Genomic DNA, 129,718 nt, shown 5'->3' on the forward strand with positions numbered 1-129,718 from the left:
ACTCAGGCAGCAAAGTTTTTTCAGTAATGGGCTGGCCTTAAGCCATTATTACCATGGAGGATGGAAAGACGGAAATGCAATTGTTCCTTTCAAGAGTTTCACATGGATCTGAGCTGTCTTCATCTGGTACAGAAAAGGGAACACTGGCACCAGATGTAACACAATCATGTTCCTTTGTTGAAAGCCACTGTGAGCATGATTTTTTTGTGTGTGGAAAAGCGGCATACGAAGAAAATTGAATGAATGAATGGCATTCAAGTCAGAGTGCTATGAAAGCAAATGTATCTGAATGTCTCTTCCAGAGAGTTGTGCTTGCTTCAGTGGCGGCTGGTCTATGGGGGCAAATGGAACACTGTATAACCAAGCTCAGGCTGCCAGCTACCAGCTCTCTGCCTTCTGCCTTCTGTCCAGTCCAGGAAGTGGCCCAGCCAGTCAGCTTCCTCCTCTTCAGTCTCAGAGGTCCCCTTGCAGAACTCAGCAGTGAGGAGGATGGGGACAAAACTAGAATTAGTTGGCTCACCTAGTCATCGCCTCTGGTTCTGCCTTCTCTGACTCCCCCCCACCCCACCAGTCCCAATGAGACACCAGATACCACTGACTCCATTCACACGCTATCCTTTGAAAATCAAGCCTGCAGCTGCAAGATCAAGAAACATCTCTCCTTGAAAAGTAGCCAGCTGACCCTATTTATAAGCAAAAACCCAGTGAGGACAAGAATCGAGAGATCCAATGTGACCGAAGAGCTGAGGCGGAGAGAGAGGTGGAGCATTACTCCTCACAATTTTATGCAGGTCTAGAGGAGAAACTTCCCAGTGATCAGACACCTAAGTGCTACCTGCTTTTCTCTGGCAAGCAACCGGGTAGCTACCGCACTACCATGGGAGAAGCAAAAGAGCTGGGAGAGAAAAGCACCACCAACCATAGGCAAGTGATCCCTTATGTTCTCTAACATGCCCCTCCCTTGCTAAACTGTGCCAAGGCTGCTACTCGGGAGTAGCAAAGCGTAGCTCCTCTCCAGATACTCTGAAAAATGTCAACGTATTTCCACAGGGTTGCTTTCCACATTTTTGTCTGCTTTCAAGACGCGAAATTCAACAGGGAGGGCTAAGCTTGTACTGTGCCGACAGGGGGGCCAAGCAGAAGGAGGGGGTGCAGTTGTTTGGGGACCTGGAGGATAATGACAGTCATGGTGAGAGAACTGTAAGGCTCCGTGACTGTGCCCTTGCTATGGAAATCCTGTGGGGATCCAGCCTCTTTGCTTTTAACAGATACCACCGATATTTTCCGACTTCCCTCCACAACCACAAGATCCAGAAATACACAAACACACACCCTCCAGCCCCAGACAGATCCTTGTGCAGTGCACACAAGACCCAGAGCTCTGGCAGCTGTAACTTAACAGGCCACCTGTTCATATTGTAAGATGCCCATATAGTTGTCACGTTCTCACTCCTCATTTCTTCAAACGAAGCCCAGCTGCTTTACATACAAACATGGAGGAGGCCATGTTTCAGCACCTTCCTTTGTCTACAATGAACAACCCATAAAACATACAAGAACATACGTGAAGTTAAACAGAATAAAGCCTCTTTATAAATAAAAAAAGTTACCAAACAAAAATCTTTTGTAAATAGTTTCTGCATTTTTAACCCATCAGTACTGGGACAGAAGGGTTACGTGACGCTTGCTTGAAGATACATACCTATGTAATTTTTCTATTTATATTCTGTATGGATATACTGCTGCAAAATGAGAAACATGAAAATGTATACTGCTTACCATTGATGTTTTCTGCACTGCCCCAATTGTGCCTTGGGAGTTTTAACCAGTTAATATCCTGCCTCATACTGGAACGTTAATGCGGCCTGTTGCTATCTTGTACAAAGTATAACCAGGATATATATCTATGAAATGGAAGCACTGATACTAGCGAAGCCCTGCTATTTATTTTCTTTCTTATTCGCAGTAAAAAAAAAAGTTCTTTCTAAAGTTCCTTTGCATTTTATCCTAGTTCAGTTGTTTGAGGCACATTTTCTCCCCTTGTGAAACACCAAGTTCCAGGGATGGAGGGAATCCTAAGGCCAATAGAGATTCCCCTGCACTAATAATTATTGTTTTTATTTAATATTTATTTGATATTATTTTTATTTAATAGGCTAGTCACCTGGCCTCTGAGCTTCTTCTAAGGAAGGGGTGAGCCATTATTTTATTTTATTTATTTTATTTTTTGAGACAGTGATGACTTTATTGAGAGGGGAGATGTTACTGAAACAGTCAAGTTTCTTCCAGCCTCTCGACTTCCTCAGAGGCAGATGGAACAAGAGAAGGCCTCCTACTGCAAAATACAGAGCCGAGTTGTAAGAAAATAAGAAATGGAACTCTGCCTTTACTCCTTTGATGCCATGTGAAACAACAAGTCTACCACACGGTTGCTGTATCCATATTCATTGTTGTACCAGGAGACCAGCTTCACAAAGTGATCGTTAAGAGCAATGCCAGCAGCAGCATCAAAGATGGAGGAGTAGGTATCACCACTGAAGTCACAGGAGACAACCTGGTCCTCGGTGTATCCCAGGATACCCTTCATAGGGCCGTCGGCAGCTGCCTTCACAACCTTCTGAATGTCATCATACTTGGCTGGTTTCTCCAAGTGGCATGTTAAGTCCACGACAGAAACATTGGGAGTTGGGACGCGGAAAGCCATCCCTGTGAGTTTTCCATTCAGCTCAGGGATGACCTTGCCAACAGCCTTCGCTGCACCTGTGGATGCTGGGATGATGTTCTGAGCAGCTCCTCTGCCATCTTGCCACAGTTTCATTCTTGGCTTAAGATAGGGAGGAAACACTGTCAGGGAACCTTCACTTATCCATACAATGACCTAGGATATCTCGAGGCAACAAAAGTCACTTCATTCTCTATTTTAAAAAGCTATAGCAGGAAAAAGCGAACAAGCAAAAGAGGAAAAGCAACGGTTGCCTTCCCTCTTCATCACTTTTCTTTTTAGCCACTACCTCAAAAGAATGCAACATGTCGAAGACACCATCTCCTACTTAGGAGATGCAGAATTTTGATGAGCTTATTTGGCACATGGCTTCAAGTGAGTTCATTTAAATTCTTGCACTGAAGCTTAACCTCTGCAGGTAAAGCTTTCAAACACTCCCTAGGTATTTGCACTGGACTTTTTTTTATTTTTTCAATTCCACTAGTTTCCATTATGCAAAGCTTTCCCTTCCAAAGTCTTAGGATCTAGCGAGTGCTTAATTTGAAGCAGGATTTATGGGGGGGGGGATGTTTTATATTCACCCCTAAGATCAACACACCCAACAACTGTCATTTTTGTAAATTTATAAATACATGTTACTTAGTGCTATTCTTATGGAAAAAGAGGTGCCAGAATTCACCATGAATGCCTCCCTTGTTCTCTTATAATGGCAATGGCACCCACCTGAGAGGTGCCAGAACTGAGTTCAGGTAAGTTCCAGCGGGGGGGGGGGAGCCCTGATGTTAGCACTCAGTACTGACCATGTTTATTCCTACAGAAGCCCCATCAATTTCAGCCACACCTGTTTCTGCATATGTATTCTTAGGGAAGCTGTACACCCTGATCCTATGCATGCACACTCAGAAGTAACATGGCAGTTGCTCCCAAGTAAACATGCAAAGGACTTTTTGTGTGATCAATATCTTTAACGACCGAATTGCAATGAATGCACACTATTTCAGCAAACTAGATCTGTTTTACACAAATTAACAGCATGAAGAAGACTCCATATCCATGATCTGCAGGGTATAGATTCAGGTTTGCATATAATAAAGAGGATTAACATACAAGAGAAGCAAGCTAGGAGTTTCCCCTGGCTTTTTGCTTAACATCAGTCCAGCAAATATTTGTCTGTGCAGCCTTTGGCATTTCGTCGGGCATAGAGAACACAAGTCCCTTGGGTTAAACCAGATCACTAATGGTTATTCATAAAGGCATCGCTATTTTTCCTTGCACCTGCAAAGCAAAAGCACAGGCTGTGCTGACACCTTGTGGCTTTTGCCGCAGACAAATCCGCTTCTCCCTTCTCCCTGCGGAGCAAAATTGCATTGGTCTTTCTTCAAAAGCAACTAGTGTGTCTGTCTGTCACAGTCGTGCTTGCTGAAATTCCAGAAACGACTATCGGCAAACCATGTGCTTGTCACTCGGAGAATAGATGCAAGGTGACACTTACGACACGAGTAAACCAAACTGAATGGGACACTCGCACCAACTCAAGTAGAGGACAAGCGTCCTGATGTGCTAGGCAGCTAAATGGGGGGGGGGGTAGGAGTCTCTGCCCCTTACCTTCGCAGAAAAATATCATGCTAGCACAGCTCAGACAACACAAGGAGCTGAAAATCCCTCGCCTAACAATACTCCCAATGCTCTCCTTGCTCTGTGACCCTGTCACTGGGTGCATATCCATCAGTTCAAAGCAGCTGGAGACAGGGAGATTAAAAACTGCAGGGTTTTGGGTGAGAAGAGGATGTATACAGAAACTTTGTCTCTTGCCTCCTGCACCCCATAGTTCATCCACAGCTCCCCCAACATGTCTCTTACATTCCTTGGGCACCAAAGAAATCTCTCACTTTGCTTCCCAATCACTGTTTTATCTCTTCTATGTAATAAAAATCAAAACCCTTTCCAAGCCCTCCCACTTCTATGTTCTCCTCAAATCCATCATCACAGAAGTGCAAGGCAGTTTCACCCAGGTTCAGAAGGATATACGTTCTTTCTGCATTTGTGCCTTTTCGTCCAAAGAGTTTTTGCCCCCCTGTAGGCATGGTTTTCTCACCAGTTACAAATTTTTTATCCTCCTGACCATTTCTCCTACAGTCAATTCAATTCAGCACTCTAGAAACCATAAATTTGCTTTTTAACCTTGAAGCCAAGAGCGGCTACACATTTGTGTTCTCCCTACAATAAAAGATGTTTCCCTTATGACCATGGCAGAGTCATCCACTTCTCTACATGGCAGTATATCTAAATGCTTGCAGTGACATGAAAACAGGTTCAATTCACATGTTACTTTGGTAGCAGAGATTATTTTATCTGCAATCGCTTGCACTTCCAAATCACCACCAACACCCCACATTCTTGAAGCATCGTGATTGATCTAACCCTGTAAGGTATCTGCCACAAGCTGAACTGCACTGCACACACAAGGAGATGCATCTGTTTCCATTTCAGGTATTAATCAAATATTCAGGAGTTAGTTATTCATGCATCTGGATAAAATCTGAATGAGTTATAAAATACATTTATTTCAACTGGGACTAAATTCTAAGGAAGCCTAGGTATTTTCACACCCACCATTTTGCAGAAAAGAAAATTGGAAGGTACAGTTTATGTGTTCCCAAAAGCCAAAAATTACTTGGGGTTTCTGATGTTCCAGCCATCATCTTGTATTGCAGTTCAAAACGTTATACCTCAGAGCTCCACCAGTACTTTCTTTGCTGTCTGCCAACCAAAGCTTACCACTACACAATTTCGAACTATGTATTTCTGACTCATTTCTCCTTCTGTAAGCAGAAATGAGGCACTCAGCTTGTAGAGGATACAGGATGGGGTAGAAATAAACTAAATGTTTCAATGTTAGTGCTTCTCCATACCTTTGGGGGTGAGGAGTCATTTTAAAGAGCTACTGAAAACACACAATAATCAGTACTTCAGAAAGTCGTAATACAGAAGCATCATTGCCAGGAACAAAACAGAGACCCTATTGTTAAAGCTCACTCAAACAATGAAGTGCCCCTGCTTTCGCACTGAAGAATTCCTGAAACATAAGCATTAACTCTTTTCTCAAGCGTTTCTTTATATATTTCCACATTTCTTACACTGGACAATGTAGGAACACTAGGCACAGAGTGGAACAACTGTAATAACCTTCAAAAAGAGCCAGTGCACAATGGACAAAGTGCATCAAAAAAGAAAAATGCTGCCAGGTTCTGAAGATATCTGAACCTGTACCTCTCTTCTTTAAAGACCACCACAAAACGGAAGCTGCAGACTTTAAATCTGCAGGGCATTTATGTTACTATCCACCTCTTAAATATGCATTCTGGTCTCCAAATGGCTATCCCTTAAGACCAAAGTATATTCTATTATTCTAACAGAGAAAATAATCCCAACATGCCTTGGGATGACCACTGACCAAATGGCAACACACCACCTTGTTGGAAGCCCCAGTAACCAGCCAATATGGTGCAAGGAATTTTACTGCACATCTACACCCAATCAGAAAGCCAAGGAAGGAGAGCAGGTGTAAAATTCCCATCACAGAAGGGGCTGCTAGAAATTATTGACTATGCAAATGGTTCTATGCCCTCCAGGGTAAATGACTGGCTAATAGGGGGCAGGTTCAACTACAAGGAAGCTTCTTCTTCTGCCCCAGATCTACTCTAGTGGGTCAGGAGAACCCATAGAACAACATGTGATGGCGGGTGGGGGGAAAGAGGAGATCGTTCCGTAAGGCAAGCCAAAATACTTACGGTGATGGAACAATCTCCTCAGTGCTACAAGGAATTCCACCCTATTTCCAAAAAGAACAAACAAAATTCTCCATTTGCTGCCCACAAATCCACCAAGCATCACCCCTGTGCTTTACAAGAACGTATTTCACTTAGAATTCTAGCCATCCCTTTAAAAAAAGGAAAAAAAGCATTTTGTCTGCAAGGCTGAAGAAATGAATTTGAATATGGAACATGAAAGATTTGGCATGAGTTAGTGCTAATGGATCAGTCACACCTGTTCCTTTATTATTTTCCTCACAGAAAAGGATCTTTGAGAGTGAGCTCTGAGGGAGGAACTGGCTATGGTGTGACAAGATTTTGAACAGCAGCCATTCTGACAAAACCCCACAGGATTCCCAGCCTCAGCAGTAATGACTCACTTGCGATAAATAATCCTTTATTTCAAAAGTTTCCAAATTTGTACACAACACTTCCCACCCCCCGCCCCGTGAAACTTTTCAGATTTGTAGCAATAACATATAACCATTCAGCAGCAAGTATCCATTTACATTTTATCCAGAAGACACAGAAAGGATTTTTTTACAAAGGGAAAAGAATGGAAAATTAGCTTACATATATGTGTACAGAAAAAACCCACCTCATAGGCTTGGCTATGGCTTCGTAGCTCAGATTAGCATCATATTTTGCCTCAGATCCAAGGCAGAGCTCATCTTGCCATATTTCCCAAAGTCTGAGATGTCTTCCCCTTGAACAAAATTATATAAAAAAATAGCCCAATATATTTCCTAAGTCTTGAAGTCAGCCAGCTTCACCTTGGACTCAAGCTGCCTTGGATTCTAAGGAGGTCCAAGTACCTCCAAGGAAGAGATTTTTGCCTCTGACTTGCATCTCATCCAAGGCCAAGGCACAGCCCTAATAAAATACTGGTGTTAGTTAATTACATTTTACATCTTGTCCACAGCCAACATTTCACATTTTAAAAATGTATGGTGGATTGGTATGTTGCCACTGAAAAACACTTCCCACACGATTTCTGAGTAGGGGCTTGTGTTTGAAAAGAACTGAAGATAGCAACTGTATGAAAAGAAGGGTTTGCTGTTCCTGCAAACAAAATTCATTATACTTATACAGCTTTTTAAGGTTTAAGAATTTATAAAGCCTCACAAAACAAGCAGCGGGGGAATCTTCTCCCAAGTTGCAAAGTCTTCACCAGGTAGCGACGGGATTCGCTTTATATTTCCTGTAATCATCCATGCAGAAAAATGCGAGCTCTGTTTCATTTGCTGAAAGGAAAAATATTGAGCGTGTTTGGTGAAAACATTAATTTTCAAGCCACAGAACGTTAGATTAATATTAATTAGAATCACAGATGGTGCTGAATACTCTATGGTTCAAGGCTATTCCTACTTATCCGCTTGTTTGTTTTTACATCAGATCCAAATAGCAAGAATGCGCTTAGTACACCCCACCCCACCCCCAAAAGCATACTACAGCCAGGGGCAAGAACAGCACCCTTGTTAAAAGGCACCATTTTAAAACAAGGGCTATGAAACCATTTGCAGAGCATTCCATAAATAAATCCAGTGCTTCTCTTCAGAATACATGGGAAAATAACCAAGTTCCTCATTCTGTTCTGCAGGAGGGGGGATATCCCCCTGAAATTAACCTGTAGCCATAATAATTTAATACTTAGAGGATCAGTAGAATATTTTACAGATCACTTTACATTCTCCCTCATGACCCATAAAAAAACGTGCGTCTGAGGGAGCTAATTTTTTTGCCCTGCCAATGATTAATTCATGAGGCTTCAACAATATGCAAAGTGAAAGACACAAATTGGCTTCTCCAGCAATACCTTCAAATGCCTCTAATTATCCACAGGGGATATGGCAGAGCTGAAGGACCCGCAAAGGTTCAGAGCAGCCACAATTCTTCCCACCAGCGGGTCAAGGACTTCCTCTTCTAAAACAGTAAGTCAGCAACATTACTAATTCAGAGCGGGGGATGGAGCTGACGGAAAGCCATCACAATTAAGAGACGTCGGATTCTTTTGAAGTGGTGAGCCACGACTAAGTTCCACCGGTTTTATTTTTTATTTTTTATAAACTAAACCAGAAGTTAATGAAGTCTGCCTGTGTAATGCAAAACGGGAGCGAGGGACGGCAACTCTGAATATTGGCTAGGAGGCCTGCGGAAACTGGGGGCAAGGGAAAGTGAGGAAGATACAGCAGCAGTTCCCAAACTTTTTTTCCCTCCCCCCTGGACCGCTCTAAAAATTGTTGAGGGTCTTGGTGGGTCACTTAATCATATTTTTTCTTCCTGTTTTCACAATTGTTCTGTGTTGTGATTCTTAATTGTATTTCTATTGCTTCTTTTATTTCTTATTGGCGTTTTATTGAATGCCATAAAATTCTACAGCATTCAAATTCTAAAGGTTCCTCACAGGCCCGCTGCAAATCACCTGAATGAAGCTCGTGGACCACAGTTTGGGAACCTCTGTCATTCAATATACAGTGGTACCTCGGGTTAAGAATTTAATTCGTTCTGGAGGTCCGTTCTTAACCCGAAACTGTTCTTAACCTCAGGTACCACTTTAGCTAATGGGGCCTCCTGCTGCCGCCACACAATTTCTGTTCTCATCCTGAAGCAAAACTCTTAACCCGAGGTACTATTTCTGGGTTAGCGGAGTCTGTAACCTGCGGAGTCTGTAACCTGAAGCGTCTGTAACCCAAGGTACCACTGTACTTGCAAATCAAAAGGGAGATGGTGGGATGCTGCCTTAAGTCAAGGCAGACCACTGGTCCATTTTGCTCAGTACTGTCAGTAGCGGCTCCCGCAAGGTTTCTGGCAGAGCTTCTTCACATGCTGGGGATTGAATCTTCTGTGAGCCACCCTGAGACCTCCGAGGATAGGTCAGAATATAAATTAAATAAATAAATAAAAGAAATCTTCAGCCTTCTGCATGCAAAGCAAATGCTCTACTGAGTTCCAGCCCTTCCCCACGAGACAGTTAAACCTTATTTATCAGACAATTGTTGCCAATTAAAAAAAAGTTAATTCTCCCAAGCACTTCCAGTTATAGGGCCTGTTTCTACAGGGTGACTCCTTTAAAAGAGGCCCCATGGATACAGAGTACGGGGCCTCTTTTAAAAGACTCAACCTACATATAACATTTCACTCCTGGGTTTATAACCTGGGAGAAATAAGCAGCAAGCTTCAGGTTCATGTCCACTCTCTCAAGAACCACATTTCTTTGAATGCAGGATCTTTCTGGTTTAGTTACTAGAGCCTCCTTGTGACAAGAAGATTGTCATCTTCCAAAGCAACTACTCTACTCTGAACTTAAAAATGGTAAGCGCAATGCCGGTGGTGAACAAAAGAGGTTCAAAGATTCTCTCAAGGCAGATCTTTAAAAATGTAGTATAAACACCAAAAACTGGGAAACACTGGCATGCGAGCGCTCCAGTTGGGGAACAGCCTTTACCAAAGGTGTCATGGGTTTTGAAGATGCTCAAACTCAGAATGAAAGGGAGAAACGTGCTAAGAGGAAGGCACGCTTGGCAAACCCCTACCGTGATCAACTCCCGCCCGGAAATCTATGTCCCTGCTGTGAAAGGACATGTGGATCCAGAATTGGCCTTCACAGTCACTTATGGACTCACTGTTAAAACTATGTTTATGGAAGACAATCTTACTTGGCTACGAGTGATCGCCAAAGAAGAAGAAGAAGCAGCAGCACAGGTTGAGAAGTGGGTAACCTGTGGCACTCCTGATGAAGCAGCCCTGGTTTCTGGCCAAGCATGTTGGGCTTTTAGGGAGTCCAACAGCAGCTGGAAGGCTGCAAGTTTCTGCACCCCTGCCATAAAGGAAGGATGCATTTCCCAACTTCAGAAAGTAGAGAACGCAAAGGTCCATATCCCCTCCCCTGTATCTTCTTGGGCTCCATCCCTAGCCAAACCAAAATAGTAAAAAGGGGCAGTGATGACAGCCCTCTGTATCTGACTCAATTCAATCATAGAGTCTATTTAAAAGTGCCCAAGTCTCTTAGCTTTTCAATTTCATTGTTCAATTTGATTGTTCAATTCAAATTCAATTCATTAAGTGTTTCACCAGCTGAGAACCCCATTCTGGGGGAGGGTTGAACATAATTCTTCCACTTCATGAAGCAAAATTTCTATGGTCCAAATATTCAGGCAAAAGGTATACAGCTTCCTTTAATGCTTGCCTCCTACATCTCCACCATGAGAAGACTGGCCTAAGAAAGCCAATCTCACAAGACAGCAAAAAAGCATTTAGGTCAGGCAACCCCCATCTCGGCCCCTCCAGATGTTTGGGGACTACAATTCCCATCATCCCTGACCACTGGTCTTCTTAGCTAGGGATGATGGGAGTTGTAGTCTCAAAACATCTGGAGGGCCGAGTTTGGGCATGTCTGATTTAGGTTCTTACAGGACTCATCTGTTCCAGGGCTTTTGTTGAGAGTATACCTACATAGCAGCTGCCCATGTTTCTGGTTCAGTGCAGATGATAAGAATTCTGGAGCTTTTCCCCCCGCCCGATGCAAAGTTTTCCATTTCCATAAGTTCATTAGCAACAATTAATGGATGCCAATTGCAAATACGGGAACTGGCAGCTTCAAAGTGGTTGGATTTGCTTACAAAATCCAAGTAGCATCAGCATGCGAAGTCAGGTCACTCTCTAGGGCGCCATAACATTTTCCAATGATAATTACCCTTTACAAATTAGCTGAATATGCAAATTAGCCTAAATGAGCCAATTCAAACATTTCTGGAAAGCCTACATCCCTATTACTCTGTTTATAACCACAGTCATTCCCTCCATTCCTGATGTTTACACTGTGAGTGCCATTGCTTATGTAGCCAAAACGCTACTGTCAGAGGGCAAGAAAGGGGTGGGAGGAGGGGGACTGAAAAGTTTGAAGAGGTGCAAAAAGCTTTAGGAAGGGAGAGAGAAGCCCTAAGGGGGATAAGAGCCGAAAACAATCCAATGAGGGTTGGGTATGCTCAGAGACTATGGAATGCTGACTGTCGGAGAGAGGCAGGAAAAACTGGAGAGATGGGATGGAACAGCCACCTCCATGCTGTAACATTTTGCTGCAGATCCCACCGGTGTTCCACTAAACAGCTGCTTTAGAACACTTCCAAGAAACAAAGGAAATTTCCCCTTACAGTAGCAAAAGCATATTTCTGCCAGGAGAAAGAGGCCAGCCGTGCAGGCTACAGCGTATCATTGTCTCATAATGAAGCTCCCCTATAGGTGCAGAGCTTTTAACAACACTGCATCAGCTTTCCAGTCAGGTGCCCTCCTTGTGTTTTGCACTACAACTCCCATGATCCCCCACCAGCAAGAGCTAAGGATGATGGAGAGTTGTAGTGCCGAACATCTGGAAATACCAGGTTGGGATCTTATCAACCCCCAAAATTTATTGAATGCAGAAATGCCCTAACACACCTTACTGATTGAATATTTAAAATCTCTTCATCATGTAATACATTTGATTGCTGAATATGTAAGCGAGTGTATAAAGGTATAAAACAAGCACCATTAGCTGTACTGCTGGATAAGTGTTTAATGGTTCTTGTATTTGTACTTGTTTAAAAACCCAATAAAATTTTGTTTTAAAATACATATATTTAAAATCTCAGCAGTTAACTGGGAAGCTTGCTGGTCCAGTAAACAAAAGACCAGAACCTAGCTCTCCTCATGCCATCAGTAAGCCTGAGTAGTTTGACTACCTCACAGGCCAGCCAGAGTATCAACCCAAAAGCTTACTTTTCTTTTTCGTATAACGTGAATCGAATGAGATGTGATCGCTACCTGCTCAACAAATGTTTCAGAAGTTCAGCTGGCTTATGTGGAGCAAAAGTTTACACCCACCCAGCGGACACCAGGTTTGCCACACAACACTGTTACCTTGCATTTGTCGCTGCATGACATGGCCTATGGCACTTCCCAATCGGGTAGCAAGCAAATGTGTTCCAATATTCCCTTTTTATACTTATATTCCCTCTCAAGTGATCTTGGCGACTCTCCAGAACTGCACGTTATTGAACAGGCTCTCCTCATTACTCCTCACTAGTTACACTGCTTAAATTTCCAACCAAAGCATCAGTGTAAACGTCGCTGAAAAGATGAGGCAGGCACGGTACGAATAACCAAGCTGTCAGTCATTTAAAATTACCCTCAACAGAATTCCAAGCATAACCTTTTTATTTCGCGGTGTGGACGGGACGACAGAGGGAATACCCCCATTAGCATTCTGAAGAGAGGTACATGGGGCCCTCGAACCCAATGATTTTAATGTACATTAAGCACACATACACACTGGTCCTCAATAATAGTCAGGTTGTGTATGGAACATCAGGTTTAGCATTTGCTTTTCAGCAGGCTATCCAAACATAATCAGCCAGGACAATGACAAGAACAACGAGCTGAGGCTTCAGTCAATCCCAGCCCACTACCAACCTACGCCAGCGGCTTTCAGGGTGCTGTCCTCTGCCAAAATGAGTTTGTCATCATCTTCTAAACTCACGACGAGTTCATTGGTCTAGAAATGGAGGGGGAGGAGGGGATGAAAATAAATACGGAGTAGTCAAATAACATTATACCCTACTAGAAGGCAGGCACCTTCCAGCATGAACAAATGAAATTTAGAGAGATTTAGGAGGGGAGTGAGCAGTCATAAGATGTACCTTAGAGCCATGCGCTTGGTGAAGAATCTTCATTGTATCTGAAAGAGATTGCTTGCTTTGAGATAGGTTTTTTGTTTCTTCTACTGGGCATTTAGCTATAATGCTCCATCTAAGGTCTTGTGCATCACACCATACATTCTTCCTGCACATTTGTTACCTTGCAATATTTTGCTTCTCTCAACTAGAATTGGACAGGCAGTACAACATCATCACAATCCTAGAAAATCCCTCCGAATTCAACAGAGACTTGTTCTTTACAAGCTCAAAAATACTAACGGAATCAGCTGTAGAAGGTTTATATACTTAGAAACATGCAATCTAATCTCGCATCCATTAAGCCTTGAACACAAACGCTGAGCAGAATCCTTAAGACTACTCAAAAATACAAATAAATTAAAAACCCAGTTGACAGTATAGGCTGCGGAATTCAAGCCACAAAATGAATCTGAATTTCCAATCGCAGTTTTGATTAGTAGTTATATGGTTTAAAAGTAAAAACTCACACACACAGAGAAAGCAGGTCCCTTTTTAAACTGTTAATCAGAAGTTGTGTGATATGAGATCATCTTTCTTCCTAATATAATCACAGTTTCCCATTCCGGATTGGAGGCAACCTCAGAATACATCCCTACTTGATAAACCTCTACTTGCAACAAACATGCTGAATTGTGCATGAAATATAAAAGCTGGTGGTGTTTGCTAAGGACACTCACTGAGGACCTTTTATACCAAACACAGAGAGGCCACATTACAACTGACTTTTTCTTTATCTTTGCAAAGTAAGTGGCAATCACCTATTTAAAGTAATCTCAGTAAAAATATGAAACAACCACCATGTCTTACAATTGCTATACTGTTGCTGAATGTCCAGCCTACCTATCGGTGTTTTCAGGAAAGCCATACCCTCAAGCTTTGAGCAGCATTTTATTTTAAAGTAGGTGTGCTTCAAATGGCTGCTTTTTTTCTGATAATTGCACTCTGGTTTCTTATTATCAATACCTGCTGCTTTTGTAACCATGTTATGTTATGCATTAGCAAAGCAAGGCAAAAGGCAAATGTTCACAACCAAAAAACCACCCATCCATTAACTAAACTGCTGTTTTCTTGCCGACAGTTAGTGAAGAACTATAATGGATTGGGTGGGAGCGGGCGAAACCTGTCAGTTTCGGTTCTTAGTTTCTTATTTTTTCAATCTTAAATGCAGTTCTCCAAGATGCTGCAGCACTTCGCAATTTTTTCGTAAAAAATTAAGTGCTATTTTAATTAAAATTTAGTGCTATTGTTTCATTAAATTTTTAATGCTATTTTCGCCTAATGTACACATTTTGCAAGGATTTTTTCCCTAATATGCTACTGTATGTTTTGCATGCTGTTTTCACTAATTTATTCATTTTTATACACATTTCCCCAGCTATGTGCATGTTTGTAAACACTGGTTAGAGAACTTTGTTTCAGAAAATGCAAATTTGATACATTCAGCATTAAAGGCAAACTGAATTCAGTTTCTTCCCCTATCCCAAGACAGGACTGAACTGCAAAGCACTGGAACTCTACTATGCAACTAGGAACCACTACAAATGTCCCCTATAACTCCTGAGTCAAGCCTAGATCTTCTTGACAACAAGCAGGAGAAACCTGATGTTTAATTGTTGCTCCCTGAAAGTTGAAATTTTTCAAAATGTCAGATTCCAAGCTAGATATATTATATAATACTATATTGCCAAATCAAATATATTTGATTTTGGAGTCCAAATCCTGTTTGTTTTCAATGATGAATAAAATACTTTGCTTTAATTTTATATCCGTTTCACAAATTCATACTTAAGCTCTTTCCTGTTTACCTCCAGCCTCATTCCCACTCTCTTCTTATTTACTATGTAAATTCTTTCCACACGTAAGCCTCTCATTCCATGCTTCTTGCTCCTGCTTGGCTACCCCTTCTGACCTCACAATTAGTTGCTGGATATTGAAATGCAGAAGCACGGAGGAAACTGCAGTTTCAAAGGATTGTGGGTCATGAGCAGCACTTCAACATGTGAGGCGAGTTTAAAAGGCACTTAAGGAAGATGATAAAAAAATTAATACCCAAAAGACAATGCTGCCAATTAACACCAGCATGAATAATCTGCAGGCTAATACTGAAATGATTTCCAAGATGTACAACTGTTTAATTATTCCATGAGGTAAAGCTTAACCTGTCTTGGAACCAAAACTCCCAATTATTTTCCAGCCCAACCTCTACATCCAGCTTCCCCTCACAAAAAACCACAATGGGTATCTAATTAGGTCCCCTCCAGATGTTGTTGAACTACATCTTCCATCATCCCTCACCAATGACCAAGCTAGCTGAGGCTCATGGGAGTTGTAGTCCAACAACATCCAGAGGGCATCACAGGCTAACCCCGATGCAGATAAACCAATTTAATGGAAGTGCAAGGAAAGATACATACCGTATTTATATTTTTTAAAAGGAGGTGGAAGTCCTGTCCTTAATACCACATCTAGGGGGGGAAATGTTGAAAAGGAACATTAACCATTTTCACTTGGATTTAACAAGATATACACAATGGGTAAAATTCAACACTGCGCTCTTCCAATTGTTCCATCTGTACAAACATTTCAGCTTTCCAGGTGGAGCAATCCCCCCTCCTTCCCCTACACACTCTTTTGAGGGTTCTCCCAAGCCCCCAGAGCCAGTTTGGAGGGGCATGAGGAGAAGATGAGGGACGCCCCATTTCACTAGCAGAAGTTCTTGCCCTGGGCTTCTGCTTTAAGTGAATCCTGCCCACAGTTATTCTCTGTTCTTAGAACCAGTAGCACAATCCTATGCATGTCTACTCAAAAATATGTTCATCTGAGTTCAATGGAGCTTACTCCCAAGTAAGTGTACACAGGCCTGCAGTCCAAGTCATACAAATCAATGGAACCCAAGTTCCAAGAAAACATGAAGGCTTATAGTGCCACATTAAGTGTACCAAGGATGTTTGAAATTACAGGTTAAAATCATGCACAATACATCCCAGTATCTGTGAACAGTCATCATAATCCCATGAATTCCATCCACACTGTTACAGTGGTACCTCGGGTTAAGTACTTAACTCATTCTGGAGGTTCCTTCTTAACCTGAAACTGTTCTTAACCTGAAGCACCACTTTAGCTAATGGAGCCTCCTGCTGCCGCCGCGCCACCAGAGCACAATTTCTGTTCTCATCCTGAAGCAAAGTTCTTAACCCAAGGTACTATTTCTGGGTTAGTGGAGTCTGTAACCTGAAGCGTATGTAACTTGAAGCATATGTAACCCGAGGTACCACTGTATATCCATAACTGCAGGAAGCCTTATATGTGACATGTCTCTGAAGCTGAGGGTCCTCTGAAGGATGAGCAATAGAATGGAACCTACGGACGCCTAGAACATTGTTCATCCAGGCGATGACATAGTAAAAACATAGGAAGTTGCCTTATACCAAATCAGACCATTGGGTCCATCTATCCAGTATCATGAACACTGATTGGCTACAGCTTTCCAGGGGTTCAGGCAGGAGTTTTTCCCAGCACTACCTAGAGATGCCAGGGATTGAACTTGGTACCTTTTGCATGCAAAGCACTAGGCTACAGCTCTTCCCTGGGGCCTATCAGAATGGGGCAGTCCCCCCCCCCCTTTTTTCCACCTGCCACATGTTCCTTGGCACACCAAGAAGCACTAGCCAGCCATAACAGTTTCTTACCATTCTTCACAAATTCAATAAACTCTCCGACAGTCTGATCCAGAGTAACATCATGGTACACAACAGGTTTAAAATTACGGTGCTCAAAGGAGCGAACTAGACGAACAGTGACAGTAACGTCTTCTGATGACATGTGAGTTATCCAACAAGTACCTGGAAGGCAAAAATGTAATGCAACATAATGAAGGAGCTTGCTTTTGGAAAAAACAAGAGCATAAGGTCCTAGCATTGGGCACAATCAATGTTTCAGTAGCAAGAAACCTCAAGTTCTTTTGTTTATTTGTTTAAGATATATTCCAGCATTGTACATAAAGGATTGTACCCAAAACCAGAACTTTAAATATATATATATATATATATATTTGCTTTCGTAGATTTTCACGGGTACAGGAATGCAGGTTTTGGTGTCCTCGGGTGTCTTCCCGTGTAAAAGTTGGGGTGTCTAGGCGACGTTTCGACGAGGTCTCACTCGTCATCTTCAGGCTGGTGCTTTCGGCTTCTTGTTACTGGAACAGAGCAGGATCTCAGTGTTTGAGTTCCTATAAATACTGTTGAGGAGGTGTGGTGTATAGCCTCCAATGTTCTGGGCAGAGAGGAGGTTCCCAGGCTAGTGTGCCTTTTCTTCTTTTGTTCCTTAATTACTTGAGGGATATCTTGAGTGATTTCTTGAGTGATTTCCTGAATCTCACTTAGGTGGGTCATTAGGTGTGGATTAGTTGCTAAAGCCTTCGTGTCTTGAACTCTTGAACTTTGTGAAGAGTTTTTCTGAGAAGATGGCTGTACTGCACTTGGTTGTGCTCTGGCTTGGCTTCGTGTATAGGGGCGAGCTGTGGTTTTGTGGCCTGTGCCAGCCAGATCTGTGTAGGGATTGCAGATTCCACAAAATCTGACACCAGATCCAGAGGCACACAGAACGCCATCACCAATCAACCACACCAGACCCAAACCCAGACCCTCTCCACAGATAAATTACAGACACCATCCAGTAGCCAAACCAGGGTGGCACCTCCGGATGCTGCACCCCCCTGCAATCCCTACACAGATCTGGCTGGCACAGGCCACAAAACCACAGCTCGCCCCTATACACGAAGCCAAGCCAGAGCACAACCAAGTGCAGTACAGCCATCTTCTCAGAAAAACTCTTCACAAAGTTCAAGAGTTCAAGACACGAAGGCTTTAGCAACTAATCCACACCTAATGACCCACCTAAGTGAGATTCAGGAAATCACTCAAGAAATCACTCAAGATATCCCTCAAGTAATTAAGGAACAAAAGAAGAAAAGGCACACTAGCCTGGGAACCTCCTCTCTGCCCAGAACATTGGAGGCTATACACCACACCTCCTCAACAGTATTTATAGGAACTCAAACACTGAGATCCTGCTCTGTTCCAGTAACAAGAAGCCGAAAGCACCAGCCTGAAGATGACGAGTGAGACCTCGTCGAAACGTCGCCTAGACACCCCAACTTTTACACGGGAAGACACCCGAGGACACCAAAACCTGCATATATATATATATATATATATATATATATATATATACACATACACACACACACACAAAGAGTAGCCCCTAGGGACTAACAATTGGCAGGATTGTAGTAGACAGCAAAGGGGAATTTAACCCATCCCTGCCCTGTGGAATACTGTATCATTCTTTTGAATCTAGCATTTGCACTGGAAGGATTCTCCTCCGGCACCAATTGAGGATTCTACTCACTTTCAAGTGAACAAAATTTATATACCGCTTGACTGCAATAAAACCTCTAAGCAGTTGACAATAAATAACCTATTGAAGCAAATCTAAAATGGTTACTTGCAGGTACTATTGTGTGAATAATAACAATTATTAAATTTCTATACCAGCCTCCATGCTCAGATCACAGCGAGGTTTACAATATAAAAACACAAAAATACATAGCATAATAACAAAAAAATACCCCTGCTGTTCAAAAGGCTAGATTGTTTAATCAGTGATTTAGCAAAGTTTAACAATGTTCAATCTTATGCCACTTCCAGTTTGTTGTAATACAGTTTGTACTTGTAAACAGATGTCTCGTTTACTTGCTGCACCTTATTTGCTAGAATATACTATTTGATGGGAAGTTTTGCTTCTGCACATGCTGAGCTGAAGCATTCCGTGCTCACCCACCCTAGAATGTTCGGTTACCTGTTCTTAATGCATGGTTGACCACATCTATGAATGTGAATATCAATCAATAGTAACAGTTTAACAAGGAGGTTTTCATACCTGTCTAATTCTGTGTTCCTTTCCCAACCTTTAATCTATTGATGATTAATGCCTATATGCAGCCTATATGCAACCCTTGCTTTGTCCTTGTGTTAACCAATCAGCAACAAACACAGACAGTGGTGCCTTGCAAGACGAAATTAATTCGTTCCGCGAGTTCTTTCGTTGAGCGAGTTTTTTCGTCTTGCGAAGCACCACTGCAGTTAAACACTAACAATGGCGGGGAGGGATGGGGAGAAGCAGGGCAGCTGCCGCAGCCGGTAGCTCGGACTCACCCGCGCCTTGTGGCCACCGCGCAACGCGGCTGCTGGAGGGCGGCAGGGCTCAGGAGCGCAACTCCGGCTGCAACGCTGGCTGCTGGCGGCAGCGGCTCTCTGAGAGGAGCACGCGAGGACGGTGGGCAGCGGCGCGAGGCAGCCGGAAGGTCGGAGGGAGCCGGAGGAGCGGGGAAGTGAGTGTGCGTGCGTGCAGTGACCGTCGCCATGACAGGAGAGGCAGGGCTGTTTCGTCTAGCGAAGCAAGCCCTTTGGAAAATCCATCTTGCGAATCACCTCAGAAAACGAAAAACCCTTTCGTCTAGCGAGTTTTTCATCTTCCGAGGCATTTGTCTTGCGGGGTACCACTGTACGTGGCAATGCTTGGCAATGCTGTAATATTCAATAAAAGGGACTCTCTGAAACTTGCTCGAGAGATGCCTCCCGTATGACACTTGTCACTCGTCTGTCGTTTATTTCAACCCAACAACTATTTTATCGTTTTAACCATTTAAGTAAAAGGGTGTTTGTTTAAGAATCACATCGGTTGCCTCACCCACTTTTGGTCTGGCACGTTCAGAGCATCATGCAAGCTACACCAAAACCACATGGTGGCATAAATAATGTTTAGTAAAAGTCAAGCAGCGCTGTGTCTAACTAAGACACCCAGTTCTTAGCACCATGAACTGCACATTTTTCGCTACACAGTACCAGGGCACTGGGGGCACAGCCACCCAACCCACATCTCCCTGAGTCTCACTCCAAACTCTATTTTTTATTTTATTTTTTGGTCTCTTGCTCAATAGTGTAGCGGTGCACGGACGAAGCACCACCACATAGCTCACGGCCTGGGGTAGTGAGATCACCTTATGGCGGGCGCCAATATATAAATAATTGTGTCAATCCTCTGCAAAACCACTACTGCGACCAACCAAAGTGTCAAACAGAACGTGCGCTTGACAACATTCTCATGTCAGGCTAGGAAATGTCATTCTTGCTGCTACTGGGAATCCCCTGACCAACTCGCACAACGAATCCCGCTCTCCTCGTCCTCCCCACACTTTGCCTCACCGGCGCTCCAGGCAAACGCCTTCCCTCCAAACACGTGGCGCAATCTCAGGCAGAGGACTTCCACTTCCTGGTACTTAGACGCCGCGTTTCCCCGGCAGCCTCCAGACACAGCCTCGCCTCCTCTGAAAACGCCTTCCACGAACTCGCCAACGATTGGCTGTCGCGAGCACATTTCTCCCGCCCTACTGGCGGAGTTGCGTCGCCCACTGGCCCCTTTATCCTTAGGTACGCCCATCGCTCTATAATTGACGGCAACTTCGCCCATAGAGAGAACAAAAGTTTGCGCGCAGCCTGAATTCCCGTTCTAAATTGAAGCACTCATGGCCAGTTAACACTATATGCGAAATATAGAGATATGTACCTGATAGAAAGCTTAACCTGCAATCTTATATACATACACGTTCTTGAAACTCAGAGAGGCTTACATACGTGTTTCATGTTCTCTGATTTATTTGGGATTTGCACTTTACAGCGTAATCTGTTGGGTAGAAACTACTACTATTATTATTATTATTCACGTTTACATTCCCGTGAAAATCAGAATTTTAAAATGTATTAAAATTGCTTTGCCGGTAAAATTGCTTTGCCAATCTCCCCTTTGTTGCAGGTTGAGGAGAAGGCTGTGGGCAATAGTGGCTTATGACAACCCTGCAGTGTAGCCCACTGTTAATACTACAAAATGCTCCTTTCGTTGCAGCAAATATTTAATGCACTTTAGTTGCCTTGAGACACCCACTTCCAACCCAAATCAACCGCTCAGTTTCATATTAAAATAGCATGAATTACGGTCTACGGAGACGGGAACAATCTTCTCCTTTGGCGAGGTGGAGTCTTGGTAGGGCTTGAACCTGCGCGTTCGGCATTCCCTTTCGACTGCAGGCGCTTCTCTTTTCGGGCGGGCGCGCCCTCGCCTAATTACGCTTATTATCCAGAGGCCGCGGTCATTAACGTTGATATACTTCCGGTTGTCGACTAGTCTGTTCGAATACTCCATGTGCGGGTCAAGAATGGGGGAAGCCGCGCATTGATAGAAATCATGACATTTTCTCAGCATAGTCTGCATCTATCACTTAGGGCAATTTCCATGATTTGAAATTGCTAATCAAGAGTTCTTACCCCAGATAAGAACCGTAGCTATTCTGAGCATGCAGTTTTGCTTAAAAACATAAAAAAAAGAAACCCCGGCTTGCAAAGTCCACCTATCGTAGCATTACCTCTGCAAACGAAAAAACAAGCCAGCAGGCGCTGGACGGTCCACTAATAATCGTGGGTGCCTGCTTTTTAAAGTTCGAATTAAGCTCAGGATGCATGCACGCGCACGGCTTCCGAAAGTCCTTATGTGCAGCCCGCAGCTTCCTCGATAGACGTCATCGCTGTTGTTGCTTTTCCTCCATCCCCCCCAAAATACTTGCTTACTTTAACCTTAATATGAATCCTTATGTATTTTTATCAGCTTTTGTCATGGGCGTAGCCAAAGGAGGGGCAGCTGCCCCCTGCCCAGATCAAGTAAAACAATAGGAATGCCTACTTAATTGGCCAGTCACGTCGGTTCTTTCCCTCTTAACAAAAGTCCTGCCCCTTCCTAACAAAAATACAGTATTGGCTACGCCTATGGGCCTTTGCCTCACTCGCGAAGAGGGTCTTCAAACAACGTAAGGAACGAGGGAGGTAGGCTAGTCTTCCATTTTGGTTATACGTACATCTGTGGCCACCATCGGAGTCAGGCGTTGCCTTTCTCCCGTCAGTTCCACCCGCTTGCCGAATCGCGATGGGAACGAAGACGCGCGAGCGCCCGCCCCCTCTCTTCTGATTGGCCGTGCGAGCTGGGCTGATTCGTGAAATAGAGACTTTGGGGCAAAAAGCTGCAACGGGCACAGTTCAGCCTTTTGTTGCATCAGGAAGAGGTCGCTGCGCGCTTCTGCAACCATGGCACAGGTAAGCCCCCTTCCCTAACGAAAGGGCGCTCTTCCAAGACACCCCACCCCCTTTGCAGGCGCGGCAAGTCCGCTTCTCTTTCGCTAGGCTTTTCTCAGTGTCGGTTTCTCTTTTCTTCGCATTTGTCGGCGGAAGGGTGTTGAGGTCTTGTTCCTGCTTTCTTTCTAGTTGGAAGTGTGTCTTCCACACTTCTCCTTCTGGCCGCTGCCTAATAAATTTCTGCTTTATGCTGCTCATGCAAGCACCCACACAAACCCCACCCCGCAATATAGGCGGCCCGGAATGAGGTGTGGGGGGGTGTCTCTTTCTTTCCTCGTCGGGCAGGAGGAGGCGTGAAGCGCCCTTGTTCCCCCATTGCAGAGCACGCGCTTGTGCCTTGGTAGGCAGTGCTAAGTTCTCCAGGGGCTTATTCCTCTGCAAAGTTGTGGCCCACTCTTAAAAGTAAGTCGCCACGTCTGAAATAATAGCCAGTGATCATTATAAAACCACAAATGTGAAGCGTGTACTAGCCAGGTAAATTCTTAAAAATTCTTCCAAAGCCGTTACTTTGTATCTTCAGTCATGGTGGTTGAAACTTTTCAGAAGCCAGACTTTCAAGATTTTGCACAGTGGGTCTGCAGTCCTTATGCATAATAGCTTGAAGCTGAGTTCTTGTTGTTTAGAATTGCTAATACTGTACAGGCAGCCTTTTCTTTTCTCTCTCTCTCTCTCTCCCCCCTCCCATCTGGAACAGGCACTTTTGCCTAACTGATCTAGTGGTTGAAGGATGGGTGATAAAACCTCAGTTTTTATGGTATGTGAGACTCTTGTGTGAAAGGATTCCTTAGCATGCTGACTGTGGATGCAACAGAATTTACAAAGTTGGGCCTGGGAAAAAGCATGCAAATGTAGCTGGAGATAATGGCCCTTTGTGGCTTCCGCTGCCAAGTGCATGAGCAGCTTGCTCAAGGTATCCGGCAGCACTTGGTGGCGTGTGCAATGTCTTGGTGAAAGTGGCTTGCAGGGACTTGAACTTGAAAAGAAATTGGGCAACATCGGAGGCAGCCCTCGTAAGTCGTGCTGGAACAGCTTTTCTGCCAATTGTTAGTAAAGCGACTCATTTTGCAACCTTCCACCCTCAGGATAATTATCGAGCTTCAAATCTCCACACTGTTTGCCCAACTAAATTCCCACACCTTGAATCCTATTGCATGCTTGTCTGGGAGTAAGTCCAGCTAACCTGGTGGGACTTATTTCAAAGTAAACATGTAAAGGACTGTACCACAGTTCATGAAGCTCTGAAACGTTTGGTGCTGAAATTCTGATTTAGATGAATTATGTTTGCCTACAGTAAGTGTACTGAACAGCAGTAAATCCCTTAATTTGAATCCTTATTCGAAATAGGCAGAGTTTGAAAAAGCTGCTGAGGAAGTCAAGAAGCTGAAGACCCAACCAACAGATCAAGAAATGCTGGATATCTACAGCCATTACAAGCAGGCCACAGTTGGAGATGTAAATACAGGTATGAGTTAACTTCATACCACATTCAAATCCATGCTTAGGGATTGGTCATTGAGCAATCGTTGCTCATTGGGATTGGTCATTGAGCAATTCTTTCATCCTAATCTATTGAGTTATTTCATTGAGAACTATAAACTACTATATACTAAAAGGTAACGGAACTTACACCAGGTAGGTAAAGAGCCTATATGCTGTGTGTCCAAATGAGCACCGTAAGTTAAATGTGGGTATATTAACTGTATGTAACACTTGATAGTAAATGTGCTCCCTCAATACAGAGCTCCTTAAATGCCCGGGGCAGCCTTTCAACGAGATCAACTTGCCTTTCATTTCAGACTTGCTCGTTTGCTTGAAAGCAACTTGCAATAGTAAGCAATTTACTTAGCTGCTTATAACCTCTTTCAAAATCTGCTTCATACCATAAATAGTTAAAAGCATCAGTTGCTACTGCTTGTATACATAGCATGGAGCTACAGCAAGTCCTGCAATGTGCATAGATTTCATACAACAGCATATAAATAAGTGGATTAAAAAGTAATATTGCAGCAATCATAACTATAGTTTCACGTACATCATTTCACATGAAGTCTCCCTATTGAGGTGACCATTTCTGGTAACTTCTGATACAGCAGCTCTTTTGAAATATGTAATACCTCGCATACTTCAAGGAGTGTAGCCAGATTTAGCTGGTTATTATGAAAGAGTAGAAAACTTCAAGTGGGATGTAACTTGCAGTAGTGCCTGCAGAAATGTTCTACATTTCAAAGGCCTAGTCAGGACGAGTTGTCCGATCCTTGCAGAGATTCCATGTTCTAAGTGAAGCAATTTACCCAATCCAGTAGTTCAGGGCATTGCTTAACTTATTGGTGTCTAGTCTAAGTGACTCTCAAGAGCTTTGGGCTAGGAGCACTTGCAGCTCTGATCTGAAAGATACTTGCGACAAAGCTTGCTCTGATTTGCACACAACTCAAAACAAAATGCCTTTTTTGTGAGGGTCCTTGGCATAGAACTCGTGAAATTGCTGTGAGAATGGCAACTATAAACTGTTCCAATGGAACTTGCTATAAGTTTGAGCGACTGCCTTTAGAAGCTACAACCAGATCCTCTTTACCCCTCTCCACAACCCTTGCTCAGTATTGCAGTACAACAGTTAAGCAGGATATAAATGTGTCTGCTGCTTTGGATGTGTTACCATGTTGGCACTCCAAGTATCCTATTGGACGAGTGTTCAGAAAGTGAATTCCAAAAGGATAGGTTGGGCCACTTTTAGTTGGCTGGAGCTGAGATAGCAGACTATTGCACAGCTAGACTAGGGTTCGCATAACAGCCTAGTATTACGCTTGGGTTTCATCTTTCAAGAGGAAGGTGAAACTATCAGATTCGCTAGTCGAGGACAGAAGCACCCATTTGGTATCTTACAACTAAAAGCACACCTGCAGAGTCTTCATGTTGCACTGGATAGCACTGTTTGGGGCAGGGGGGTTAATATTTAGATATCCTTTGCAGGAGTATCAATAAGTAGCTGAAGTCAGGTTGGGATGTCCTACAAGCAACTATTCAGAAGAGCCCTAAAGATGCTTGGGAAGTTAAAGTTAAAGCCCCTCGTGCAAACACAACTTTTGTACTGATCACGAGAATGACTAGTTGCTCTTAGAGGCCATTCATGTTGCCACAGCTGGTACCCTGATCTACCAACCTACTTGGTGGTTCAGCCTACAGTGGTACCTCGGCTTAAGAACTTAATTCATTCTGGAGGTCCGCTCTTAACCTGAAGCACCACTTTAGCTTATGGGGCCTCCCTCTGCCGCTGCGTGATTTCTGTTCTCATCCTGAAGCAAAGTTCTTAAACCGAGCTACTATTTCTGGGTTAGCGGAGTCTGTAACCTGAAGTACTACTGTATTGGGTAACTCCGAATACAGGGAAGTTAGCTGAAAAGGGAGTCCAGTTTCAGTACGTAAAACTGGATGAAAAGTCTAGGCATAATTCTGCTGTTTCTGTAGCTTGTGTGTGTTTTGGAGGATGGGGAGGGGTGAGAGGCTTGGTAGATGAATAAAGGATAGCATACTGGTTCTTGATAATGGGACCAACCAGAAGACTGACATGAGTGCCCTTGTTTTATTTTGCAACAGTGTGATTACTGATGGACATGCTGCAGGAGGGAGATCTGAAACACTTGGCTAATTGCCTCCGCTTCCAGTGCCAGCAGTGCAAGGGTCAGGCAGTAGCTTAGCTTCCCTCTGGGATGACAGTGCCAACTAGAGCTAAAGGTCACCCAGTACCTTGCAAGCAGCTGGTTTTCATGAATAGCCCCATTGCCAATCCTGGAGTAAAAATGATAGGGCTGTGTTTGCATGCAATTCATTCTGAAATGCTAATCATAGAACTTGAGCACAATACATTCGTTTATGTATGCCCCACCCCTCTCCAGCCACTCCTACAGCACAGGCATGGAAAGTAGGTCAAAAGGCAATATTTGACCATCCTGGGCCTTCAGGCAAGTCCTTCTAAAAGAGCAGTCAAATACGGACAAACCTACTACACCAAATGCTGGTGTTCAGTAGATTGCCAAGGAAACAAAGGCTGCTCTGGTACGGTAGCCACTACACTAGGCCAAGGCACAAATGGTTAACTGTTACAAATGGTTAACTGGAAGCCAGATGAGAAGTTGCTGGCTCAGAGTTCATTCAATCCTTTGGAGGATTTTCATACAGGGTGGCTGTATAAAGATTACTGGAAATATATGTGAACTTATTCAGATGCTTGAGGTTCACTATATAAATGCAAAATAACATGGTACGATGGAGATTGTGATCGGTTACCAAAAAAACAGAATCGCTTGGAGCCAAAAGGAAGAGGCCGTCTGTTCCAGGTGAACATTTCCGCAATGGAATCTGCCCCTGTATCTCTGTGTACCATAGAGTAGCTAGTTGGGTAAATCAGAGAAGAGAGTGCCAGAATATTGTCTTCCTTATTGCTGAAAAGGATCCTCCTTGTAGATGGAAGTGGAACAACCAATATGGCAGCAGTGGTCCCAAAGTGAGCACCAAGTAACTACCAGAGCTTGCTCCTGAGATGTTCTGTGCATTTTCTGTCCCAGTGAATGGTTGTCTTAAGTGTCCTTGGATAGAGAGAGAGAGAGAGAAATCTTTTCGGATCTTTTTCATTTCCAAATGGAATATTGCAACACATATGGCATGCGGTTTGCATGAAAATGTAGGGTGATTCCCTAATGTCAAACCACAGGGCATTGCACCCTGCATGAGATTGAGCAAGTTGTCTACCATTAAAATTAGTTGTGAATTGATGAGTCAGTTTCTGGCAGCCAGTATGGGCATATTTATCTTAACATCTAGGCTGCCTAACTTGGCAACACAGGCTTCCTACCTTATGGAAGAACAAATATGCAGGCACTTATGTTGATGTGTTAGTGAGTTGAGTTAGATGATCCAAAGGAAACTTGCTCATCTTGGTTCAGGGGGCTCCATCGTAGGCAATACGGTGCTTATTTTGCCGTCTCTCCAGCACTTGGTTATCCTGGATCCGAGAATATGGGTTGGCTTTTAGGTTGCACATTAAACCATGTATGCGAAATCATTTTGAACAATGATTAGTAAATACCCTTCATCCAGGAACAAACATGCCATGTTGACTGAACAATCCTTGGATTAAAGCTGTCCTTCAAAAGTTGAGAGGCAGCAACTTTGCTATCATTAGCAACTCTTCAAGGGAGTACCTCTAGATTAGATATCAACTTTAGAAAAACAGCTAGAATCAGCACACAGCAAAATGTGATCTATCCTAATGGAAACTCAGAGTTAACAAACAACTTACTATACAATGAACAAAAACATGCAGGAAGTAAATATTTGGCAGGCTTAAAGCTTTTTAACAAGCAGGACTAAACTTCTGTTTCTAGGCTGCAAAAAACAAACAAAAATAATAAGTAACAAAGGGATGCCAAAATCTATACCCCAACCATGCTGTTGCCTCTTAAATCTAAATGGGAAGCGTAAGATAAATAAGACACTGACTGGTCAGGATCATGATCATTTTTATTTTTAAGAAGTTGCACCTGCAAGTTCATGCAGTTTGACTTTGTTTGTATACCCAAAGTGATCTCTTGTACTGTGGGGGGAAAGCAAGGCTGCTTCATTACTATGTTAAAATGTTACTGTTTCAGACCGTCCTGGAATGCTTGATTTCAAAGGGAAGGCCAAGTGGGACGCCTGGAATTCCTTGAAAGGTAAGCCTTAAGTGTAACAGCAAATACAACTCAATTGCTATCAAATCATTGGGATGGCTGACTGAACTTAATCTCACCCATAGATCAACATTACTTGCCTTAACTCTAGCAGTTCATTCCTTCAGCTTTATGGCCTTCCTTTAAGCCCTTAGTTTCAGTGTCACAAAAGCTGGCTATACTGCAGCTGTTTCATGTTTCCACATGTGCACAGATGTGCTGGCGTCAATGGATGCAGTGGGGGGAGAGTATCTGTGTTGAAACTCCTCCTAGCAGGCTGTTTCAGCACCTTTAAAATTGCCAAGAGTCGTCTTTTATAGATTCACAGCTCTGTACCTGAGAAGCTAGGAGGTTCCTTCGGCCAAAACACATAACTTGCAGGGTGTACATGGGAGTCAAGGTTGCTTGTTGCTTTCCTTTCCCCCACCTTGTCCATTTTAAGGGATCATGATCTCCACCACTTAATCCAGTTTCAACATACAGCTGGGCCATCTTTTAGACTGAATTGACTATTCGTGTTCACAGGCCGCTGAAGTAAAGGTTAACCTACCGTACAGTTATGTAACAAATGGGCACAGAGGAGTCCTTGCTTAGGTGACTAGGGCGAGGGAGGCAGGCTGATACCATAGATCTAGCATGGGTTGAGCACTACTTCATGTTTTATCTCTGCTCACCTGCATAATCCTTTTTCTCTTTCAGGAATGTCCAAAGAAGATGCAATGAAAGCATATATTAAAAAAGTGGAAGAGCTGAAGGAAAAATATGGAATGCAATAAACCCCTTTCCTGCATGCCTTAAAATGGAATCATGCCTTACTCTACTAACTTAAACTGTGTTACACAGTATGGCAGTGCCAAGACTTGATGCCACTTTCTATAATTAATAGCTGTGTAAATTTACTTCTAATGGTTTGTATAATAAACACTATCAAATTCACTTGTTGGTAGTCTCATGGATCTCGTGTATCAGGAGGAGTCCATTACTGTGCATGGTACCTGCTCAAGTTGCATGGAAGACCACTAGTATAGAGGCTGGCCTCTGTCTGGCTCTCCAGCAAGGATGGCAGGATATGTTGAAATATCTGAAGCCAGCCACAGACTGGTACTTCCTCTCTTTGTCCCTTGGCCAGTCATTAAGAGCTGCTCAAGTGCTTCCAGTGCTGGGGCCGACATTGCTTCACAATTCCAAGTCTCTCGCCCATCTCATGCGTGAACAAACAGTGGGACACTCCACTGGTCAGAAAAGTGGTGAGTTCAATCCATGAAGGCTAAGGAGCCTTGTTCTTGATGTAAGATTGGAAGTGCATTGCAAATATTGGTGTAAAACTTGTAGGTGCCAAGCAGAACGATGCCGCACTTACTGTAACTGAACAATGCAGCCAGTGTGGGGCACACCTTCAATAAAAAGGTAAAGGACCCCTGACAGTTAAGTCTAGTCGCAGACGACTCTGGGGTTGCAGCTCTCATCTCGCTTTACAGGCTGAGGGAGCTGGTATTTGTCCACACACAGTTTTTCCGGGTCATGTGGCTAGCATGAACCAGAGCAGCGCACGGAAACACCATTTACCTTCCCGCCGGAGTGGTACCTATTTATCTACTTGCACTTTTTGGCGTGCTTTCGAACTGCTAGGTTGGCAGGAGCAGGGACTGAGCAACAGGAGCTCACCCTGTTGCAGGGATTCGAACCACCAACCTTCTGATCGGCAAGCCCAAGAGGCTCAGTGGTTTAGACCACAGCGCCACCCATGTCCCTACACCTTCAGCTGTACAAATGTAGCATAAGCACTGGAGGAGAATTCAACGGCGCATGATTCGAAACGTGTCACCTGCACAAGCATTTCAGCTTTCCCTATGCACTCTTCTGGGAGTTTTGTAGAATCATGGAATTGTAAGGGACGCTGATCATGTAGTCCAATTCCCTGCAATGCAGAAATATGAAGCTGTCAAACCTGCAACCGTAGTGTTGTTAGCACCTCTCTCTAACTAGCTGGGCTATATCTATGCTCCCCCCACGCCTCCATAGCTGGTTTCAAGAGTAGCAGAAGGAAAACCCATCTTGGGAGAGCCCTTGTGCAGTCCTTCTGCTTATGAGATGCATTAGGCATATTCCCCTCAAGTTGTTTGGAAAATACTAGAAGTGATATCAAGCTGCTCCATACCTGGAGTTAGACCCACTGAAATAAATGGGCTGATTTTGTTAGATTGCATTGGCTTCAGGGAGTCTGCTCTGAGCAGCACTTGACATTGGATGTTGCCCTATGATCTAGCTTCAAATAGCAAAGATGACCCTTCAGTACAGGATGGGGGAAGCCAGCTTAATCCCTTGGATGCAGGCATAGTCTTTGAAAACTGCCTATTCACAGGCGGTCTTAGACTGTGTGTCACCTTAAAGGCTTAGTATCTTCCACAGGTTTCATTCAAACAAGTGCCAGCACAAGGGACCCCAAGGCAAGCAGTGAAATGGTGTGAAGGTGGTTTTTGGCAGAGCAGAGCCATGGCCCTGAGACATGGCAGCCTGAATTGTATTGGGACAGGGCCGGATTTAGGTGTGATGAGGCCCTAAGCTACTGAAGGTAATGGGGTCCTTTATATGTCCAGCTGCGCTTTGTCAACAACAAATTGTCACTTTTTTGTGTGTTGAATATATGCTATATGGTAATTTATGGACCCAATAGGTATCTAAAGCCATTTGCACATAAGGAATAGGAGCCTACACAACACAAAACACTGTTGCTGTGTGTAGGTTTTATTTTATTTGTTTTTTATCTTATATTTTGGAAATGTACATCCAGTTTTTTTCCTTTAAATTTTTGGGGAGCCCCCAAGAGTGGGGCCCTAAGCTATAGCTTCTTTAGCTTATACATAGCTCCGGCACAATTGGGAAGATTCCTAAATTCTACTACAGGCAACAGTCTAGGTGATGCTTCTACCCTAGGACGATGAGGTGTTCCCCACTGCAAATACCTATACAGTGGCACCTTGGTTCTCAAACAACTTGGAACCCAAACACTGCAAACCTGGAAGTAAGTGTTCCGGTTTGTGAACTTTTTTCGGAAGCCGAACATGCTCAGTTTTGAGTGCCACACTTCCGTTTTGAGTGTTACACTGAGGTTTTGTCTGTTTTTGCTATTTATTTTGCATTTTTGTGGCTCTTTTTTTTTTGTGTGTGTGTGTGTGTGTGTGTGTGTGTGTGTGTGACTGTGTGGAACCCAGTTCAGCTACTGATTGATTGTGTGACTTCAGTACATTGTTTATTGCTTTCATTTTACGGATCAATGTTCTCATTAGATAGTAAAATTCATGTTAAATTGATGTTTTAGGGGTTGTTTTTAAAAGGTTGGAGTGGATTAATCCATTTTGCATTGCTTTCTATGGGAAAGCGCACCTTGGATTTGGAATGCTTTTGGTTTTGGAACGGACGTCCGGAACGGATTAATTTTCAGAACCAAGGTACAACTGTAGAAGCAGATTGGGTCATAACTCGAAGATGAGCTGCATAGCCTATCCTGGTCACCAGATGGAGCCAAATAGCTCTTAATGTAGGCGATTCGGACGCCCTTGCCTACTCTTGGCAACTAAAGTTCTTAACTGCAACTACTGTTTTTTAAAGGGTATTCAAGCAGTATCTGTTACAATATTCAATTGGAAGGATTAAGTAGAATCTTTTCACTCCTAAAGCTAGTGTGTGCTGCTCAAAAACCTTGCTGGTTCAGCTCAGATTTGTTTTATCTGTTTGGAGGTAGCCAAAAGAACCTGAAGCTTAGTGGAATCAAGAGGGAAGAATTAAGTCTGGCAGGCTTCGTACAGGAGCAGGTAAGAAAGCCTAAGCTGGATCATATCAGAGTAGACTTGGAATTCCATGATGCCTATTAGCACCGAATGCTGACTCTCCTTGAGTAGTTGCTGGGACCAAAAGAAGTTCCCAGGCCCTGCTCCTTAGAGCTCCACAGGTAAAATGAGCGGAAGTGTGCCACTTGGACCAAGCCTTTCCAGTTAAAAGCTATAAAAAATATATCCTGTGAGAAGGCTAAGCTACATACACAAATGAAGTTTGGCTACGTGTTGTTTTCCTCATGGATGTGTGTGTTATGTGCTTCAGAAGACAAGTATAGTCATACCTTGGTTCTCAAACGGAATGCATTCCAGAAGTCCATTTGACTTCCAAAAACATTCGAAAACCAAGGTGTGGCTTCCGATTGGCTGGAGGAACTTCCTGCACTCAATTGGAAGCTGAATCAGATATTAGGCTTCCAAAACAAGTTCACAAAACTTCACTCACTTCCAGGTTTGTGGCGTTCAGGAGCCAAAACGTTCGAGTCACAAGGCGTTTGAGAACCAAGTACAAGGGTTGGGTCTATTTTTTCTTCCTAAAAAATGCTGTTCTCCACCTTGGGAGTTTCTTAAGATTTCTCCTATGGAAGAAAATATATAGTTCCCATATCTTTTTCCTTTGGGAGATGGGATGGAAAATAGTAGTTGTGGGTAGGTGGGCTATTTTCAGCAAAAAAATACTGCTAGGAGGAAAGGGGAGAGAATCTTTTTCCTTATTGCCTACTTTTCTGAGGCTGAGTGTTGCCTTGAGAGGGGAGTCACTAGCTAGATGAGACTCAAGGATTTGTTCCTAAACAAATAAAACTTATCTCCAGTGTGTGTAGGGGTCTATACCATGACACAACAACAGCCTCTTGCCAGACATTCAAAAACAAACCCTTGCACTATTTATACCATTGCTAGATGTGTTTTGAAAATGGCCTTCTTTGTGGATTTGAAGAGCTCCTGCTACAACTCTTGGAGGTTGATTAAGCTGCCACTTTGCCTGCTCAGCCTAGAAGAAAATCTGATAACTGAGCAGACTCTTGTTTTTATGGATGCATTGTAACAAAGGCTGCCAATCTAAACCTTTTCTACGATTTATTTCTGTTGATCACAGTATCACTACAGTTGGCATAACTTCATATGAAAAGAGGTCCCCATTCTGACCCTGTTACTATTCCTTAACTTAAATGTGACCTAGAAAATGTAAGTAAATATCCTGACCTAATACTTAATGTAATGGTCAGCACACACAATCCTGTGTTACCAGAAAACGTTAATTGCCATTTCCTGTAAGAAATAATTGGGTTCAGCATAGGCAGTGCCATCTTTCTCCAAAGGTAAAGTAATAATTCAAGAAACATACAATCAACAGTCATGTCTCACTAGGGTCATGTCCTTCCAACTTCAGACTTGGTAAACAGACAGTAACTTGTAGGAATAAACAATAGTACAATGAATAAATGAGGTATAACATATTTAAGTTGGTTGGGATTCTGGGAAGTTCACAACATCAGGGACCCACTTTTCACACCAGAATCTCAAGGATAAACTAACAGATCAAGAAACAGGTGAGAGACTGTAGTTGTGCTGCTATAGAATATCAACAGAGGGAGCTTAGCACACAAGGCACAGATCTTTGGTTCTGATTGCTTCAAGACAAATACATGTGTGTGCGTCCCCCCCCCCTTTTTTTTTTTAGGGTGGATACTACAGCAAATCATATCCACTCTAGGCTTTTAAATAGTTAAGGATCCTTGGGGGAGGATCATTTCACCTTTATGATCAAGGTATGTACTACATGATTTGCTGCCCATTATTATTATTATTATTAATTATTAGTGCTTTTTACTGGGGGGGGGGAACGCAGGGGGACGCAAACCCCTAAACATTTTGTGAATCTAAGTTTGGTCTCACTGAGGGGCAGTATTTCAATATGAGTAGGAAAATGAGAGTACCCCTAACCTTTTTTTTAAGGAAAAAAACATTGGTTATTTATTTATTTATTTATTTTTCTGTATGTAAACAGGCTGCCTTAAGCAGCATCCGCATGCTGTCTCTGTTATGTACTGATGTTCTCCCCCTGGGCCAACAGGGGGATACTGTAGATAGTTTTCACTCAGGTCCACGTCAGTTATTTTAGGCGGGAAACCCTGGGTTGTTGTTGATACAATGTTGACAGCTGGCTCCTATAAAAGCAGGCCGGCTGAGCTGTTTGCAGTTCAGTCTGTCCAGCTTACAATAAAGAGCTGCTCTGGAGAAATCACTGTGTCGTCTGATATGTTCGCCCACAACTTAACAGTCTCCATCTTATTTCATGTAAGAAACCAACCTTTATTCCTCTGTTTTGTGGACTTCATTATTGTGCGTAAGGTTAAAGGTAGAAGCATATATTCATAAATGGACACATACGAACTCCACCCAAAGGTCCCAAACGTCTTCAAAAGTGCGGAAAGATACGCATGGGTTCACCTGTACACCTTGTATCTGCAAGTGTCTCCACTGTTGGGGGAAAATTGACTGCTGTGTAATGAATGACTTTCAGAGCTGCACATTGCAAGAGTTCTTTATAAGAGTTGAAAGCACACAGTTCTAGAGCTCACTCGCAGCTGTACTGATGCCTTTAAAGCAAATTTGCCCTGGAATGTAGCTAAAACTGTTAAACACACCAAATCTCTCTTCTCTTTCTCCTTCAACCCCCTGTATCTTTTGAGCTTCAGATTATCATATTGTTTCGCAATACATTGGCTGACTAGCTTTGTTTTGCACAGAACCCCTTCCACTGGACATCCTGTTTTTCATTACAAGCTCTGCATCGAAAAAGGCCAAACTGTCTTGCAGTGTTGAAGTGAGTCAACATGATGAGCCCTTCTTTCAGTCTCAGTCCTTGTAGTTGAGCAAGTTTTTCTATCATGCCTCTATTCTACACTGATATACCACTGATATAATACGAGCCCATAACCTTATATTTATCTCATTTGTGTGTGCTATGAAAGGGCGCATTCAAATATTTGTACAGTGGTACCTTAAACGTCTCGGAAGTCGAACACTTCGGTTTTTGAACGCCGAAAACCTGGAAGTAAATGCTTCCATTTTCAAACGCACCTTGGAAGTTGAACGGCTTCCTCTGGGGTTTTTCCTTTCTTTCTTTTCAATTTCCTCTATTGAATTTGCAGGCCGCCCTTTGAGCCTCGGTTTTCGAATGTTTGGGAAGTGAAAGGGTCTTCTGGAATGGATTACGTTTGACAACCAGGGTACCACTGTATTTTCTACAGCATCTGAAAGGACGGGAAACAATGATTTGGGATTATGGGAGTTGTAGTCCAACATCATCTGATCCCGTATCTCCCACCTAAAAGACTGCAAATGCCATCTCAGCCCCAAATGTATTTTGGTGGCACTCTTTTCAAGCACCACTTTCTTTTCTCTCTGCCCCAGCATTAAAATAGAACTTTATAATACGGGCCTACCTTACAAGACTGTTGTAAAAATGAATGAGGTGACCATAAATCATGCTGAACACTTTGAATGTGCTAAGGCATGCTTAATCAAGATGAGGCAGCTGTTTTAAAGTGTTGTCTTACATCTCTCATTATGCAGAGTCAGACCACTGGACTATCTAGGCTTGTATTTTCTGCTCGGGCGCACAGTGCCTCTCCACAAAGCCTTTCCCAGTACACCTACCTGAGATCCTTTTAACTAGAGATGCCAAAGATTGAAACATGGTTTCACCCTGAACTGTGAGCCTTCCACTTGGTTTGGAGTATTTCCTTGGTGGGGTTGCGAACTGCCCTAATCACACTCTTAAAACGCTAGATTGCTATGTTTTCAAGACAAAGCTTGGACTTTGACAGCAGACTCTGATAAAGTTGGATGTTTTTCCTTGTGATTCACATGCTGCAATCTTTTCAAAGCAGTAACGACTTTATCAAATATAATGAGAGAGTGCAAAAGTTCGCTGTTTTATTATTCTGGCTAGGAGCTTCCTTACTTTTATGTGGAGTAACTATAACACTATCAGATCTCAGGCATGTAAAATTGGAGACCTTTAGCCCATTCCCTGACTTTATACAAGGCTGTATCCCCTAAGGTGTGCTGCAAAGGACTATATCTGCTGTATTTCATTCTACTAACTGCTGTTTCAGTTGATCCTGAAAACTAGCTACTGCTCTCAGAAAAGAGACTTGACTCCTAATTTGTGACATAGTCCAAAGGGAGCATGAAACAAGAAAACAGCTGACCAGCGCTACAAGTACATGAAATCCCAATAAAGTGGCTTAGATTTCTTTCCATTTTGTTTTTTCTTCCACATAACCTGATTTAGTCAATGAAACAGTCACCAAGTACGAAACAATATTGGCCTTCGAATGCAGAAATATGGAATGATCAGGGAAAGCATGTGGATGACAGCTTGCAAGAAATAACATTTCACAGTGCTGGTGCAAATACTGCGTGGGCAATTATCAAACACAAGAAGATAGCTTTTTAAATGTTAAGAGCTATAGATTTCACAACAAGAAAGAAACTGAGGATATATACTTTACATGGATATGACAGCACAGACAAATCAACAAGCCCAACCATCCTGCTCCAACAATCAATTCACTGCAAGGGTGAGCAGCAAAAGAGTAAGAAGGATCCTATGTCCACCCTGCCTCCCTTATTTTGCTCAGCAATGCCTTGATAGCTGCAGGCGGTGAACATAAGAAGGACTTGAGGGTACAAATATGTTACAGCATCAGCCTTCAATCATCCTAGCATGCCAATGCCAGTTTAACTGCAAGCATGTGCAGTCTACCCCAGGCAAGAAGCTGGCATTGGATCCAGTTTTCACAGGCTGCTCAGAGCTGCCCAACTGGCATTTATCTTCTTGTGTTTTTCTTATGTTAAATGTTGTGCAATCATTGCTGGGAGATCCCTACTGTGAGTAAGAACTCCCAGAGAGAGAGAGAGAGAGCTGTGTTCATCTGTTGGGGGGAGTGTCTAGTGACACCTCTAAAACAAACAAAATGGAGGCGATATGCTTCTCTCAGTGGCAATAACACTTCTGAAAACCAGTTGCTGGAAACCACAGGACAAGGGAATGTTATTGGGTTCATGTCCTACTTGCAGGCTTCCCATGGGCATCTGGTTAACCACTGTGAGAACAGGATGCTGGACTAGATGGGCCTCTGGCCTGATCCATCAGGGCTCTCCTTAGGATTATTTCAGAAGCTTTTTTGTGACACGTTATCCCCAGTTGACTGGTGACCTTAGATGATAATGAAATGCAAAAATGCAACCTGTTGCTGTTGTCGGCCTCTCTGTCTCAGGAGAAAGTGGAGAAGCACGCCTTTGGGGGTGAAGTCAAACTGTTGCAAGGTTGCAGTGCAGGCTGTAGAGACTAATACTTGTATGGAAGAGACATGTTTTGTTGCAGCTGAGGCAGATGAAGGTGTCTGGTTTTGCTTCTGCAGATGCACCATGGTGCTTCTTTTCCCTGCGCTTCTCCCCGTGGTCATTCCTCCTCTGGTCACAACTTGATCACAACGCCTAGAGGCAGTCCAAGCTATCTGAAAGACCACATTCCCTCATACAAACCTGCTTGGGTTTTGAGACCTTTGGGGGAGGCCCTTCTCCCAATCTCCACCTGAGAGAATGTGGGAAAGGGCCTTCTTGGTGGTAGCAACTCCGGAACTCCCTCCCTGCAGAAGCTAGCCTGGCTCTCTTTGTTGTCCTTCCATTGGCAGGTGAAGACCTTGTTCCGACAGACATTTGCCAAGTGACTGCTTTTAATGAAAGGGCTGGTGCCCTGCTGCTTTTTATCACAATTGTTGGTATTTTTAAAACACGTGTTAAAAAAACGCTTGTTTTTTATTGTTTTTTCTACGTTTTTAGTGACCCCCCCCCCCTTTGTAAGCTACCTTGAATCCCGTCAGGGGCAAAGATGGGGTACAAATAAGTTGTTGTTACTGACAAATAGGCAAACTGTACTCCAAGTCTTGTTTTGTTTGCGGTTATTGCCCTGCTGTGGAAAAAACCAATAAAATGCCTATTTCACAGAGGAAGGAAGCACAACTTAGGTGGCCCTTAAAGAGGCGGCTTGGAGCACTCCAGGTCACCTGCGCATGTAAGCGCGCAGAAAACAGCGGATCCCCCCGGAAAAGGCCATCCGTGGAGATATGCGTGGATCCCTGCCACCCCCGGCGACCCAGGAGGGGACCCTGCACTTCTGCCGCGGCCCAGGCGAGGGCGGCGGTTGTGCCCCCGGCGGCCCTTCCCTGGCGCCGGGCTTGCCCGGAGCGCCCTCCGCCTCTCTCGGCCCTCCTCCCCCTGCTCCTCCTCCAGCCGCTCGCCGGCTCCAGCCGCTTTCGGCGGCCTCCTCCTCCTCCTTCCCTCCTCGGCTCGGCTGCTGACTCAGCCACAGGGAAAACTCAAAGGGCAGTTCGCCTGCTTGCCTGCCTCCCGCCGCTCTCGGCAGGACGCGCGGGCGAGAGCGGCCTTTGACGCGCCCCACTCCGCCGCCATGGGCCCCTGGCCGGGAGCGGGCGCGTGAAGCGGGCGCCCGGGAGACATTTCTCGCGCTCTCCTCCGCCGCGCAGCCGCCGACCTCAAAGTTGCTCCCCGGACTTCGCCGCCTCGCTCCGCGGGAAGGGGCGCAAGGCAGCATGACAGCCATCGCAGTGCAGGTAAAATCGGGAGCCGAGGAGGAGCCGTTCTTCCTCTCTGGCGGGTGGGACAAATATATATATATATCTTTTTGTTTGGGCTGGAGCTGCGTGTTTTGTTGGCATCGCTGTGTGCCGCCGCCGCCGCCCTTTGTTCTGGCGTTGCAGCGCCTCTGCCCGCGTTTCCCCCTCGCCCTACAGGCAGAGCTGCTCATCGCAGCCCGCGCTCCAAACTAGCCGACTTTCTTTTGCCACCTGTTGCTCGATGCAAATTCCCCGCTTATTATCATCGCTTTGTCTTGAAGCAAGGCGGAAAAAGTTCTCTTATGTGCTATTCTGTCGATCTTCCCTGGCTGCGGCCAACTCTCTGTCTCTCCCTGTCGTTTCCTTTAGGAGAGCTTCCCGGATAGATATTATGTCCTCTTGCAATCTCAAAATCCTCTCTCTCCAGCGCTCCCTCTTCCTGTAGGTGTGTGTGTTTCAGATCCTCCAACATTTCTCCGATGAAAATAGGGACACCCTATTCCATCATCATCATAATTTCACTATTTATACACCGTCCATCTGACTGGTTTGCCCCAGCCACTCTGGGAGATTTCATACATACATACATACATACATACATATAACAGTAAACTTTTTTTAAAAAAAAATTTCCCTATACAGGGCAGCCTTCAGACATCTTCTAGAAATGGTACCTTATCTCCTTGGCTGGGAGGGGGTCACATAACTCCATACCCTCCAACATTTCTCCCATGAGGACATTCCAGGGACATTCCAGGATCAAATCAGAAACCAGGACAGTTTTTGTAAATCGGGGACTGTCTCTGGAAAATAGAGACACTTGGAGGGTCTGGCATTTACATCTGACTTTGAATGTCTAGACTGCTTTTCTAGATTTACATTCACCATCCAATGAGGGAAATCAGATGAGAGACAATAGTTAGAGCGTGGGGGTTAGGGTTCTAATCCTCCCTGCTCGACATAAAGCTCACTGGGTGTCCTTGGGCCAGTCGCTGCCTCACAGCCGAACCTACCTCACAGGGTTGTTGTCCCATTGAATATGCAAACTCTGTGATTTCTAGCTGCATTCTTTGTGGGTCGGGACTTTTAAAAAACTTGTTTACTTTCTGACATTTCTGGCCTGCCTTTCTTCCGCCATGAAGCCCCTTTTAACATCACGTGTACAAAACGATTCTGCTCCAAAAGCAGAGCTATGGTCCGTGGGGTTTCACTGTGTAAGCTTTTGTCAACTTAAGGACTCAAATAACATTCTGAACTTGCTCCATTTCCTCCCTTCTCTCCTGGAATGCAATGAGTTGTTTACAAAGATCAGTGGCTCTGTCCCTCCCCGGGACATTATTACTGATGTTTCAGCAAAACTGACTCTCGCTCAGTGGATCTTGTGAGGATATTTTGTGCAAGAGCCATATTTTAACATATAGAGATAGATAGATATATAATGAACCACAGGGGCTGCAATTAAGAAAAGAAGAGATATAGGGTGTTACAAGGAAGATATGCTCACAGTGAATGTTTTTAGCTTTTGAACTAAGCTCCTGAGAAATGGGAGCAGGATGGCATCATAGAGAGTTGCTTTATACTGAGTCTGACCATTGGTCCTTCTAACTGAATCCTCTCTGCACTGGCAGCTGCTCTCCAGGATTTCAGACAGAGGTTTCTCCTTGGCCTGGAGGTGCTGGGATTAGAACCCATGACCTTCTGTATGGAGAGTGGATGCTCCAACCACTGAGCTACAGCTTTTTCCTCAAATTCCCATTTCAGCAGTTTCCAGCAAAATCATATAAATCTATGCATGTGTACACACACACACCCTTAAAATTATTAAATAATAAAATCAAGCATTTAAAAACACTTAACCTTTAAGCAACTCCTATCCAGCATTTATTATTCCTCTGTTGGATGACTCATCAACGCAAGCTCTGCTTGACCGAATTTCCCATCTTTCCCCCCAAGTTGTCCTCTCCTGCTTCACACTCCTTATCCTTTGAAAACATTGCGCTGATCAGAGAGGAAGTCCTGGTTTTCTCTTTGATACCTCTCTGCCTGGGATAGCTCACTCAGTAGAGTATGAGACCCTAAATCGCAGGGTTGTGGGTTCGAGCACCCACAGTAGGCAAAAGATTCCTGCATTGCAGGAGGTTGGACTAGATTACCCTTGAGGTCCCTTCCAGCTGTACAATGCAATGATATTCCTTTGCTCCTTATGTTGTGCCCATATCCAAAGCAGCCTGGATAGCTATCCAGTTGGTTAGAGCATGGTGCTGATTATGCCAAGGTTGCAGGTTCAATCTCTGTATGGGACAGCTGTATATTCCTGCATTGCAGGGGGTTGGAATAGATGATCCTCAGGGTCCTTCCAACTCTACAATTCTGTGAAATCATGTCACAACATTATAAAATGATGGCCCTGGAAAACCCATGAGACAGCTCCTCAGGCAATAAAGGTCATCTTGATGGAGACATCAAAATAGTCAGGGTCCTTTCCTCCAACACTCAGGAAATCAGAACTCGTGGAGCTGCAATACTCATTACTAGAAAAGTGTGTATAGGGAGAAGTAGAACATTTTAATCTCTCACTTTTAAAACTCTGGAGGCGGCGTCAATGACAGCCAACACTTCTGCACAGAACAAGCCATGGCAAGACAGATCAAAATGTTAAGCTGGGGAAGTTTCAATGCAGCCTTGGGCGGGCGGCCTGGGCAGGCAAGCTTGCAGTGGCAGCGAGGGAGGCAAGTTCGTAAAGTGGGGCAAGCCACATGCGCAATAGACTTGTTCCTACACACACAATTTAAAAAAAATGCTCTGATGGTGGGAGGATTTCCTGGTTCAGCCAAGAACAGGTCTGTGCTGCTTTGTTGTTGTTGTGTAGTCATTTAGTTGTGTCCGATTCTTTGTGACCCCATGGACGAGAGCACGCCAGGCACTCCTGTCTTCCACTGCCTCCCGCAGTTTGGTCAGACTCATGTCTGTAGCTTCGAGAACACTGTCCAACCATCTCGTCCTCTGTCGTCCCCTTCTCCTTGTGCCCTCCATCTTTCCCAACATCATGGTCTTTTCCAGGGAGTCTTCTCTTCTCATGAGGTGGCCAAAGTATGGGAGCCTCATCTTCAGGATCTGTCCTTCCAGTGAGCACTCAGGGCTGATTTCCTTAAGAATGGATAGGTTTGATCTTCTTGCAGTCCATGGGACTCTCAAGAGTCTCCTCCAGCACCATAATTCAAAAGCATCAATTATTCAGCAATCAGCCTTCTTTATGGTCCAGCTAGTGGGAAATAAAAACTCTGTTTGCTAGTATATGGTGCCTTGTTGCTTCTCTGAATAGTAGTCAGCCAGGGCATTGCCTACAAGACCAAAGAAAGATGTGACTAAGTGTAGCCTGCTTCACTTTTCTTTTTCTTATGAATGAAATATGGCAGATAATTTACTTTCTTTCCAGACTCTTTTCTTAACAGCATAAATGTAGCATCCCTCTCTCTCTCTCTCTCTCTCTCTCTCTCTCTCTCTCTCTCACACACACACACACACACACACACACACGATGTTATATTCAAAAGACTGGTTTGGTAAGACTTCCACTGCTTCTGTGGCATTTTAAATGTTTTATCACTGTCTTCCCTTTCTCACAGCATTCTCAAATCATTTGTATATTAAGGCTGCGTACACACCATAGATGTAAGGCACATTGCTTCCCCCAAAGAATCCTGGGAACCCCTCGCAGATCTAAAGTTCCCTGCACCATTAACAAACTACAATTCCCAAGATTCTTTGAGGGTAGCAGTGTGCTTTAAATGTATAGTGTGTACCCAACCAAGCTTGTCTGCACGGTGTATTTAACCGACTTCAACGACTCTTGCTTTTATTGAGCATTCTTCCTAACTGGTCACAACATCAATAGCAATATAATTGCTGGCTGTGATTTAAAAGCAATCTGTGTTGCTTTAATAGGAGTGGTATTTAACTTCTTTCTTTCTGGACCTTCTCTTTAAGGCCCAGTGGTTACTCACTCGTAGAAGACGGACAAGATCGTTTTTTGAGATGTTCATCAGGAGCCTGATTATCCTCTGCGTTGCGATAGCCATTGTCCTGTCCTCCATTGCTGTGTGCGATGGGCACTGGCTTTTTGCCAAGGGAAAGCTCTTTGGACTGTGGCACTTCTGCACAGTCGGGAACAATAGTGCCCTGAAATGTGCCACTGATCTCACGTTGGCCAACATTCGAGGGATCAACGCGGGAATGACTTTTGCAAGAAGTCTGGTGTCTTTTGCTGTTGTCGTCGCAATCTTTGGCCTGGAACTTCTCATGGTCTCCCAAGTCTGTGAAGACGTCAACTCCAGGAGGAAGTGGTCGATGGGATCGATCCTCGTTCTTCTCTCGTTCCTGCTCTCATTCACTGGAGTTTTGAGCTTCTTATTCCTTCTGAGGGACCACATCACTCTCACGGGTTTCACACTAACCTATTGGTGTGAATTCATTTCTGCCTTCCTTTTCTTCCTGAATGGAATCAGTGGACTTCATCTTAACAACATCACATTTCCGTGGAATAGAATGAGGAAAAATTAAAAGAATGGTGGATATTAGCTTCACCAGATACACAGAAAAGTAAACTGAGGCCTTTCAAAAGGAGACCAAGTTTTCTTAGTTTACGTTAAGAGAAAACATATGAAATGGATGTCTCCAAGATCACTTGATAATGGATGCTGGATACTGGAAGTTGGCTATTATGACCTGCTTAGATTTTGAATGATGTAACTCTCCACAGAAATGGAAGTGCAAAAGACTGGTTTCCTTTGTTTAAAGCTCATTCATTTAAAGGTGGCCCAGTAAAAGCAAAACAAACTTGGTTTGCTGGTTTTAATGCTATTTAAGGTGCATCCTTACTGTAATCTATCTGGAGTTCTTAGATTTATTAATCAAAAGCCCCAATCAGGTCACAGTAAATTGTGACTTAATCTCATTAAAACCAATAGGTCAGATTGTCAGGACTAAGAAATCTCACTGGAGGTCATACTCAGTATCCAAGTGAGAAAAGGTTATAAATGTGCTTTGTCCTTTTCAGAAAACTTCATGGTTTCATTTTTGCACATCAGCTGAGATCAAGATTAGGATCATTTGTACTATGCAAAATGTTGGGAATGCTAACTAGGGCCTCACCTCCAAATTCAAATAATTTGCATTTTAGCATAACCTATTCAAAAAAACATTATATGGGCTTTGGTCCTTGTTGTTTCTGCCATGATAGTATATCTGATTTATATACAATACCAACATTTCAACAAACCAGTTGTGCACTGTGGAGATTATTGCTCTCATCTGAACTGTACCTCCCATGAAGATTTTTATGGTGACAATTTGGTTTCAAGAGATACAGGACTTGTCTTACATCTCACCACATTCTGGTGTCTCTCTTAACCACTTTCCAGGTGGGAAAGGAAGAGATCTCAGGCCAGAGTGCAAGAGGTGGCTGTGCTGCCCTGGAATGGATTTCAATGGCTTTCCAGATGTGGTTGGACTCCAGTTCCCATCAGCTGCTGCTGCCAGCATGGCCTGTGGTCAGGAATGATGGGAGTTGTAGTCCAACAATACGTGGAGGGCCACAGGTTCCAAGCACTGCCCAGCCACATCTCCTACCTGGAAGCAGGATGGCTTTGAAGGGGAACCACAGGAAGGCGCATTGATGGAGACGGGCATAGACAACCAGACTTTGGTCATCATGACAAAGCTGCTTGACTGATTTGAACCACAACAAGGAGCCTAATGATAGTAGGTATACTCTTAACAACACCGGCCAAATGATAAAATAACACCTGCAGTATTCATTTGGTTCAGTATAAGAGATTTTAAAAGAAACTTCCTTAAGATGTCCACCTTTAATTTTGTAATATTCAGGCACCCCTGTTGCTGGAGAGCAACACAGAGAATCAAAATGCTTAATATATGGGTTGCAGTCATCTCTCATATGGCTGGAATTTATGCTATATAATTTAATATTATGTCTGATTGTTATTTCTTTCATTCATGAATAGCAAGCATGGACCCCAGTCATTTCTATCTTAGAGTAAGCATCTTTACGAATAAGTATTATTCTCCCTCTCCCTTTTTCTTCACATGATTCCACAATTTCATTATGTGGCCAGATGGGTTAGAATGATTTCAATTATAGAAGATCCACAACCCTCATTGTGTTGGAGCCGAAGAGGTGAATTGGGCAGCTTAGCAGCAACAAAGGCACTTTGCTGCAGAGAGGCAGAGCTATCTGCCCAATATATTGTTAAAGAGGTCTTTGCTACTCAGAGTTAATGAGGAAAAAACAAGGCAAACTCTTCCCTATGGGCTAGAGATGATCTTTCAAAACGCCATCACTCTATGCAGTCCTCAGAGAACAGGATGTAGATCAGGGAATGCTGTGCTAGCATTGCCAATTTCACTTCCCTCTTCTCAAAATCACAGGAAGCAAAGTTCCTGCTCTCTCTTTCTCTTAAGGCAGTCATCCAAGCTGGGAGTGTTGTTCAAATTCTCTTCTTGTTTTTTAAAAAAATTATGCTTTGATAAAAATGCTTGGAAATTTTTTTGTTTGGGTTTGAGGAGTGATCTAGTGTATATCTGCTGGCAGGATTGTTTTGAAAATACATCCAGGGACACACGTAACTACCCATGTAGCTCTGTATGGATTGACAATTGTTTCTTGGTGAAACAACAGCCGTAATACCCTAAAGAACCACCATTTACCCAGTGCAACCATTTCGTGACTAGTCGAGAGAGAAGTATCCTCACGATGGCTTAAAAGGGGTTGGTCAAGGTGGCTTTTATGTGAAGCTGTTCAACACACCCGACCCCCAAATAGTTGTCAAAATGGTGAGCGGTTGGCACACATTTGTTCATGATTATGTTGCAGAAGTGTTGACCAATTGTCCACAAATGGTTCAGGCATTCTAGGTGAGTTGTCAAATGGTAGAAAGGGCTGATGAGCGCAAACCCTTATCAGAAACATGGGACAGGCCCTCAGAGAGACTGTGCTGTTCTCCATTTAAGCACAGTCCTTTTAAAATAATGGACATCTGGCAACTGGAAAGAGGCACTATTGTGCCATGGATTTCATTCAAGGGCAATCCCAAACGTTTGTTTAGGAAACATGCTGTCTTTTTGGAAGAACAGTCTAGTGAATGAAGGAACTGTGGCAAGGCTTTGTTCCCCATGGGCCTCCCCAGATAATCATCTTGCAGCACAACAACTGCGCAATTGTGACTAATCTGCTGTGTAAGAGCCACAGAAGTGATAGCTTCCCTTAAATAAGTACACATGCTTGGGGGACTTTTGCATTCCCTCCCCCTATCACTGGCTGCTTCTTAAGAGTTTCAGCTCCATTTTTTAAAAAAGCTCAACACTCCAACACTCCCTGAAGTACACATCATTCAGACTTTTCTAAAATTGGCACACTATGATAAGGCATCCCACATGCATTAGGCGGGCCTGGGTATCACACCATTTCCACTGAACTGAAGCTTTCAAGACTATCCCATGGAGGTTAAAACGCATTAGAGACCCATTTTGAGCTGACAATCTGAAGGAGCCCTCCGCGCCATTCTATAGCTGGTTCGTCTTATGGGCGTATGATTCCATTCCTATTAAAGGCCATTTTGTCAGTAAAGACTGGAGAGTGTGATAGCAAAGGGGCATGTTTGTATGTGGTCTTTGTCTCAAGTAAGTGTTGTTGTTTTTTATTATGAAACCTGCAGCTTTTCTAAACTGTTTTCTTAAAAAAAAATGGTAAGAGAATATAGGAAGAAATCTCAGATCTGAATGTCAAATGTTCAATAAACTACTTTGTGAATTGCTAGTTCTAGTCCTCTGTCGCAATTTGGGGGCAGGTAGCCATTAAACAAGAGCATGCTTTGCACACAGACAGACCCGAATTCAACCCCCAGCATCTCCAGGTAGAAGTAGCAAAGATCCATCTCTGAGACACTGGAGACGGCTGCCAGTCAGTGTAAATAATACTGAGTGTTTCCTAGCTTTCCTCCAAAATCAAAAATGAAAATGGAAGACTATTGGAACACAGACTATGGCACAGTCTCACAGCCACACATTTCTCTAGAGCAGAGTGATACAGTGCATGGAAGGCTTAGCAGAAGAGACCAAATTATATTTGAAAATATTCAACTTGAATCAAAGATACACATGCAACTGGTACTGTGCATAGTCACATGGTGGAAAAGGGTGCACATTCACACCCAGGGCTGAATAATAGCAAGGAATTGCTATCTTCATCTTTCTTTGCTTGGGAGTTTCACAAGGGCATCCGGTTGGCCACTGCCACAGACTAGAAAAGTCTGGCACTCCACAGGCAATTCTTAGGCTCTTAAGTAGTAGTTTGGCTCAAGGCGGCAGCATCAGTAGCTTGCAACAGTTCAGACTTGGAAGGGCGCTACTGTAAATGGGTCATTGATATGCCACAAACGGGTTGTGGGCAGTACAGGTGGGATGTTTTGTTTTGTTAATTACTGAATTTCCCAGTAAACAGGGATAGCATCCAGCTTACCTGGTTCTTCCCTGAACCCAACGCAGATTGCTTTTCTTTCAGATCCCCAACTCATATGCATGTGTAGTGCGATGCCAAAATGATCTAGGCATGTTGAAAAGAAAAGCAAGTCCCTTTCAGCCTGGCAGAAATGCACACAGGACTTCAACAGCCAATTTCGCAAGGTTTATTATGAGTTAGAAAGAAGCTAAGATGACAACCAGAGGAAGCAGAAGAGGGCAATTCAGTTTAAGCCTACCTGCCTATGTATAATGTTGTTTTCACCTAATATTTAGCTTTGGATTCATCACAACTATTTGTTCAATAAGGGATAGTCCAGAATGACCACACCAGACAAACTAGATGGTTCAAACTATCACACAGAGTAGATGTTGTTATTATCTCTTCAGCAGGAATGGGCTACTTGCTCCACACTGCAGCCTTCTGGGAGACCTGTAAGCTATTGGACCACAACTAAGGAGTGCATATTTATGCATCATTAACACAATGCAATGCAAAAATAAAAAAGAGAGCATTGTAGAGGCTTGGTCCCAGCTGAAGTATATTATGCTTCAATTTGTTCAAGGTCTCATGTGAGACAAGAAACAGTAGCTCTGAAAAGATGGATGACGACGTTCAGTTAAGAGAAATGCTAATTCAGATTTTTTCTGGTAACTTCCCCTGTGGCATTTTACTTTCAGGATTTATTTTAACCCTAACATGTTGGGAAAGTGTGACAACTCCCCTTATCCTTAGTTTGAGGCTTCTACATACCGGTATATTTCTTATTTGGAGATAATAAGTCCTTTGCTTTAATTCTGGATTTTGGTTCAGACAACTGGTCATACAAACTGCCACAGTCAGTACAGAGCCCGCTTTGGCAGATGCATGAAGTGGGCACCGAAAAGTGTGCTTGGATCATACACATGCACCCTGACTGCAAAGAAATAAATGAGGGGAAAGTATTCAATTTTTACAGCAGGAGGTCAAAAGGCCAAACAATACAAGCTGTACTATGCAGGACGTGCATGAATGCCGAATCCAATCAAGATCCATTTAGCATGGGTGTGACTGGCAGCTGCTAGTGATATATAGGCACAAGAAAATCAATAATGTGGGGGGCGGGGAATGATTACTTTCTCTAGCGAGCAATGAATACCCAGGATCTGTTGAAACCCAGTTTCACAGTGTCAGTCACATTTGCTAATGAATTTCTTCTACCTGGTAGGTTCATGTTGGAATCTCACATGTTAGCAACACCTGCATGTGGTTCCCGTAAGAGGGGAACTCAAATGTGCACATCCTTATTTGCACATGCAAATCAAAAGGCCTCAGATGCATGCTTTCTTTTTTTGCTCGCTCGCTCTACCAGTTTGAAGGCACTTGCACTTCTGTGAGCCAGGCTGCAACTCCGTGCAATAGAAGAGAAGGCCAGGAATACACAGCCACAAATTATGAGTAAGGAGGAGTGCTGGAATCTTCTTGTTAGCTATTGCCACCCAAGGAGGAAGAATTTGCTGCTTCTCAATGCACACACATTGCTCCCAAGAAACGGGGGGGGGGGGGGGGAGTCCCTGACACCCATCCCTCCCCAATCAGGCTAGCTGTGGCTCCTGCAGTTGCATCATGTGACACAGGGGCATGATCCAGATGGTACAAATGAGCAGCAGCACAGATTTCCCCAAGGGAAGGGGAGAGGAAGCATTTTGCAGAGGCAGCCGTGAAAGCAAAGCAAATGCAATGACCCAAGCACACATGCCTGACATTTGGAAGTAGTTTTTAGTGGTGGGATTGTCTCCACTAGTCAGCCTGGCAGAGTGGCGTTGTTCCACTTGTGCTGGACATGATACAGTTGAAGTTCTGTCGGCTCAAGCTCTACTGGTATGCAGTCAAACTAGATGACCCTTTGAGGTCTCTTCCAACTCTATGACTAAGCCATGTTTATCTACCTATATGTTTATATAAAAAAAAACAGACATGCAACCCATTGAAAGTAATAAGGAGGTAAAAAAATGCACATTAACCCCACTCATCTGCTCAAGAACAGTCTTGCAAACACATCTAACTTAGCTCTGGCTTTGGCAAGTCTACCTGGAAAGAGTTCAATAGTAATACATCAGCCACCACAAATAACACTCTGCATGTGTTTGATGTCTTTTCTGGTTTGGTATCAATATCATTAGCTGGGCATTCTCAGCTTATTGAAGAGATCATTGTACGATGGGAGGAAAAGGTAGTCTGTAATATATGCAAAACGCAAGATGTTTAGGGCTTTCTAGGCATCTTGGATTAGCCCCAGAAGACAACAAGGTAGACGATGGAGAATAGATATGGCACCCAGCTTCCTTATTCTTGAAACATCAAGGCAGCCCTTCACAGAATGTGTTACAACAGTCAAGCCTCAAGATTACAAAAGCATGAACAACAGATACATGGGCTGAAAGAGACATCATCTTCTGAGAAAGTAAAGTAATTTAAAAAATATTCCCACAGCCATCATGGCAGCTGAATGTCCAAGGTCCAAAGCCGCAAACCTGTGAGATCTAGTTTCAGTGCTGATCACAATCCATCGTTGAATCCTGCAGCCAGTTAAGGGTGTAATTTTTTGCTGTGTGTGTGTGTGTGTGTGTGTGTGTGTGTGTGTTTGTTTTAAAGCTTGTATTCTACAAAGTGTCTCCAGACAACACAATGTTTCCCCAGGGAAATGCAACTCATGAGTCATGTCTTGTCCAAACTATTCAATGCCGCACAATATTCAGCAGTACAAAACAAATCAGAAAAGCCCTTTAATCTGGCACTCACATCCCACTAGAAAATGGCATCTTAGAATGGTGTAGTCAGAAGGGAATCTTCCACCAGGAAACAAATCTTCATACATCTTCTTTGTAAAAAAATAATTAAAAAATCCTCCAGGGGATAATAAAGATTCTGGGCACAGACAAAGCCAGACTCCACAAACAGCTAATTAAGGGGCAAATTTAGCTTTCAGATCCATAATCTCAATTCTTGAGCTTTCCAGTTCCCTCCGAGTGAGCAATTAGTTCTTTCCTGCACAAGATCCATCACATTTGACTCAGATTTGGGGCAGAAGGTCCCCTTTCCTCCTGGGGGCTGGGCTTCATCAGCTGGAGCACCTGGGTGAAGCCACTGACATCATTCGGAAATGTGCAGCTGTGATGCTTCTGCGAATGAATGTGTTTTTTTAAGTGCCACTGCCGCCATTTTCTGTGGATCTCCTGCTGGACCTAAACAAAACATTATGGGGTCAACATGCAAATAAGAAGAACATGTATTTTGATTTTTAGTACATTACAATCTATGGGAAACTCACCTCTCCGTTAAGAAAACAGTAAAGCACAGCCACAGCAAAGCCCTGAGAACAAAAGAGGCCCATGTCAGTCATGAGAGATACAACTGGAAATGGCAGGTCGGCACTCCAGAATAAATATAGAAGCAAGAAAAAGCTCATGTAGACCTTCCAGGCACACAGTGTGCTGCCAGATGCAAAGAAAAGACAGAGTGACTTACAGAGCAATCTAAACCAGGGCCAGAGAAGAGTGGTCTGTCTACTACTGCATCCCAAGTCCTGCCACCACAAACTAGTCCGGGGCAAAAGGTGCAGTGGGGGGAGATCACATGCACATAGGGGCCCCCAAAGGGCTCGGCCCCCTGAAGTTGGTACCCCTGGTCAGGGCAGAAGGTGGCGGTGGCATTTCCACCATACCACTCCCACGAGCTCCAGGATTAGAAAGCTGGAGCAGCTTTGGAACCAGTGATCCATGGTCAGCTCTGCTCTATCCCTGCCCCATAACACCCCATTACGGGGGCCCATGCTGGTTAACCACCTGTGTGAACGCTGCCATGCTTAGCGTCTCAAGTGCAATGCTTTCTGCTACCACAGCAAGTGGCAGCAGAGGTGATGGTCCCTGTCACTTATGCCATATCTTAAGCCCCTCCAGCGGCAAAGATCCATGGGTTGGGATTGGATTGTTACACTAGGAGAAATGATATACTTTGCTGGACCAACTGGATATTTTAGCAGTTGCAGTGTTTTCAAACTCATGCAGGTCTTTCTTGCAACAAGGGCATTCTGAGACGAAAGTGAGGCATGGGGCAAGATGGAACAGGTCCTTGTTACAAAGAGGGTCCTGCAAGGTGCCATGAAAAATACTGGATCTCTGGGGTGTTGGTCTAATCAGAAACCCAATGCAGAGGAGAGCTACATCATGCCCAACCTGAATGTGTATTTCATTCCTTGTTCCATTTAAAAAAAGAGAAAGACTGTTAACTACCTTTGTCCTTGTGGGAGGACTTTATTCCTAAAGCAGGCATGGCTAAACCCGTTTGGGTTAGGGACTCACCTGCCCTCTCCCAATTTATGAAGTGCCCAAGACCCAACAATTATGTTGGTGAAAGGTGGGGGAGAATCGACAGTACTGGGATGGGCAGAGACCAACACCTTGATAGGGATAAAAAAAAGTTCCCTCCCCAGTCATATAATCAACCACTTGACCAGTGGAAAGAAGGTAATAACCTGTCCTCCTCAGTTGATCTGCCCAGATCTGGGAGAAGGGGACTGTGTGCCAATGTCTGTGTCAGCTTGTGTTTGTTGACACACTCTCCGTGTATGTAAAAGTATGCATGAGAGAGAGTGGTGCAACCATATCCACCACTGGCATGCAACCTACAAAAGATTTGCCAAGTGTTAATGTGGCACCTGAGCCAAAACAAAAGCATTAGCCTATAACCACCCCTGTCCTAGTTACCTAAGAATTCCAGTTACCTCTTTGCATCCTGTTTGCTCTAGACACCCGGGGGCCTGGAAAACATTAAGGAGGTTTGCCAACACAGCCTGTTTTGATTACAAAAGACGGGTGGGGCTTCTTTCATCTGAAGATGATGAAGACCTTCCAAGGAACAGATTACCTGGAAAGATCCGATGGCTTTTTCAAACAGAGCTTGAATCTCCATGGTGCCATTCGTGGTATCGAAAGGGAAGAAAGCAAATATGATGTAATGGACTCCAAAGAGAGGGATGAGGATGAGTGTGGATTTAGCGAGTCTCCTAGGAGTAAAGACAGAGATAACAGAACAAAACACAAATGAAGAAACAGCCTAAAGAGGGTGAGCTTCATATTGATCTCAGTTTGTAGGCAGAACTATCCCCTCCAGTAGCAACAGCAGAAAACGCAAAGGGAAGTTTCCGGAGCAGTGCAGGCCTGCCTTTAAAGATCAGCAATATCACTAGCGCCAGACTACAGGTCACAGAGTCTAGGTCCCAGAAGTCCCTGCAGCTTCTGTTTTTTTACATATTGGCAGCAGGCACCATGGACATCCTCCATGAATCTAAGCCCCCTTTAAAGCCCCCTAAGTTAGTGGCTATCGTCATCACATCTTCTCAAAGTGAATTCCATAGTTTAAACTCTGTGCTTTGTGAAGAAGTGCTTCATTTTCTCTCTCCTGAATCGCCTACCTTTTCAGTTCCACAGGATGGCCCTTAACAGAAGTACAGTGGTATCTCAGAAGTTGAACGGAATCTGTTCCAGAAGTCTGTTTGACTTCCAAAACATTCGGAAACCAAGGTGCAGCTTTCAATTGGCTGCAGGAAGCTCCTGCAGCCAATCGGAAGCCGCAGAAGCCTCATCAGACGTTCAGTTTCCAAAGAACGTTCGCAAACTGGAACACTCACTTCTGGGTTTGCGGCATTTGGGAGCCAAAACAGGCAAGTACCAAGGCATTCAACAACCAAGGTATGACTGTATTACAAGAGAGGGGAGGGGGGTTTTCTCCATCAGCTTTCATCACACTACGCTCAGGGCTTTGCATCCAGATTTGTGCTCTGTTGCTACTACTATAGATGGAGATACGATCTTTCCAAAAGAAGCACAAGCACACCTGGAGGCATTTTATTGGCGTGGGTGTCCTTGAGGCAGCTAATCAGACAAGTTTATCTGGGTGATACATATCTTTGCATATATTTGCAGGCAAACAGGTAAAACATCTGTGCACAGGTATCTCTTGCTGTTGTGCTTATGTGTGAGGCTGAGGGGTTTTTTGTTTTAAGCTGTCTTACTTGTATTGACTGGAATCCTTGTTCCTTCCATCTGGCCATCTAAGTTTGCTCATTAGAATCCTCACAATATTAACAAACAAAACGAAATTGATCTGCAAAGAGAATGAAAAGCTGGCATTGACATTCACATATTTGAAAGACACGCATCAAATTTACTCTCTTCAGTTCGATCTTCATCTCAGAAATCGGCTGTGAAATGGACTTACAGCAATAGCATGAATTTGTTTATTACGGTCACAGACGAATAACATTTGGTACAAAAATAGAAGAGGCATTGTAATTCAGACTTACAACAATAGAAACTACCACAGGGCCTTGAATGAGCCGCCGGGCATATGTAAGATGAGTATCCCAGCATCTGTAAGATAGCAAAATTCATTCATTGTGCTTTTCAGGTCAACAAATGCCAGCGAGCATCATGTTAGCAATATTTGTCTTCAAAGGAAAAATAGCGCAAGGCAACATGCCCAGCAGATAGGAGCTGGCATCCATCCTGGCCTTTCAAATTATACCGGATGGATGAAACTATTAGAATACTCAAGTGTGCAGAAAACAAGCAGGAAAAGCAGAAGAATACATTTGCATTTTACTGTGAGTCATGATTCAGAGGAGCTCAACAAATCAGCAATGCCCTAGTCGCCATCCTTTTTCAACTTGATGCCCTTCTTCGCCACTCCCATCAGCCCCGTCCAGCCTGGCCAATGGTCACAGCATGATGGGAGTTGTAGTCCAAAGCACCCCCAGGATGGGGAAGTGTACCCTGGTCTAGGGGTAGGGAGGAGCTGGATCCATCTAGACCCTGATCACCCTCAACCTGCAGGCTGCCTTTCTGCCCAGATGCATCTTTACCTGCCACATAGCTGACCTCACATAGGACATTAGATGTGCAGCAGCAGGAGGATGCTGCTGGGCCAAAACAGGCTTGTGGTTCTGGAGGGCCCCAGGCTAAGTAAGAAGACCAGGGCTGAGGTGAGGGCTGGCTGAGGACAGACTGAGGTTAATAGAGTCTCACAGAGCAGCCTCTACAGCTTCACCTGGCTCTCACTATAACCAGGACTACTTTTCCTGAAAAAGAGGGGCTGTGATCACCTCCCTTATTCCCTTAGAATGGCAATGGCGCCCACCTGAGAGGTGCTAGAACTGAGTTCTGGCAAGTTCTGGCTGGGGAAAAAAGCCTTGACTATAACACAGGTATATATGTCTGCTGGCCTGAAAGATTTTTACTTCTGATACCGTATTCCAACCCCAGTCAAACGTCAAAGTCCAGAGGCCTCACAGCAATGCAGCTGAGTCAGCTTCTTATCCTTTGACTTGAGGTTCCGAAAACACTTCCTTGTTTTTCAAGATAATATTGTGTTTTCGTTTAGCGCGGTCTTTGCAACGAGAAAACAACAGCCCTTCACAAACAACCCAACTCCCCCTGCTGGATGGGAAATGATCATAATCAAATTAACGCATATGCAACACTACGTTTTTTTAAAAAAAGAAGTGTTTAAGGTACCACAACAATCTGTGTTGTTTTTGATGCAACAGGCGAGGAACAGCTGCCCTTCTGGAATTTATTATCACAAGAACTGCAGATACAGCTGCTTCCCCTCTTGCCATTTTTATACAGAGAGCTCCTGACAATGAGAGGCTTTCATAAATGCCCTTGCTGCTGCTGCTGCTGTGATGTGATGTTCAGATGAAAACTCTGCCTATTTTCTTTTATTGATAATAATAAAAGTATGAGTTCTAGATGACAAATGAAGGCTACAAATGGTTCTTGGAACAGAACAAAAGACATAAACATGGTTTGAAACCAGATTAGCTGGCCTGACTTCCCCAGCATAGAATGATGGGGATTGCTTGAGACAATATATGTCTGGGCAGTAGGAGATGGCAAAGAGAAAAGAACGGATTCTGTTTTCACAAGGAAGCTGCAGATTTTTTTATACTGGCCAGGCACTTGTATAATGGGATACACACTATTTTTAGGTGTGGTTTGATCAGTATTAATTGCAACTGAACTGCTACTGTTATTCTCTTCTTGTCTCAGTGTTTCAGAATATTGCAAGAAAATAGGATTGCAGCCATTTGAAACCAGCTGTCAAAGGTTCTGTGGGCACACAGCTGAGGCAACGCTAATAAATACAGAGCATGGAAAGATGTAATGGAAACACAACTTACCCAACATTTTCATGTAATAGTCTGGCCGTGACCCATGCAATTGCAAAGAAAGTTGGAGTGCCTGCAGTAAAGAAAAAAAGACACACACACACCCCCGGTCAACCCTTAAGGCTTTTCCATACTTCCTCTTCTCCCGCTCCTTTCGCCCACAGCAAAAACAGCTCTTTAGTGCTCAGTTGGAGCAAATAGCAATTCAGGTGTTTTGCGGATTGCCCTCTGTTCCAATTTAGAGCTAAAAACTAAGCGGAAGTGTGGGAAAGCCCTTAATCATACAATGCACAGGAAATCATAGCATTGTAGAGTTGGAAGGGACCCTGAGGATTATCTGGTCTGCAAAGCAGGAATATGCAGCTATCCCATCACTAACTAAATGAATATTTTGACGCATAATAGCAAACTCCCGTGGTTCTGTGCCAATCAATTTGAAGCAAAATGGGAACAACCACAAACCAAAGAGAAGTTCCCCTGATACAATGGTACCTCGAGTTAAGAACTTAATTCGTTCTGGAGGTCTGTTCTTAACCTGAAACTGTTCTTAACCTGAAGCACTACTTCAGCTAATGGGACCTCCTGCTGCCGCTGCACTGCCACTGCACAATTTCTGTTCTCATCCTGAAGCAAAGTTCTTAACCCAAGGTAATATTTCTGGGTTAGCGGAGTCTGTAACCTGAAGCGTATGTAACCTGAAGCGTATGTAACCCGAGGTACCACTGTATACCCAGGGAATATGAAGCTATACACAAGCACATCATGTTTCAGTTCAGTTGTTCCCAACTCAAAAGGGAGCAACAACAAAAAATAGCATGTGGAAAACTGGCTGCTGAGGACTATGAATGCAAATTATTGGCTTCTTTGAAATGTGTTTGTTACCTCAGCTGTGTAAGCAATACATTCTGCCCCCGCAAACCCTGCTCCATCACACCTCAAAGCTGTGCAAAGGATAGCGAGAGACAGAAGGAAAGTGGCGAGTGGAGAGGCAAGAAGAGAAATAGAGGGAGGGGAAGAATCAAAAGAAGCAATGTAGCAAAGAGGACGAAAGAAAGAGGAATAAAGCAGGAAGCAGGAGCAGGGAACGAAGAAGAGGGAGCCAGAGGCTGTGTACACACCACATGTTTAAAGGACATGACTTCCCCCAAAGGATTCTGGGAACAGGAGCTTGTTAAGAGTGCTAGGAATTGTAGCTACAGCTCCCAGGATTATATGCGTGAAGCGGTGTGCTTTAAAGTTGTGGTGCCAGAGATGGAGTAAGACAGGAAGTGAGAGACACACGAAATGAGGGGAAGCAAAGAAGAGTGCAGGAAGGCAAGGGAAGCAGAGCAAGGACTGAAATGGAGTCAATGGGGGAATAATACTGTGCAGCATTCTGTTGTGGCTCCCCCACTGGTGTCAACTGGTACTTACCCCACCCCAGAACCACAAACCACCAGAAGAACTTTCTTTCGGAGAAGAAAGACATCACCAGCAAGGTATGAAGATAAAGCCCTTCCACAAGAAGCCAGCTGTAGTTAGCCATGATACAGAAGTTAATGAAGACCATGATAATCTTACATCGGCCCTGAGGAAAAAGGAAGAGAAGCTAAACACCATGTGCTTTGTCTCCCTTCCCTAGGCATTTCGCAGTCCTGCTCCCGAGCTTCACCTTACTGTGTCATGCTTTATTTATCACCAGTGTAAAAGTCGGGTTGTGGTTGTTACAATTACTACACTCATTTTTGTCATTCTCAGTGTAGATTTTGAGTGATACACAACTAAATCACACACAGAATAGACCTGTGGGACTCAGTGGACTGAAGTTGCTTAAATCAATGGGTCTGTTTTGAGTATGATATCATGGGATATAAGTCGCTGTTACCCATGTATTTTATGTATTGGTTTGGATTGTTTTATTTCTGCCATTAGCATCCATGTTTAAATGTATGCTGTATTCTTTTTTTAAAAAAAATGATGTAAAAGATTCAAGACATTATCTTTTAAAATCAACAAGTCTGCAACAAATTATTATTGTTCAAGTCCTGAACAGTTTTCCCATTTTCAAACCTACTGCCAATCACAGAGGTTCACATTCACTCCCTTGTGAAATCTTTACAAGAGGTGATTAATGCACTTCAATTAATTTCCTCATAAAGTGTCATGATGCCACACGACACGTTATCCAAATTGTGTTTAAACACGTTTTGCTCTTTGGTTTTTTTGGCCTTGTGATTATTTCATTCCCTTGTGGTTGTGGTATTCATAAAACCAAAGAAGAACTAAATATATAAACAAAATATTATTTATGTTCAGACCATACATACACAAACAAGCAGATGAACAGCACACTCCTTAGCATTTTTTACTCATACGTAAATCCTCAGTTTTCAATGGGTCTGCACCAGGGAAGTTCACATAAGCTTGCACCTCAAGTCTGCCATTTTCCCTGACAAAATGGCTCACAGGGATGGAAAGGAAATTTAATTCTCAGGCACCTTTCTTCAACCTGTGATGAGCTGGATGGTAGGCCATATTTATAGGCTTCTTCCTTACCATGTGTAACTCACAGTAGACTGTATCGTCAGTGTCTTCAGACAGGACAGGATCTCTGATGAAGTTTGCCAAAGCTCGCAAAATGAACGATGCAAAGAGCTGCATGTGGATGCAATTTCTCGTGCAGCGAAGCCTTCTGTGGCCCAAAGAGAAAAGCATCAAGAAGGTTTCTAAACAAGGAACTGCTTGGGTTTCTTATCAGACATATGAACAGATCTTACACCATTTAAAGCAGAACCAAACTATTGATCTATCAAACCCATCTGCTCATGGGTGTAGCCAGGATTTGGGAAGGGAGGCAGAACTGACATGATTGGTCAGTTAGTTAAGTATTTCTATGGTTTTACTTGATCTAAGGGGGAGGAGCTAGCCTCCTGCCCACCTTGGCTACACCCATGTATCTGCTCTGACAGGAAACTGCTTCTCCAAGATCTCAGTCCTGGAGATCTCAGTCTTGCTACTTGAAGTCACTGAGGATTGAATATAGGGCCTCATGGATATAAGGCAAAGTGTGCTACCACTCAGCAATGGTCATTCAAATCAACAGGAACCCCATCAATACTCTGCAAACATCCAATACCATTGCCTGATCTGATAGCATCATGAAGCAAAACTGATGTATTGATGGTAAAACTGAGAACTGTTGGACTGAAGATCATCTTTCCCACAACACTAGGGTGAGGAACTTGTGACCCTCTGGATGTTTCTGGACTAGACCTCCCTGACTCTTGGCCATGCTGGCTGGGGCTGATGGGAGCTAGAGTCCTACAGCATCTTGACAATTGTGGGTTCCACCCCTGCTTTAATAGAAAGACAAAAGAACTAATAAAAGGGCAATAAAAAAGGGGGGTGCAGTCACTGCTTCTTTGCCAGGCTTCGTCAGATCCACCTGAAAAACTTATCCAATGAGCAGGATATCCACCTAACATACAGATCATCTTCCCAAATCCACAACTTAAGTTTTAAAGCTTAAGTTTTTTCTTCTACCCACTTGAATATACACTTCTGCCTGTTGACGTCTGAAGAGAATGTACACTTCCTCACTGTTACTGTGCAAAACAGGAAGCCCTTTCAGAATGAATATCTGACGAAAGATCAATGGAACGGCTTTTGAAAGAACACTTTATTTCACTATTCATTTGGGGTTGGGTTTTGCACAGATTAACCAGGAAGTAGAAACAAATATTTAAAAAGGAATGAATAATTCTTCTTCACCTGAAAGAACCCAGAATGCCCAAGGCAACTGTCAGCGCCACCAGAGAAGCGCTGGTTCCGATGGTGTACACAATCTCCAACTTCCTCAGGTAAGACACCTGTCAAGAAACATCCAGGTACACTCAGTCCAGGCAGAGATGTGAATGTGTAGGAAACCCACTTGTCTCAAAAAGAGTGACAACATGTCTTTTTTCAGAACATGCTGTCCCATCATTTGTTCTAAAAGCACGACCATGAACTAGGCTTTGCCTGCAATCAGAGTGATTAGAAAACACTGCCCCAGGTAGAATTAGGCTGGACTTAAAATTTAGAGACACACACAAAAAAACCCCACAGAGGGTTGTAAGTGGTTTACAACATATTTAAATTGTTTTACCATTGTCTACAGGTGCAGAATTGATGTGCCAGAAATCAATGGCCTGGCAGTAGGCTTTGCTTCCATGTCAACTGCGCTTGTGTATAACTAGCCCCAATTGAGCGTCAGTCACTTAAAACAGACTGCTGTCCTATAACGAATTTTTGAAGGGAGAAAGGCTCTGTTTGTACTGTATTATGACTGAATAATACTATGTTTTGTCACCAGGTGGGGCTATTTGCAACACCTTTTCCTATTCTGCTCTTTAGTGCTGTGCTTCAAACCCGAGTAAGCCACTGGCGGATGATAAACGCATAGGATGAAGGCAGATATCTAAAAGTGTGGTATAGGTGGCTTGAGCGCACTTTTCCTGCTGCAGAATGAAAACATATGTATTTACGATATTTCTATATCCCACCTTTCTATGCCAATCTAAAAACAAGTACAATAAAAGTACAGCCTAAAAACAAAAGAAACTACCAAGCAAAGTCAACAGCAGCTAAAATCAAACAAGCAGCAGTTTTAAAAGCACAACAGAAGACAGAGCCATGGAACTGGATTCTCCTCCTCTCCTCTGGCTCCAGTTTTTGAATATCAGCAGGAACCTAATCCAGAGTTATCAGGAAATGATGCAGATCCAAAAGAGTCTGGTGAGAGGATATCCTAATGGGTTTTCCACCTGTGGCTTAGAGGGTCAATCTAAACAAGCAGAAATACCCAGGAATACAGGGAATGTGTGCTCAAACCACTTCTACCCCACTTCTGATGCTTCCCGATGACCTGCCTGTTGAACATTCATCCTGGTTTGTTTGCAGGAAGGTTAGATGACATTGCTTTAGGGCGAATGTCATCCCACATTGCCCAGTGAATTTCTCCTTCACTTTCCTTATCACAAAAGGTCATGTTTTGGGGAAGCAGGTTTATTGTGAAAGACCTTCCAATCAACTATAATTGCCCAACCTGAATTTTCAGTATTTATTGAATTCCACCCAAAAACAGCAACCGTTTGAAAGTGCCCATAGGATACTGTACTGATTATTTGTACTTACCCTACGCTGCCATGCAACTATAGGAGCATTAATCTCTTCCACATTTAAACCACAAGCAATATAGGGTCTTGGATATTTTTCCGACCAGCCATCCTTGGTGCAGTTACGATATATAAACCCTTGGTTTGCAATGACAGAAAGAAAATAAGTCATACAGTTAGTAGTTGCAATTAGCACTGGTGAAAGCTACTATTATAAAGTAAATACACATTCAAGGCCACATGGTGGAGTCTGGAAGTTTTTGCTTCCCTTTTAGATTACCTGCAGCTTGCTGTAATGTCAGAACCCGGGCAAATTGTGGTTCATCTTCACAAGCCAATTTCAAACTGTAGTTTGTGAAGCTGGCTTGTTTCAGCAAAGCATTTTCAAGATTAGCCATTAGTGGAGCAGAAAATTGTTTACTGTTCTTAAACCACGGACAAAAATAGCTGTATTCATTACGTTCCAAAGAGATGCATTAATCCTGTTATGTTTAAGAGCAATTAAGTGACTCTGCCTGAACACAGACATTCCTGCTTCTGTCTCTGTTTTACTTTTTTGTTCTACAAGGAACAAAGTTCATTGGTGGCACCATAAAAATAAATGGTTCCCAAGAATGAAAACATCATTTCAGGATTGCAGGTGCGGAGACATATCACACAACTGGTTGCACTTACGCTGTGGTTGTTATGGCATGCTGTGAACCATAAAGCACTAGCATCAGTCACCTATAGTATAGTAAATGGTATACAGTTAAATCCTAAGTATATTACTTGGAAGTAAGTCTCACTATGTTCAATGAGACTGGCTCCTTTCTAAGTATACTTAGGCTTCAAGTTGTTTAAAATGTAACTGATTGATCAAGGCCAAGGTGAGTTGATCACCTTGGGCAGCAGGATCCACTGGGGCAGCATATCTGGCCTCCAAGGAACACATCACATATAGATCTTTATTTCTTCCTGGTTCCTGATACAGAGCTTCTCATACTCTTCCCGCTTCTTCCCTGACAGGTAGGCTGGGGTGCCATTTTGTGGTTCACGTCCGGTACCAAAATGTCTTGGGGCAACGCTGTGATTGATCAATATGTATTTAAAGGTTTTCTTATCACCCTTCATCATTAAAGCAATAAAGCCCGGAGCAAGGATAACAAATCAAAACAGCAAGGAAAAAAAGCCAACAGCTGAGTTTTTTCACTTTTACCAGCTCCCTCTAGCGGCTGAGTTTTCCATCTGCAGGCAGCTGGTGGGAGAGGCTGTCCATCTTCCCTGACCTGGTGACCTCCAGCTGCTCTGGAACTAACAACTTCCATCCGTCTCAGCCCCAGCCAGCAGGGCTGATGGGAGTTGTAGTCCAAAGCAGCTTTGCAATGTTCCCAGCGATCAGGCGACAAGCTGCTCATTGTCCCTTTTTCCAGACCCTCTCAAGCAGGCTGTTAAGGTGCTGAATCATAACACCTGAATTGGGAGAGGCTGTGCAGTCCTTAGATGCAGTGGTGAAGTGGATGAGGGAGAACCAGAAGAGCTTGAATCCTGGCAAGACAGGGGCTCTGTGGCTAAGTGACTCCTGTCGCCTCTACAGCTCCATGCTCTGGGGAGAGTTGCAGCAACAGAGGACCACTCCTCCTCTGCCAGTTTATGTACCTTCCTCTGACAGACTGCATACACACAGCTGGAGACTGTGCTCACATGGAAACTTCCTCTGCTCAACCCTTCTCAATTCCCTCCTGGTTCTGGGAGACAGGAGAGGGTGGGGAAGCAGGTGAACCCTTCCCTTCCCTGACCTGCCTCTTCCTCCTCTTCTTCCAACCCATCTGGTGCTCCACCAGCCTCCGCCTGCCTCTGATTATTGCATCCTGGCTGATACAGGTCCCCACAAACCACTGCCCCTGTGGCGATCACACAGGGTCCCCGGATGTCTGATGGTCTATTGATCCCTGTGCCACCACTTTGCTCGCTTCCCTGCTGCCACCAACCCATTACTCTCGGGTACACACTGAGTCCAGGCAGTTTTTAAAATTGAACCAAATAAACACGTTTATTTTATAAGCGTTAACAAGTTTATGGTTTCTCAGATAATAGTATTGTCATTTTCTTAACCTTAGTTTCTTTAGCTGCCTATACCTTCCTAATACCTTCTGACTGATTATCTCAACTGTTTGACTGACTCCTCTTAACAGACTCTCTCACATCAGACTAGCCCAACCCACAGACTTATCCTCCCTCTCTCTTCTCTAACTCCAGACTGACTTCTTAACAACTCTAACTCTAACTCCTCCCCTTGGGTTCCTATAGGTTAGTCATTTTACAATTAGTTAACCCTTTCCTTATGAACCCAGTATGATGTCACACACCTAGGAGGGCAAACGCCACAGCCCCCCTCTCCCGAGTCAGACTCCACCCGCCCCCTGCCCTGATACACACTTGCCAGTCCCAGAAAGGGTCTTCTGGATCCAGCACTGTCGATGGAGGCTCAGGTAACCTTAGTGGCTAGAAGCACCTTTCTGCAGCTGCAACTGGTACAACCGCTACAACTGTTCCTGCACCAGGAAAACATAGCCACAGTAGTTCGTGCATTGGTTGCTTCAAGACTGGGCTACTGCAATGCACTCTATGTGGGGCTTCCCTTGAGCTTGATCCGGAAGCTGCAGTTAATGCAGAATGGTGCAATGTGATGCTGACAGGAGTGAGTCTTTGTCTGCATATAACACCTGTGCTCAGAGACCTGCACTGGTTGCCAATTTGCTGCTGGGTCAAGTTCAAGGTGTTACTATTAGAATATAAAGCCCTTAAGAGCCAATTTACCTTACCCTATATATGTCCACTCAACTGCTGCAATCTGCAGAACTGGCACTGCAAAGGTGCCACATAACACCCATTTGTAGCAAATCAGTATTTTAGGATGGCAGCTCCCACTAGAACTCCCCATCCATTAACATCAGGCAGGCACCTTCAATTGACTGTACTCTTTTCGGTGCCTGCTAAAAACATCCCACCCCCCTTAGAGAAGCCTACCCAAATATGCAGAATGTTTACATGGGTTTTAATGTTTTTAGCTTATCACTGATCTTAATCACCATCCAAAGCAACCCTTCACTGTGGCTCCATGAAAACACCACAGAACAAATACATCAGGCAGGAGCCGTCTTTCCTTGTTTATATTATGCTTCGTTTTTATTCCCATGGACCAGAAGGGGAAATTACCACTTCTATCTGTGTGTTTATAGATCCGTATCTATATCTATATGAACAAGCCGTTTCCTCAGAAGCACTCTGCGGGCAGCCCATTATTCTTCTCATTTTGCAGATAGGAAGCCTAAAAAGTTTCATTGTTGGGATCTGAGCCCTGATCTTGGTCCAAATTCTCTCCATGTGTGGCACAAGAACATGAGAAGATGATTCAGGCTACAGATCCATCTGAATCACCATCCTGCTGCACACAGTGGCTAACCAGGTGCCTCTGGGAACCCTACAAGCAGGAGATGAAGGCAATGGCCTTCTTTCCCATTCTGGCTCCCCAGCAGCTGGTGTTCAGTGCCATACTGCCTATGAATCCAGAGATTATGTATACAACCACCACAACCAGTTGCCCATGATAGATGATGGATTAGTCTAGGAATGACATTTTTAAAAATCCAAATAGGTTGTGCCACTTGTCAAATTCTGCTTGACGTCACAGAAAGAAAAGGCCAACGTAACATTTGCAGAATTCACACTCTGGTCCGAATGGGATCCTGAGAGGAATTTACTGTTCACCTTCTCGCCTGGGGCAAACAGCAATTGCCCCATGGGGAATAGGCAAGGAGCAAATGCAGAAACCTGCTATGCTTCCTGATGCCAATCATCTTATGGGACATCCAGCAACATCCATTAAGCCGAGCCCCAGAAGGGCTCTTGGTCTGTGACCTGACTTTCTACCTCTTTCTTTTTTTCTTTTGTGATCCTTGGATGAAGGGTGGTATATAAATTTAATTATTAATAGTAATGATAACTCTGTGCAAGGCTAAGATAGCAGCATCAGACGTTTCTGGAAGCAGCTCCTAGATTCTAGGTAAGATTCTACTCATGTGCCTTTCCCTAGAAAAACAGTACATGACAAACCATATTCTAGCCTGTGTTACACTGAGGACTCAGCCTTTAATCCTTGACAGGGTACAAGGAAAGCCTGGCATCAGACAGTGCCTATGGAAGTGTTATGTTTTAAGTTTTACCTGTTTTCCCAGTTACCATTTGGAAGGCTTTGGGGCAAGGAACGCTAACTGTTTGCCCAATGGAAGAAGACAGCCAGCAGGTTATATTATCCCACATTCCAAGGCATCTGTCTGGGAGTCAAGAACAACAACAAAAGTTACATATCTCACGCCATCCAGATGGAGAAGAGGAATTACCACATTCTGACCCCCAGGCCTGAGGTTCCTCAACCCTGCTTTAAGTACATTTCTACGCCTCATTTCCCATTTGTTACACCTATAGTGGAGATCTTCTGGGAAAGCTTGTGGCTTCTCTAGGGCTGTCACAAATTGTGATGGAAACTCAAAGTTTAAAACTCCCAGATTTGTGCAGGCATTAGCGATCATTTTCCTCTCTTTCACACACACACACACACACACACACACACACCTGTCCAGAGCAGCTTTTCCTCTATTGAGGCTCCCTGCTTCTGATGGATTAGCTGGAAAATCAGCTTGGCTGATTCTCTGAGCAAACCCCAGAATTTTGGCCATCAGTGCTTGAGATGATGTGGAGGGGCTAGATGGCAGCTCTACTCACTGCAAACTAATCTGAGCAGCCCACGTGGCATCATCCAGGCACTGCAGGGGCTACAAGGAAGAGAAAAACCTACCATGTATCACGCAGCAATGCCTGATGTATAGCAACGCTTCGTATCATTCCCTCTGCTGCCGCCACTACCACCACCCGACGCTACAAGTGTTTTCCAGCTGGTGCAAAAATACAAAGGGCTCCTTTTATTTATTCTGCATCTTCACATGCTCATACTTTGTTTTAGACTACTTGGGTCTGCTTCATGTAGAGCCCAGACACCACGGGAATTGGCAGCCTACAGGCATCCATTAACTAAGCCAAGTGGGCATTAATCAGGCAGTTCCAGGAGCATTTGAGAAGGAAACTGTGATGAGTGTGCTGGGAAAAGGGAGGAGCAGTGATCTTGTTTAATTGTATATTATTGTGCCCCATATATATATCTTCTGAAGTAGGCATTTGTCATTCCTAACAGAGGACCCCCGTGATGCCAATGGCATATAGAGATAAAGCGTAGTTGGGGGGGCAGATAGATGACAGACAGGGCCATTAATGTCAAAGGTTCCCACAGACCCACTGGATGGCTATCACCAGACTTCACCTCACTGATAAACAGGAAGGGCAAGGACACTGTGTTGTTTATTTAAGAAATGACTATATTAATAAAACGTCATTAATCAAGACCAGGAGGAAACAGATCAATACTACCTTTCAACCAGCATTGTTCTGAAATCTCTTTCCCAGAAGTCAACCATTCCCTCTCCCACCTGAAACATGCACACCCACATTCACTCACCCAGGTCTCTACTAAATACAATACAGTGGTACCTCAGGTTAAGCACTTAATTCATTCTGGAGGTCCATACTTAACCTGAAACTGTTCTTAACCTGAAACACCACTTTAGCTAATGGGGCCTCCTGCTGCCGCCGCGCCACCAGAGCACGATTTCTGTTCTCATCCTGAAGCAAAGTTCTTAACCTGAAGCACTATTTCTGGGTTAACAGAGTCTGTAACTGAAGCGTATGTAACCTGAGGTACCACTGTACTCTCTGAGCACACTAGATTTGATTTCATGCAACACTGAAATTTTTGAAACTGGAGCTTCCTTTTTCAAACATTATACAAGAAGCACAAAAGCAGGATATGAGCGAAACGAGGCTGAAATTAGTCTAATTTTCTATCAAAAACGATGACGACAAAAAGAAACAGCTGCTTCTTAATTCCAGAATCCTTGATGCGTATCCTGGTATCTCTAATGACTGGGACTTTCCTAGCCTGCAATCTCTGTCTTGGAAATGAGTCCCACAAGTGAACCCATGGCTACAACATCAGCCTAATTTTTCCTTACGCGCACGCGCACGCACACACACACACAGTTTTACCTGAACTCCGGAGCGATTCATTTCCAGTTGTCGCATTCACTTCTTCCTTGGAGAGGACCAAGCTGCAGAGTTGTTCTTCTGTTGTCATAATTTTCATGATTTCACATGATGAAATAAAGGCTCTGACCTGCTAGTTGAGAAAGCATTTGCTCTTTTATTAGTCAGTAGCCAAACAAACACCCTACAAAACATCCACATAAAGGTTTATGGGCAGGTTACAGCTATAGAAATAGATGGATTCCTAAGACTGCAGCATGTTAAAATCAGAGAATGCCCTTTGAAGTTTTGCCTACTCATTTTGAACTCACTAGAGCAGGAGTGGGGAACCTTGGGTCTGGGGATCAAATGCAGCCCCTCCAGGTCTCTGGCTCTGGTCCTTGGGACTCTCCCAAGCCACTGATTTCAGTGAAAGCAGCTGAACCACACCAGTTCCATGTTGACAAAAAAAGTCTATGTCATCAGGGTTAGATTGCAAAGGGCTTAAGTCAGCTTCTTTCACTGAAAAGATATGTTCATGAATTAGAGGGAGTTTATACAAAAGCCACCCCAGATTAGCTCGACACGACCTGCAGCAGGTATAGCCGAAAGCACACTGGGGCTTTGTCCTATAACAGCGGGATATCCTTGTTTCCCCTTAGCACATATTTGATTTGCACTGCTTTGAGCAAATTCCATGCCGTCTGCACATTTATCTAATGCTTTTAATCTAATGTACATTGTAAACTTGCATTAACACATCGGGTTACGATACCAAGGTAACCCAGCCAGTTCTTGAAAATGTGTCGGCAGGATTTGTTGGTCTGCTGCTCCTTCGATTGCCTTTCAAAAAAATCTTTCAAATGAATGAACCCTTGCCATTTGCCATTCAAAAAATATTAGAACATGCCCAAGAAAGATGCTAGATTGTTTCTGAATGCCACAACTGCTGCTAGAATTTTGTTGGCCAAAAATTGGAAATTACAAGAAGTACCAACAATGGAGGAATGGCAGATGAAGATGATGGAATTTTCGGAGCTAGCCGACCGACCTGACCGGAAGAGTCTGTGACCAGTAGGAGGAGTACCAGGAGGACTGGAAGAAATTTAAAGACTATTTAGCTAAATATGCTAAGATAGAAATACCTGCAGGTACCAGATTGGCCTAGGATTTAAATAAGTGATGCTATAGAATAATATGTTTAAAGTAAAAATGAAAAGAAAGAAAGATGTTAATTGAGTAAGTAAATTAGATGTGAAAATAGTTTTGGAAAACTGTTACAATGATATACATTGAAAATCAGCCTGGGGGAGTCGAGGAAGTCACCCAACAATAAGAAAACTGGAATTGTTATACTTTAAATTTATGTTTGTTTGTTTGTTAGTTTATATATATATGGAAAATCAATAAAAAAAATTGAAACAAAAACATATCAGAACAGGATAACTATGCACATAAAAAAGAGAGAGAAGAAGAGGGGAAATCCCTCACAACTGGCAGCGGAAAAGGCAACCTAGACAGGAACAGCCCTGCTAAAATTCAGGATAACAAATGTGTGGAATTTCCATTCCCCCACCCCCACCCCGCTCTTTTCTTTTGTTCTTTTCTGCACACAGCAAATCAAAATGGGGAGAGTCTATTTCAGTCTTAACAAAGCCAGTCCTGCTCAGCTATAGCAACCATTCCAAAACTCAAAACTGGCCAGTGTTAACTGCAGACAGCATACATTTCATCGGTGTTAGAAAGGTCTCCAGTTAGCAGTGACAGACACAGTAAAGCAACAGGTAAACAGATTAAATGCTACAAACAAGGCTACTGCTCTTATTGGGGTTTCATTTGAGCCTTGGCCCATAAAGAAGGGCTGGAAGTTGACTAAATACATTGAAATAGATTATTTGTATGCATTTTGGTCAGCTCATTTCTTAAGTTTGCATAAATCTGCCTATAGGTTGAACATATCACCTCCTGGTTAGGAATGTAGCCTAAATTTATTATTTATTAAAAAAAAGATTTACAACCTGCCTGACTGTAATCTGTACAGTTTTAAACCATAAGATGTTCAGATGTCCTGGACTGGTCCCTATTGCAAGTGCCAGAAGGGTGTCATACTCAGGGGGCAGTCTGAAGGGGTGGGATATATGTGATAGATTATAGAGGTGGCTGGTGGACACACACACACACACACACAGTCCTTGGGTTTATTTTCTTGCATTTTTTAAGGGCTTCTTCCTTTTCTTTGGCTGGTCATTTGAGCAATGACAGGAGGAGGGGAGATCCTCTCTTATCTGTCAGTCACTCAGCATGGAAATCATAATATTTATCCTAACTTATTTGTGACAGTACTTGACTCAAGGCAAAGATGGAAACACAGGAAGCCCCTTTGCTTCAGATTCCAGAGAAGCCTGACGAAGAGCAGGGGTGTAATCTAAAAACACACAAATTTGCAATTGCCTAAAACTAGGAAAGGGAGGGTAGGGTTCAAACTTTGCACAATCACACCTAGAAGGAAGGTGTACTCTTGGGCCCTCACTAGGAAAAGGAAGCAAAACAGTGGGGGTGGTTGGCCTGCTCAACCACAACCATGGCTCATGACATTGGGCAGGGGTAGGCAAACTAAAGCCTGGGGGCCAGATGCGGCCCAAACACCTTCTCAATCCGGCCCGTGGATGATCCGGGAATCAGCGTGTTTTTACATGAGTAGAATGTGTCCTTTTATTTAAAATGCATCTCTGGGTTATTTGTGGGGCCTGCCTGGTGTTTTTACATGAGCAGAATGTGTCCTTTTAATGTATCTCTGGGTTATATGTGGGGCTTAGGAATTCGTTCATTTTTTCTCACAAAATATAGTCCGGCCCACCACATGGTCTGAGGGACGGTGGACCAGCCCATGGCTGACAAAGGTTGCTGACCCCTGACACTGGGCCTTACGTCAATGAACTATTACTCATCGTGAACCATGACACTTGGCTAGGAAAACTGAACCGACAGCCACAGTCTTGACAACTAGCCTTGCATTTTAGAAGAGGGAGCTTTCTGGATGACAGCAAGTACAAAAAAGGCTTCCTTTCTGTCTGCAGACATAGAATAGAGCTTGGAACCATCTTTGGTGGAAAAATGCCTCAGCAGGGTAGATAGAGCATGTTAATTCCATCACAGCCACCTGTGTGTCGCTAGAAAGCCCCGTTACATGCTTTGAGAACTACGTGTCCAAGCTCCGAAATGGAAAATAAACCAGAATATTATATATACCAAGCCATGACTTAAAATGGTCTGATCGCTCTGTTTTGTTTCCAAACCAGATGAGTTCCAATGAGAGAGGGGGATTTTTACCTTGCCTTGTTGGATATAAACATGTCAGAAAATGTAAGCATATGCGTATTTTGGTCAGCTAGGATAGCTCAGTCGGTGGAGCATGAGATTCTTAATCTCAGGATCATGGCTTTGTGCCCCATGTTGGGCAAAATATTCCTGCATTGCAGGGGGTTGCACTAGATGACCCTTATGGTCCCTTCCAACTCTACAGTTCTATTATTCCAGCGTAATGGGTTCGGATGTTATTCAGCTTGAGTCTGCCATTCTAAATAACAAGGGGGCGCTTTAAAAAGTAGCTCAAGCAACATGACTGAAAAAGGTAAGGGCACAGCTCTCCTGCAGGCAGCCAGGATTCCTTTATGGTTGTGTAAAAAAGGGTAAACTACGATAGCTCAGTGTTGGAAATATGGCAAGGATAATGCTTTCCTGAAACATATGTTTGTACTAAGTTTTGGGAGAAAGTGCTGGACTGTGTAGCTATGACTGTACAGAAAAAGTTAAATCTTTCAGTGGTGAATATTCTATTGAACTACAGTATTTACCTACTGTATGGAAATTAACAACAGGACAACAAAAATGGATCCTACGTGCCCTAATGGTGGACAAGAGATTGATATTGAAGAACTGGAAAAGTAATGATACGATACCCTTTAATCAATGAGTTGGCGATATGATATCACACGCAACCATTGAATGGGGGGGGTGTATCACTTTTAGATATATTTTTGTTGTTCTTTTTCTCCCCCTCACTTTCCCTTTTTTCTGTATCACTTTATATTTTATTGAAGTATTTTCAATTAAAACAAATATTTTTATTTTTTTTTAAGTTATAGAGAGTAAGTGAGGCACAGCTGATGTTCTGTAGTGGATAAGCCTGTAAGACATATGTCAAGAAGTCCTGCTTCAAATCATGTTTCAGCAATGAATTCCCTCAGGGAAGCCACTGTCTTTTAGGATGCTTTCACATCACCACCCAGCTGTGCATAGCAGCTTGGCTTCAATTGTGTCAGATTCGTTTCTGTCTGTGTACACACCAGGGGGCTTTCTCGTGTCTTTACTCCATGCAAATGTGTTCACAGCTACTTGTGCGATGTGAAACAGCACATCAAAGTTGTATAACAAAATACAGGATGGATATGGATTTCGCACAGCATTTTATGAACACAGATTAGAAACCCAACACTGGAAATGCAGCGAGAGCACTGTAAATGGGAGGGTTAATGTATCCTTAATCTCAGCCCCCCTCCCTGTATCTGCAGCAGTAAGAACTGCTGAGGTAAAATATGTGAAGCATTTTGAACACTGAATTGTTAGACCTCTAGGATGTATGTGGCCGGGGTGTGTGCACACCAGAAGAGAGATTTGAGTGGAATCACTCATTCAGTGCACCTATTATCCCAAGCAGCATGGCTAATCCATGCTCAGTCATGTGCCAATTTCCCATAATTTTGCGGGGGGGGGGGGGAGAGACGTAGGTTCTGCATAGGTTGTTTTTTATCTCATTGCTTCCTATTGTGACAACAGGTCTAGCTACGGTTTTAAGCTAAGCAACTTAACTGGTGGAAATTTGGGTGTGAATATGAAAATCTGGTTATACAGGTCAAATAATACCCTTGTTTCCAAACTAATAGTCTGATACACTGTTGTACTTTGAGCAATAATTTTACCCAATCCTTAAATAATATTGGATAGCTCATTTTTTAAATATTTGAAATGGATTGATTAAAAAACAAACTATATATTTTAAATTTTGTTTTGGTTTTTTAAAAATGTTTTAAAATGTTTTTAAAATGTCATGTCATCTCCACATGACATTTATTTCTCTAGCCCCAACTGAACAACATTGCATTATGGAAACAAACAAGCAAGAAATAAAATTTTGAACAGGTGTATGTCAACAAAGCTATTTATTTCTCATATAATTTAGTATATCAGTTACAATCAATAATGATTATATAAAACATAAGCAAATATGCTTTCAACCAGCAGCTGTCTCAATATGGTTTATGAAGATAAAGAAAGCAGCTGTCATAAAACTTACGTTTATAGACTGAACAAATTGGGAGACTATCCATTCAGCTAATACCCTCTGCATATGCACAGCACTTAAACATTCTAATCCTCATAGCACACAGAAACTATTTGAGGACAAGACTGTGCTACGTGGTCTGAAAAGTTTACTTTTCCACTGAGCACACCTTTAGGGAAAGAAACTTTTCCCAAGGAAAATCTCATGTATTCCTAAATTGAAGCTGCCAGTGTGAATATGCTCCCCTAAAAAAACTAAACTCTAATCTCTCTTCTAAAGCACACTTTTCCTATCCTCTCACTGCTTTGCTGATGCATCAGAATGTTTTGTATGGGACATACAAGTTTTTAGGGAGTTTCATGTCCTCTCCTTGGGGAATGAAGCTCAGAATTTTTCCAGCTTTATCCCACAGTGCTTTGTTTATTCAATAAGAAAAATGCCTTGGTGTTCAGTAGGGCTTACTCTCGCAGAATCGTATGTATATATATATAGGATCATAGCCTTAGTGCATCAACCAGGCTCTCACAAATTTCTCCCCCTTTCCCTTTTCAGTGGATGGGCTCTTGTGTGCGTTTGCAGCAAAACAATAATACAAGGCTCTTTGGTTACTTACAGTTAGTGTCGAAGAGGAAAGGATTATTATTACGATGGTCCACATGTTCAGCTGTTGTCTGTCTCTTTCATCTCCCGGGTGCAGGATCAGAAGTCATTTCAATGGGCAATCCTCAGCAGGTTCTCTCAGTCTGTTTCCTTGGGCTCCTGAGCTCGCCTCATCTTTCGCCACTGCTGTTGCTTCTGTTACTGAGTCCCAGGAGGGCTCTCGGTGCTTCTTTGAAGCAGGATGCTTGACACACACCTTGCACTGCAGGCAACTCTGCAGTCCATGTCCCAGATATCTTCGTCACCCGTGCCCCCTTTCATTACTCATTGTTATCGCTGCACTTGAGCAAGGAAAGGTCAATCTTTTACGTTCCCACGGTAAGGGCAGCAAGAAAAGTTCTGGCACAGATGTCACAGGAGCCAAGGGGGGGGGGAAGAGAATTTAATATCCTGGAGACTGGAAGGAAGCAGGTGAGCACACAGAAAAAAACTCTAGTGGGATGGGGTGGGGGGAGAGCTTTGCACAATGGGATTCAAGCTGACCAAAACGGCTCTGCTAATGTCTGCCTGGAATGATGACCGGAGAGCACAAAGGAAAACTGATGGAGAGAGACTAACTTCAATGGAAATGAAAGCTCCACTCCTGCGGAGCTTTAGTAGGAGCAAGCTTCAGTGGGTGGGTATATGGAATATGATTCATTGTTCACACACATGTGGGCAGGGATGCAAGTACTCCCTGGAAGCTACATATGGCGACAACTATATTGATCTAGTGTAAAAAGTAGGGCAACAGCTGCCACAGGTGCAGCCCATGCCTAATCACATTTATTCAAGACTTACACATCTAAGTAATGGTGCACAAAACTGCATCCTTGTATTATTGACTTTTGGGGGGAGGGCAGAGTTATAACCTGGTAAAAACATTTCAGAGCCCTCGACCAAAATCAAACATATACAGATTATGCATTTCATGCCTCCAACTCTTGAACACACATGCTTATTATCAAGTGTGAAATTTGACTACAGATCTGAGTCCCTGATCTTGTCGCGTCTTACTGCTGGCTTGCACTGATTATATTTGGTACAGTGGTACCTCGGGTTACATACGCTTCAGGTTACATATGCTTCAGGTTACAGACTCCGCTAACCCAGAAATAGTAACTCGGGTTAAGAACTTTGCTTCAGGATGAGAACAGAAATTGTGCTCCAGCGGCGCGGCAGCAGCAGGAGGCCCCCATTAGCTAAAGTGGTGCTTCAGGTTAAGAACAGTTTCAGGTTAAGAACAGACCTCCGGAACGAATTAAGTACTTAGCCCGAGGTACCACTGTATATGTCATATCCTTTTTTTAATTGCAAGCAAGTAGCCCATTTAAAAAAGGCTAGCTATGTCCAGGAAGGGGATATTGCACTCTAGAATGTTTTACCTGCCTGCATTTCTGATATTTGATCTGCCACAAAATGTTAATCACTGGGCAGCAATACAACAAATGCAAAAGAAAAAAAAGGAAAGGCTAATGTAGAATTAAATTAGAAGCATTATTTTTCTTATAATGCTACAAGACCATATTAAATATACTTTGGGCTAATATTATCAACATCTGTAGGTACTGAGATGATTTGCTCCCTCAGATATTCTGAAGAATCCAGAACGACATTAGTAAACCGCAGAACTACTGTGATCCAGCAATTTCCCTGTCTGGCCAGCCCAAAACATTTTGACGTGTCACGCAAAGGACAAGATGGTGATTTCCATCACCCCGATTCCATATTGAAAAGCTAACCAGTTGGACTAATTTAAACAGGACAGCATTCTTTACTGCACCTCAGGGCAGCAGACTAGCTTAGAAGGCACAGGGCAAGCTGTCTGGCTTACACAACACTCTGTCCACTCTGCATGCCTTAGCATATGAGGCAGCTGCCCAGTTCTGCCCAATGGAAGAGCTAGCCCTGTAAAATCCCTGTTGTCCCCCCAACGTTTTAAAGGCCTAGTTTGTGGCAATTCTTCTGCCTTGCAAAATACAACTGGTGCATCAAAGTTTCACATCCATATTGGCAAAGTACCTTTGCTCCATCTGGTGCAGAGGAATAGTTCAGGAGACAGCTAGTGATGTGGTCAATGACGCTTCACCTTTCTGCAACGTTTGCCCTGCATTTAGCAAAAGAATTTAACAAGAGCTCCCTGGACTGGGCCAATGGCCTATCTAGTCCAGCCTCCTCTTCTCACAGTGGCCAACCAGGTGCCTAAATAGGAAGCACACTTAAGCCAGACCTGAATACAAGACCATTCTCTCCTCCCGACCCCCAGCCATGAAGCTCTTTGGGAAATTCCAGAGATCAAGTATTTGAGAGAAGGAACAGGACAACAGATTCCGTCTCCATTGGCAGAATTTTAACCTGCTTTGCCTGCTTGTATCTTCACCATTACAATGTCCTGCTGCAACACAGTTCCTTTCCCGTTACCTTTCATTGCCCTTTTTCTTAACTTTCTCATTTGTGTTTCATTTTTGAATTAGACAGGTAGTCTACTAACAAAATAATGAGACTTTTGTTTGCTTGGGATTGCTATGGCTGGCTATTAAGCACCAGCCACATCCCCTTGGCAAAGGCAAGGATGCATCATAATAGAAGTGTTTCTGTTATAAGCTGGCATATGAGGCAGCAGTTCCACCTTCAGGTTGTAAGGTCATCGTCAGATACTACAGGGAGCAAGACGCCTTCCTCTTGCTTGTTTTGAACTTCCAGGTCATGCTTATAACACAGGGCCGGATTTAGGTTTGATGAGGCCCTGAGCTACTGAAGGTAATGGAGCCCTTTATATGTCCAGCTGTCCTTTGCCAACAACAAATTGTTGCTGTTTTTTGTGTTGATTACTTACATCATAGGAGCCTACACCACACAAAACACTGTTGCTGTATGTAGGTTTTATTCTATTTGTTTTTTATCTTAAATTTTGGAAATGTACATCCAGGTTTCCCCCCCCTGTAAATTTTTTTGGGGGCCCTATGCTATAATTTGTTTACCTTATACATAAATCCGGCATTGATATAACATGCAGCTAAGGCACTGCTTATCATCTCACAGTTACATGCAGAAGCAAGGTGGGGGACTGTTGCACATAACTTTTAAAGGTGCATGTTTGTTTTCTTCTAGTGCAGTGGTTTTGCAAACCTTATGCCTTCAATGAATGCTTTTTACATCAGTCAAACCCTGAGGGTCTGCTGTGGATCTGCTGCATGTTGCAAAGGATTCTGGGGCCAGCTGGGCCTTCTCCACCACCCTTCATCAACGGAACAACCTCTTATATATCAGGAAAAGGTTGCAGAGGGAAATTGGGATTGATGGGCAAGCTGTATTGCATGGAAAACTCCCTACAATTCTTACCAATCACCAGAGAAGCTCTGACAAGCTTCCAGGGTCCCTGGAGCTACAATACTTGCAATAATTAATGTCTAAAATAGGGGTGGGGGGGATATAATCTGACCAACCCTGGAAACCCCTGTTTTGCCTTCTAATCCTAGGTGTGCAGATGCTGGCGGCTGATATGCCTGGAAGCATCAAAAGCTACCATATGCCAAATCAGACCATTGATCTATCTAGTTCCGTACTGTCCAAGAGTTAGAGTCTGGAATTGGTTTTGAATCGCAGAGGCAACCCTGGAATATAAGGAATGAATACTACTATTACTGCTGCAGATGAGCATGGACCTGGCCTTTCACCTCGGACGGAAGAAGGGCCACAGCCCATTGGGACAGCATCTGCTTTGCACGCACAAAGACGCAGGTTCAATCCCCAGCACCTCCAGGTCGGACAGGGAAAAGACTTCTGCCCCAAACCCCAGAGAGCGGCTGCTAGTCAGTTCAAATTAAGCCCGGTAAATAAAGCCACTAACATGCTGGAAGGCAATTTACAGATAACAATAAGTGTACTGCTAAAAACATACCAAAAAAAAAAACATTAAAAGCAATTAGCCATGGAAAGAATTAATCTATTGAAACCATACCAATAATTAAAGCAACGCACGACACCAGCCCTTTCGTTAAAAGCAGCTTCCAAAAGTACAGTACAAGCGCCGGAGGAGAAATCATCCTCCCTTCCAAACTCACTTCACTAACCTGCTCAAACTAATGGTACAGCCCCCTCTGTCTTGAAAACCCTTTCCGAGGTAGCAAGCACGAGGTTTTTTGTTTTGTTTTGCTTTGCTTTTAAGGAACCTAAAGCCCCAGCTTGAAGCATAAACCTGTGGGGAAGACAGAAAAGCCTCCTGCTGCCTGGCGGGCTTCCCTTCCTCGCTTCCCCCCCCGGCCGAGAATGGCACGGTCCACAGCGTGCGGAGTGCCTCGGAACGGCGACTTGGCGACCGGCTTAGCAACGGAGGTGGAGGGACAAGCTCCGTGCGGAGGGGAAGGGCGGGTGCCGCCGCCTTCTTTTTGCTCCCCTCGCCTTCCCCATGCCCCTTCCCCGCGCAGCCCCCCACTACCTACCCGGCTCCCCCGGCTGGCCCTGGGCTGCGTGGAGTGACCCGCACGCACGGTAGGTCCCTCCTTGAGCCCAGAAGAGCCAGGGAAGGGCTGGTAGGTTTACACTGGGGGCCCGGCAGGTTGCAAGCGCAGCAGGCTGTTGTTTGCCCGGGGATTCATTGTCAGAGCAGAAACTCCCCTGCGTGAGGCAGCGGACGAGGGTGTGGGTTTGTTGTTGTTATTGTTGTTGTTATTATTATCATTGCAACTATTTCCCCATCTTGCAATGCAATGGTTCCCAAACTTTTTTCAGGCTGCTTCCCACCCCCTTTAGTTCCACAAACTCATTCATAGTGTCCTCTTAAAAGGCATTATTCAAAATAACGGTTTGCATAAGCCGCATCATAAAATTTAGAACAGGAACAATTAATTGCGTGCTTCTTCAGAATCCAATTAAAACTTTTTAATTTAATTCAACATAACTGAGGGATTTGATCCACTGATGACACCAGTTTCCCACAGTCATTTATGCCTCCAGTGCCACCCTGCCACCCCCTTAGATGTTTTGCTTTTAAGGAACCTAAAGCCACCCCCATAAATGGCCCTTGGTATCCTACTGCCCATTGCATATTTGGCATGTGGTCCTTTTTAGCTCCTGGAGAATTGGGTTGCTTCTCTGTGCAGGCTCAGGCCTCATCGGCCTCCTTAACCACTAACTCGGCTTGTAGTGAGTTTCTACATGAGCAACTGCAGACAACACCCAGTTGTTGCTAACATGGCGCAACTGTTAGTTTGAGGGTCATACATGTCTACTGCTTCAGGCAGCAGATTGTCGAGTACTGGTGACCAACCTGTGGCATTGGTGCCATAAGGGGCCAGGGGTGTTGGTGGTGCACTTCAACAAGGGTGCTTGAGAAAGAGGTCCTGTGGCCTTAGATAATGGCCTGCTATTGTTCCTTTCTCTTCAGTGCTGCCCTGCTACTAGCCAAAGATACACCTGCCTCTGGATACAAGGAGAATTTTATATGCACTGAGGTGGTGTAGACTGGAGTTGTAATACTACATAGTGTGGACTTAGTGTGCTTGCCCAAATGTTTGGCTATCACTCTTCTAGAAATACCTGTGGAAGTTTGTCCCATCCTTGTATTTTTTTAAGAGTCCATGTTCTCTTGAGATCCCACTATACAAAGGGAGGTTGAGCTGAGCTGGAGTGTCTGGCCCAAACTCATCCAGAGACCTTCATGGCTGGTTGGGAATTTGAACCCAGGTCTTCCGAGTCCTAGGCACAAGTTCTCACACATTTTATTTTTTAAAGTACATTGTTCTCTATTTATTTCCCACCATAAACAGTATGTTCCAATATGGCACATACAACCTATTTTAGAATAGATAGGTGAGGAAGCTGTGTTGTGCAAGAAACACATAGCACAGGGTTGGCACCAAAAGCAGCAGTTCATCTCCCCTCTCCCTCAGTTTGGGTAGTATTGCTGGCCTCATTCTCCATCTGGCTGCAGCCATCATTTATGTAGTACGGCTCAGGAATGTGTGACAGTATCATCAAGATACGGGGTAAGCATTATGGGGCGGGGCGGGCCAATTTGAAAGTGGGATGCTGTTTCAGTGTCCACTTTATGTCGAGTATAGCCAGTGCTATTTTTCTAGAAAAAGAGGTGCCAGAACTCACCATGAATGCCTCCCTTGTTCTCTTATAATAGCAATGGCACCCACCTGAGAGGTGCCAGAACTGAGTTCTGGCAAGTTTCGGCTGGGGAAAAAGTCCTCAGAATAACATGTAATTCCACCCAAAAAAATTGCTCCTCTTCTCTCCCTTTCTGTTCCAAGGCTTCACCTGGTTTTGCGATGTCATGAAGGGGTTGGCTGAGACAGACGTCCAACAGATGAAGTTTATTGCTTAATTTTCTGTGGCAAGCCCTAGGCTCTATTTACATTTAGATATCTCTGCTTACTTCAACTGGACCTGCAATTCCTCTTAGCTGCTGCTGCTGCCTTTTGTAATTGTCTTCATGAAGTAAACAACTCATTCTAAATTTATTTAAAGCAGGGAATTGAAATGCCGTTACTATAACTCCACATATTAATGTCTAACAAATGAAGAGGAAGTTGGAAAAATTAAGATATTTTTAAAAGATTGCCCGAGGAGATTAATTTATCATACTCTAAAAAAATAATCAGATGGACCTTGAGAGCAGCTCATGTTCCTTTCCTGGAACATTCTGAGATGGATGGAAATAAACTTTCTGTACATTACATTTGTTTGGTCAGGACCTGTTTCTTAAGCATAAGAGTATATCTGAATTGTGATCCTTTTATGTGGCAGAATTATGGATTGTTGACTTACTCTAAAGCATTTGAGCCATTATGAGGTTCTTAAAGTTAATGAAGTTTGGCCATTATAATTAACATTACTATTTGGATTTCTGTGATGAAGCCTTAATTTGTGTGTCTGATGTGTCAGATTGTTTGCTGAGAAATGGCCTTTGCTCTATTTGGAAGACAAACACAGTTCTCGTTTTCAGTTCTGGCTTTTCAATATTAAAACAAAATAAATAAACAAAGCTGTCAGAAAGGGCATTTGTTTTCCTTGGGATTCTAAGTACAGTACAACATTTACTCAGAAGTAAGTCTAGCTTTGATCAGTGGGACTTGATCCTGTCAAAATCCTGTCAAAAGGATTTTAACCTAAACCATAGAAAGGGCTAAGCACTTACTTACTTATAAGGAGAGTTCAAGGGCAGTGTGCTTTGGTATCACTGAGTATGGAGAAGATTAGTGTGAGCAGCAGTTACTCCGAAACAATTAGTGAGAGAATATTGGTATCCCCCTTGTGATACTGATTTATTTATTTTTTATTTAACCGGATTTATATACTGCTTAAACATGAAAACCTCTAAGCGGTCCACATGAAAACAAACAAACATTTAAGAATACTGATAAAATCAGAGATTAAAAATAAATTGGCCTAATTGTTTTTCCTAAATATAAATAACTAGGGGCTGTGCTCCCCTTGCCAGTCCACCACATTTAACCCACCAGAGATTCCTCCCCATGCAACTACTAAACTTGCTTTTCACCCATTTCTGAAGCACACTTCTCCCTTCTGTTCTGCAGCCCTGCTTTGCACTCCTGTTTTCATGCCTATACCATGAGAAACTCCTGAATCTTCTTCCTCCCTCTCATCCCAAGTCCTAAGCACCCTTTCTACATTTTCCCCAGCTATGAAGCATCCACCGTCTCCTATTCTTCAGACCCTTTCATGCCCCTGCTTTCATCTTCAACCTCATTCCCATGCCTCTTGCTCCCTCCTTTTGCAACCCCTTCAAATATTCCATAGTACTTCATTCAAAACTGTTGTTGTTTAAAACCACAATTTCCATCTAACCCTGCTTTACTCAAACTTCTGCCATTGTTTTAAACCACCACTTCCCCCCTCTCACTGTTACCTCCCTTCTCCTGTCCTAGGGCCACTGCTGTGGTGCAAACTGCCTTCTCTCTCTCTCTCTCTCTCTCTCTCTTATTTCTTTAAACAAACACTCATAGATACATTTATTTCTTTGCAAACACTCATAGATACATCCATTATACACAAATAAAATGAAAAGAAACAGAAAAAGAATAAAAAAAAACTAACTTCAAAAAACAAATATTTTCAAATTAACTTCTACATAGGGAGTACAAGCCTTTACACAGCTTTGGCTTGACTCCTTAATTCGAATCATGACTTCCTGCTATCCATGAACGTACTTAGTAAATCAAATTTTTTTACAGATAACTGTATTTAGATGGTAAGTCTTGGAGAAACGTTCTGATTGCCAGTAGGGTTTAGTCTACGCTAAGCCAAGTGATGCTCTGGAAGCCTTCTTTTTCCATGCTATTTATAAAGACATCCTATCCTTAATCTTTCTTTTGAGTGATTTCTTATTAGGTCTGTTAATTTGGTAAACTGCCTTCTCTTTTCCCCGCATCCCCTTTCCTGACTTCATGCAAATCCAGGATTGTGGTGAGGTGCTACCAGTACTCCAATGGGAGCTGCACAATGGCAGCTCTACATTTTATGTATGTATAGGAAGAAATCATCAGGTTTTAAAAAAAATATGCATTCTAAAACAAGGGGCTGGATTCAGCTAACAAGTCCTGCTAGCAGAAGCCTGCACAAGGACTTTGTTGACTCAGTAGGGCTTTCCTCGCTTTCCTCCCCCTGTGCGCCCCAAGTTGGCTGGGGGGGGGGGTTGGGAGAACCCCAATAACAGCACAGCAGGGAAAGAGAGAGCCGTTTGTTCCATCAGGCAAGCAGAAATGTTTGCGTTGACAGCAGTCTGGTTAGTGCTACGTTGAATTCCTCCCAGAATTACTTATTTAAATAAACATCAAGTTTACATTTCTGGGTAGGCTTCCCTAAACAGAAATGTATTTAGTAGGAATTAATAACAGCAAAGGTGCCTATTGTCATGTCATATGGAACTTGTAAAAATGCCAGTTCCATAGATTGAAGCAGGCACATACAGGGAGGGGGGGCCAGGGCTTTTTCCCAGCCAAAACTTGCCAGAACTCAGTTCTGGCACTTCTCAGGTGGGTGCCATTGCCGTTCTGAGAAAACGTGGGAGGTGTTCATGGTGAGTTCCAGCACCACCATCCCTCTCTCATTTTCGGACAATAGCACTGGTGAGGCAGTCCTCCAAGTAAACTGGCTCCAGGTTGTTAAGGGATTTTTTTTACTAATAGCAGCACCTTGAATTTGGCCTGGTAACAAACCAGTAGCCATTGCAGATCTCTGAGTAGAGATGTAATAATCTGACAGGGTCTAGATTTCAGCCTCCTATTAAGGTTTAAGCCTTCCTCCGCCCCCCACTAAACTTTGTTCTACAAACCTGTTGCTGAGGGAACTGAGACATATCCTTCAGTGTCTACCCTGTTTCCAGATGAGTGAGTTTGGGGGAGGAAGGATTATAGAACAGATTTGTAAAAAGCCCCCTGCTTGTTGTGTATGCCACATGAGAATCACCTTCAGGCAGTGGCGTAGCGTGGGTTGTCAGCACCCGGGGCAAGGCAAGTAATTTGCACCCCCTAACCCGTGGATTTGCGCCCCCTAACCCGTGGATTTGCACCCCCTAACCCTAACCCCCAGATGTTGCGCCCGGTGCGGCCGCCCCCCCCCTGCACCCCCCACGCTACGCCACTGCCTTCAGGCAACTAAACAAGGAAGTGTCATTAAAAATGGTTGGGTTTTTCTCCTGCCATAAAATAATTACATAGATATACGTGGGCAGGTAGGTTTGTATAATTAGTGGAGTTATTTGCATGTTGTTATGGCCGTTATGAATGAATCTAATATCCTATTTATAAAGCATTTGTTGGTTTTTAAAAGGGGGGGGGGGATTCCTTGGAAATGCTCGGCAAGCTGTGTAACAGTGTCATCCATGGCAGCAGGAATTGAACTTTCGACTAGGAATTGGCACAACAAGTGTCTTTGTGCATGTAGGATTTTCATATGTACTACTATATCTTTGCATTTGATTACAGGGAATGATCATTTTGATGCCTGAGAAGTTGTATTAACCACAAGAAGATGGAAGTGGTGAAATCAGCCTGTTCCGAAGAGTTCAGCAACACCAAAGAAACCCCTGAGAAACTGCAATCTCTTCTTTTGGACAGCCTGGTGGATGATACTAAGGAAGCAACTGATGTCCCCAATCGCCTTGTGGAATCCAGTAGGTGACTGGATATACTTATGCAGGCGGGACTTCTTGGTTTATAGGTTTTTGAAGGCCTTTGAGTGCTTCCAAATGTTAACTGTTTTCGGTGGGGTGCGAGGTTCATTACCAAGAAATCCAGGTTGTGCTGTTATAGTTGATTGGGAGGTCTTGCACACAAAAACCACCCTTCTAAAAGTTTAGACTTATTGGAAGAAGCTAAGAGATGGGGCAGTACATTGGATAGTGGAGGGGGTGGGGTAATACTTGCTTTGATACAATGCCACTTCCTTGCGAACAAATCAGAGCAAACGCTTATTAAATAAACCAAGGTTATCTAATCTCCCTGAATGCTCAACAAATAGGTCACCTGAAAGACCTTCAGTCTTGCTCCTAATGAAGTTGACTGGTTGGCCAAGCAATCCAGAGATACACTGCTGCTATGCAGGCAGAATGGCTGCTAAATCCTTTGCCCACTTAGCCCAGGCAGGAAGCAAGGAGACTTACAAAAATACAACATCTGGGTTAGTGTGGTGAGGCTGATAGCAATGGGCAGGTTGGGAGCGGGTCCCTGATAGCTTTTTCAACAAAGAAGGTAGACTGATTAGACTGTGGCACCGTTCTACCTAAGCTAATCACAGCTAAGCCTCATTAAAACAAATGGAACGCATTAGTCACCGCTCATTTTAATTGAGCTCTGATCCAGCTGATCTGACTCAGTATACCAATTATTGCTTCTGATTTCTTTCATTCTTTTTTTCTTCTCTTTTCAGAGATATTTAGAAAGCTTCTAAGAAATGATGTCATACAGGCTAAACCTGCCATCATGCACTTTGGAGGGTATATAATGGAACAACACCACCAGCAAGTACTGGTAAGTAATAATGGTGTTGTTAGGTAGCGGGCTGAAATGAAATAATTACACCTGGAATTGCCCACTGGCCACCTATGCTCATCACGCTAAACCATGGTTTAGTCTCAAGATGTGCATGAGCAGTACGGAGCCACAGAGCATCTTGGACTTGGACATTCTTATCCTCCCCCCTCCCCCTCCTGTACAGTTGGGAAAAGGACTTTGGTAGCATCTGCTTTTTGTTTCACTGGATCTCGAATTGTCATGCCATCCATAGAAGGGACCATGGTTTAGAGCAAGCCATTGTCAGATTCAAAATCATGGTTTATTAAGCTGGCTTGTTTAAACTAGTTGCAGCTGGCGGTAAACTACAATTCCTTGGGTTAGACAACACAGCTAGGGGAAAATCTCTATGTCAAGCCTATCCACACAGATTTATTTTTTTCTAACTCCCGTCTTGCTCCTTAATTTTGACAGGAAGTGAATTCTCCACCCTGGTTCCTCTGAAGCTTCAAACAATTCTTGCATATTTTATGTAATATAGTGTAAAAGTGGCTGGGACATAAGCCAGCATTTGATGCAAGAGGTGATTCATTAGGAATTGAACTCGACTGGTCAGAACCGTGAAAATCTATGTCTAAATCCATTTGAAAATAGATTTCTCCCCCATCCTTAGACACAAGGCAAGATTCAAGGGAAGTGAAAATGCTGCCAGAGCTTCTCCTTGGACCAGGGCAGCAAGTGGTGTGTCAGCTCTAAGCTTGCTGTTGCTCCTTCCTGCTCATGAAGGTGTCTCTAAACCGTAGTGTAAGCATAATATAGAAATGCGGCCACTGTCTTTTGATCACTTTCTGAATATCTTTTCATTTGCAAACACAAAGGGGGAGAAAACCCATAAGAACAATACTGAAGGAAATGATCGGTCAAGGAACTATTTTCCAAAGCTCACTAGATAGCACTTCGAATTCATTACAGTTAGACTGTCACTTTAAGATTTTAAAACATAGATGTTTGTTCTTAAAATGAAAGGCAGAAAAAAAACCCTGCTTATTTTGTTCTGCAGAAACTTCTGAATATTTCAAGCGAAGTTATAAATTTCCATGTTATTCCACCGGAGACAAAGTACTTTCAGATCAAATACAGCAAAATAGTAAGTGTCAGTAGTAACCTTCTCATCATTTGCATTTAATTCTCCACTTTCCATTTTCACATTGCAATATAAATGGTAGCTGGGCACTTCTTGGGAAATTACCGTTCTCTGTTTTACAGCAACGGCTTGTCCCTGGCTTGTCCTTCACAATTACGGTTGATTTCTGTGCTGATGAATGGCGATACTATTATGACTGCCTTAGAATCCATTCTCAGGTAAGACACCACAGGGGGGGGGATGTATATGTGGCCTCCTCCTCACTTTGTATGAGTGAAATAAATGTTGTTGTACTCCATGATACATAAAAATAATGGATTGATCTTACAGATTAATAATACTCAATTTTATTCACTGTATTGTCAGTCTGTATTATTCATCCCTTTCCTTTGTGTTATTTTGTTCCAGTGGCGTAGCGGGGGGGGGGGGTGCAGGGGGGGGCCGGCCGCACCGGGCGCAACATCTGGGGGTTAGGGGGCGCAAATCCACAGGTTAGGGGGCGCAAATCCACGGGTTAGGGGGCGCAAATTACTTGCCTTGCCCTGGGTGCTGACAACCCATGCTACGCCACTGTTTTGTTCTACCCTCAGTGAAGAGATAACACACTGAATTTGGGGGGAGGGGGAGGGAGGAGCAAACAGAGGTCTAATGTGAACCTAATGAGGAAATACTAGGAGTGTCTGGTTTGGTTTGAAATACAAAATAGAAGTGTTCAGAAGAACAATGGTTCCAGGTTTTTTAAAATCCTCAAAACTGGTCATTTTTTCACTCGAATGCAGCAAATTTTTGTTGGAATGGATTGCAGTCTCCTTATAGGAAGTACACTTGTGAAATTTGCATGGGAAATTCAACTCAGTGCTGCAGAAAAATAAAAATGAAGCTTCTTAGAATGCTGAACATTTTCAGGAAAGCTTCTATGTTTTTCAATTTTTCCTCATCCCCAAGAGGACTAGAAACATGCCTTTAAAGGCAAAAAAATGTCATTTATCACCATTGGATTGAGAGATATATCTCTGCATAAGGCAAAAAGGTAAAGGACCCCTGGACGGTTAAGTCCAGTCAAAGGTGACTTTGGGTGGGGCGCTCATCTTGCTTCAGGTCGAGGGAGCAGGTATTTGTCCACAGACAGTTTTCCAGGTCATGTGGCCAGCATGACTAAACTACTGGTGCTTAGAGGACCATGACAAGTGCCAGAACACACGGAAACACCGTTTACCTTCCCGTTGCAGCGGTATCTATTTATCTACTTGTACTGGCATGCTTTCAAACTGCAAGGTTGTTTATAAAAACCACTGGCATGTGTGGCTGGAATGTAGCCCACTGTACAATTTTAAAAGCCACATCCATTTCTCTGGTTTAGACTGCTCTGCCTCCTTTCTTTTAGCAAATGTTTTGTGCCACTGGGGAAGTGGTAATTCTGTATTGATTTGCTTTGGATGTTTGTATGTGATGCCAATAAAAGGTTTGATGATGATGATGATTTCTCTGGGCTAAAAAAAGTTCCCATCCCTGATTTAGGCAGAAAGCACACTGATTTGGCCATATGGCTGTCTAAATCTGTTTCCATGTTATCATATCTGAGAATGGAATAAGGCCGTAATCCTGCACGCGCACACACACACACAAAGTGACCCTGTAGTCAGAGACCTCTCTTGTCTGTTGCTGCACAGTGCCTAATATATATTTGGCACTTTTTATAAATAATAAACAATTGTTCTGATAATAAGTAAGTCTTGCATCTTGGTAAACATGTATAAAATCAGACTGAAGATCTTTCCCCTACATTGTGTATGTTCCTATAATGATAGGGGAGGCATCTCCATTATTCTCTATTGAAAGCCAGCCATTTTTCACAAAATTCCTGCAGTCCACGTAACCTTGGTTCTTGTAACTCAGTAGTACAAGAGGAGCCAGTTAGCTACCCCCCCAGTGCATGTCAATTAATATTTATCTCTTGTAACAGTCTATGTAATTTCCTTCTTGGTTTTCCCTCCAGGGAGATGACACGTTGCTGATTCCTCTCCATGCCTATCCTGTGATGAACACTGTAGAATTTCCATCCTTCATTAATTTATCTGATGTTTCTCTAGGACAATGGTAAGCTGTTATGATTTTTTTTAAATTAAACTGTTTCTCATGTGTTGCTAAAATAATTAGCTTAATGTGACGGGTTGGGGAGAGGGCCAAACGAAACAGTACCTTTTCATATGATATTAACTCAATCAGGAAATACAATTGCATCTGGTTTTACCATAGCAGTGTGCTTTCAGTGGGCAGGCATTGTAAAATATATTTGATTATTCTGAAAGATTATCTGCAACTGTAATACTGTATTTCTCCAAGGCTGATGAGATTTCTGAGAGACAGTGTTTATATTCCAGCAGTATTCTGCCACTACGATAGCCTTAGTTGTATAAATGCTTTTCATTAGCACTGTGCTCTTACTACAGAGTTATAGTACAGAGATGATGTATTCTAGAAACAAATGAAGCTGACTTATAACAAATCAGACCATTGATCCACCTGTTTCAGTATTGTTTACATAAATTAACAGAGACTCTCCAGGGTTCTAGAAGGGAGTCTTTCCCAGTCATACGTGGAGATGCCAGAGATTTAACATAGGACCTCCTGTATGCAAAACAGATGGTCTATATTGACAAGCTGAAACGTGTATAGAGAACGGCGATCAAAATGATCAAGGGTCTGGAAACCAAGTCTTATGAGGAGCAGTCGAGGGAACTGAAGAAGTTTAGCCTGGAAAAGAGGAGACTGAGAGGAGATGAGATAGCCACCTTCAAACATCTCAAGGGCTGTCACATGGAAGGTGGAGCAAGCTTGTTTTCTCCTCCTCCAGAGGGAAGGACTCAAACCAATGGCTTCAAGTTACAAGAAAGGAGGTTCTGACTAAGCATCAGGAAGAACTTTCTGGCAGTGAAAGCTGTTGGACAGTTGGAACGGTCTCCCTCGGGAGGCCGTGGACTCTCCTCCATTGTGGGTTTTAAAGCAGAGGAAAGATTCCTACATTGCTGGGGTTTGGATTAGATCAGGGGTCAGCAAACCTTTTAGCAGGGGACCGGTACACTGTCCCTCAGAACTTGTGAGGGGCAAGACTATATATGTTGAAGGAAAAAAATGAACAAATTCCTATGCCCCACAAATAACCCAGAGATGCATTTTAAATAAAAGCACACATTCTACTCATGTAGAAACATGCTGATTCCCAGACCGTCCGCGGGCCGGATTTAGAAGGCGATTGGGACGGATCTGGCCCCCGGGCCTTAGTTTGCCTACCCATGGATTAGATGAACCTTGGGTCATCCAGCTCTGCAATTCTATGATGCTAAACCCTTGAGCTATGACTTCCCGATGCATGAAAGTCCCTGGTTGTGGACCCAGAAACATTCTCCTGAATGCATTCAAGTGAGGGAGAGGAAGCGCTTTGAATGTGCTTTAAAGGTATAGTGTGTGTGTAGCATCTACGCACAGGCCTCATTGCAACCATTTGCTTTTAACTATATATATATTCTTACAAATCCTGTTCGTTAAGTGAAAGTAAGTTTATTCTTTAAAAAATTCTCCCCTGAGTCCCATGATCAATTCCATTTTTCACACACACCCATCTCACCCTGTCCACCCATGCCTTCCTTCTTAGGAAGGCCACAATTGCTACCCAAATTGGAAATGTTAAAAACCTATCAAGCAGGAAATCTCTTATTCATCCAAACTTTAAAAAAAAGAAAAAGTTTCAAGGCAATACTACATATAAACTACATTCCTTATTAATCAGCTAGACAGGATTTTAGTCAACAGTTTATAGAATGTTGGAGGAGTTTGAGTAAAAAAAAAATTAAATTTTTTTTTTTTAACAAAGTGAAGAATATGCTGTGTTTTTCTAAGTCATTTTGTTTTGACTAGTTAAAACCAGACATGCAAAAATCCTTACAGATAGGCTTGGCTTTTGGAAAATGCACAGGGCATCCGGATGTCAGCCAGCTAGGAATCCAAAGCTGCTTTTTAAGCTTGGGGTGCGCGTCTAATCATTGGCTGAGAAGATGAGTCTAATCCCAATAACCTGTGAATAAGCCTTATTGATATCAATGTTATCCGTCCTGGATGCTACCTCTTATAACCACAGATGGAGAAGTCAAGTTTCTGAAGGCAGCCCTGTTTAGGAAAGTTTTTAATGTTTGAAGTTTTCTTCTGCTTTTAATGTTCTGTTGAAAGCCACCAAGAGTGGCTGGGGAAATCCAGCCAGATGGACCGGGTAGAAATACTAAATTATTATTATTATTATTATTATTATTATTATTATTATTATTATTATTGAGTGCTGCTCAGTCTAGATAAAAATGGATGTAGTTTCTCTCTGTTGATCTATTTATACATGCAGTGTGCAAGTGGGGGATCTTTATGGGGTGGAGTAGTCAAAACTGTGACCTACAACCTGAGTGACTGTCAGAGGAGTTTGCTGAAAACTAAATTCTAAAACACCTGATCTATGAGGTCACACAATTTTTAATTCAGGATGTGCAGTGCAATTCTGTACACATCTACTCGGAAGTAACCCCCAATGATTTCTTCTTGTTCCTATCAGAGATCTCTTCTGTTAGCAGTCTTTACTCCCCCTCCTTCCTTGAAATATGTGCATTCCTTCATCCAAATTGTTTCTTTTGAAGTTCTTGTAGCTAGTGGCGCGGATCAGGGACGGCGTCCAGGAGTGCCGAAATCCCACAGGAGGGCTTTGTGCCTAGTGCCCCCATCCCCACAAATTCAGGGGGTGGTATAGGGCACAGCAGGCAAGAGCAGTCCCCCCCACCATCCTGGGGGGGTAGGGAGGCTAATTACTCCCATCATAGCCTCCAAATTACCTCGTGTGGGTCGGAGAGATGTTATTGTCAGCCATCTTCCGATGCGCCCCCTAGTGGCCCCCGGATCTCATTTGTTTTTTGCTAGAACCCTGAGATTCACAGAGCAAAACCTGGTGCAAAAGACACATGCTTGGAATTAAAGAATTATCAGTCCAGGAACTCACAGTGTTTCCATGCAAGGACCCATTGCTGGTTATCTCAAGCTTCTGTCGTTTCAGCAGTAGAATTTGCTGGGCTAGGCAGGTTATACTGTTTCTTCTGTTATTAAACAATTTGGTGTCAGAAATCCTTGTTGATTTAGAGAAAACTACCCAAAGATTTGGAAGGGACGTGGGTGGCGCTGTGGGTAAAACCTCAGCGCCTAGGACTTGCCGATCACATGGTCGGCGGTTCGAATCCCCGCGGCGGGGTGCGCTCCCGTCGTTCGGTCCCAGCGCCTGCCAACCTAGCAGTTCGAAAGCACCCCCGGGTGCAAGTAGATAAATAGGGACCGCTTACCAGCGGGAAAGTTAACGGCGTTCCGTGTGCTGCGCTGGCTCTCCAGATGCAGCTTGTCACGCTGGCCACGTGACCCGGAAGTGTCTGCGGACAGCACTGGCTCCCGGCCTATAGAGTGAGATGAGCGCACAACCCTAGAGTCTAGCAAGACTGGCCCAAACGGGCAGGGGTACATTTACCTCACCTTTACCCAAAAATTTACCTTCTGCCCAAGCCTCATATAAATTAAAAACACTGTAGTGATTACAGCTGCCTTTTCTTTCTTATTATTTTCATAAAATAATATAAATTTTCATTCAAGATAATACGGTAATGAAAAAATACAGCATCTGAGCAAATTAAATATATGATTGTTTTGCAGATTATTCTGTTTTTTATTGTTTTGCAGATTTATTATGTTTTTTCTCTTCCAGGAATTGCTAATTTTAATAAAAATACTACTTTATTGCTACCTGTCTGGTTCATATATTGCATTAATTTGACAAGGGTTTCATTTTCGTGTCTCTTTGTACTTACGTTTCCCACAATTTTTTTATTATTTCAATATATCAGGAAGGAACAACTTGTGTAACTACACAAAATCAAATCCAGTTATATATATAAAGGCCCTACATCACTTAGTGCAGAGTCAGACTAAAAATAATTGCAGAAAGAACAGCAACCAGTTTAGAAAAGATAGGGCATCACAACATACAACTGAATATGTTTGGGATCCCGTGATCAATCCCAAACATTACTGATCCAGGTCTCTCTGGATATCTCTATAGAAGACTTCCATTGCTGAGCAATAGCCATCTCAAGCTGCTACCAGCAGGAAAAGAGCCAACTTTTTGCGTTTAACAGTTGGATTAAGGTCACTTTGCAGGGCTAAGGAGGGGTTTGTACTTACCTGCTCAGTACATTTCTATCTGTCATGCTGCCCAGGGGTGGGCAGATGTGCTAATGAACATTAATGTAATTATTTCTGATTCTTTTGTCCTGTATCACCTTTTTCAGTAAAGAATATGTGATTCCCCTGGAGTGCAGCTGTCCCATAGATTTTGAGTTCCACATAGACTATCTTCAGACTCACAAAGCCTTTACGGTTCATCCAACATCTGGTAAAATCTTGGGAGGGGGAGCGTTACTTCATTAATGTGTGAATGCTAGTATCTTAAATAGCGTGTACTGTATATATAAATATATTATAGTGCAATCTGCCACCACCCCTCATGCTGGGCTGGGTAGGTTGATGGGTGGGTGGGTGGAATGAGGAAAAGTGTCCCTTCACCCAGCTAAGACCACTTTCCAGCAGCTGCTGAATTTGTGGGTTGGCAGGAGCCAATGGGAAGCCCCAAAATGTGGGGTTCAGTGGGAAGGGCCAACCCAAGCTGGCCCATAATTCTCTGGATCTCAAGCCAATCTCACTGTCCTGTCCACCCATTCCAAAGTCCCACTGTGGCTGCCATGCGTGGCAGGGCTGTAGATAAAGCCCCATCGGTGGTAGGGAGGATGTTAGGATTGCCCCCTACTCCACAAATTAAGAACAGAGATCTTAATTGCTACAACCTCCCCAGTTGAAGAAAAGGAAGCCTATGAGCATCGAACTGCTGCTAGACTACAATGCCCATCATCCCTGGAAATTGGGCCATGTTGCCTTGAGCTGATGGCATAGCTTATCTGCACCAAGATGCTTCCAAAAGGTTGAACTTTTGGGATAATCATGTTTGTTTGTTTGTTTGTTTGTTTGTTTGTTTGTTTTTACCAAGAAGCGCCACCAGCTGCTGAACTATACTAGTAATTCGCTTTTCCAATCACCTTGCCAAATTCGCATCACCTTTAAGGCCTCTCAAACTAAGCTCCCAAAAATCCCTGATTGTTCTGTACAATTTCTTTCAGTCATAAAAGTGCTGTGATTTCAAGGTGAATGCACTAACTATTTTTTTGTTTTTGTTTTAATTCGTTCATTCACTACAGGAATAATTCCTGCCAACGGGAAAGCAGAAATTATGGTAACATTTGCACCATTTGAATATGGAACAGCCCAGATGAAAATGGAGTTGTGGATTTCACAATTTAACTCAAAACCTTATATATGTGCGTTCACAGGAACATCATCGCCACGCCCTACATTAACGTATGTGCGGCCGGTGCTTGCTTTGAACATTTTTTTTTAAAAAAAACATTGTTTGTTTCACTGAGAAACCTTTATAAAATAATATTTCCTGGGGAGGGGTGTCCTATCATAACAACCATACAGTGTGTGTGTGTGTGTGTGTGTGTGTGTGTGTGTGTGTGTTAGAAACAAATGAGCCAAGGTGATATAAATACATCAGGCTGAATCCAGAGTAAATGAGTAAGTAAATGTGGTTCTTAGGCGACATTGAAATCAGGGGGAAAAGTTAGCTACAAAGTCCTGTAGATTTAAGTGGGAGGTAAGTTCCTCTAACTTTGGATCCAGCCCATCATTTTGCTTGGAAAAAGCTGCATTAAAGATACTCTTTAATAATGCTTTGAGAACAGTAATGTCATTTTTTTACACCAGTCTGAATTTCAGCATCATATGTTTATAATTAGGGAGGGAAAGAACTGTCTTAGTTTCCAGTCCAAGTCAGTTTCATGTGCTCATTCCTAGTTCCATTCTGTCCCATTTCTGCATTAATGTGTATTTAAATAAAAATCTGGATGAAAATGTATAGTTAAATGTGCATTTTTAAGAGTTGACATTTTTTTTCTCGGGGTATGCATTTCGCAACATATTTTACCCTAAAATAAGCATTTTTGGTAACTTATATGGAGTTGAGAACTGTGTCACAAAATGCACTTCAGAATTCACAGAAATATGATTCCCTAGCAGAGATGAGTATTTTCTCGCTGGAGTCATATAAATGGGGACTTTACATCCTCCAAATAATTTTTTAGAACTTAGGAAAAAATAGAATCTAAAGTGTTTTCACAATAATGTAGGCAGCTTTCATAGTCTCTTGGCTAGGTCTCAAGAGGCTAACTTTATAAACTTACAAATTCTGATCGGGCTCAGATTATAATCTGAAGCAGAGAACAATTCTTGAGAGCACCATCATCTGCCCCTCAGCCATCACCACCCCAATTGTGCTCACTCTTTCCTTCTTCTTACCTTGGAACTCACTTGGCAAGCATAACAGCAGAGGCAAGGAAGGAGAAGAGAGGTTGGGTATTTGCTTGTTCTCCCCCCTCACACATTGTGCACATAAAAGGGTGCCTGGGCTTTGAGCACATGTGGAAGATATACACTCTATAAGACACACCAGACCACAAGACGCACCTAATTTTTGGAGGAAGAAAACAAGGGAAAAAAATATTCTGAATCTCAGAAGCCAGAACAGCAAGAGGGATCGCTGTGCAGTGAAAGCAGCAATCCCTCTTGCTGTTCTGGCTTCTGTGATAGCTGCGCAGCCTGCATTCGCTCCATAAGATGCACACACATTCCCCCTTACTTTTTAGGAGGGAGAAAGTGAGTCTTACAGAGCAAAAAATATGGTAACTGTCTCAAGGGCTTCTGCCATTGCTAAAGCATATACAGTGATTCAAGTCTCATGATATCCAAAGTTTTAGACTCCCACTTAAAAGCCAACGTTTTTTGAACCACATCTGCAGTCCGTTGCAGAACTATAGATGTACTTCCATCTATCACAGTTAAAATTATATGTCTCTTATGAAATCTAGGAGAGCAGACTTTGAGAAGCAAGAAACAGTTTTGGCAAGAATACCAAAGTCTCCACAAAAAGCAGTGGCACGGCTACTGCAGAAGACAGCATTGCCAAAGCAAGAACGGACCAGTCCCCTACAAAAACCACAGGTGAGGGATTCAAGGAAAATAACAACGGTGGCAAAAATTGTTAGAACAAAATTGGGCCCATTGTTTTGATGTGTCACATTTTATTTCGTAGGCCATTGAATATAAAAACTTGAGATTCCCAGCTGATTTGTCAAATCCTTATGCTGTGGCAACTGTTTTGGTTCAGGAACCAGGCAAAATAAAGATTAAATACTTAAGAGAAGGTAATAACTTTGAATATTATGTGTTTGTGTAATGTGTGGTACTACAGGGCTGAAATTTCTGGGCCTGACTAGAATACATGGAAATGGCAGCAAACACACTCGATCTAAGTGTGTAAGTGCAGTGATCACAAACTGGTTCACCTATTTGCATTTGCATTCTATTCCCTCCTCTTCCTCTGTTGTGTCCCTTGTGATGTTTTCTAAATTGTATGCTCTTTGTGATAGGGAACTTTGCTTTCATTTTATCACTTTCCATCTTTTCCCCCAACCCACCTCAGGCAGATTGGCTAGTCAGCCCTAAGAAAGTGATTTGAAGTTGGAGGAACTTGTTCCCACCATAAAACACAGCTTAGTTTGACTAAATTTGGCATCTCTCTACATTTACTAATTTGATTCTGTGACTTAGAGCTACTAATAATGCCTCATTGTAGTTCTCACATAATAAGCATAGTATGAATAATTTCATAATTTTATTGTATGATTAGTCTATATGATGTATTGTACATAGACTATATGTACAATATAGAGATCTATATGATGTATTGTACATACATAGATAGGGACGCGGGTGGCACTGTGGGTAAAACCTCATCGCCTGGGACTTGCCGATCGTCAGGTCAGCGGTTCGAATCCCCGCGGCGGGGTGCGATCCCGTTGCTTGGTCCCAGCGCCTGCAACCTACAAGTTCAAAAGCACCCCCGGGTGCAAGTAGATAAATAGGGACTGCTTACTAGCGGGAAGGTAAATGGCATTTCCGTGTGCCGCGCTGGCTTGCCAGATGCAGCTTGTCACGCTGGCCACGTGACCCGGAAGTGTCTTCAGACAGCGCTGGCCCCTGGCCTCTTAAGCGAAATGGGCGTGCAACCCCAGAGTCGGACACGACTGGCCCGCACGGGCAGGGGTACCTTTACCTTTACTTTACATACATAGATGTATGTAAAGTAAAGGTAAAGGTGGATACTGCCCTGGTATCTCTATACTGTAGATGGACAGGTGGTTATAAATATTTTTGGACAATAAACAAACAAACTGAACCATTCCATCTGAATCTGAAGGATCTTCCCCCAGTTGCAATACATCACTTCCAACTCTCATGGCCTTGCAATTCTGAGCACTGAAGGTCCCTTCAACACAGTATAGCTTTGTGTTTGTGAGGACCACGCTTATTAACCTCCCTGCATGGTTTTGGCCTCAGACCCTCTCTGTACTGATACTGCCGCTGTGCCGCCCTGGTCATCATATGATCACTTCTTCACATGTGTACCACTTGATGAGGGTTTGTTGTATATCTTGAATTATGTTATGTAAACAAGAAACGTCTCATTTGAAAATATTCATAGAGCTGAGGTCTTATTCCCATAATACCTGAAGCTTCATCATAAACTCCTGTAAAACAGATCTTGGTAGCAATATAATCCACACTTTTTCAACATTCTGCTGTCTCTTTAACGCCATACTAAATGGAATATTTCACCATTTGTAACTGCAGCCAGTGGTGGAAGGGCTATTTTACTCTGTCTCCTGAGCATCCTGTTTGTATTTGTGCCCTACAGTCCTAGGAGGGCAAGGTGATGGAGGAGCTATAACAAGGCAGGTGAAAGAAGCTGTTTTTGAATTGAAAGTCAAGCAGGACATACAAGCAGAGCTAACCAACCAGCTTAAATGGTGAGTGGCGCTCACATATTATGCAAGCAGAAATAAACAAATATAACGGCTCATTGTATTTAGGACTAACTGAATACGCCGCTTAGTGTATCTTTTGCAAAAAGTGGATAAAGTGATTTTATTCTTTGCTTCCCAGTTTGTAGCTGGTGAAAATTTATATGATTGTGATTTATCTTGGTCAATAACTGAACAAAAAACTTACTGGGACGTATCCAGTGATGGTTTTGCACTAGTGGAAAGCAATTCTGCTTTTGCAATGTGCAGTCCTTCTCCCCCCCCCCCCCCAATATTGGGAGGCCTTCAGGAACAGTAAGGGATATGTCACAGGGGGCTGCGATAGGTAGACGAACTGGCAAAAGATAGGTGTTGGGAATAAGCAGAAGCACTTTCTGTGAATCACCTTGTTGTTGAATCTTGGTTTGTAAATCATTCATGTGCCAATACAAATGCAGTCTTTGGGTTGAAACAAAAAAGAAGCACAGGGCTATAACCAGAAGAGTACTTGAAAACAGAAGGGAGTGATTCAGCCAAAATTAAGCATTTTGAAATTAGGTGCATCTCAACAGTAGAAATTCCGTTGAAATTACTGGGTCTTAAAAGTGCTTAAGTTTAATTGTGTTTTGCCCATGTCAAGTCAATAGGCAGGCAATCTAAAAAAATCTGCACAATGTTTGCATTGGATTGATTTCCTCCTTGCAAAAGCCTTGTTAATACAGTGGTGCCTCGGTTTAAGAACAGCCCTGTTTACGAACTATTTGGTTTAAGAACTCCACAAAACCCGAAGTAGTTTCCCGGTTTGGGAACTTTATCTCGGTCTAAGAACGGAAGCCGAATGGTGGAAGGGCACTGGCAACAGGAGGCCTCATTAGAACAGTTTAGGTTTAAGAACAGACTTCCGGAACAGATTAAGTTTGTAAACCAAGGTACCACTGTAAATAGTTGTCTGAGCTGAACTTTAAAGTGAAAACTGTTCTCTCCTCTCTGATTTGAATGCAGGCAGGTTCATTTAGGCAAAGATCCAATTTCTCCAACTTTACAAAAGCAATTTTCTGAAGACCGACGTAGAGAAGTAGAACTATACAAGGTAGGGCATATTTTTGTTTTAAAAGAACTGTGTGGGTTTGTACATTGCAGGCGACAGCTGGGATGCTTGTACTCAGGCAGATAGATCCATCTTGTTAGAGTATACAAGATGTGTTCAGGATTGTGGCTTATAGACTTATCTTGAGAGGAAGCATGCACCTTGCTGCCATTAATTTTTTGGGATAATATGTGCAGTCCCGTTTCCTGTCTTCAGAGTTCACGTGCAATGTATAGCAGGAAGAAGAAGGAAAGGGGGGGAGAAACAGAAGGGGGGGGCACCTACTATACAGGCTCTTTGGGGATATCTTCATGTACCCTGTAGGTTGGGCAGTGGTCCTGTGGCATCAATATACCAGTGCTCCTTTTGGAGCATGCCATAGTCTTACATACCTACTCAACGTAGACAAATAGTCAAAGGGACACAGGAATCTGCCTTGTACTGAGTCAGACCCATTGTCCATCCAGTTCAGTATTGCCTACACTAACTGGCAGCAGCTCTTAAGGGTTTCTGAAGGGGATCTCTCTGGAGATGCTGGGGACTGGACCTGGGAACTTCTGCGTGCAAGGCAGATGATCTGCCACTGAGCTACGGTCCACTTTATTTGTATACTCCTTTTCTGTATACGTTATGCTCAAAGTAGTTCACAGTTCACAGCAAAGTATGACAACAAGCAATGCACCACAGTCCGTAATATCCAGAAATATAACACCTTGTCCCTTAGAGTTCCAGACAACTTCATCTCAGCTGGAGAACGATCTCATCCCACCCGTTCAGTGGCAACCTATGAATCAAACCCAGAACTTGCCTCACGGATGAGTTCTGCTTACATTTTGCAAGTCCCTTGGAAGACTACAATTTTATTGAGCCCTAAATGCAAGACTTTGCTTAAGGATCCATCAATGTACTAATGTGGGTATTTATATATATTTGTTTATGGTGCTGAGGCAGATTAAAAGGGGAGAGCCTATTATGGAGAAGGAGTTTCAAAGGAAGAATGTTGAAGTCTCAGTCAAACGTGTCATCCGAGACATTGGCGAGGTAGGTCTTTGTGTCAGAGTCAAATGGATGGATGGGAATGCAGCAGGGAAACTTGCCTTTGCATTAAGAAATCCTTGTGAATATAACTGGGAAACTTCCTTTCGTTGGTGTCTCTCGCCAACAGGAAATAACAGGGGAAAGAGTCTGGTGAGCACTTGGAGATTTATCAGGGAGAACAGTTGTGTGGGGGTAGCCTAAGATTGCAGCAGTAGTGTGGGGATGTCATAGCCACCTGAAATTTGTTGATTTAAAAAGAAATCTCAGCCAGATACATCCAAGAGTTGATTGGCATGTACTTAAAAGAGGAAGAAATGAAACAAGTTGTCACCATGAAGTTCTGATTATTGTAATCTTCTTGCGCTTCTTGGAAATAAGTTTGCCTCTAGGCCGTTTGTATTTTGCTGGAGGGATTCACTCACACGCTGGAAATTTAGGTTTACACAATTAAAGTGGATTAAAGTGCATTGGTGTAACAAATCCACTTTTAAAGTTAAATCAATCTCTTTGTGGTTAGGACAGTGATGGGAAAATTTATTGAAAAGTGTAAACAATTGATTGCAGTAAGATCATGTCCTGCGCATGGGGTTACATTCTGAGGGGTGGCGTGTAAAGCTGGAATCGTGCATAGTTGAAACTTACCTGCCAGAACTGGCGCAGGATCTTACAGGGCCATCCAAGATCTTGCGAAGCCCTCTGGAGCCTGTGCAAAACCTTCCGAAAGCCTGGGAAGCAAGTCTGAGAGCTTAAAAGCTCTTGCTGTGCCTGGAAAACTCAGCCGGGAAAGAAACTTTTAAGCTCTCCGTGTTGCATGTGTTTAATTTGTGTGATATCAGCTGGCCTGCCACCAAGCACATAAAGCTGTGATTGCACAAGTTAAATGTGCACAAGTTGTGACCCTGCTGTAATGGGAATGAGTATCACCACTGCACAAGCAAATCAAGATGAATGTTCATAGATGTAGAACTTGCCTGCAAACGTCAGAACAAATGTTCCATAATTCACTGTCAAACCTCCATGTAAGCAAATTGGGATGAATGCTCAAGAAACAGGCGATCCAGAGGAGCCCTTAGTTCTACAGAAGTCAATGGGTCATACTTCTGTGTAATTTCAGATACTTTCACCAGTATAAATAGGCTGCTGTTAAATAAAGAGCTCGAAAGTGTTTATTCCTAACTGTAACCCTTTAAGACTTAAACTGTTCCCTTTTTGTGTGCCGTGCAGCCCCCGAAATTCTATCCCACGTTTGATCTCCTGCTAAACAACCCTTGGTGTCACAGGCACTGGAATCTGCGACGGTTCCAACAAGCTGCACGAAAGGTACTGAAACAAATTGTCTCAGTTAAATACTGGTGTGCTACCTGCCAGCTTCAGGAATGCTGCTCATTCATAAATCTTTCCTGAATTTGCGAGTGTGTTTTATAACTTTTTTTTTAAAGTTACAGTTTTGCTGTGAAACTATGATTGAATCTATATTGCGGGTATGATGGCTTCACTGCCTAAAGTGTTTGCATTAAAAGGAAACAGTATGTCAGCTGTTTGATAATCCCACCAGTCCATACAGCTGCCAAGCCTAATTCTGCATGGTAGGAGAAAGTGGAAGTCACAGGTAGATGCACTGCAGCAATTATACCAGGCTGTTGGATGCCTCGCCTTCCAGCTTCACAAGAACAACAAACATTCCTACACTTTAAGGTTCCAGAAGTATGTTGATCGGTGCTTCAGATAGGTAGCTGTAGGCAGCTTTAAAGGCGTTATAATTTTTTGTGCCTTCTTTTACGAATTCAAATTAGTTTTTAAAGGGCCACATGCACTCTTTGTCCATATATTTTCCAAGTTTGTTTCACAACTGTAAGGTCTAGAAAACCCTGGGGCTTAAAAACGAAACAAAACAATTTGGCAGTTTCCAGACTTATGTACACAGAGATTCCAGAAAAGTTTTGGAAGACACATGCCACATAGAAAATGGATTGAACAATATCCTAAATGATTCTCCTAGATCTTGGTTCACGGCCGGCTCAATCGTGTGCTAAGTGTGTGGCGTGGAGTACTTAAAAATATGAAAAGCCAAGACTGGGAAGAAGCATTCCCATCCGGTAAGCCCTCCGATTTGGAAACCTGTTTTTTAATATTTGTTTCCGTGTCACGTTGTGAAAAATGATTAGAAAGGATGCCATGACACACTGCTGTGATGCGCACCCTCGTGTGCTATAAATGAATGAATAAAGGAGCAGCTAGAAACATCCTGGGTTTTGTAGCACAGCCCTGCAATGCTTCCACTATGCTTTTCCTCTTGTCCTCTGTGGGTGGGCCACACATCACAATTACTGTAAAAACAAGAAACAGGAATGTCATACCATTTGCTTTGTGCCATAAATGGCAACGGCTACTGTCAGATGCAGGTGGTGGTTGCTCGTGAGTAACCAGGCAGGACTCCGACCTGTCTTTTACAGGTTTTATTTGGTGCAAACTATTTACAGTGCAGAACCACAAAGTTCACGTCCGTCTTAGTCACTTGCAGAATCCGGGAGTGGCCCCTTCCAGCTTGTCCCCCAACATAAGAACTTAGACACCCCAAATCTCTGCCTCCCCTCCTTGCGTTTCACTCCTCTGCCTCCTGGCCAGCCGGGCTAGGTGAGGCGCTTGGGCTCTCAGCAGGATCTTCGAGCCCTCTCCTCGCTTGGCTGGCCCCTTCCCTCTCTGCTCCACTGGAGGTGTGGCTTTCAACAGGATCTGCTCCTCAGAAGCATTGGAGACTCTCTGTATTCCCCTGCCTCCCTCCCCTGTTCTGATGGCAGTCCCGTGACAGCTACCATTTAGGCAGAACAGCAAAGGAAAGCATGAGGAATACTTTGGGAAGTGGGGACACCTTCTGCCATCATCCTCCAGGTCCCAGGGGTCAAAATGAGCAACGAAGGGACAAAAGTATCCCACCGTTTCTGTTGATCAAAATGCGTACCCACTCTTCACTCAATCTTAGCATTTGTACATTTCTGTCCTGGTTCAACAGAAAGCAGTTCCGAAACGACCAGCACACTAGCAATAAGTGATGATGGAAGAGTGCCTTGTGTCCTCACGGAAGATCGCCTGCTGCCTTCTGAATTCCCCACTTACAGTTCGTCTCGGGCCGATGAGCTGGTAGGTGCCTCTGTGACGTTAGCAATGGTTGATGGGTTAAAAGAGAGTGTTGCACTCCTTTCATTCGGTTGGGCAGCCGCTTCCTGTGGATACAAAACTGGCGTTCTCAAGCCATCAATCCCAATTAAAAAGCATCCTGTGGTTACCTGTATGCCAGTTATGATATTTCCTCCTCAGTCCAACCATTAGAAAAGATTGTTGTTACATAAATTGAAAACTAATAACCATATTTATTTGTTGTTTTTTTAATAAAAAGAGAAGAAAAGACAAATTTTCCCGTTTGAAAGATTGATAGTGGAAGGTACAATTCAGTACTTGAGGTTACTTTTCACAATAATCTGCCTCAGAAAGTCTGGTGGGACCAGAATTTGGAAATTTCAATTGAAAAAATCTGGAGGAAGCACTGGTCTAAGGTTCCATTTAAAACTTTGGGAGCTGCATTTGAAGTTGGTCCATGGTTCGTATTTAACGCCAAGGCATCTGTCTTGTGTTGCCCCAAGGGATGTGTCTGCTGTTCTTGGAAGGGATGCCAAGTTGTAGGCACCTACTGACCTGTGTAGTGGGACTGCCTGAGGTTTATAATTTCAGGTTATGGGACTTTGCCTAAATTGCCTTTACTACTGCTCAGCCAATCCCATTGTTTCCACAGATAGCATTATTAATTTTCTTCTTGGCTGAGCATCACAACAATAAGAATCAAGAACGAGTTGCTCACTTCTTAGTGGTGGCTCAGGCCACATGGTGGAATGCTGGAAGACATTAATTTAAGAACTCTGGGTTTCTAGTATAATTAAAAAATGACAGATAGCCCTATTGGAAATTTGATACCATCTTACATATTGTTTTGATTTTTTTCCCAGGCACCTGAAGCTCTCGGTATAGTTCCTGTCAGGTCTGCAAATGTTAAGATTAAACAACTTCACCACTTCTATGAATTAAAGGTTAGATGGCTGCTAAGTCAGGTCCTGTTTTTTACTTTATGCTAGATGTTGGGCGGGACGTGGGTGGCACTGTGGGTTAAACCACAGAGCCTAGGACTTGCTGATCAGAAGGTCGGCGGTTCGAATCCCCGCAACTGGGTGAGCTCCTGTTGCTCGGTCCCTGCTCCTGCCAACCTAGCAGTTCGAAAGCACGTCAAAGTGCAAGTAGATAAATAGGTACCACTGCAGCGGGAAGGTAAACAGCGTTTCCATGTGTTGCTCTGGTTCGCCAGAAGTGGCTTAGTCATGCTGGCCACATGACCCAGAAGCTGTATGCCGGCTCCCTCAGCCAATAAAGCGAGATGAGCGCCACAACCCCAGAGTCGGTCACGACTGGACCTAATGGTCAGGGGTCCCTTTACCTTTACTAGATGTTGGGCAAGGCATGATCAAGAGGGAACAGGTGGCAGATTTCTAAGTTCTCCAATTTTTATGTTTTAAAATTGTAGAACTAGGTCAATAGAGAGGGATATTGATCCTGAAATGCCTGCCATGTGAAGTGTTTCCTCTACACAGTGTCATGGGAAGGCATGGGAATTATGATGAATATGATATTCCCTTGTTAATTCATTTTAGGTAGTTTTCATTGGTTCATTAGGGTTTTCTACCGTATTTCAATTCCTTTTCCCTTCGTCCAAAGGTCCCTCAGCATTTCACCCTCATGGCATATCAGCCATTCTGTGTGCACCATGCGGCAACCAGTTACAAAGTTCCAAAATATTCCCAAATTCTGAGGACCGGTGCAGAGGTAACAAAACTTCTCCAGTATTGCTTCCCCTCCCCCCCCTTTTCTTGTGTTATTCTTAGCATTTGTTGGTTTAATAAATACTTTTTTAAAAACCTAACTAAAAGAAAGACACCTTTCCAGAACATTTACTTTCTGCCTTTTTATCAGGAAGAGTTGATCCCAGTAATACCGGCTTCAGAGGAAAAACTCCAGGCACAAGAAGACGAACTGGACACCACCCTGCTAAACCTCAGAGCTCCCGAAGCTTTGCTTCATCCTCCAAACGATCATCCACTTCAAATTTTCGTAAGTAAAAAAGGGCAGGCCTCAGGGCCACATCCTGAATGGCTTGACTACAGTGGTACCTCAGGTTACAGACGCTTCAGGTTACAGACGTTTCAGGTTACAGATGCTTCAGGTTACAGACTCCGCTAACCGAGAAATAGTACCTCAGGTAAAGGACTTTGCTTCAGGATGAGAACAGAAATCGTGCTCCGGCAGCAGCGGGAGGCCCCATTAGCTAAAGTGGTGCCTTAGGTTAAGAACAGTTTCAGGTTAAGAACGGACCTCCAGAACGAATTACGTTATTAACCCGAGGCACCACTGTATTCAGTTTCCTTACTCCTTATTGGTTGGCTGTCTTCAAAAGAAGCAAAAATTGGGGGTGTGGTCTGTGGCTCTTGTTTCAGTGTCGCCCTTCGTTTCCTTTTCAGAATCCTAGCCCAGGACTGTGTGAGTTCAAGCAGCCATTTCCCTACGCAGAAAGCAGCATTGAATATCATATTTGCCCCGTTCCGAAATACGAACTTACCAAGCAGTTCCCAGCAAAATCCTGCATACCGTTGACACAGAAGAAGTTCCTTCATCACAGGGTAAGGGCTGTTGAAGTCACTGGGGATCCAAGACATGGGAGCTTGTCGTCTTTTACTGGCTAAGATTGCTAGCAGAATTTTCTGATGTGTGGTCTTCTCAGGAGGTGATTCACGGCCTAACCGGCTGGAGAAAATTCCCATCAGTTATCCATTCAACTTTGCCTAATGTACCTGCTCTGAACAACATAGCAATGCCATTCTGGTAAGTAAGAACGAGTGCTTTCGTTGAAGCACCTAATTAGGTTAATTGCACCTCAGTTGTCTATACCCAAAACAACCCAGGGAATGTCGCAAGACTGAAAGTGTGGGCTTCCTGACAGGCTACTGATAGACTAGTTTGTTTACAGTTTACAGTGGTACCTCGGGTTACAGATGCTTCAGGTTACAGATGCTTCAGGTTACATACTCTGCTAACCCGGAAATAGTACCCCGGATTAAGAACTTTGCTTTAGGATGAGAACAGAAATCGCGTGGTGGTGGCATGGCGGCAGCGGGAGGCCCCATTAGCCAAAGTGGTACCTCAGGTTAAGAACAGTTTCAGGTTAAGAACGGACATCCAGAACGAATTAAGTTCTTAACCTGAGGTACCACTCTACTATTAACTTATTTTAAAGCATTCGTATCCCATTATTCAGATGAAAAACGGTGCTAAGAACAACAGCGAAATAGTCCCTGACCATTGCTCTGTACTTTGGTCAGATCAGATGAGCCAACGATGAGTGCTCATCTGGCAGCTAGCCATTTATGTATTTATTTGTCCTAGGCTTATTAATATCAAAGTGAAATACTTGATTTGTGCATATGGCATTGCATGTGGTCAGTAGAGGTCAGGCTAAGCCTAAATTACTCCTCAGTGAGGAGTTGAGGGAAGGGGAAGTTGGCTGCTAAATTTGTTCAAAGGAAGAACTTAGCTCAGCAGATTGTGGCCACTGTTTTGTCGACTGCTTAGGGGGCCCCAAACCACTTGGGTTTGAAGAAACAAAGGGTCTCTTTCTAAGCAACACTCTTACATTGCAAATGGCTCATTTTGTTCTGATTTTTCTGTGTACGCATCAGGCACATTCCACACATTTCTGGTTTTTTCAGTCATGGATCCCTGCTGTCCCACCACTTTCCACCCACACCACTGGCAGAGCTTTTTTGTCCATCCCCTCAAAGTTTTCTGTGACCCGTAAGGTCAGACCCTGTTTTATGTGTTTAAAGGTTATGATGGAGGTAGGGAGGGTCATAGCATTGTGTTTGCTCTTGTTTCTTTTATCACATTTTCAAGAATAACAATAGTTACTAATAAAAACAACTTAAAAAGACCCAGCAGTGAATGTAGACACACACACTACATATTCCTTATTTTTTGTTTGAAAGGCATTGATATAGTTGTCTATGAAAAGATAACATTATGGAGAGGATGTAGATTGTGTTCCTCCCATTCTCTCCTACCTGCATCACTGTGGTTCTGTCTTCCGCAGCATTGATCCCTACAATGAAGTCATGATTCCAAAAGCTGTACCTCCAATACTGAATGACTTGCCAGAGCATGATAAGGAAAGCGTAATTGACGAGTAAGTTTCCTCTGCGCTGTTTTTTAGAAACGATTTTGTTGTGTTTCAAGCACTGGGACTTGATCGCAAACGTGTATGTGTATGATTAAAGGCATACAAGGTTGCTCTTGTATGCGTGATGCTTGTGTTCCTAAAGGCTGAAAATGACAAGTTAGGCTACAATCCTAAGCCCACTTAAACCCGGGAGCAGCAGGATCGGTGGAGTGGTGATGGCAGGGCAGTGTTGCACACCTTCCTTCCCAAGGGTGAGCGTCTCTGCCATTTAGAGGGTGCGGATGGCGGCAGAGTCAATCCAATGCTGCTGTGCCCACACACCCCACTCAGCTCCCCAAGCCTCACCCCTCTCCCTCTCGGTAAGCAAAAGCGACATCATTGGGAAGCCAAGGTTGCAACGCCATCCTGCCTTCACGGCCTCACGGAATTAAATAGAATCTGCTTTTGTGTAGACATGCCCTCAAACAACTTTAACAATAAAATATCTGTCAATTTCATCTTCAGAGTGGCTGACGTGGAGTCTCCAGTATTGCTTATACCAGAGATGGTAAAAGCTGAATTTCCACAGATTGACCTCTCATCTGATGAGAACAGATCACAAAAGAATGGAAGGTAAGCCTGTTCCCATTAGAGCGGTGGGGGAGGGAACCACCCAGACCATGTTATTGGACCATGACTCCCATTATTGCTGACCATGGGTCATACTATGTGGGGCTGATGGGAACTGGGAGTCCCACACAACCCTACAACAAAATGTCACGCAGCAGTTAAGAACGTATGGCAGCCCGTGTCGGTAGTGTAGATTTTGGCGAAATTCATCAAAAATAGTTCAAAAAGGCACATTATTCTTTTAGATTTTGCAAAAAAAAAGTTCAACAACCAACAACTTGCCCCCCCCCCCATCTGTGTCTGGATTTTTTGAAATATGGCAACCTTGTCTAAGTGAAATTCGGCTATTGTTCCCCTCTATAGGTAGATGAATATCATCGGTGGTCATCTTTAGCCACCCCTGAATTAATAATACAGCACAGTTCCTAATGCACAATTATTTTGATTTGTTTTATATTTCTGCCATTCCTTGTAAAGAAATAACAGATGAGATCGAAACTGAGATTTAATTGTACTGACAGTTGGTGGGGAAGGCAAGCATTCAGGTTGTGCAGAACTGTTCTGCTTAAAAAATAATCCTGTTACTGCACCTGAGTTCGGTTCAGGCCTGCTTGGATTTCTGTAGTGAAGCAATAAACGTCATATTTATAGCATGTAGGCCCTAATTAAGCTGATATGTTCTTAAGTCAGAGCATATAGAAAAGCAAAGATGATGGTGAGAATGGCCCTTGGACTGTGTATCCATCTAATTAGCTTTATTAATCTGAGTTAGTGTATGAAGATGTAGTCTGCAATCCTATTTAAGGATAAGGGCTAGAGTAGGCATAAAGTGTGTTAAATGCATGAAAGCATTTAATGTCCTTTTAAAAAAAGAAACCATGGAAGATCAGCATTGGGACCATACATTTAACTTGTATGGGGGAGGATCAGAACCATAGCATGAGACAAAAATCGCTCCCACCCTATGCTGTCGTTTATACTGCAATAAGTTATCATAGCCATCAGTAGCAGTAACACTTTCCCTCCCAGGGAAAATGGCAGCTTAGAAGCAGGAGGATTTTCACTGGGAACACAGGATGGGGGAAGGTTAACCCCTTCCCTGCTTGCATGCCATGGTCCTGACCCTCTGACACACATACACACCCCACTGCTACTAAACGGTGTTTCCATGCGCTCTGGCACTCATCACAGTGTCCCATTGCACCAGAAGCGGTTTAGTCAGGCCGGCCACATGACCCAGAAAGTTGTCTGTGGACAAATGCTGGCTCCCTCAGCCTGAAAAGCAAGTTGAGTGCTGCACCCCATAGTAAAGTTAGACTGGACTTAACCATCCAGGGGTCCTTTACCTTACAACTGCTACTAAGAAAAAACAGGCATGCTAAATGCATTCATACATGAAACATACCATTTGCTCTTACTCCTATTGTACGCAACTGAGATTTGATCCTTGCAGTAGTTAAGAATTACTTTCTCTTCCTAGTGAAATAAATATAGAGCTTAAAGCTGCCTCATGCACATCTGTGAGTACTTCTCCACCTGTATCCAGGTAAGTGAACAATGTGAATTTGAATAGACATTGTATTGCTTTGCTGGTATAGTTAAGTAGAAACTTAATGATCCCTGTTGATAGATACAAAAAGGCTACTAAATGGTCATTATTATGTGGACTCCGTATAGCAGGCATAGGCAAACTCTGCCCTCCAGACATTTTGGGACTACAACTTCCATCATCCCTGACCACTTGTCCTGTTAGCTGGGGATGATAGGAGTTGTAGTTCCAAAACATCTGGAGGGCCAGAGTTTGCCTATGTCTGCCGTATAGGAACCAAATCCCACTGCTGCCTGCTTTAAAGGAGATTAGATTGAAGATTTATGGGCAAGATGGAGCATGGTGGAATTCATACATATGTATGCTTTATTGGGGGAAATAAATTAGGAAAGTATATAACATTACACAGCTCTTCTTGCAGTCTTGGTATGATATAATTTTGTCCACAGTATTTGTTTTATGCAATCTGGCTCTTGGTTTTTAAGCCGCAATATGAAATATTATTATCATAAGAATAAACAACAGGATTTACAATTTCATGAATTATGCATAAGATTACAGTCAGTATACATGTCCACATGTACTGGATATGTATATATTATCTATGAGAGGAGTAACAATACAAACAAATATATAATGTGTGAACTGCCCTGAGACCTCTGGGTATAGGGCGGTGTATATAAATCCAATAAATGAAAAATGAAGTGGTGTTGGTAGAATATATTCCATCGGTTTCAGTAGCCCTTGGATTTTCTGTATGTATACCAAAATTTTGATATGTTTGGCTTGTGTGATGCACTTTTGGATGCACTCAGAATATGGGATATTATATATGATAGACTTCTGAGTATGGCAGGACAAACATTTAACTTCCGAACAGGTTCCTCTCTTCCCAACCATTTGAATGTGCTCTGCCAAATGTTGGCTACTTCTGGTTAGTGCTAGCTCCGGCTGCTCCAGGAACAGTCTAGTTTGCTTTGTTTCATGTCCTGAACTTTTTCCTCTATCCTTTTTCAGAGATATAAGAGACATTGTGGACTGGTATATTCAAACTCAGAACAACATTTTTGGACAAAGGATAGGTGAATCTATGGAGAAACTGAAAGAAAAGGCCATTCAGAAGCACCTAATCCTCAACTAAATACTGTGCTTGAGATAATTTCATGCATCAGCCAAACTTTCTACATTTTTTTATGTAGCATAGCTTCTTGTGAAAAGAAAAGCTCTACACACTGTTATATTTTCATGTGAGGACCCTGAACATTGCAAATTATATGCCACGTGAATTGGAAGTATAATATGTTTCATTTCCCCTCCGTACCTATACATCGGTTGCTTAGAAAATGAGCCGTATTGTGTATCATCTGACTTGCAAGAGCAGCTTCACACACTAACAGAGAGAAAGGTTGAAGAGAAAACACCAGGTGAACAGTTAATATCAGTGGTGGGATGCCCTCCCATCTTTATTATTTTATACAAAGCTGTTTCTGAGAAACCCTGTGTCTAGATTCTTTGATAACCATGTTGCTATGTATATATATTTTGCCATATACATGTTTGGTCCATAGCTTACCCACCTGTGCATAGACAGAGAGAAAGAGCACAGTGTTGTGTATCTTGTGTGACAGCATTAATTGCTTTCTGATAAAAGGTAGAAAAAACTGATAAGCTCTATATTTGAGTTCATTGCCTTCTGTTTAATTGTGGAATTACAAGAATTATGAACTGTACCTCAAACTCTAGCCTGGACTCTTTGACTTTCTGGATTCAAAGGGTCACTGTTTCCCCTCAGGATCTTGCCGGCAGGTAGATTAGGCATAATGAGACAGCAAAGTGAAGGGGATTGAAAGCGAATTATCACATCGGCCTTGTCATGGGCCTATCAAGGAGCCGTCTGGTTGCATGTTCAGGAGCTGTCTTAGTGACAGACAGCGTTAAATGTGAAGTTTGATTGGAAACGGGAGCTTAGCCTGAGGAAATGTCATGTAAACTAATGTCTGTAAATAAGTTTTCTAATATTAAATACAACAAAACAAATTTGCTTCATTTCCCCCTAGTTTTTAATTGGATTAATTTGCCTAGCAGTTGTTTTTCTGCATTGTTCTCTGGTCCGGTCCGGTTTCACGTAGACGTTTTATCACCTAGTGTAAAATGCATAAAATTCCAAGTCATCCTTTATCACTGACACCCCCGGTTACATAAGAAGCGGTGATTTATGGGCTTTATTAATTGGAAAATTGGGAAAATGCTTAAGATTTTCATAAGCTGATTTCTGTGGGGAAACGCCATGTTCCTTAACATCAGTATCCTTGTTCAGTGCAATATATATTGCCAGCCTCTTAAATTAATTAGGCTTTATGGGATTGTGGGGAGTAACTGACACACCTTCTGAAAATAGATCTAAAATCTGAGAGAGAGTAACATTCAACTATAATAACAAAACAAAACAAAAAGTTAATATACAGGGTACATCCACTAAAGTTGGAAAATGTTCCTGGTTTAGCCCCAGCAGCTCTTGAGATGCTGCCTGGCAGACTAGACAAGAGTGGCAGAGAATTATGGGTGGACCAGTAGAACTTAAGGAAGCTCTCTTAACATCACCAGACTTTGGAGGGCTGTGCTGCTAGTGGGCTTTCCAGACACACATCCCAACCAGGATAGAGCCTGCCCTTGCTTCTGAAAAGCATCTGGAGCCCCAGGTGAGTGGCTTTTCCAAGCCCCTGGGGTACTTGGCCAGTGCCCAGCCCTGCCATCCGTTGGTTCCAGACCTGTTGCTTTTTATGAAGTCAAACCATTGGTCCATCTAGCTCAGTATTGTTTATAAAAGGTAAAGGTACCCCTGCCCGTACGGGCCAGTCTTGACAGACTCTAGGGCTGTGTGCCCATCTCACTTAAGAGGCCGGGGGCCAGCGCTGTCCGGAGACACTTCCGGGTCACGTGGCCAGCGTGACAAAGCCGCATCTGGCGAGCCAGCGCAGCACACGGAAACGTTTACCTTCCCGCCAGTAAGCGGTCCCTATTTATCTACTTGCACCCAGAGGTGCTTTCGAACTGCTAGGTTGGCAGGCGCTGGGACCGAGCAACGGTAGCGCACCCCACTGCGGGGATTCGAACCGCCGACCTTTCGATCGGCAAGCCCTAGGCGCTGAGGCTTTTACCCACAGCGCCACCCGCGTCCCCAGTATTGTTTATACTGACGGGCAATTAGCTCTCCAGGATTTCAAACAGGTCTTTCCCAACCCTACTTGGAAACACAGGGTTGAAATTGGAACCTTTTAATGCAAAATTTGTGCTCCACCACTAGACGGATATGTAAAGTCACAATCGTCACCCTCAGCCATTGCCAGCACCTTTAAAGCAATAGCTTTTTTCCTTGTTTTTAAAAAAGTCTCAGGCTTTCTTCACCGCTGGGCAATCTTCCCAGTTTACCTGTGCAGATAGAGGATATTTGGTGTCCCCTGCTGCGAAAGTGTTATTGTTTATATAGCGTGATTCATTGTTAAAGTGTGTTTGAAGTTTCTGAAGCCAGCATTACAAATTCAATCAGGTTTTGCTAGATAACCCACCTCACATAGCTGTACAAATAACAACATTTGCTATTGATTATTGTCCACATGTGCCACTTGATTAAATTTCCCAGTCAGCTGAATGAGGGTGCAAAGGTTTAATTTCCATTATTTCATGCTGGAGTTGCATTTTTAATTTCCTGCACAGTTTTATGCTATGGGGTGCTGCCTCGTTGCAATATGTGGTCTTCCACGGAAACAGGGGATACAGATACAGTCACCAGGGTGACCATAAGCAGCTGGATAATCAGAGCTGGCGACAGTTGGGGGAAACTGCTACATTACACACTAAGAGGTTTCTTTAAAAATATATTAAAAGAAACAAAAAGTACATCAATTTTACAACCATCATTATTGTTACATATTTTCAGCTTCGCGTGTGTTGGCATCCTTCCTTCTCAAGAGACAATGGAGTGTGCCTCCAGGGGTAAAGTCAAGCCATTGTTTTAGCAGCCCCAAAGTGACCTCCCTGGGATGCAAGCCTGGGCAGTGTGTATGGAGGTCCTGGGCTGCCCAGCTGATAAGAACCCTCTCTTGGTCTTGTTGATGTGGCTCAAAGGAAAGCAGAGCAACATGTTTGGCACCAGCTTGGCTGCAGGAGTTTCCAGAACCATCTTAGAGACTCCACTCTAGATTTGTGTAGGGTTTACTCCTTAGCCTTTTCTTCTCCTGAACATATCCCACAAGGCAGTGGAGGTTTAGGATCAGAGTTTTCCTTCTACATGGCTACCTAGGTTGATGAGCTCCATTTGCCACCCCCACTTCCCTCTACAGGGGGGTCAGCAAACTTTTTCAACAGGGGGGCCAGTCCACTGTCCCTCAGACCTTGTGGGGGACTGGACTCTGTTTTGAAAAAAAACTATGAACAAATTCCTATGCCCCACAAATAACCCAGAGATGCATTTTAAATAAAAGCACACGTTTTACTCATGTAAAAACACCAGGCAGGCCCCACAAATAACCAGAGATCCGTTTTAAATAAAAGGACACATTCTACTCATGTAAAAACACGCTGATTCCTGGACCATCCGTGGGCCGGATTTAGAAGGCGATTAAGTAAGGCCTTAAGTTTGCCTACCCATGCTCTACAGCATGTGCAGAAACTGCCGCCTTGATCTCCGGACCCACTATTGGTCTCGTCCACACAATCTGCCGAAGTCTGTCTTCACATGCAGAAGAAGTCTGCAACTCACTGAGGGTTTGAGACCCATTGGCTACCCTCAACTGGTTTAGCTGGCTAGTCAAAGCCGTTTCCCGGGGTGTGGCCACTGTCGCATACTGATAATTTCTAGGAGCCACAGGTGAGAGCTGGGTGGGGGGCCAAAGGTGGACAAACTACCCCAGAAGGTGTATGGCGTGTCCCCCACCTGAGGTATACCCCTCCCCTAACACCCCATACACCTGTGTAGACATTTCTTAGACCCAAAATTATTGACCATTTTCTGTTGAAACATCTAAGTATCAGTCACTCCTAGCCCTGACCTCGTACCAGACACTGAGTCCTCAAAGGATGAACCAGGCACCCCAAAGGTTGAGGAGAAGTAGACGAGGGTCCCTGAATTCAGTGCAGAGCCTCTCCTTGAAGGGTCCTCTGCCCTGATAGCAGATCAGGAACTCCCGGAACAGTCAAGAGCAGAAAGAGGGGCTGTTCGCACACCCAGTCTTTGAGACCCATTGAGATTAATGGTCATGATGACTAACTTGAGACCATTCATTTCAATGGGTCTACTGAGCAAAAGTTATTATTATTATTATTATTATAGTTTTTATTAATGATACTCTCAGGAAAAGTTACAGTCAACCCAGTTTCAAAAGCAAATGCAAATAATAAAATCACATGTCTAGGTAGGCTTGTGTGAGCAAAATGGTTTTTAGCATGCAGAAAAACAATGCAGTGAAAGGCTGAGTTCCAGAAAACAGATGCTGCCACACTAAAGCTTTTTTCAGAAAGCTATGGGGAGGGTCATGAATGGCTAAAATTGGGGGAGGGGAGTCACAGGTGGGGTGCCAGGTTTGGGGATTTCAGTAAAGTTCTCCCTCCTTTTCTCCCATAATCTAAGCACTGACTTGATTCAGAAAACAGCTACACATTGTGAGCTAGAGGATTTCGTATGGTGAACCAGAGCAGTAGGTGTTTCAGCATCATTACTATACGCCGTCATAAGATCACTGGACCTCTTCTCTCCTTTTCATTCTTGCAAGGAGCTAGAAATAGCACTCCAACGTAATTGCAAACCACATGTTAGCAACTCCAGCCCAGACAAGTTCTCCTGATGTAAGCCAATCAAAAGACAAAGGAGGCAAAATTAAAGGACCTTTGGCTGGCATTTAGACTGGGAACATTAGTGAAGAACAGCCACACCTGCTGTAAGTAAACTGCGTACACAGTTTTAATGGACGAATTTTTAAAAACTATATAATTATTGTAATGCACTTGAACCCAAATTCCAGAAGGGTAATTAGATTATGTTCACCACCTTGAGAGGACTTTGTCCAGAAAGGCAGCCTGTAAGTCAGGCATGGCCAAACTTGGCCCTCTAGCTGTTTTGGAACTACAACTCCCATCATCCCTAGCTAACAGGACCAGTGGTCAGGGATGATGGGAATTGTAGTCCCAAAAGAACTGGAGGGCCAAGTGTGGCCATTCCTGCTGTAAGTATTTAAAGGCTAGCACTCAACTAAAATATTGTGTTAGTGGAACAACTTCTACATATACAAAAAGCCATTCCTCCTCCCCCACATGTGTGCTGCCCCCAAACATGGTATAAAGGTTTGGGTTAACCCCCAGAACAGATTTAGGGTATGTGTAGGGAATGCCCTCTTGCAGAAGTAGAGGTTGTGGTGCTTGCACACTTACTGCACAATGATTATGGTTGAATCCTGTGCACAAGAAATGACTAGAATGTTGGACTTGATGATGGATCTGTGTGGTCTGATCCAGCAAGGCTCCTCTGAAGTAATGACAAGTGCTTGTCCAGATTTTGTATGTCTATCTATGATAGATTTAATCCAATAAAGGGGTTTGCAGATTAAAACATAAATAATTGAAACTTTTTACCTACCAGTGTGGTGTAGTGGTTAAGAGCGGTAGTCTCGTAATCTGGTGAACCGGGTTCGCATCTCCGCTCCTCCACATGCAGCTGCTGGGTGACCTTGGGCCAGTCACACTTCTCTGAAGTCTCTCAGCCCCACTCACCACACAGAGTGTTTGCTGTGGGGGAGGAAGGGAAAGGAGAATGTTAGCCGCTTTGAGACTCCTGAAGGGGAGTGAAAGGCGGGATATCAAATCCAAACTCTTCTTCTGCTCCATTAAAAAGTGTGTTCACTGCACACTTGATTGCTGCACAAATGCATCCCTCACAATTTCAATCTGTGAATACATTTTAATCATGATTACAAGTTAATCTGCCCTGAGTTGGCTGCATGTAACTACATTCCTATTCTGATTTGGCTCAGAATTTTCTGCTCACCTAGCTTCCCTTTCAATATTTGTTTTATGCACTAGATGGCAGCAACAACAAATTAATCAAATGCAGAAAAGTACAGTAAAATAAAATAGAGGCAGAAGTGGGGTTGTGTGAGTTTTTGGCTGATTCTGGGGGGCTTATCTTGTTCTGCACTGAACCCAGAGCTATGGCTTGTGGGTTGCCCAGGAAATAAAAAGAGGAGGCAAAACATGCTGGAGTGTTCATGCTGTGAGCCCTGCCATCCTAGGCTATTATCTGTGTGATGCCCTGAGTCACTTCTAATTCCTGGAGCCCTAGATCAAGCAAGGGTTAAACTCTAATGGAGGATTCCATTGCTGAACTAGCTGGGCAGGTTTCTTTGTGAGAGAATATTACCTATATATCTATCAGCCTATCAACATACTTCATCTGAAGATCACAAGGTAGTTTACAATATAAAAACACAAAAATGCATAGCATAAATAATAGCAAACTCAGTTGAATACTACCCCATGTCTGTCAAGTCTCATCCAGCGAACTAGTTGTTGCATTCCCAGCAGGGCAGGAAGCTGGCTACAGTCATCGCAACTCTCATAATCTCTCAGATTGATTGTTGCAATGCACTTTACGTGGGGCTGCCCCTGAAGACAGCTTGGAAGCACCAGTTTGTGTGCTGACAATTCCAGAGAGGTTACCCATGCTAGTCTGTAAAAGACATGACCAAGAACCTCCTGGCACTTAAAGATTTGTGACACAATCTTTCATGCCCTAGACGCCATTTCATAGTTGCTTCAGCTGGTAGCTCCTTACTAATTAATTCAGTAACTGCCTGTGGAATTTAGTAATTGCCAGTAATTAGTCTACCATTATATAGTGACCTCAACCCTCCAGGGCCGCACCATCCCTCTTTTTCTTTTAGAAGATGGTGTTTCTTATTATTAAAGATACAGTGCTACCTCGGGTTAAGTACTTAATTCGTTCTGGAGGTCCGTTCTTAACCAGAAACTGTTCTTAACCCGAAGCACCACTTTAGCTAATGGGGCCTCCTGCTGCTGCCACGCCACTGGAGCATGATTTCTGTTCTCATCCTGAAGCAAAGTTTCACCCGAGGTAATATTTCTGGGTTAGTGGAGTCTGTAACCTGAAGCGTATGTAACCTGAAGCGTATGTAACCTGAGGTACCACTGTAATGAGAAAAGAGAGAAGGCTCAAGATGGGGGTGCGGGGAGGAGAAGGCAAGAGTCGTGGAGAAGGGGAGAGCCTGACAGATGAAGGGCAAAACAAATGGGGGGGACCCCAAATGTATCCCATGTTGTAAGGTGCTGGCAGGGCTGTGCATTTCATTTTACTAGAACAGGAAAGTGCCTTCTTGCCCCCACCCCGCCAAAGCCTCCGTTAAAAACCACTTAATAATAGGAATCATGGAACTGTAGAGTTGGAAGGGACCCTGAGAATCATCCAGTCTAACCCCCCGCAATGCAGGAATCCTGTCCACTGCTGTCCCTGGGTGGGTTTGAACCATCAACCTTCCGGTTAACAGACAGGTGCACTGACCCATTGCGCCACCTGAGGGACTTACAACCTCTAAGTAGTTAACATAAAATCTTACAGATCTCCCTCCTCAATTCCTCCCCCTCTGGATGCTTAAATTAAGCATTTACTTATGAATTTGTACCTGAATTAAGTAAATTAAGCATTTACTTATGATTCGTACCTGAAGCCCAACCTTCACGGAATGGTTCATGCCTTTTTTATATATAAACATAAAGTACAAATTACTCCACCCCCACCCATGTGTGTGGGGTGTTTTTTGGGTGCATTCATGCTTATTTGTGCTCTTTTTGGTATTGGTGCAGTTATATGTGATTCTGCTTTCATTAGTGAATACCTGCATGTGTTCCAGGGTGGACATACAGCTTCATTTCCAGTCAGCACACGCCCCGTAGCTTCTTGCTGAACTTCTGTAACTTTCCATACCACAAATCAAGTAGTGGACAGAGGGATGGGGCTGTGGCACTTAGCTCACCTCTCAGCTGTGGAGTCAATGTTGCTTAGCAGCAGGGAGATTGGGAGGGCCAAGGAGGGACAGGAGAGGTCAGCGCTGTGCAAATGCAGTCGCAGGAGTGCTGCGGCGCATTTGCACAGCGCCAGTCTCCACCCATATTGCCCCTCCTACTCTCCTGCCCCACATGCAGCAGCGACTCACCTGCAGAGTCACTGTGCTGTGCACCACTGAGTGCATGTCACTTTTGTTAACACTACGGTGCCTCTCAGGATGACAATAATCTACATAATAGTATCACATAACTAATAAAGGATAGCCGTGTGTCCATCATAAACCCACTATTAACGCACTATTATGTCAACTACATGTCGCAGAATAACCAGGGCAGGGACACACACCACTAATCTGAACCAGGCTTTATTTTAAAAATGTCAAAGCTTAAGTTCATTTAGGGAACGGCCTTGGCTCAGTGGTAGACCCCAGGCTTGATCCCTAGGTTGGGTTGAGACTCCTGGAGAGCCACTGCCAGTCTGTGTAGACCAGGGGTGAAGGTAAAGGGACCCCTGACCATTAGGTCCAGTCATGGCTGACTCTGGGGTTGTGGCGCTCATCTCGCTTTATTGGCCGAGGGAGCCGGTGTACAGCTTCAAGGTCATGTGGCCAGCATGACTAAGCTGCTTCTGGCGAACCAGAGCAGCACACAGAAACGCCATTTACCTTCCTGCTGGAGCGGTACCTATTTATCTACTTGCACTTTGACGTGCTTTCGAACTGCTAGGTTGACAGGAGCAGGGACCGAGAAACAGGAGCTCACCCTGTCGTGGGGATTCGAACCGCCGACCTTCTGATCGGCAAGTCCTAGGCTCTGTGGTTTAACCCACAGTGCCACCCACGTCCCTAGACCAGGGGTAGTCAACCTTTTTATACCTACTGCCCACTAATGCATCTTTCTTGATGGAATCATAGCATAGCAGGAATCACAGCACTGTAGAGTTGGAAGGGACCCCAAGGATCATCTAGTCCAACCCCCTGCAATGCAGGAATATGCAGCTGGTCCATACAGGGATCGAACCTGCAACCTTGGCGTTATCAGCACCATAGTCTAACCAACTGAGCTATCCAGGCTGCCCACCAGTGCTCGATGGAAGGAGGATTCAGCTTGTGCAGTAGAACCCCCTACCGCCAACCTAGAGTCCTGAAACGCCCACTAGTGGGCGGTAGGGACCAGGTTGACAACCCCTGGTGTAGATGGCCCTTTGCTCGATGGACCAATAGTAGCTTCCTCCTTCGCCATGAAACGAGAGGCACTCTAGAGGGCAGCAGAGAGCAGTGGGTGCCTCTTCCGCCCATGGTCTCTCCCACCCTAGCCCCTCCCTTGAGAGAAGCCTAGGGGGGCGGGGCAAAGCGCCACAACAACAACACCTGCGTGGCTCGGGCTGTGAGAAGCCTTGGAGCCGCTGAGTGGCGTCCGCGATGGTCGCCGCTTTGGAACTCTCCGCGCGCTAGAGAAGCGGCAGCTCCGTCGAAGCGCCTGGCTGGACGGGCGGGGAAAAGCGACGCCGCCGCCGGTCCTTCGCTTGGGAGCAGCTCCGCTTCTTCTTCTTCTGCGTCTTCTTCTTCCTTGCCATGCCGGCGACGGCTCCGCCGGGCGTTGAGCCGAGCGCCGGAGCGCCGGCGTCGGGGGAGCCGAAGCCTGTGTCGCCCGTGCTCCGGCACCTGGGCTCGTTCGCGGCGCGCGCGCTGCTGTGCCTGGCGCCCGTGTACCTGGCCGGCTACGTGGGGCTCAGCTCGAGCTGGGTGCTCATCGGCTTGCTGCTGTGGATGTGGTGGCGGAGGAACCGGCGCGAGAAGCGCTCCCGGCTGCTGGCAGCCTTCGGGCTCGTCGAAGATGAGAAGCAAGCCATCAGCCAGGGCATCGCCTTGCAGCAGCTGCCGGCCTGGGTAAGCGCGCGGGCGGGGGAAGGAGCGCCCCGGGGGCGCTTGTGGGGGACCGCTTTGGATCCCCCATGGCAATCTGGAAAAATCGTGCCCGTTTCCTTATTTATCAGCCGTGAGGTTTATTTCTTTGCGTTGAGGTTTGTCTTACGCATTTATAGACCGCTTCATTTTCAGTTTCTAAACCGGTGAGGAGCTTTTCAGAAGGAAACGGAAACAATATTTGAGCCAAAGCAGATTCCCTTTCAGGTTGTCTGCTTTTGAAACTGAGAAACAGTGATCGGCCTTGTAATTTATCACTTTTTCTGAATGGTAATTCTCCATTCTGGTGGTGTCATGTTGAAAGATTGGTCTGAAACTTTGGAGGTAAGTGGTAACTAAGCCAAGAGATGCCACCCCAGCTTATTGTCAGTAGGTAAATTTTAAAAATCTGTTAATAATTAATGTGACTTTTTAATATCCTTAAGCTACTGCATTGAAGTGCTGCTCTGGTCCATACTCAGTAGAAATCTAAGATTTGAGTGGAGTCTTCTTTGTCACTAGAATCACAACTTTACAGATCCTTTCCCCATGAGGCCTTGAAAGCCAAATGTGTGTCTAGCTTTCAGTATCTGGTTTTGTAATGTATATTTAATTGCTGTTAATAGCCTTTAAATGTTTTTGAATGGTTTTTGTTAATCTTTTGTGGTCACACTGGTTGATGTTTAAAAGCATGAAATGTTGTAGGTCACTTATAATGCAATCCTGTAAACTTCTTCTGAGAAGTAAGCCCCACTGAATTCAGTGGGACTTACTTCTGGTGAAGTGTTTATAGGATTGCAGCCTCATACACTTCTGTGCCGCCTTTTTCAGGCTCCAGGCAGCTTATGAAAACAGTTAAAACAAAAACTGTTATCAGGAAAGAAAACTTAAAACTCATGGCTGCCACCTGTAGTTGTTTGCGGTTGTTTCCCCTGTGCTTTTTTCTTTTTCTGATTGGCTGTCCTGATAGTGAAAAGGTAATATGTTGTTGGTTTCCCGTTTCCAATCTGTCTCAGCCACCATGACCAATGGTCAGGAATGCATTTGGAAGGCACAGCGTCACCATCTTCTGATGATTTGTAGAGGTTCTCTAAAGATGTAACTGAGCTTGACAGTGTTAGTTTTATCACAGCAGTGAGAGGGAAAATGTTTATTGACAAGGGGACACACCTGACCTCTGCCTCCCGCCCCCCCAGCCCCAGCCCCACTTTTATATTAAGGTAAAGGTTTTGTACAGCATCTGAATAGTCCCAGTCCAACACTTGGATAACAGGCAGTATCTTGAAATGTATGTGCTTGTGAGGCCACTGACATTAATATGCCATTAGATGTAACAGTGATGGCTAAAATAAGTGTGGTGGTTCATCTGTTCAGTGAACTGAGATGATAGAGAGTTTGGAGTTCAGATTTATTGTGCTCTCTGGAGCCCTGGGCAAACCACATGTGAGGTTAATGGGTATTTGTGTGATGGCTAAGCTTTACTCAGAGTAAACCCATTGAAACAGATGAACATGATTAAGTTGGGCCTATTAACTTCAGTGGGCCTATTCTGGTTAAAACTTAGCTGGATGCCATTTTTCGTTTCTGAACCTGTTGCTGTTGTTGTTTTAAATGTAGAGTTGCATCAGCTGGGACTGGCAGTGAAGGAGATCAGAGGGGGAACTTAAACCTTGCCTCGCTTCCTGAGGTACTGAGGGAAACCCCTACTCTGAAGCAAGGGTTTTCTTTGTGAGGAATAGGATTGCACTGTCAAACTCATATAGTGTTCTCTGCCTGAAATGCAATTGGCTCTACAAGAGCAGTAACATGCAGAGGGAAAAGTGCAATTTGCTACACTTGACCCTGAGGCAATTTGATCATAAGTTTTGATCATCTGTTTGTTTCTGTGCTGCTTCCTCACAAAACTGTGCCTAAAGTCATTCGCAGGATGAACAAGAGCAAGTATAACAATTAAAAAAAAAAAAGGAGGAGGAGCAACTTGAAATCAACATGATCTCAGTAAATAAATATTTAAAAATCAGCCTAAAGAGCCTTGTATAAAACAGTGTAAATATGCTAACCTAATTAATTCAACAGTTTAAAATTAAGCAAGAGAAAGAATGGCAGCATGCAAAACAGGGGTGGGGGGCTATTTCCAAATACTATCCTACAGAAGCTCAACTTGCGTGCATTAAATGTAGCCATACCATTCCCTTGTTGCAGGCTTCTCCTCCAGCTCTCAACCCTGGGTCTCCTCTCAATTTCCCCCCAATCTTTTACCTAGGGAGGTAGATATTGCTGCTCCTCCTTCAAGTCCCATCTGCACTCATAGCTTTGATATTGTTCACCTCTCTCCACCAAACATCTATTTCAATACTGTCTTCAAGGCACTCAGAAACCACCAGAAGCCACATTTGTTTGTTTGTTTGTTTTGAGCCACATTCTTGGAGAACCTTGGATCACAAGAAAATCTGTCTTCAGGGCGCCCTTGTGACTCCTAAATATTATATTAGTGTATCCTTCTTTAATCCTTGAGTGGTATTGTAGCACTGGCAGCTTATTTATTTATGCATTGCATCATTTTTGCATCCCGCCCTTTCTCCAAACAGCTTAAGGTGTGTTCACATTACCACCTGAGAGAGCAGTGAAGTTGTCCCCCTCCCCTGCATTTCACAGCTCTTCTCCCCCCCAGCTGTTCACATCAGTATGGCTTTGATTAATTTCTGTTTGTGTGCACCAGGGGTACACAACCTGCAGCCCTCCAGATGTTGTCGGACTACACCTCCCATCATCCCTGATCACTGGCTATGCTGGCTGGGGCTGATGGGAGTTGTAGTGCAGAAACATCTAGATGGCAGCAGGTTGTGCACCTCTGGTGTACACAGATGGCTATTGCTCTGCCTCTTCAGTTGGAGGCAGCAATACTTCTGAATACAAGTTGGTGGAATCCACAGGAGGGGAAAGTGCTCAGATCCTTCATATGGTCTTCCGACAGGCACCTGGTTGCCCACTGTGAAAACAGGATGTTGGACTAGGAGAGACATTGGCCTGATCCAGCAGTCTCTTCTTATGTTCTTATACATAGACTGGGGGGCAGCACATTGATGAACAGGGATGTTTTATGCACCTTGGCTAGAGATGAATTAGGAATGACTGAAGGACTCTAACCTGTGTAAAACACAGTTTGATGTATCTGATAACAAAGGATACATATGCATTTTGGAGAGTGAACATGAATGAAAAACCCAGCACTGGCAACTCTGGAAGTTCACAGTAAAAGAGACTGTGAACCTAGCCTTCGTCTGTGTTTCAGCCTCTTCCACCCTGGGAATATCACTAATCCTTGACTCCCCCACAAGGATCTACTCCACCTCCCTATTTGCTGCAGCTGTGTCAATGTTGCAGTCAATCACACACACACACACACACACACACACACATACATATCTCTCTCCCCGAGCAGAAGCAGGCCTTGGTATTGTACTCTGGAATTTCCAACGTATTATCATGATGCCTAAAGTATCTGAAATATTTTCCCATGCTTGAATGTTGCTTGTCCAGTTTCTATTGCTTCATAGGTTTCTCTTTTACTTCTGTACAACATAATGTGCAGAAGGTCAAGAGCAGCTTTTCCTCCTTCACTGGAAAAAAATATTTTACGTAGAAAAGGTGTTGGCAGTTATAAATAGTTGAGAACATTATTAGACTTTCAGAAGGAAGTGCTTTAAAGGTAGATGCCTCTGTGTGATCATTTCTGCTTGGAGTGACATAGGATACATTCACGACCACAAGCTCACTGTGATGAAAGTGTTGGTCTGGGTAGCGTAAGCAGCAGAAGGTTGCATCAGTCGGGCCTGTTTAGAGCTGGGTTTGCCAACAACAAATGGGCTTTCCCTGTGTGTGAGGTTTTATTATGCATGTTTTTAAGTTTTTACTGCTTTCTTGCAATGGGAGGGGCCCTCATTCTTGACATCAAACTCTTGAACCTGCTGGTTGTCTAGCTAGCTTCAGTCATTGGGATGGAATACTCAGGAAACTCTTATATTTGATGCTCCCATTTGATATTGAATACAACATATGATACAGATGTTTTCTCTCTCAGACAGTACCATTTGATCTTGCTTCCTGCAATTGTTCCAGCTCGGTTATTTGCATGTTATGGCATTTGCTCTTGTGTAACAAAGAGGAAGCTGTCAAGGTGAAAAACATTTTGTTTTTACTGGACAGCAATGCTCCACTTTCTATTTACACCTGTAAAACTGAAGGTCGACTATAACATTCATATAATAGGCAAGGAAGAACTTTAGGTTGTATTCAGTGGTGACTTTGCACAAGGTGGGGTGACTTCATTTTTGCAGATTACTGATACGCATCCAGGCTCTTCACAAAAGCTGTTTCCAGAGGTTGGAATACTATTTGCTCTCATAAAACATTTCCACTGACACTGGTATATAGGGCAAACTATTTTATAAGAGTGTTTTTAAACCACCAATTCATTTTTTAAAAAATAACACCATGGAAGTATACAACCAAATAATTAAAACATCATAAATTTGGATCCACATTCAGAACATTATTCCCTTAGAGAAACTGATATTTTATCACAAATAATCTAGGTAGACATTATTCTCTTGGAACATTGAAGTAAGATGTAGCTCAGTTGTGTATTCAAGCTGTAATAAACTGGTATTTTATAGAGAAGAAGAGCAGTTTTGATTAGTATGAAAACTGCAATTCATAGTGAATCAGAATTCAGAAAGGCTTGACAGTTGAGGTCAATGCCACTTGGTTCCTGTGGTATTGGTCTCCTTTATTACTAAATGCCAGCAGTGTTTGATCTCTAGCGCCTGAGAGGCTGCACATTTTATCATATAAGAGTAACACCAATGTGTTAATACCATTTACTGTAGAAGATGAGGTGATTTTAAAATTCTGTGTGTGTTGACCTCTAGAAAAAGCATAGTAACTGCTTATGTGTGGAAAGGCATGCTGGAGGGCTTTTATGTTTTAATTTGTAGATGGCAAGAACTAGACTTAGCTTGAAACCTCCACTCTTAAAAGAAAAGATGCAAATTAATTCATAAGAATGAAGCTCCTTTATATCATGTCTATCAGATCTGTCTATCAAGCTCAGGATCTGTATATCAAGCTCAGGATTGTCTACTCTGAGAGACGGCAGTGTTCCCTAGGCTTAGCTAGAGGTATTGCTCATGACGTGATCATTTCAACTATTCAGCTAAAAAAAATAAAATGCTGGGCTTGAACTTTGGACTTTTGGCATGCATGGCATGTGCTCTACCTTTCTAATAAAACTGTATTTGAATTAAGGTGAGACTTTTCCCAAGTGCACCTGTGGAAGCAAATTGCTGAGGCTACAATCCAATTTGCTAGGGAAAGGGACGCGAGTGGCACTGTGTGTTAAACCACAGAGCCTAGGATTTGCCGATCAGAAGGTTGGCGGTTCGAATCCCCGCGACGGGGTGAGCTCCGGTTGCTCGGTCCCTGCTCCTGCCAACCTAGCAGTTCAGAAGCGCGTCAAAGTGCAAGTATATAAATAGGTACCGCTCCGGCGGGAAGGTAAACAGTGTTTACGTGCGCTGCTCTGGTTTGCCAGGAGCGGATTAGTCGTTCTGGCCACAGGACCTTGAAGCTGTACGCCGGCTCCCTCGGTCAATAAAGCAAGATGAGCGCCGCAACCCCAGAGTCAGCCATGACTGGACCTAATGGTCAGGGGTCCCTTTACCTTTACCTTTACCTAAGCCCCATTGACATCAATAGGTCTTACCTCTCAGTAGACAGGGTTAAGTTTTTGCTGTGAATATTTTGGGACAGCAGTAATTGTCTTGGATTCACATCTATATGGGCCATGAACAGTGTGTATCTACCAAATTTTACATGTCACTAATGGCTGGTTCAGACAGTGCTACAGAAGCAAAGTTTACAGTAGTGGGAGGAACTTGGAGTCAAGAGATTTGGTGTCTGAGACGATCTTCAAATGGAGAATTCGTCATTCTTGGAGCCAGTTCAAATGTTAATAAATAGCAGGCTATAGCATAGTCAGTCTGAAGGTTCAGGTACAGTGGTACCTTGGTTCTCAAACATAATCCATTCCAGAAGTCTGTTAAACTTCCGAAACGTTCAAAAACCAAGGCACAACTTCTGATTGGTGCAGGCACCCCGGAAACAATAGCCGACAGCCGCAGTGGACGTTCGGCTTCCAAAAAACGTTCAAAAACTGGAACACTTATTTCTGGATTTTCGGCATTCAGGAGCCAAAGTGTTTGAGTACCAAGGCATTTGAGAACCAAGGTTCCACTGTATTTGAATGCTCTACCAGCTTAAACAGCAATAATAATGCAAGGATTAAACCCTTCTTGTTCTTAACATATTAGCCTTCCACAATCAGGGTATCTTTTTACCCTGAGGTGTATTCAAAACAGAATTGTCCCAGCTTGAGTCTGAAGAGGTCCTGTCTATTCCACAGACACAGTGAATGTTTGAGTTGGCTGAGCTCTATGAACTGAATGGTGCAGAAGCAAGTGAAGCCCAGAACAGAACCCCAAGCACCATAGTCAGGAAAGTTATGTAAATTCTACATCGGTTTGAGTTTTTGTGGAACAAATAATCTTGTGGAAACCCCAAAGCTTCTGGTGTATGAGGGGGTCTGCTCTAACTTCCCATAGTTTGTAGGCATTGTAGGTCTTGTTTTGAGCTGTGTCCTCTTACTGCAGCATAGAAAAACTGCCCTGGTCATGATGGAGAATAATTGGCTTGTCAGGCGGCTAAAATAGGCACTTCTTTCATCCCTAAGGGAGCTCAAATTAGTCAAGGCAGAGCATAACTGGATGGGTGTGTGAGAGAGACAGACATCCATGCTATATAATTAAAGCACATGGCTTCCCCCAAGGAATCATGGGAACTGTAGTTCGATAAAGGAGCTGGAAATTATAGCTTTTTGAGGAATAAGTTACAGTTTGCAGGAAATTGATGTGCTTTAAATTTATGGCAAGGAAAAAAGCAGCCGTTTAGGATTTGGACTCTGGAGGATTGGCCTCCTGTTACTGAGAATTTGATCCTGCCTGTGTGCTTGTTTCTTTTGACTGTATTGTCAAGAATGCCTTATATGCTGACTGTTCTGTCTTCTGTAGGCCACTGACTCAATGAAATTAAATTTCCCTGTTGGGAAAGGGGAGCCCAAAGCAGTATTCTTGAATGCGTAGCCGTAAGATTATCACAAGCTTCCTTGGAAACCCGTTACTAAGTTTGCCAATGCACACACATCAATGGACTATCTCCCATTGAAAAGAACCTCACAAGTTGTTCTGTGCACCATAGTTTCTCATCAATGTCTTTCATAATCCCATTGTCCTTACTAGAATTCATTTTCGCATAAAAATGAGCTCACATCTCGCTTTTTTGTTCGTTCTTGCTTGCAGGTTCACTTCCCTGATGTTGAACGGGTGGAATGGCTGAACAAGGTGAGGCACTGAACCAACATCAAGACAAGTTTGATCTGGACAGACTTTATATACTCTCTTTAAAGCTAGATCTAAAACACAGCACATAAATGTCCAGTGAATAAATATATTTGCTCTAGTGAGTGGGTGGGTTAAATTCTCATGTTGGGCATACCACTTTTCAGGCAGTTTATATAAGGTTTACATAAGAATTATCACTGGCCACTGGGCTATTCAAGTTCTGGACTGCATTTACTTGAGACCCTCTGTCCTTCTCATGTGTTTTCAGTGCAATCCTTGGTGCTGAATGCGTTTCCTGCTTCTGAACGGTTGGTGAAAAGGGTGGTGGTGGTGATGATGTATTTGCACACCGCCAGCCTCTTCACCACCTCGCCATTCCCTCTCTCCTTCCCAGTAAATGGCAGTGGACTCCACTCCTCACTGAGTGCTCCTGCTGTAATCTGATATTTTATTTTATTTTTTTAAAAGGAAACTAGCAAACTCTCTCTCTCTGCTTGCTATCTTTAGATACTCAGAACCACAGTACAGACTCCATTGTATGATGCAAAGCTTCTATTCTTTTTTTCTGCTTTGTGTGGTATTTAGGTTCTTGAACAGGCCTGGCCATACTTTGGGAGCATCATGGAAAAAACATTTAAGGAAGTCCTTGAACCAAAAATCAGAGCTAAGAACGTGCACTTGAAAACATGTACATTCACTAAAATCCAGTTTGGAGACAAGGTAAGGTGACGGCATTGGCTGTGAAAACCTAAGCTAATTGATTTTGGGATATGTGGCTTGGGCAGGGGGAGGAATAGTGCTTAAAAGCAAAGTAACTTCTATATACCTCTTTGTGAGAGATTTCCTCCTCTCTTCCTGCACCTCCATTTATACTAAGTATGTGAACTGCTTAGTTTCTGCTCTTTAGCGCTTTAAAAAATATCAAGAAGTGTAAACAGCCAGCCCTTGTTAGGACTGTAACAACTTAGTGTCAGTCTAACCAAAATATTTGGCTTTGCCTTTAATTTTCTTTAGCAGCATTGTTAAATACCAGAATTCCTCTTCTCTGGGAGGGATGTTCAGTTTAGGATGCCTTGTTCCATTCTGATTTAGAAGTTAGCAGGACAGGATTTAGAGGGCAAGTTGTCTGCTGTAACCAAGTTCGAAGTTCTGTTTCCTCTGCGATTTAAATGGGTCTAGTCTGATATTTGAACATTCTTGTTTTCGAAAGCAATTGGACCTTTTTTCAGTATGTTGCTCATCACAGTGGCAGATAACACTGTTGTGTGTCTTCTCTGCTTTCAGTGCCCTAAAATCAAAGGAGTAAAGGCCTATACCAAAGAAGTCGATAGAAGACAAGTGATCCTGGACTTGCAAATATGGTAGGCTAGTATTGCTCCCCGCCCCCTGCTGCCGCCCTATAGCTTGTCACTGAGAATTCTCCGATCTTACAGTGCAGTGGTCAAGGAAAGTCAATGAGCTTATTTGGGCACCTTGATAGAATTGCTTTCCATGAATCAATTATATCAATCAATTATGTTTTCTATCCTCCTCCTCCTCCGAGGCCTCAAAGAGAAGGACATATGCTGCAGCACTGAGAGATGTTTGAAAATAGTTTGGGGGAAATGCTACTTAAGGAAAGTACCTTTATTAGTATTTAATGAATGCAGAGCCTGTGCTGTCTGTTGCTATTTCTGCGCTTGCATATAGTCCTGTTCCTACGTTGCTAAAAGAGAAAAAGTGCAATGGGCAGTTACAAGGGTCTCTGCAGCCTGGTTCGCATGTCAGATCATCATAAACCAAGCTATGGCTTCTCAGGAGGACTATGGGAATGTGTGGGCTCCCAGGGAGGAACTTGCAGTTGTTTTCCTCCTCACCAGTCTTTTTACTCCCATACCATACCATGGCAAGGCAAGGTTTGGCTTAGCCTGTCGTCCAAATCCAGGATTGTGGTTAATCTCTCTCCTAACTAACCACAAGCTGCAGCCAGTATTTATTCATGATGCTGCAGGTGACTGTCTCTCTGGCTGCATTTAGAACATGGCAAATTTTAAAAACAGGAGCCTCAAAACTGGTGTGGTTTTGAGAAACGAGAAACACTTGAAGGTATGTGGATGGTGCCTGTGAAAGTTCACCAGCGGAGTGTTACACATATTCTACAAAACTACAGAAAAGCCATGTGATTTTATATTTGTTGTGATGCTGAATCCTTCTGCCATCTTGACTTTCTCAAAGTTTCTAGTCTTTATAGCTATGAGTGTGCTGAAAGGAGTGGCAAAAATATTACTTTGGGTGTCCCCTTGCTCTCCAAGGGCAAAGTAAAATGATTTGTCATGAATTGTAGAGTTGGAAGGGACCACAAGTGTCATCTAGTCCAACACCTTGGAATGCAATAATATTTTGCCCAACATGGGACCTGAACCCACAACCCTGAGATTAAGACTCTGATGCTCTACCAGCTGAGCTACCCCAGCCTACAGTAGTCTCCAAAACCCCATAAAACTGCAGATTCCAGAGAAGCTAATTTGGGCAAAGTATTGTGTGGTGCTCGCTTGTTCAAGCCAGTTCTTTCTAAGACGTGCTGTTGAGTTGCTTTAGTGGGGAATGCATTTGGGTTGTTGTTGTTGTTTTAATGGAACAGTGTCCTGGACACAACTATGTGCCCTCTGGGGTAGGGCATATCATTGTGAAAATGATTTGTGGGTGTCCTCTCAGATAGGGCTTGGACATGCAAGTAGCTTTCCATTACAAATAGGCCAGTCTTGCTTGGCTGGTATCCGCAGTCCTCCTTATGACTCACAGAGGATGCTGTGTTGAGGTCACCTCAGGAAGAGTCCCAGCAGAGGGAGGATCCAAGTGGACCGAAAAACCTGCTCATCCAGTTGGGCACCTTGGAGAATGTTGCCTTGCCTTGTGAACTGGGAGCAGCTGTCAGATCCTTTCTGCGGCTCAAAGAAAAAGTGGGAGCAGCTGGAATTCTCTGTTTACACCTGTAATGTGACAAATGCTCCACAACTTTCAGTGAGTTTAAATGTGACCTGCAATAAAGCTAAGCAGGTTAAACATGGAGAAGAATTCCTTCCTATCAGAGTGTTCTAGCTCTATTCTGAAGTCTTCTGAGGTTTGCTTTTCAATGTGAAATTGCTGTTTTGGGGGGAAGGAAAATAGTCAAGATTGAGGAGAAACGAGGACCTATCACATTTTGCCATGTTGTTCCCCACAACAGTTCTTTCTGCAACTTGCTGCTTTGGTGCCATTTTTTTCCCTATCTTTGAAAGGCTTCTTTGCTGCCTGATCTCAACCAATTAGGGAACACGTGATGAATATGGGAATTACCTAGGACTCTGTAACCAGGTGTGGTTATGTGATGACATCACATAGGGCAAGCAAAGACTCCCATTGCCCTCACTCTGGATGAGGAAGGGAGAGAGGAACAGGCTCTCTAGTTGTCCAGGTCAGCAGGGAAATGCACCGTGTCTTCTTGGAGTCGTGATTCCATTCCCTGCTGTAGGGCAAGACATTTTTCCTCCCTGGCCTAGCTCTTATTTGTGCATAGCTGTACACAACCAGCTTCGGCAGAATGTGAACACGTGCCCTGCCTCAGCTAGTCCATTCTGTGCAGCTGAGTTGGGGAGAGAGAGAGCTTTGGCATGGTTACTTGGGCAATGCACGCACCTCTTTCCACCCCCTTGCAAATAGTTTACACCTTTTGCAAAAGGGTTGGGAGATTTATTTATTTTTAAAGGACATATGGGTTTTGCAGGTTTGAGACAGCTCACAAAACATTGCTGTTTTGACTTAAACCTATTTCCAGATTTTATAGTTAGCTTTTGTTAAACATTGGCATTACTGCAGTCTTGTCTATGTGGTTTAGAAATTCTTTAGATTAGCATAGGCAAGTCTGATTGTGTGGAATTGACAGTCATAAGAACATAAGACTGCG

The 129,718-nt window shown here is 43.5% G+C and overlaps 6 protein-coding genes across 15 annotated transcripts in view; 4 read left to right on the top strand and 2 right to left on the bottom strand.

The window, feature by feature from the left end:
- Positions 1–6,918: 6,918 nt before the first annotated feature.
- On the bottom strand, positions 6,919–22,171 carry LOC310664482 (UPF0538 protein C2orf76 homolog). 5 transcript variants are annotated; one of them, XM_083413731.1, is made up of 7 exons: positions 21,296–22,171; positions 16,934–17,086; positions 15,659–15,709; positions 13,209–13,246; positions 12,982–13,063; positions 8,351–8,457; positions 7,653–7,778 (listed from the first exon to the last, which is right to left on the bottom strand). In XM_083413731.1, the coding sequence occupies exons 1-6, from the start codon at positions 21,570–21,572 to the stop codon at positions 8,363–8,365; spliced, it is 696 nt and encodes a 231-aa protein (XP_083269857.1). In that variant the 5' UTR covers positions 21,573–22,171; the 3' UTR covers positions 7,653–7,778; positions 8,351–8,362. The 5 variants fall into 5 exon arrangements, with proteins under 5 accessions (XP_083269855.1, XP_083269858.1, XP_083269856.1 ...); XM_083413729.1 differs by lacking the exon at positions 8,351–8,457 and having other exon boundaries at positions 6,919–7,778; positions 12,986–13,063; positions 21,296–22,168; XM_083413732.1 differs by lacking the exon at positions 8,351–8,457 and having other exon boundaries at positions 6,919–7,778; positions 21,296–21,645.
- Positions 22,172–22,303: 132 nt separating this feature from the next.
- DBI (diazepam binding inhibitor, acyl-CoA binding protein) lies at positions 22,304–29,121 on the top strand. The gene is made up of 4 exons (XM_083414484.1): positions 22,304–22,444; positions 23,828–23,945; positions 28,126–28,188; positions 28,885–29,121. Exons 1-4 carry the CDS (start codon positions 22,436–22,438, stop codon positions 28,959–28,961), a joined length of 267 nt encoding a protein of 88 aa, XP_083270610.1. The 5' UTR covers positions 22,304–22,435; the 3' UTR covers positions 28,962–29,121.
- Positions 29,122–38,260: 9,139 nt separating this feature from the next.
- TMEM37 (transmembrane protein 37) lies at positions 38,261–46,502 on the top strand. Its single transcript, XM_083414114.1, has 2 exons — positions 38,261–38,665; positions 42,656–46,502. The coding sequence occupies exons 1-2, from the start codon at positions 38,645–38,647 to the stop codon at positions 43,226–43,228; spliced, it is 594 nt and encodes a 197-aa protein (XP_083270240.1). The 5' UTR covers positions 38,261–38,644; the 3' UTR covers positions 43,229–46,502.
- Positions 45,201–73,905, bottom strand: SCTR (secretin receptor). Of its 5 annotated transcripts, none has more exons than XM_083411251.1 (14): positions 72,617–73,905; positions 66,687–66,813; positions 64,754–64,864; positions 60,568–60,686; positions 59,164–59,261; positions 57,949–58,084; positions 56,827–56,980; positions 55,426–55,486; positions 53,548–53,614; positions 53,257–53,348; positions 52,110–52,248; positions 51,967–52,002; positions 50,515–50,556; positions 45,201–50,428 (listed from the first exon to the last, which is right to left on the bottom strand). In XM_083411251.1, exons 1-14 carry the CDS (start codon positions 72,659–72,661, stop codon positions 50,246–50,248), a joined length of 1,410 nt encoding a protein of 469 aa, XP_083267377.1. In that variant the 5' UTR covers positions 72,662–73,905; the 3' UTR covers positions 45,201–50,245. The 5 variants fall into 5 exon arrangements, with proteins under 5 accessions (XP_083267377.1, XP_083267376.1, XP_083267379.1 ...); XM_083411250.1 differs by having other exon boundaries at positions 66,687–66,816; positions 72,617–72,988; XM_083411254.1 differs by having other exon boundaries at positions 50,240–50,428; positions 51,950–52,002; positions 66,687–66,816.
- A 2,898-nt stretch (positions 73,906–76,803) lies between these two features.
- CFAP221 (cilia and flagella associated protein 221) lies at positions 76,804–108,604 on the top strand. Of its 2 annotated transcripts, none has more exons than XM_083407856.1 (25): positions 76,804–77,133; positions 82,599–82,786; positions 83,542–83,642; positions 84,685–84,771; positions 84,891–84,986; positions 86,765–86,865; positions 91,131–91,234; positions 92,091–92,250; positions 93,819–93,951; positions 94,043–94,154; positions 95,708–95,819; positions 96,816–96,903; positions 97,852–97,941; positions 99,163–99,258; positions 99,938–100,034; positions 100,949–101,076; positions 101,937–102,017; positions 102,697–102,804; positions 102,952–103,089; positions 103,497–103,655; positions 103,757–103,857; positions 105,122–105,214; positions 105,713–105,820; positions 107,298–107,363; positions 108,384–108,604. In XM_083407856.1, the coding sequence occupies exons 2-25, from the start codon at positions 82,645–82,647 to the stop codon at positions 108,505–108,507; spliced, it is 2,625 nt and encodes an 874-aa protein (XP_083263982.1). In that variant the 5' UTR covers positions 76,804–77,133; positions 82,599–82,644; the 3' UTR covers positions 108,508–108,604. The 2 variants fall into 2 exon arrangements, with proteins under 2 accessions (XP_083263982.1, XP_083263983.1); XM_083407857.1 differs by having other exon boundaries at positions 76,968–77,174.
- A 9,167-nt stretch (positions 108,605–117,771) lies between these two features.
- Positions 117,772–129,718, top strand: part of ESYT3 (extended synaptotagmin 3) — a 37,959-nt gene continuing 26,012 nt past the window's right edge. The window contains exons 1-4 of the mRNA XM_083407830.1: positions 117,772–118,324; positions 125,755–125,796; positions 126,382–126,516; positions 127,081–127,157. Of these exons, the coding sequence (XP_083263956.1) occupies positions 118,010–118,324; positions 125,755–125,796; positions 126,382–126,516; positions 127,081–127,157 (569 nt within the window). The 5' untranslated portion in view covers positions 117,772–118,009. The remainder of the gene's footprint in view (positions 118,325–125,754; positions 125,797–126,381; positions 126,517–127,080; positions 127,158–129,718) is intronic.

Source organism: Podarcis tiliguerta (genome assembly GCF_965153285.1).
Source record: "Podarcis tiliguerta genome assembly, chromosome: 1".
Lineage (NCBI taxonomy): Eukaryota > Metazoa > Chordata > Lepidosauria > Squamata > Lacertidae > Podarcis > Podarcis tiliguerta.

What these genes read in the sequence shown, in the direction of transcription:
- LOC310664482 (XM_083413729.1), bottom strand. Translation starts at nt 21,572, where the DNA reads ATGCAGACTATGCTGAGAAAATGTCATGATTTCTATCAATGCGCGGCT. An exon ending in TGTTCCCGTCTCCGTAGACC is followed by an intron (nt 17,087 to 21,295) that starts GTAATTCATGCT and finishes TTTGCCTTCCAG; the next exon opens with GTACTTGTTGGATAACTCAC. An exon ending in GCACCCTGAAAGCCGCTGGC is followed by an intron (nt 7,779 to 12,985) that starts GTAGGTTGGTAG and finishes TTTTCCTTTCAG; the next exon opens with CAAATGAAACAGAGCTCGCA.
- DBI (XM_083414484.1), top strand. An exon ending in AGTTGGAGATGTAAATACAG is followed by an intron (nt 23,946 to 28,125) that starts GTATGAGTTAAC and finishes TTACTGTTTCAG; the next exon opens with ACCGTCCTGGAATGCTTGAT. An exon ending in CGCCTGGAATTCCTTGAAAG is followed by an intron (nt 28,189 to 28,884) that starts GTAAGCCTTAAG and finishes TTTCTCTTTCAG; the next exon opens with GAATGTCCAAAGAAGATGCA.
- TMEM37 (XM_083414114.1), top strand. Translation starts at nt 38,645, where the DNA reads ATGACAGCCATCGCAGTGCAG. An exon ending in TGACAGCCATCGCAGTGCAG is followed by an intron (nt 38,666 to 42,655) that starts GTAAAATCGGGA and finishes CTTCTCTTTAAG; the next exon opens with GCCCAGTGGTTACTCACTCG.
- SCTR (XM_083411250.1), bottom strand. Translation starts at nt 72,661, where the DNA reads ATGTGGACCATCGTAATAATAATCCTTTCCTCTTCGACACTAACT. An exon ending in AATGGTAACTGGGAAAACAG is followed by an intron (nt 60,687 to 64,753) that starts GTAAAACTTAAA and finishes TTGCAAACCAAG; the next exon opens with GGTTTATATATCGTAACTGC. An exon ending in CTATTACATGAAAATGTTGG is followed by an intron (nt 53,615 to 55,425) that starts GTAAGTTGTGTT and finishes GCTATCTTACAG; the next exon opens with ATGCTGGGATACTCATCTTA.
- CFAP221 (XM_083407856.1), top strand. Translation starts at nt 82,645, where the DNA reads ATGGAAGTGGTGAAATCAGCCTGTTCCGAAGAGTTCAGCAACACCAAA. An exon ending in TCGCCACGCCCTACATTAAC is followed by an intron (nt 92,251 to 93,818) that starts GTATGTGCGGCC and finishes TATGAAATCTAG; the next exon opens with GAGAGCAGACTTTGAGAAGC. An exon ending in GGAAGAAGCATTCCCATCCG is followed by an intron (nt 100,035 to 100,948) that starts GTAAGCCCTCCG and finishes CTGGTTCAACAG; the next exon opens with AAAGCAGTTCCGAAACGACC.